Raw genomic sequence first — 107,360 nt, forward strand, 5'->3', positions numbered from 1 at the left:
GGATGAAAATTATAACCTATGCGTAAATCGATATGCATATCACATTAAAGGTCTTTATTATTAGAATTAATGGCACAAATTTTAGATCAAAAGAACGGCTGCTATTTTTGACTCAGTTGTCCGTTTGAGTTTGGGTTTTCGGCATTGAATTCTACTAGTAAAGGATTTAATTTAATCAACAACATGTCAACCTATGCTTGGATTTAAGATTTTATTCTGACTCCTAGAGGACCCTAAGGTGGTAAGATTGTCATTGAATATGTTAAAATTATTTTCCTACAGTCACCCGACAAAGTTGGCTTCCTTGTACTGTTTATAGTACAGAAAGCTGCTAATTGCTGCATATTTATACTTTGTCGTACGGTTTATACTTTGGCGCACATCAGGATTCCAACGAAACAACACAAAACAGTGTGGTTCTATTATGCACGTAATCCGTGTACGCTTGGAAATAGGTTGGCAACACTTAAAGATAATAATATTATGAGCAGCTGATTGACTATTATAACTACAATTAAACCTGTCATTTTGTGTTTAAAGTTTCGGTATTTCTGAACTTTCTAGACTTTTCTTTTAAGCGTTTTTAAAACATTGCTACGATCTTAATAAACAAGAAAATACCTTTAAGCATTTTTTTAGGCGCGGGAACCACTTTAAATTACAAAAACATACGGAACTATTTTCTCAAGGCACATTACTTGCCGAGGAAAAAATAGCAAAAAATAACAAGCTAACATTAACATTGGGATCGGGATCGGATTGGAGTGCTGTCGTCGTGTCGTCTGCCGCTCAAATGCAAATGTGAAATTGAAATAATTGATTGAGGTTAAGTTACTCAGCTTATGTTTTTATCTATGTTGAGGAATTTCAATAAACTTAGTTTATTTAGTTATTCCCAATTTTATAATTAAGTGAGTTTGAAAACGCTTTGCCCTATTAGAGTCAAACTATTAATAGCTTAACTGAATCAGCAAAATAAAAATATCAAATCAATTGCGCAAATTATGATGTCTTTTAGAAAACCAATTTAGGCCTTTTACTTATGGTTTCTGAAGTTCAAATATAAAAAACCAAATATTATTACTCCAGAATTATTATTCTAGGTTCCAATTATTGTTTGGGGAGGAGGGGGATTTATTTACATACAATTCCCCCATTGATAATTATATTAGGATGTAGCCTATTTAAGTTAATACAAATAAAATTAAAAGTATGCTGGTCATATAAAAGAATGAAACTGACACAATAAGTTAAGATAGGTAAGTCATATAGTATGTTGGAAACAGAGCATATTTTAAGGGATTTCCACTGGGCAACAGAGGCGCCGGACTTACCGGGTGGTACGGTATGTGATACCGGGGCCGGGTCGGAGGGTTCCCCCGGAAATTTTTGCATAACTTAAATTAAAGTGAAAAGAACACATATTTCTACGCATCTTCTAATGAATTTTTCGATTATACTTATTCGCTTGTAAATAGTCCATATAATCTCACTTAATTATGTACCGGTATCCTAGAATGTCATAACAGGCCAAGGCTCCCTTCACAACCTCTTGGGCCAAAATCATAGCTCAATAGCCTACTCTAAAATATTTACATATATATATTTTTTTTTAATTCGGATACATTTCAAATGTGAATTATTAAAAAAAATATGCTGGCACCACCCATTGTCACTGGCCGACAAAATCTCAGCACTGTGTCACCCATTTAACATGTTATTTTATATGCCCTGTGTTGGAATGTAAAATAAAATAAGGCCTAAATAAAAGCTTGCTTCAGCCTGAAACTTAAGTGTGTTGGTTAGGTAAAATTTTTAAATTTAACAAATTTTACCTTCAAATTAATTCATAGAAAACATCTTTTTAACAGGCCTTCTGGAGAGTGGTGAAAAAACAGTAACTTATTTACTCTTTGCATGCATCTTTACTAATCAAATTCATTCAATACTTACCTACTAGAAATAATTATTTCAATAAGTCTTGTTAAGTTAGTTATTTTTTTCTGTATACAAATGTTACAGCTTTATTTGTTTTAATCTACTTATGGATTGTAGGCTACTGTAACTTAAAATTGACTAAAATACAGCCACAATTTTAACTAGAAATGTTGGCATTCATTCTTATAATCCCACCAAGATGCCTTAACCTATTAAGGTTAACTTAGACTATCTGGGTGAGGTTTTAATTACCTTAATTACCACTGCGTTGCCGATGACAGATGATTAGGATAGGGGTCCTCCAAACAATTGACCTTTAATGAACGACAAGATATCTTATTGTAATTATGTTTATCTTAATTATGTGAGTGTGAGTCAATTAAGCAAATTTGGTTAGATATTGTATTGAATTTGGATGCAAAGAAACGTAGCCTACAATAAAGGAAATGGGATCCACTTTTACAAGTAAGTTTTAAATAATTACTTACTGTATCAAGAAATGTTGTCGCTAACTTAAGCCGGGTTTTCCTAGGCGCGGAAGCGGAGAGAGGAACGCGGAGAGTGGACTCCACTTGTCTTAGGTAATTTAATGTTACTGTTTTCCTAGAAACAGAGCGGAACACCATGTTAATCTCTTTTCCGCGTTCCTCTCTCCGCTCTCCGCTTCCGCGCCTAGGAAAACCCAGCTTTATGCCTAGACTGGTTAGGGCTTCAGATAACTTCTTACTGTTTAAAATCAGAAGTGCATTTTAATTTGAACTATTAATTAACTGAATAAAATAAATTCTTGTATTTTTATTTTGGTAATCATACCTACTAGCATGCTACTACAGTAGCCTATACTCGCACCTATACTGACAAGTAGTAGCGTCAGCTCTATTTATCAATCATAGGCCCTTCATAGCTATTATGCTATTATTTACATTTCCAGGTTTATGTTGCATATAATAACTATTGGACTATGTTTATTATATTTAGTACTCTTTGACTTCCTTATGAGAATTCAAATGTTTTTGTTTTACATATGGTTTTCTGTTGTTCATTAATTATTCTGTAAATAAGTTTGACCAACATAGTACATTATAAAAGTTTCTTCCAGTAAAGTATTCTTTTCATTTCATTCTATTTAACTTGTAACAATAGTATTTTATAACAGGTTATGGGTCCAGACACCCTTATATTGTGTGTTACAGGTTTTAAATAGAATAATTTATTGCTTGAGATAAAATCTTTAGTATGGAATTTGTTATGCAAAAAATGGAATTGCTGCATGGAAAGGACAACTGGGATGATTGGAAATATCTCATGCAAATTAGGCTTAAAGGAATCCCAGATGCATACGAAGCCATTTCTGGTAAAATGGAATTGCCAGAGAAACCTAAAGATGAAACACAAGCTGCAGAAATGAAAGAATACAAAATGAAGATGGATAAGTATAACAAAACACAGTCAGAAGTAATGTTTATGTTAGCATCTTCATTAAGTAAGGAAGTAAGAGCTCAGGTAAGAAACCTAGAAAAACCAGATGAGGTTTGGAAGGAGCTGCATAATCTATTTGCGGAAATAGAGGAAAATAAAGCCTATGATATATGCTCTCTGTTCTTCACCTACAAATGGGATCAACACTTGGATATGGCTGGGAACCTATCTGCAATCAAGTCATTATGGGTAAAGCTTCAAGAAGAAATTAAGAAAATCCAAGACAAGAAAGAAGATAGTTTACCTCAGATATTGTTGATTTGCAAGATTTTTGAAATCCTACCAGCAGAATATTCCAACTTTCAGACAACTTGGTTAATGATTCACAAGGATAAAGCGAGAAACCTTGACAATCTTACAAATTGGCTGTGTACAGAAGCAAGAAAGTTGACCTCAAAGGAAAAAGAGAAAGAAGATACAGCTTTAATGGCAGTCAATAGATCTAAAGAAGCCAAAGGTAACTTAGTAGGTCTACAGAAAAACAGCAAGCACAATGATAAAAAGAAAAAGTTTCCATGTCACTATTGTCACAAGAAAGGACATTGGTTGCAAGAGTGTCAGAAATGGATAGCGGATGGAAAACCTGAAAGAAAACCTGAAAAGAAAAGCTTGGAAAAAGAATCCAAAGAAGCAGCACTAACCATATTAAGCAATTGTGTTTTTCAAACCCAGAATACTACCGCATCACATGATTGGTACGTGGACAGTGGTGCTACCAACCATGTTACACATTGTAGGGAAATGTTTACTGACTTTGAACAATTTGAGTTACCTCATGCAGTTACAATGGCAAATGGACAACAGACAAGTGCTATTGGTAGAGGAACAATTTGCATGGAAGCAAATTTGGATGGTATTTGGAATTCAGTAAAACTAACCAATGTATGGTATGTACCTGGTATCTTCGCAAACCTATTTTCAGTAACCGCTGCTCAAGATTTAAATGTAAATAGTAAATTTGTATCGACATCCAAAGATTGCACTTTGTTTGATAGAAATGGTAAACCACTTATCAAAGGACATAGAAGTCCAGGCAGAGGCTTGTTTAAATTAGCAGTAAGAAAATCAGTAGACCTCATGGCTGTTATGGAAGGAGTTCCAACTGTTAATCAGTTACAATTACTTCATGAACGACTAGGACATCAAAGCAAAACTCATGTACAAGAATTTGCAAGGAGAGAACTGAACCTTAATCTCAAGCTTGACAATGAGGTATGTGAAGGATGTGCTTATGGGAAAATGCACAGGACACAATTCAGAAGCAGAGATGAACACAGAGCTTCAGTACCTGGTGAAATCGTTCACTCTGATGTTTGTGGACCTTTCTTTGAGTCGATTGGAGGTTCAAAGTACTTTGTATTGTTCAAGGATGACTTTACTCGCTACCGCAGTGTTTATTTTATGAAGACAAAATCTCAAGTTGTAGAGAAGCTGAAGCAGTTTCTTGCAGAAGTCAAAGTCACAGGCCATGTAATATGTAAGTTGAGATGTGATGGAGGAGGTGAATTCGACAATGAAAGTATTAGACGAGTCCTTCAAGTGAATGGAATACAACAGTTGATCACAATGCCATACACACCACAACAGAATGGATCTGCAGAGAGAGAAAATCGGACCATAGTTGAATGTGCAAGGTCAATGATGCATGCTCACGGTGATCTGCCTCAAGGCTTGTGGGCTGAATTGATAAACACCGCAGCCTATATTTTGAACAGAACTGCTAAGTCATCAGTTGCCGGAAAGACTCCATATGAATCATGGTTTGGAAAAAGACCTACGATAAAACATTTACGGGTTATCGGGACAGATTGTTTTGTCCATATTCCAAAGCAGAGAAGACGTAAGTTTGACAAGAAAGCGATGAAATGCAAACTTATTGGATATGATGGTAATGATGGATATCGTCTCTGGAATTCATGGAAATGTACTGTCATTCGGTCCAGGGATGTAAAATTTTTGAAAGAGCCTATTAGTGAATCCATAGTAAATAGGCCTATATCTTCAGAAGAAAAAGTCCCCGATGAAGCAAAAGATGAGAACTGTTCAGCCCCTGTAGTAGAAAATGTCCCCATTCTCTTTCCTGAAGATGAATCGGAAGAAGATAAATTGACAGACGAGGAAGCAGAACAACATGAAGAAAACGTTGTGCAAACTCGCCAACTCCGAGATAGAGCTATGGTAAGGCAGCCCATTCGTTTTGAAGATTTTGTGATGAGTGCTGTTATGGGGAACACACACTATGAACCTAATACATACATGGAGGCATCGAACTGTGAAGATCATCTCCAATGGCAAAAAGCAATGGAAGATGAGATTAACTCACTTCACATGAATGAAGTGTGGACACTTACTGAACTACCCAAAGGTCACAAAGCCATACCTTGTAAATGGGTATACAAAGTAAAAACAAATGCCGATGGATCCATAGAGAGATACAAAGCCCGTCTAGTAGTAAAGGGATTTGTACAGAAGAAAGGAATTGATTATAATCAAACCTTTAGTCCAGTAGCAAAAATGCCAACAATCAGAAGTGTTATCGCAGTAGCTGCTAATGAAGGCATGAAACTTACACAATTTGATGTGTCTACTGCCTTTTTGTACGGCAAAATAAATGAAGAAATTTATATGCATCAACCAGAAGGATTCAGTGATAACAGTAATCACGTCTGCAAGCTTAATAGAAGTTTGTATGGTTTGAAACAAGCACCAAGATGCTGGAACGAGAGAGTTGGAATGGTCCTAACAAAACTGGGACTGAAAAAGAGTGATGATGATCCATGTCTTTTTATCCGTAACAACAATGGACATAAGTTAATCGTTGTTCTATATGTTGATGATGGACTCATTGCTTCAACTCATGATGAAGACTTAAATTCATTCCTAGTAGAATTGAAAAAAGAATTTAAAATCAAGTCAAAACCAGCAGATTATTTTTTAGGATTGGAGATTTCCAAATCTGGTGAAAATATCAAATTAAGTCAAGGAGGATATGTTTCAAGAATTTTGGAAAGATTCAACATGGAAAACTGCAGATCAGCACCAACACCTATAGTAAAATCTGAACAGGAAGACAAAAGAACAGATGAGACGTCTTTTCCGTATCGAGAAGCTGTTGGAGCTCTTATGTACCTCATGGTTAGTACCAGACCGGACATAGCGTACGCAGTGAGTGTCGTCTCCAGAAGCCTAGAAAATCCTACAATAAATGATTGGTGTCGAGTGAAGAGAATACTCAGATATCTTCAGGGTACTAAAGATTGTGGAATCGTGTACAAGAAGCACATTGGAAGTGGCGTTATTAATTGCTACAGTGATTCAGACTTTGGTGGTGACCATGAAACCAGGAGATCGACAACAGGACTACTGACTCTGTACGCAGGTGGAGCGATATCATGGATCAGCCAACGACAGCCTTCTGTTCAACTTTCCACTACGGGAGCAGAGATAGTAGCTGCGAGTGAGGCGGCCAGGGATGCAATTTTGGTTAAAGCGATTACTAAGCTCATTAACTGAACTTAAAAGTACACCTGTGATCTTCGTAGACAATGAAGCTGCTATATGTCTAGCACAGAATCCAGAGCATCACAGAAGAACCAAACACATTGAAATAAAACACTTTTTCATTCGAGAACAAGTGACAGCAGGAAACCTGGAAGTGAAGAAAATTGACACAAGTGAACAACTAGCTGATTTGTTTACAAAACCTCTTCTTGGACCAAGGTTGAAGGTTTTAAGACAGAAAATTGGACTGGCTTAACGTTCCCATGAAGTCTCTAAGGAAGCCTTGAGTAGGGGGAGTGTTGCATATAATAACTATTGGACTATGTTTATTATATTTAGTACTCTTTGACTTCCTTATGAGAATTCAAATGTTTTTGTTTTACATATGGTTTTCTGTTGTTCATTAATTATTCTGTAAATAAGTTTGACCAACATAGTACATTATAAAAGTTTCTTCCAGTAAAGTATTCTTTTCATTTCATTCTATTTAACTTGTAACAATAGTATTTTATAACAGTTTAGGTGTTGAACTACAATGTATGTGGATTTATGGAAACTAGGCCTAAAGGTTACTGTGACTATTAACTATTTTAACTATTTTTTAACTATTTCAGATTTCTATTAACTCGCCCAAAGCTGTTGAAATCCTGGGAAAAGGCTGTCAAAAGAAAAAAATCTGAAAGAAACTGTTTAGTATTGATTCTTTGCAGTAGACATTTATCTGATGATGAAGTTTAAGTTAGATAAGACTTGGAGCACTTGTCAAGCTCCTTAAAGATGACGCTGTAGCCTACTCACCGATTGTGTACAGCAGTTCAGAAAAAAAACACAGCCGTGGACAACTTTTCTATGGATAGCCTGATATTGTTGAGGTAAGATAAGTTAAATGCTTTTACATCTTAATTATATATTAAGTTAAGGTTTTATCATAATAACATAATGATCATAATAAACCTAACCTAACTCTGCAAAGCGCTGTACAGTGACATTTCAGGGGGTTACAGAAAAACTAAGGCCTAGGTTGTTTGACAGTGACTGACTGACCATTTGAAATGTAATCGTTGCCAGTGGTCGTGCCCCCATCTGGTATTACTTCACCAGAGAAGCAGTCCATCTTTAAAATACCGGTACCTTAAAATGAAAGTCTTCTGTGCCTTAAAAAAATGTTAAGGTTGTTTTCATGTATTATAAGATCGTAGGAATAGGCCTACTTAGTTTTAGGAAAAAATAAGCTGGCATAGCAAAATTTCACAGTCACAGAAATCGGTGCTTATCAGCTACGGTAACTTAAAACTTATGATAATATTTTCGCCTTAAAACTCAAGCAGACATATAACCCTATCAGAACTACAATACTGTACTACCTACTATAATATTCAGAAATAATTAGGCTGTTGTCCTATTAAAGAATACAATTTAGCCTACAGTGTCAACATTTTCAGGTGCTAAGTGTCTTTATCGTTATTCATGCAATGTTTTAAAGTCCTCAGATTATCCTAAATTTTTCCTTCTGGATCAATATCTGCCATATGAGTCTGGTGACAACCTTACTTAACATAGGCCTAACTGCCACAGTGAGAGTAATAGTGACACTAACTTATTACTCTCACTGTGGCAGTTAATAGTGGCTGTAATTTTAATGAAATCCCTGTAAAAAAAACAATAAATTGTATTAGCTAATTTTGGTTGCACTTCCATATAAGGCCTGTGGCACAGCAACATGGAAGTATTTAGTGTAAAGTAATTTTGTTATCTAACGGAACTTTGAAACCTAACTATACCTGATTTAGTATTCTATTATTTTTACTTTTATTAGGCCTACTTTTACCTGGTGTCAGCGCAAGTGTAGCCTTGATTTTTTAATTTTTACAGCTCATTTCAGTAGAAGCGAATTATTATCTCACACTCACAGTTTTGTCTAGTTTGGTTTAATCTTGATTGGTTTTTTGATTGAAACTGTTTAAAAATCTGAATCAGTAAGGACCACCTCTTACTTTTTTAATCGAGTAATGTTTTAAAAAAAAAAACTAAGGCCTTTTTTGTTTCAGACTCCAATTGAACCCATGGAGATTAAGACGCCAAGACAAAGCACAGGGAAAATCAAACGGAAATCAGCCAAATCCACCACAGCAAACACACTCAAATTGATAGTTCAGTTTCTCCAATGAAAAAAACTCCAAATGTAATGGCCTAAGACTTGGATAAAAGAATCACCTTGTTTTTGTGAAATGTTTAAATACACTGTATTTGGACTAATTAATTTGTTTTATTTACTAAACCTCAACTTCCTCATCAATAAAATTTCTATTGTGCCTATTGGGGTTTCTAAATTAGTTAAGTTACTCTTGCAAAATATATTTTGTTTTATTTCACAGTCATTGTTTTTTAATATTTTAATTCTTGCAATTTTGAACTTTAAGTTATTCAAAATACTTAACTGTCCTTCAGCATTGGAATTGTGCAATGTCAATGTTTCACAATAATTATAATTGCCTAATGAAGATCTCAATTTATAGCGAAGACAGTCAAACGGTAACAGTGGTAAAAAAATAACATTTTTTAGGACTCCAACATGGATTTTTACATAGCCTAACTTGAAAGAATCTAAGTTTCAGAGGTTTACTGTTTTCATGCGTCTTGTTAATAGCCTAAACTTAATATAATATAAGCTATTTTGAAATTTATTTAATTACCCTTAAAATGGTGATTCTAATCTAGTAAGGAATAATTTCTGGTATTGTGTCTTTAAAAGTATGATATAACAAATTCAAGAATTTTATAAATGTAGCCTATTAGTGAGTGAATCAGAATCATAGCCTACAGTAATAGGCCATTAATTGCATTCATGGTTCATGGTTCACCTTAAAAGGCGTTCATGGTCATGCCTTAATAAAAATAATATATTACTTTTATTTGCTTTTACATACAGTTCTGCAGTGCTAACAGATTGTTATAATCAAAATTATTTTAACTGTATTTAAAAAAAAACTACATATCCTATTACTTTCAGGTCATTTATGATTAGTTAGAAACGTTAAAGTATGATTTTTAGCCAGGATATATACTCTCCTTCAAGTAAGTAAGTATTCAAGTAAGTAAGTATTTATGATTAGTTATTAGAAACGTTCAAGTAAGTATTCAAGTAAGTAAGTATTTATGATTAGTTAGAAACGTTAAAGTATGATTTTTAGCCAGGATATATACTCTCCTTGTTATAAAACAAAGGAATGCTTACCATACTAGAAGCTTGATTATAAATATGTTTAGAATTTTATTTTGGGCCCCAAGAACTGAATATGCAATGAAAACCTACTCACAGTTCAGATGTTCAAATGCAATTTATCATGTAGATATATTACATGTATCTCTGAACTGTGGCTATTTCAGGTAATTGTAAATAAAGACTAGTATTAACAGAAATGTTATCACCACAAAACGCATTTATTTAACTTTTTTCAAGTAAGAACTCGAGGGTTGAACATGCGCTATCAGCCCATTTATTAGCATGCAATGTTAAATTTCGCGCCAACTCCGGCCTCACGCAAACATGACGGGCGTATGACGCGGTGGTGGGAGAAGGTGGGTGGTGTTACGAGAGACAAGGGTTCGTGGAACGGAAACAAGGTAGGCAACCATTTATTTCACTTCACTCTCGCTCGTAACGTAACTTACGATAACAGCATCGGTTCGATTCTCTACGATTACGATTTCGACTTTCAGTTGATAACAATCGAAACACAACCGAATCATACGGTTGGTCTGTTGTGAACCCAGCACTATCCTACCACAAGCTGATCGTAGTCGTAATATGTATCTTTAAGTGTTGCCAACTTATTTTTAAGCATACACAGATTACGTGCATAATAAAAGCACGCAGGAACTTTGCTGCACACAAGTTTCTCGAGTACGCAAAGGCAGTTTGTATTCGCGTTACACATTATATTTTTCCTAGAGTTACTATAAATCATATAAATAATTAGTCTTTCAATTACTGTGCAACACATTTTTAGGTTAGGTTAAATCCAAACATTGAATGAAATGGGAAACGCTACACAAGCTGATCGTAGTCGTAATATGTATCTTTAAGTGTTGCCAACTTATTTTTAAGCATACACGGATTACGTGCATAATAAAAGCACGCTGCTTTGTGTTGTTTGGTTGGAATACTGGTGTGCGCCAAAGTAAGGGTTTCTGTACTATAATCTGTGCAAGGAAGCCCACTTTGTCGGGTGACTGTAAGAAAAAGTATTTTTTTAGCTTTAGTTTGTTGATCAATAACAAAAATATAGTTCATCACATAGGCAAAATAGACTTGCTCATTTTCAGTTCTGGCTTCGCCTCGATGGTAAGACTTGAGCTCAGGAGGGAGAGAGAGTATTGCGATTGCCGCTTGAGTGATCCTAGCGGCCGCCGCCCAAAGCTCATTTAGGGGGCAAAATTCCAGTCTGCCTATTCTCCATAAGCATTTCGCTTATTATTGGTTGTATTCATTGGCTTAACCACAGTCAGTTTATGAAAATGTATTTTAAATAGGCTACATTGGTGACAACTGTACCTGATTTAGGTAGATAAATCACTCTTTCCAGTGTAGGTCTAAAATCATATTTTTTTTTAGTTAGTAGTTCTATTCACCCAATAACTGTTCTAAACAAACTTAAACTTAAAAAGGTAAATGGGTTATTTAGCACTGGATCCACTTTGCCTTAGAAACAAGTTTTGGACCCCATAAAACAGCAATTTGCAAACAGGTCCCCTTGTAAAAGTTATAAGTAGCAAAACGCCTGATTTCAGGTGCAAATCACAAAGACTCTATCATTGTGGCAGTTTCCATGTGACTCTTTGTGTTTTGTATGTTAACAAATGGACTATCAACATTTAATGAGAAACAATACTTAATTTGGTATAAACCATAAACCATGCAACAGCACTCAAATATGTGACGATTGAATCACCTCAGGTTCTAAACAGCCTAAATGGTGAACAAAGGATTGGGTCCATGTCCTTAGCTGATTGCAATTTATTATTTCCTTTCCACTCGACTGTAAACGTTATTTGATTTGTGTAAAATTTGGTATGAGTTTTTTTACAAACATTCTGTTTAGAAATAGGTATGTTTTAGATCAACTACAATATCATTGTTTTGTTTTATTTGACTTAATGTGAGTAAGCAAATTACTCACTGGTCTTTATTAGGTTCCCTAGTCTCCTTTAGTGGGGACTCTGTCAAATTGCAGTAATGAAGGACCTTGGGGTTCACTGTATCCTGCCCAGAAAAATAACATCCTTTCTCTACATTCATGTGGTCTTCGTTCGTGTCAGTCTTTCCTCTGAAAGGCCTCGGTTGAGAAATGTTGGATGCCTTAGTAACACAACCTGATAAATGTTCCTTTCAGTGCATTAGCATTTCAGTTGAAGCACAAGAATTTCAAGTACAATTAATTTTCAAACAATCTAGTGTTTGAATTTTATGTGGAACATCTATCTACATTTTGTTAATAGCTGAGATGAAAAAGGATATTCTGTATGTGGATAATCTGTAACTTCTTCTCAACCATTTCCAAACTGATTATGCAATGTACATACATATGAATATAATTGAAATTTGACAAATTCGGAATCCAATTCATTATTGTAGCAGATAATCCTAGTTTTAAAAATACTGAACAAAAACTTGTTTAATGAAAGACACCTACAATTTATCCACAAAACAAGGTAACCGAGTAGGAACAACAGTCATCTGAAAACCCAATGGTTGGTGCCTCTGCAAATAGAAATTTGAGGTAATATTATTTAACAATGATTTGTTTAATTTTTATGCCATACAGTTTATAAAACTATTAGTCGCACAAGTATTATTATCATCAGCTACTAGGGCGTTATTTAACCCAAACACTTAAATACTTTTCTTTAATACTTGTCAATGAAATGGCGACCATACAAAGTAGGTATTTTGAGCCAAGTATGAATGGAGATGTGTGGCGAGATCTCGTAGTCTTGTTATGAGTGTAGAATGGAGTAAAATGCCTTGTGTAGCTTTGTTACTGACTAGGATCAGCTGCAATTCAAAGTCAATCTCAAGTTAAATTATAAAATATCCAACAAATAAAATTCAGTCTTTCAAAAATGCTAAAGAAAATTAATTTATAAATAAAAATACTTTTTAAAAATGCTGGTTTTTAAACACACTAAAAAGTAAAAACATATATATATATAAATATGTGGAGAGACTAGATACTTGTAAGATTTAAAACGAAAAACGTGGGGCGCATGCTAATTTACAATTATCTTCACCTATTGAACTACGAGGCATGTTTTTTAAGTAAGTACCGGTTTTAAATTTCTCCATTGCAGTGCTGCGATTAGCATTTTGGACACTTTCGCTGTATATGTGCATCTATTGGCAAGCCCTAGCCGGAAATTCAACAACAATCGGACGTGTTTACATCCGGTATCGAGCATTCAAAATGGTGCCGCCAATTGAGACTGACGCCGACTGTGAAGTGCGCGCTGTAATTAGATTTTTATGTTCTAAAGGTGTGAAAGCCATTGAAATTTGTCAACAGATTAGTGAGGTGTATGGCGAGAACATTTATGAGTGACGGAATGGTACGCAGGTGGGTAAGGGCCAGCGAACTCATAAATGTTCTCGCTATGCACCTCACTAATCTGTTGACAAATTTCAATGGCTTTCACACCTTTAGAACATAAAAATCTAATTACAGCGCGCACTTCACAGTCGGCGTCAGTCTCAATTGGTGGCACCATTTTGAATGCTCGATACCGGATGTAAACACAGCCGATTGTTGTCGAATTTCCGGCTAGGGCTTGCCAAAAGATGCACGTATACAGCGCAAATGTCCAAAATGCCAATCGCAGCGCTGGAACGGAGAAGTTTAAAAATGGTACTTACTTAAAAAACATGCCTCGTATTATTATCTATTGCATGCACCCCACGTTTTTCCTTTTAATCTTTAAAATATTTATTCTCCCCACATATTTATATATTATTTTTTACTTTTTAGCGAGTTTAAAAACGTGGCACTTTTAAAAAGTATTTTTATTTATTATTTTCTCCTTTTTAGACTTTACTCTTTAATGTATAAATATTTTAAATCTATTTCATATGGCCTGTTGATACAAAAACCAAAACCAACTGATCTGTAATCAGATGTTTTATTGACATATTTACATTCTTCCAAAATGTAAATATGGAAAATATGAAAATAAAATGATATAGTATTGCATTGTCATCCATTTGTGAGCGATGTTTTAAGTCTCTAGCTCATCAGGAAGTTATTAAAATCAATATAAAAATTTGTACCGGACAAGAAAGTGAGCTAATAAAACGTTTTAAAAAGAACTTCAATACAATAGTATACTCTTCTATACCCCTCACGGTTATTCTGTTTTGTATCACTGAACTAATAAATGAAATAGAATGTAAATTTAAATTCAATATTCCATGTAACATACCAGTACCAAAACATACATAAACCAATTAAATTGGTTAAGTAAATTAATTATCAATCTTCCTTATAAAATAATTTTGTTGTAGGAGCCTATCTTAAAAAATAGGACAAACCAAGCTGTCATATTTTTATTAATATTTATTTTCCTAAAAAACAAAACAAGTAAATCCTCAATCAACATTATTAACATTAATTTATCATTCATACATTTATTATTGAACCGGTCAATCTATTGTGGATGGAATGAGTTCTATGCCAATTGTGCAATTAAAAAAATTTCCTTTTCATCAAACATAATGAAAGTAGTTTCTAAAGGTGTAAATATATGATTATATATTAAATTTGTCATAAATCAAAACTCGTTCAAGACAGGAACGTAAAAATTTGTTTACCACTTTGGGCTATTTACATAATAATAATCATTGTAAAATAGGCTATTACATTTCTCAAGTTGTTCCTACTTCCAATTCAAAAATTATAACTCATTCACTGTAACATAATAACACTATAATAAAAACAAACTTGTCCTTTACGCTGGCGTAAAGATATTATCAACAAGGGGTTATTTACGATCACATATAGAAGGCCTTCATCAACAACCAAAAGACTATACACAACGATATTTATACTAGAATGATTATTTTTATTACATTCATTATCACCATGCAGTTTAAGTAATTTCCAGAACATTAACTTTCAGAAAATTACACAGCCGGGATATGTAGAAGCACTTTGGAGCATGTTAATACCATACAGTGTAGCGATAACGCACCCTGTATATTCTGTACATGAAAATTGACATTGGCCCCACTCCGAATGGATCAGCATGCAAAGCCCCCCTGTGTAAGTCATATAGTCCTATAAACAACACTTAATTAATAGGTATGAAATCTCTTGTATATAGGAAATTTATTAATAATCACCAACAGTATCGTAATAAGAACAAAATATTATATATTTAATAAACATCTTCCTTACACCCTTTCAAAGTCTGTTTAAAATAACTGTTTTGATTTTGAACAAAGTATCCATTCAGTAACAACAAAACTGCACTCGATAGGTAAAACTCAAAAATGGCCAAACCGGCGTACGATTGCCCTGTACAAGTACTGAGTGAGAGCTCTACCCTACACTAGTGACTAACTCAAAACTGATAACTTTACAAACCCCACATTGTAGACTTTATGATGGCAAATGGAAAAAATATATAATACAGTAATAACAACCTATACAATCAAAATGCCATTGTAAAGCTGCGTATCTACATTAAATACATTTTGGTGTAACTGATTTAATCAGCGATTATAAAACAGTTAGTAATTAAATTATTAAAATGTAAAAACAAAATTTTAATGTTAACATCATTAGAAGTAGTTTGGTTGTTCAAATAAAGTGTCGTAACATTTTCACACAATCAAAAATATAAGTATATACGGCTGATACAAATGTATGGTCAGTCAAGATATATTAAAAAAATATGCATATAAAACTATAGATAGCAAGTATGCGTCTTACATGGTAGATACTATTCTAGTTTTGCTTGTTTTGAGTGGGTGGTGAATACTTCTCTTCACACATTTCCTTATAGCGTAATGATAATGTTCAACATAAGGTATCAAGCTATAAATTTCTTATCACAGGTTAACATTTATTGATAGTTAGGGTTTGTATAGCTCACTGCTTCAACCCAGTTTCTCAATATAACACTAAATTTTATTCTCTAGTATATTTCATCACTAAATAGCATATATTTAAATACGTACATAATATATTGAAATGAATAGTAGGATACCAGCCTTCAAATCTCATTTGCGTGCAAAGTTAAAAATCATTTTATGATTACGATTACCAAGGCATTCACCAGCCACGAATATATTTATAGAAATGTCTAACCAAAAAATCATGTAAGAGACATCATGTATGATTTATTTGTAGATTGATAGATACAAAGTTATATAATAGAATAGCCAAAATGCATTAAGATGATCTTCAATACACTAGCCTAGGGTAATCAAAAGCTTAGAAACAATAAATATAGCAGTAACTACAAAACAAAAAGATAACAACCAACCTTGATTTAAACAGAGCCTACTAAAAATGTTTTCAAAAATGTAAGTTTTAATACTCATAAATATCTGTCAACAAGCAGCAAATCCAGGAATAGCTAAATTGATATAAAAAAAATGCTAATTTTGAATACATGACACATTTTAAGCATAAAGTACTAAAACAACATGGGTAAAATATAGACTGTGATTAGAAATTAAAGCATTCTCACAGATAAAAAACTTAAAAAAACCCCACAGTAAAATAGTGCATAATGAGCGCAACTTTGGCAAATCTGGAGAGAGTAGGCTATCTTAATTTAGTAATTAAAAACATAATCAGCAATAATGTTCAAAGACTTGTAAAATGATCTCTCGCATAAATATATTCTTATTGATAAAGTGTTAACGACACAAAATTATATTAACGGTGTAAAGAGAAGTTTACTCCCACCATCAGACCATACAAATATCCTTTAACTTAAATGTTAAAAATAAACTCTTATCACACAGAATGTTCATTAACTTCCTTATATTATTTATGAAATAAAAGAAAAGAAAAAAAGCAACACTACCATAATTGCAGCTGTTTGCATATTCACTGTAAACTTTCACTCCCTACACCTATTCTGAAGGTTGTATACTGGTTCGGTTACTGATCTGCGCAGGAAGCACTGTCCGCAGCATTGCGCGGATGCCAGATATAGTTTATGTACCTCATGCACACTCCTACGTTACGTTATACATTAGCGAAGGCAATCATTGTTCGATAGAGCCGCATATCGGTTACAAAAACACATTGGTAACACTCATTTCTCGGATAAAATTTCACCGATAAACGTGGCGGTACGAATAAAATTTAACAATAAAATAGATAAAGTTTCGAAATAATTCAACATCGGCTATCGTTAAGATACTAAATACTCTACACTGCGTTTTTACATGTCAAAAATAAATTTTAGTCAGGATTATTTACAGAAAAATGACTTTCTTACAATAAATACACTGAGTCTAGTTATCATCCGTAACGAGTACACGAGGATTCACTCCAGTCTGTTTGAAATAAAAGTTAACGAACGACATCGGTCTAAAAGTCAAACGAGCAGCTAATATTACAAACAATAGTGTGATGATATAACAGAGTAAGAGCTACTGGTATCACAGTTCCATGTCTGTGTGCAGCACTTGAGGCACTTGATGCCAGGAGGGTCTGTGTCTATGTCTTACGAACCACGAACCACTCTCAGCTGGCGTCTGCTACACTCGTCCACCACTCTTGTCTACACAACATACAATCCAATAATTAGGATTCTGCGGGAAATACTTTTTTACTTCGGGTCGGGTCGAATAAGGAAATAGGCCAACCTTGGGTGGGTAGGTAATACTTTGGAAAGTATGGCTTTTGAAATTATTGATTGTAATGCTACAAATGGTTTATGCAAGATTTCACCTATAAACTCAATTAATGGTTTACAATTAGTGGTCTAACTTAACAATTAAATTGGAATATACTACGATTTTACCGTTTGGTGTACATTTTAATGAGTAAAAACATAGTTATATCAAAATTAATTATTCTAATACAGAACAAAAACAATTATATAGAACCCCTAGTAATTAAATTGTATGGTTCTTGAATCAAATTCAAATTTAAAAAAATGTAAGTAAAAAACAAAATTAACGCTAATAGCGCTGGTTGATGTTTATAGAAAGCGTAGTCCGAGCCAAAGTTTACGTGGCATTGTAAACTTTGGCTGCGGTGGAAGATTGGTACCGCTCTCCCCCCGCACACCTGGCCGCAAACAAGTTGTACGCTTACAGTACTCTATTACATAGTAATCCTGATTAAACAAAATCCTTATAAGAATTGGCTTTAAGCCATCTTCACCAAACAATGACATATTTTAAAGAACAGATTTTAAGATCTTACCGATTGACCGGGTTGTGCTATTTGGGTGACCTGGGGCGTGCATTGAACCTGAGCAAATTATCTCGACGACGAGGCCCGACCTTGGTCGCACCCCCTCCTCGACCCACACCTGGCGGCCGCGCACTTACTGCCTCTGAAACACCAAATACCAACTCAGCTATGCTTTAAATTATACTAGAGGTTGCCCCGTGATCGAAAACTCAACCAAAAATATGTATTGTGCAAACTTCTCTATTTTCACCGCACACTGCAAATAATCAAGTGATTGGAATTTCTTCCATTTGTTTTGATTTTCTGTTTATATTTCGTTGTTTTTTCCTCACCAGCCTGGCAACCCATAAGGCATATGTTAATTTGTTTTACATTCATTTTTTGTCCTTATTTTTGGGCCTATTTTAATTTATAAAGGGATTCTACACATCTACAGGCAAATATCTTTCTAACAATTTGCGTAGATTTTCCCTTCGATACATACGAGCTGAGAAAAAAAGGTTTTCAAGAAACATGTTTGCCTATTAATATATAAATAGGATTTTACAGAATGATCCAAAATGATCATCTGTTTGTAAGCTGAAGATCATCACCAGTAATTTCATCAAGAGCACTGCTAGAAAGGCTATATTTGACGTCCATGTAGATGGACGGTGGGTCTTAAAGGGTTTTAATAAACAGATGTTTTGTTTTAGTCCTTCTAATCCTTGTTAATATTTTTATATCCAAATGGTCAAACTATAAAAACTTAAAAAAAGGTTGCTATAACAGAAGGTGTTACTAGCCTAGTGGTTAGCGTCTCGGACATTGGTGCGGGAGGGACAGGTTGAATTCCCGGCACATCCATTAGGGTTTGGATCACTTTCCCTAAAAGAGTTTAAGTACATCACCACGAGTAAAAATACCACTGGTAGGCAAAAAAAAGTTGAATTAACATTTACTACTAGACAATAAAAAAAGAATATAGTACCTACTTTCAAGCGGTAAAAAAATGTATTGCTTCCACCCTCTTATTAGCAATAACATTAGTGGTACAAGACAAGGTAATCAAAAAGTCCCATTAATTAACTAGATATTTGGTAAATATAAATAACCCCCTCTAAATTTGAGCTAGAATCTGATTGAGGTTTAAGATCTAATAAAAAGTTCTAAAAAGATCTAAAAAAATGGTATTTCATTTTGAAAACATTTTGAAAGGACACACATTTGTGTTTGATAATGCTTATTCAACACAACCAAGAACTGTCTTTCTTATCTGTTTCATCTACAGTGTAGCATCACATTTCTACTAAACACATATTGAACATCCACACCTTTGGGCGAAGTTTGACCAGATATGAGCACTTGGACTTCTTTCTTCTCATCCTCACTTGACGTGGTTATAGTCAGTTTCTCAGCTCGGTCGGCCAGTTGTTTCTCTTTAGCATGTTGTGCGACTTGAGCGTAGCTTAGTCTCTGGTTGCTGCTGCACTCACTGGGCTGTGGCGCTGTGGTGGCGTCAGTCATGGTGGCCACGTTGGTTGTGGTTGGAGTCTCGGTCGCGCTGACTGCCACCTCGCTAGCACCTCCGTTCACTACCATGTCATCAGTCTTGGTTGATTTGTCCGCCGTGCAGCACTTGGCACCGGCACCAGCGGCTACAGGAACTGTCCTGTAATCACCAGACCCAACATTACACCTACTGACGGAATTATTAAATTACGTATTTAGCCTAATGGGTACAATCCAATCTTGGTTAAAATGTATTAACACATTTAGATTTACTATAGTCAGAGTAAAAAAATAAAATTAATTAATTTTTAGAAACTTTTTGCAATCAATATCCTAAAGGCCTACTCTAAAACAAGCGTACGGACAAACCTTTGTTTTCGCTCTAGGAATTTAAATTTTTTGTTTATTATGGGGTATTTGGTAGTATTTGGCCACGAGAAATTGATTGGAGTTGGTCAAAAGGCTGGGAAAAATCCAGTTTCTGCCCTGCATCCAAAGTGCCCATGTTTGTTATCTTCAATATATTTTTGTAGCTGCAGTTAATAAAAACAGCTGATACAGGTTATTTTTAGGCTATTACAATAATCTACCTGTTAATAATGGTGTATTAAAATGTACCCATATTGATTACTGTACATAACGATAAAAAATGTGTGTTACAACAAGTCCACTTAGCATTAGCAAAATCTGGATATCAAGAATGAGGTAAAATTTAAATTATGAATACTAGGAAGGTACAAATCAAAGAATTTGCAACACACATCGAGTGAATGTATATTGAGAGCTATGTAGTTTGCTATCAACAATCAAAGATACCTCTGGTGACCTCGTACAAGGATTTATACTAAACCTTTGAATAATGCAATACTCTAGATTGTGTGTTAATTAATTATTGAACCGTATGTTATAGATAAGAGCAAAATAATTGTGGGTTGAAAAAATAGTGTAGTAGTAGTGTAGCCTAATGGTAGTTTAATGAAAGAGACATGAAGAATGAAAATATAAAGATCAAGAAGAGTATCAATAATAAAACATCTAGTAGTTAATAAATACTAACATCTGTAAAACAAAGAGTTTCAGAAAGATAATGAAAGGATTGATTTTAAATATTAAATAAGTACTAAAGAAAAGAGTATACTTACTTCTCAGGAGTAAGAGGGGGAGTGGGCAAGGGGGGCGAGGTGACTTGACTAGGCGGAGGGGAAGTAGGAGAGGCAGACCGTGGCCTCGGAGAGCCCGTGTCCTTATCCTTGGTGTTACAACTAACGTTTATGTTTATACTACTGTTGGACAGTGGTTTGCTTTTGGCCGTCCCCTTCACCACATCAGACAGCCTGCAAAACACAAGAGTCAATATTGTGTAGTACTAAAATCGTGTAAGATTATTTAAACCGTTCAAGAATTTAAAATATGAGCAATGGTTGGTGAGCCAGTAGATCTTGTCACAAGTGTGACAAATTGAATAACCTAAGTTCATCCCCGATGCCACGATATAGCTTTCATCATTCCACACAAGTCAGGGACTCGTGTGGACAGACAGATGAAAGGCTAAAATAGGCAATTAAATTCTTCGGACTAACTCGAAATTAATTTTTAAAAAATAACCAATACATAGGCCTAGTTGATTTAAACCTTAACGGTTTAAGACCACAAATTAAAAGATATTGTATTTGATTCAACAGCTAGTGTAGTAACTTAATAAGTCTTAGTTCAAAACCGTAACGCTGAATTGATGATTTTTTTCTTACAAAAACTAATATTATATAAGATAATATTCATGTAAGCATAATGAAGAGGACAAAAGTAGTCTACAAGGATAAATAGCCTAAAGGAGCTTTAACTTTAAAACAAACAATGTCAAACTATTTTATTATAAGTTGGTGCACAATCAAATTTGAGATTAAAATATCAGGCTTGTGAAGAACATGATTGGCTCTTGTAGCATGACATAATCATTCATCAGATCTACCACTATGTGAATTCTACCATTGAAGTTTCATGGCGAACTGAGTTATAAGCCTCCACAAACTAGCTTATCTTCTTAAATGAGAAATCAGAGGCAATGCAACTACAAAAACACTGACTAATATCACTTGAGAGTTTTACCTGTTCTCACGGTGAGACTGTGATTGCGTGGTGGTTGTAGTGGTGTCAGGCTGAGGCTCCACTGGTGCGGTGGGAGCTGGAGGAGGGGCAGACGCTGGGAGGGGGGGAAACGCATCGTCTTCCAAGTCAAACTGAGCTCCACGGGGAGAGGTGGCAGCAGCTGGCATGGGTCCAGGACTGCTGCTCACTCGAGACTCATCCTCTTTCCTGCGACGCCTGTAGCATTCAATAGCATTAGTATTTTCGTTTTTTAAATTACCAGTTCCATTCTACTGTAGACTCCTCCTATGAGGGTGCTCATAGGAACCAGCCAAGGTCAGATAACCTAAAACGTCAGTCAAAATAGGTAACTACATAAAAAAGTTTAAAATATTATTAACATAAAAATTGTGAAAATAGGTCCTTCTAAAAGTTTGTGATTTTGTATATGCTTTATATTTTCTTGGGTGTCAAACAACAAAATTACAATAACGGATACGATTCCAAATGCTTACTGCAAGTCACAAGTCTCCAGATTATTCAAAAAGGTTAATCTAACCAAACTACTTTTTTAATTCAGGGTGGATACCGATCTATACTTTTGACCGGGTAACTATCTCAGGGGCTGTAGAAACAGGGTTGGTTAAGAGATAGCATGCACTATAGTAATAAGTAACTGAGCTGGGTAGCTGAGTGGTTATAGGGCTCGCCTATTAATCAAAAGGTCACCGGTTCGATCCTGAGAAAAGTCAGTAGCTTTTTGATGGTTCGAAACTGGACCCAGCTGTTTCTGATCATTGGGCTTTAAATAAATGATCCTGACTAATGAAACCGCTGATCTTAGTCAGTAACAAAGCTACACAGGTCATCACACACCATTCTACACTCATCCTTCACTCATATTTGGGTTAAAATACGCACCTAGGTGGCGTCCCCATCTCAACGATTGATTATTATTGATTATAAGTAGTGTCACATCAATGAATAATAAGCATAATGCAACAAAATTCTTCTCCACTTTTGCCAATTGCCCAATTGCACTAGTCTTATTCTATCTTCGTTTTATAAAGTTTTTCAAAATAAAAAAAAACTATCATTGCAACTTTCTGTGATATTTACTTTAGCAACTCTATCACCCCATAACCTTTCTAACACAAGCCAACATTTAATAAATATGATAACTATAACCGTCTGCAGCTTCCTATAAACTAAAAAAGTGTACACTAGTTTGCTAAGTTTACCTGGGAGGTATCAAGTCCTTGGACACCATAATGGGTTGGATGAACCCGTCCAATGATTCGGTGAGCCTAGCGATGGTGTCGTCCGAGTCCTGGTTTACAATGTCACGATGATAGAGGCTCTTGTTGGCCACACCTGCTACAGTGCCTGCGTGACTGAGGTGCGCGTCTGTCACCTTGGAACTGCTTTTATTGCTGCTGTAACTTCGAGATGATCCAGATTCTGATACTGAACTACGATGCTCTGAGCGTTTGTTCCTGAAACAGTAGTTGCATCATCTAAATAATATTCACATTTCCTAAATACTTAAAATAAGTATAAAACGAGCGCTAAACCTCCATCAGAATTTTTAAACCTGGATAAAACAAAAGATTGAAAATTTGCCTTTTGTTTTAACTAAACAGTGATGCTATCAAGTAAAAAAATCTTACACAAATTTATTCATTTTATAAAAAGTAGTGATGGTATTTATTTAGGCCTACATGTAGATTGACATTGCCAAAACTGTATTTACTAAATAAATATTTACCTAAAGTACCTACATTAATGTTTACCAATAATTTAATAAGTAAATAGACGAGTTGCTGAAGTTAATAGTAAATAGCACCCGCAGCAAACCTGCAGACTAAGCGAATTTCCATTTGCCTGAATTGATTTTAAATTAAATCTATTAAAATAACATTAGGTTTAACGAGTACCCAAGTTTGCTGATACAGGGAGGCTAATAAAGTGTGTTTTTTAGTAAAATAATATTAGTAGCTTGGTATAAAATAAATAAATTTGCCAAGTTTAACCCTCCGAGCGCCACTTGTCGAAAAATCGACTCACAACACACTTTGTGTAGTGTCACTTGTCGATTTTTCGACACACGAACATCGTTTACGGCGAAGGCTCTATGACTGACTGAATCGGATTGAACTGGATCGAGTTGGGTATCGTTCTTTTTGTTAGATTCAGAGCTTTCTCCGGAGGTCTGTCTCTAAGCGCTATTCATTTTAGTTCCGAAAATATTGTAGCAGACAGCTGACGTGCGTATTTATTTGTAAACAGCTTAGTTAACCTCGGACCGATGACTGATGTGTTTTATTACGTTTATCATTGTTTTAGTGTTAAAAATCAAAAGTAGTGATATATGTGGTGTATTATAAGAAGACTTAAGTGATTTTGAAGGGCTGGTTGATGATCCTGAAGAAGTAGGTAGTGATATTGATGTAAATTATCAGCCAGATTCCTAGCTATGGTTAGGCTATGCATTCTTAGCTAAACGCTATGTACTGAAATCTGTTTTTTGACCATAACTTATTTATTTGCAAATCTACTTCCTTATATTATTATATATTTGTAATCCTCATAAAATTTAGAACAAAGTGGCTATTTTCAAATATTTATAGGCCTATAATTTATACAATTTCATTGAGCGCAAACTTATTTTTTTTTTTTTTAATTTTCCAAAATATTTATTTTACCTAAAAATTTGTTTTGAAACAAATGTTCCTTATGTTTTATGTATAATATGAAGCCCATGATTTTCCAAACAAAATGGTATATAGAACAGTAGAATTAACATTGTTTTAAGCTTCTCAGATCCGTTTTAATAAAACCTTGCAAATGCGCCAAAAATAGGCGGACATTAAGGCCTAAACTATGGACACTCGGAGGGTTAAACAAAATATTTCCACAAACAAGCAAACTACAAAATTTAACAATATTCTCCATAAAAATATCAAGGGAATTTAAAATTTGCAATTTTTTTAATTTTCTCTGTAAAAAAACCATACAAAAACCATTTGACATACTAAATTATAAAATGGTCTAGAGAAATTGGGAAATTTTGTGACCCTCAAGGTATATGTATAGACCTATATATTATATTTGATATTGTTCACGTGTAGGGCTACTGTAATTAATATTAATAAACAATACACCATAGTACCCTTTTTTAATATTTTTAATGACTGAAGCATTTCGACACTTAGGTCATGTTCACAGTCTTTCACAATGTTATTAAATCTAAATATGTAGGTAACAAACAAAAAATGAATACAATCATATGTTTGAATTTTAACTAAATCTATTTTGTCTTTGAAAAATTATATAATTAAGAATATCATTATGCCAATGGTTTTAATTATTAATTTTGTCTTAATTCTTCGATCTTTTCATAAATTGGGTTTAAATTTATTGTTTGCATTATGTTTTTAAGGATGTTGCTTTCATTTTTTCTTTTTGTGTAAAGACTAACAAAAAATATACATAGGCCTACCTATCTTTTTACAATCAAAATAACTCCCAACATTACACTTTATGGGTCAATGTCACATAATGATGAATTTTCAGGAAAGTAAAAAAAATTATTTTTTACTTTTAAAATCGATATACTACTAGCCTATTACAATCAGTATTTACCAAGGAATAATGTATACTAATCAGCAGAGCTGAATTTTACTTACCTTAATTTATAACTCTATTTTTATCTTGAAGGTCACACAAAAAATGCCAGTCGGTCACGCTGATGAATTGGCAAAAATAAAATAGTAAAAATGATATTAAATTAAAAATTTCATCATAAATGTTACTTATACCCTTCAAAATTCAAATAAACGAAACCAAAATATTTAATTTCCTTCAATTTGTGGAAATTTTGACAATTTTAGCTAACCTAAAATGAATTGGCTCTACTTTGCAGACGAAACTTTAGTATGAATGACAAATATTTCAACAGTAAATTGTTGTTTGTAGTGAAATATGATTGCCAGTATGGCATGTATCAGAAAACACATAAACATCATAATATAGGATAAGCAGTTAGTGAAATATATTTGTTTTGGTAAGCGTGAACTACTGGCGTTGACCGTGAACTACTGGCGCTGACCGTGAACTACTGGCATTGATGGCATTGAACAACGTATAACTGGAGTAAGTTACTGAAAAACACACAGAGTAATGGATATAATTTTAAGAAATGTAAACCCAAAATGTAATGTTTCAACAATATTTTAATGAAATCTTTTTTTTTATGAAATTACAAACATAGCCTAACATTCTTTGGTCGTTTGTGAAAGATTCATTTTGTTTCGAATTTGATGTTATAATGAAAGAACAACTACCATTGAGAATATTTAACAACTTCTAACAACTAATCTAAATCTTTTTAAGGTAAAAAAACATTTTTTTTTAGCAAACAGAAGTCCCCTCTCATCAACAAAATGTTGGATAGTCTTCGTCAGTTCCATTATACACATTTGTTGTTACTATCACAAAACCTAATTTTTGGTAGTTTCTTACAGGTAACACATTTAAACTTTGTAATATATAATGAAGGAACAACTACCATTGAGAAAACAAAACTTAACTACTAATCTATAAGGTAAAAATAACATGTTTTAAAGCAAACAAAAGAAGTCCCTTGCCATCAACATAATTTTGGATAGTCTTCGTCAGTTCCATTTTATACATTTGTTACTATCACAAAACGTAATTTAGTAGGGTAGTTTTTTACAGGTAACGCATAACAATAACATAACAGCAACAACATAGCAATAACATAGCAGGTAAACATTGTAGGCCTAATATATATAGAAGGAACATCTACCATTGAGAAAATAAAAACTTAACTAGGCCTACTAATCAATAAGGTAAAAATAACATTTTTTTTAAGCTAACAATAAGTCCCTTGTCTTCAATGTTACTTTGTTGGTGTTCTAAACAACTTTTTTAAATTTATAAAAAACTCTGTCTCCCTTAAGGATCATGGTTGGTGTGGGAACAATTGCTTTTATTTGTGATACCGGCACAGACGGTTGATCTTTGTCGTTAGCAAAAAACAAAGTGTTTTCTTTTTGGCAGTTTTTCAGGAATAAAACTTCCACTTCATTGTTTATTACCCCGCCTTGACAGATCCCAAGGTATTGTTTATTCTCAAACTTCTTCCCTTTCTTGACTGGGTACTCCACAATAACATGAACATCCGAAACCAGTTCGTTTTTAAGTATGGGACCACAGACGTTTCCAGCATACATACTAACAAGGTCTTGAGGGCCTGAAGTTAAATCAGGTGAAGCTTGAGATCGTGTGGGTACATCATCATCCTCATCAGAAGAACTATAAACATCTTCCACTGACAGTTTAGTTTTAGGAGGGGGGTGGATATCTCCTTGACTTTTGCTAGACACCACGTCAACAACAAGATTAATTTTGCTAAAGTGATAGTGGTCACATTTTTCGCTAGCGGGGCAGTCGAAGCAAGACAAGGTGCGGGTGTACATAGAACCACCTTTATACCATGTCACTTGGTGGACCTGCATCACACCTTTAATGGGGGGAACTTTTACATCAGTCAACACGGTTTTCAGTCGTTCTATGTCTGCAACAGGAATTTCAAACATGAGAATATTAAAGTCTTTTAGAGCTATCAAAAATTCTGCAGCACATGTTATGTCATTGCCACAAAGCACTTTTTGGTCTGCACCTCTTTTAAGGGTCCCGCCCACTCCATCCATGGGACCCTTGCCGTGTCCGGCCTCACTGAAATTCCATGTAAGAACTTTTAATTTGGGGAAAAACTCAGGCATCATGTTATTCATTAAATACATATTGTTCCTGTTTCGGTATTGGCTCGACGGGCTGTCCGAAAATATGTGGACAGTGTGTGTGTTTGGGAATTCATTGGCCGATCTTTCCAATACTGGTCTCATGTGAGCCCATACTGCGTGGGCCTGGTGGTCCAGATTGTCTGAAGCTGTAGCAAAACAAAGTGGATCAACCTTGCTGTTGTCAACTGATGCATATCGGACGCCAGTATGAAGAGATATCTGTTTTTTGGAAGCTCCAAAATGTACAGATTGTACCTCAGACGCAAACTTTGCCACATAATTTTCGGAAAAATCAATCCTAAATACGAGTGTTCCGGTTTTAATGGAGTCAATAACTGTTCTTAGTGTTGAGGATTGGTGTTTATCATAATAAGTATGTTTTTTAAAAGCGTCAAGTTCCTTTTTCAGGTAAGATTTCATTTGTGTAATTCTCTTTCTCTCTGTAGATTTTATTGTTTTTTTGATTAATCTTACTTTGTCTTTTATTTTTCTCTTTTCTTCAACAGTTACCCATTTAAAAAATTTGACCGTGAAGTCGTCATGGGATTTTAGCTCAATTGTTTTGTTTTTACAATCTTTGCACTGTCCCAACATGCACCTTTCATTTTCTGTTGAGCACACGACAGATTTAATTAATTCATTGGGATTGCGTTCTTGAATAACATTTGTGTTCTTCAAAGCACTCACTAATAACTGCATGTTGGAGTGCTTAATACATGCACAGGTCTCTCTATCCGACATTTTCGGAAACGTGACCCAAAAGGGCCGTGCTCGGAAAAACGTAGAGCGTGATATTTTTGAATCAGTATTTTCTGCTAAAAACTTCTTGTGCAGATTTTCAATTGTGTCTAGCAGCACTCTACGTTGTTTTTTTGTGTTACCCTTCTTGACGAAATCCTTCTTGCCAGGACACATCCTACTCACTCTGTCATCCTCAAAAAACTTGACTAGCTCGGCAGATAGTTTGTGTTGGATACATTTTCTCTTGTTTCTAGAGTAGTCAAAAGAGGCCTCATTCGAAGCAAGATTCTTTTTGGTAGGAATCAAGTTCTTGAAATATTTCTGAACTCTGTACTTTTGAAAAACGTCTTTTCCAACAACTTTACGTATGATTTGTTTATTTTTCTTGGTTTTGGACACTTTTTTAAACTGTGTTTCAAGTTGTTTTTTTAACGTCAGTCCTAGAAATAATTGTTTCTTTATGTTAGGAGATATTTTTTCTTTTCCTACTATTTCTTTAACCTGTCTTCTCGGGGATGGGGTAGACATGACTTTTACCTTTTTCTTCTCTCTATGTAATCTCTTCTTATACTTCTCAATTTTTTTCTCCAATTCATGTATGCGCTCATTCTGTTTTTTTACGGTTCGATATACTTTGGCTTTATCTTTTCTAACTTGTTTTCTGCCCCTTTTCCTCTGTGCAGATTCATTTTCAACTCTGGTCTCAGGAGAATTTGGTGGAGTATCCTCAAGCATATTTTCTAGAGATTGTTTCTTTATTTTTTGTACACGGTGCCTTTCTCTCCAATACTTTCGCATCTTTCGTTGTTCTCTAGGAGTCATGTCACCTATTCTCTTCACCTTTTTCTCTTCTCTTAATTTGGCCATCCTTTCCCTATCGTATTTTTTCTTGGCTTCTTTCTGCTCATCTGTCATCCTCTCCAACTGTCTCTTTTTGCGGTTTCTGGCCAGCTCCTTTTGCCGTTCATATTTCTGTTTTTCCGAAAGATTCTTTTGCCGAACCATCTTCAAAGGAACTAACTGGAAAAAAAATCCTTATTTACCCTTAAATTATATTAATTAAGATGGGTTTTAATGGACGCGTTGCAGAAAGTCAACAGTCCCGGAAGGTCAAATAATTTAAACCTGTGCCGCTAGGTCAAAAACTACAATGTTTGCAGTGTCTGTAGATCAAAAATCCCAGAAAGTCAAATAGTACAGTCCGGGCTAAAAGTTTAGTCTATTTTAAAGCAATTGACTTATTGGGAATTTGACTTAATGCAACAGCAGTTTTAATATAACGAAATAAGATAAAATATAAGTTCTGTTTCGCTGAGTCAACAGTGCCGGAAGGTCAAAAGTATAATCTGTTAAAAACAACGATAGTCCTCTCGACGCATGTCTTCAATAATTTCGTGTTTTGGTGTTCTTAAAGTTGTGCTAAAATTTTGAAATTTGGCACAGAGCTTCTTGGTTAGTCCTACTCGATGACTATTTTGTTGGAACTTTAAACTATTTACCGATCTAATTAATAAAAAATGATTTGTATGGTGAAATAGTTTTAAATCGTGATTTCTAACATGAAAAAGTTAGCATGCGAGATTTTTTTTGTTTTTGGGTTAGAGAGGTTTTGTCTGTGGCAAAGTTGTAGCCAAAAGTGTAATGCGTAAAATATATTTTTTTGAATTTTTTACAATCAGTGGTTCAGTAGATGACTTGGGTTGAAGAGGACGGCAAATGTAGCATTTCGCAACGCATGGAAAGAACTACATCGTACGATGCGACTGCTGAGTGGACTTTTAATTTATCTAATTTAATTTATCTAAGGACAAGAAAAAGGTGAATATACAGATCACCAGTACATTCATATTATTTATAAAACATCTTTCTTTATTACCAGCTAACATTTTTCACTTATAAGAATACATCATAAACAGGGTGTTAAAATAAGCGGGGAGATACTTTACCTAGTAATTTCTTGGGTCAAAATAAACAGAAAATCAAGGATAACATTTTTTCCAAAATAATTTCGTTAACCAGATATCCGCCATTTTGTATTTTTTACATACAAATATTTATCTTTGCACTTTTCCAACCGATGTTTATCAAACTTGGTATGTATGTTAAGGTAGGAGAGACCCATGTTATAAACAAAGATTCATCTCGATTCACCCTAAAATTTCAAAATTTAACACTTAACTACAATATAATATACTCTACTACACCACAATATTTACGTATCACCATAAATCTTTAACAAAATAAAACGTTAACATTTTTAAAAACCAAAGTAAATCAATATAATATTTCTTTTTTGAAAAATATATTTAAAAAACAGGCGATGGTAAAATAACGACAGGCGAGTTTCGATCTGGGTGTTTCAGGTTTGAATCTAGGAGGATTTAACATTAATTAACATTAATGTTTAATCCTCCTAGGTTTGAACTGATTGAGAGGAATACATGAAACCGAAGGGGGGAGGTAGCAACAAGTGCACTAGTATTTACTAGTGTCCAATTACAATTTGATGGATTTAACCAAAACCTTTTCTATTTCACTTATTTTCAGCTGTTAAATTTCAAACGATACGTTTTAGCGACATCATTAACGTTATTATCATCATCCTCGTTTGAGTTTGGGTTTGCAGCAATGTATTTTTATGAATAAAACCTTTAATTTGATACCAAACTTGACCTCTGCTGCTATTAATTGACTGTATGCACTATTAATTAACAGCTATGTCTAAGGATTATGTCGGCCTTAGTCACAAACAGGACAACAAGATCGCTCCACTCATCCCACACTCATCTCCATTCATACTTGGCTTAAAATGCATACATTTTGTATGGTCGCCATTTCAAAGCAACATGGCTACATTATCAATGACAAACGTGGAAAACCTTATACGAGTGTGAGTAAGTCCGAAAACAACTCTAAAAAACAATAAGCAATAAATTGCAAGAACCGTTGCTTATATCATTGGGTATACACGTATGTACTGACGTGTATACTCAATGCTTATATCGAACGAATGTACATCGTGAGAATTTCCATTAGTTGTTCCATTTAGTTGTGTGTCCATTAGTATAATAGTTTAGTTGACTCTTTTAAAGTCAGCGGAAATTGTGACTGTTATTACCCTTGAAATAATGTTTGTGTAGTACTTTGCAATCCTACCAATGCTTATAGAATCATACGATTACAATATTCTGGCTAGAATATGTCGCATAGAGTGGTGACTACTGTATCTTTTTGGTTTGCTTGTAAAACAGGATCAACAGAGATTTTCCATCGACTTAAACAATACGATAGGTACTCTCAAACTGTTCATTGCTATAACAAACTATCACACAGTTTGATGAATATTTGTGTGTAAACCACATACAGTACACCTGTAGTCTATCTATTTTTCCTTTTATTTTTTCAAGACTTTATAGAAAATCACGCATTACGTGATCAGTGAAGAAAGGTGTCAACCTTGTTTTATAGGTAAAGAAGAACACTGCTTCATGTCAGAGCATTCAGTTATCTTTCAGTTATCATTCAGTTTACCAAATATTTGGTGAGAATTGTAAATGCTAGTCGACCTGTACCTACCCTTCTAGACCTGTACGTAAAAAGAAATGTACTGTACACTGTTTAAGCTCGTCAATTGTACTCTGGATGAATGGGCAAGAGATAAGAGGGGCCCAATCAGCTGTTTGATAACGGTATTCGTGCGGTTTACTATTTGAGTTTCCTCGTTCATAATTCTACTATAGGCTTTATTTCTGCATAATACAACCGACTTGCTTGCCCGTAAAATATTTGGGATTGAAACTGTTTAATAGTAATAGTATTCATTAACGTATTATTATTAAATTTCTTGTTGTCCTATTATTCAACAGCGACTCGAAAACCCTTGTTTCTCTGTAGTACAGCAATATTGTTACGCACAAGTATTAAGATTGTTTAATACTGACATTGCATTATTATATTTTAATTTGAGCCTAATTACGACGGTCTACGTACACGTTATTAGTGATATAGTAACATTGTTTATTATCATATTGTTGTATTACACGAAAGACATTAATTTACGACGATCCTTCGGCTTACATATTATTGGATCATTTGTTTACGTATCACGATTGTAAACGTTGATTGTTGGGGTATAATTTTAGCGATTTAAATATTATACAGAGCACCTACGGTTAGGAACAAACTCCTACAACAGTTTTATTGTTATTTAACATACTAATCAACAATAACGTTTGCCGCCAATTGTATTAAATCTAATATGGGTCCTTGGAACCTATTTTTGTTAGTTTGGATGTACTATCTCTTCCCGATGGTGTAAGTGCTGACTGAGCCAGAAGACAGGCAAAAAACAGCCTTGCAAGAACAACGACTCATCCGTGCCTACCACGACCACTCCCGCCGTTATCACCGTGACACTGGCGTACTACACCCAAGGCAATAGTTTTAGCATAGATTTATCATTAACTTTAGATACTGCAAGTAGAGATTTCATTTAAGAGAAACAGATAAAGCATTGACTTTGGATACTACAAGTAGTCATCCCATTTATGAGAAACAATTATACAATTGACTTAGTGGACTTGTAGGAGACATCTCAATTACGTGAACTATATTTAGCATTGACTTTGCAAAAGTATTGGATTACAGTACTATGATAGCTCCGCTCAAAATTGCAAGCAGACAACTGCATTGTACACCTAGTACATATTAGTACACGAAAAATAATGCAAGGGACCTTGAAAGAAATATTGGCAATGAATTTTTCATAATGGCAGAAAATAATTACAGTACAAAGCACTGTGGTGCATAATCAACACAGTAAATCAATGAAAAAAGAAAAAAGTTCAAAATCTACACATTTCTTTCTACATCTATTATTTCTTACTTTACAAAATCACCGAAACCACGCTCTCCTCGTGTAAGTATAGATATATTGTGGGAACTACATCTGCCCTAGGTTGAATTAGCATAATAGCGCAAGTTTAAATGAGAACAATTGTATGACTAAAACTAGTAAAAATAATTGATTTGGTAACTGATGACGTTGTTTAGACCTATCAGGAAACTACACTCCTTTACCACGTAAATATCTAACATAGTTTGTACCTCTGTGATTTCGTCTAATCATATTCAGTGATTCATTATTTACATAGTTTGACTTTTTCGTAGGCCTGGTTGTAATATAGCTTATGTCTGGTTTTTCATAGGTGTTGTCGTTGGTTATACAGTAGTACTTGCACATATTCGCGCCTTTTTTAATCCCGCGCTTTTATCGAGTGCGTTGACATTGACTAGTTATTCCAACTATTGTCATCAGTTTCTTGTTCTGTAACACACATTCTAATCCTGATGTATCCCTCACTACATTTCCGCCTTGAACTGCATTATTTGACGAGCGTCTGGTTTAAATACATTAATCGATTTACAAGCTACATTATGAAATATTTATAATGTACCTTGCAAATCGATTAATAGATAGTCTACTAACTAATTTACTCCCTACAAATAATTAGGTAATACATTATTTAATACAGTGATATCAATGACAAATGTATATGATACTTTTACTAATACAATATTCTTAAATTTATTACACCTATTTGCAAATGTTTCAGCTACCTTGTCCACAGTAACATTTACATTCGTGTAGTTCTTGACAGAAGACTTTAATACAAAACTAGATGTATGTCTCTTGGACTTGACATAATTTCAAAAAGAAGTGATATTGTATACAACTCACAACAAAAATCAAATAGTTAGTATACGCTGTCCTAATTGTTATTTTTACTTCCGATTTTATAGTTGTAAACAAGGCAATAATGGTGGTTGGAAAACTTAAGTTTTTCGCATACTTGTCTTAATTTACAGATTCGGTTGCATCCTTTGTTAACCAAAAAGGATATTTACATTTATTGACAAAATAAAACTTAGACTGATCGATGATTATAAATTCGATGACAACTGCATTTGCATCACCATACTTATGCAAATAGGTCCAAAATAAATCTCTCATAGACAATATAACTTATAAAGACCGGCCTCTGCAGTAATATGGTTTACCGTACTTATTAATTGCGTACTTATTAATTTACCTTACTTATTAAAAAATAGCAAAGTGCCGAAAATTACCAATTTGTGGGTAAACCAAAGTAATCCAACCTAGCTTACTCTAACCTAACCTAACCTAACCCATGCTTAGATCAGCAAAGTGCCGAAAATTACCGATTTTGGGTAAACCCAGCTTAGGTTAGGGCTGAGGAGCTCAGCTAAAGGTTATTTTAGGGAGTCCTTGGAGGCTAGTGGCCATTTTGGATAATTTCAAACAGCTGCTGAAGAGCGATTTATCGTCCAAAAATATTTTTGCAAACACCAAAGTGATTATAATTTAACATCGAGTATAGTGTGAGATTAGAAATGTTCTTTGTAGTTTTTTATTGTTCTCCAGTGGAGTCAATGAAAGCTAACAGCCATCTTGGATTTGTCCCCCATAAGAGCGATGTTAATTACGTTAATTTCAGACAGCAGCTGGAGATTTATTTACAGTCCAAAAGTATTTTTTCAAACATCAGAGTGATTGTAATTTAAATATCTAGTATATTGTTAAATTATAAATTGTCTTTGTAGTTCTTACATTGTTTTATGAGTTACAACGTCTAGGCTCCAAGGACTCTTTTACACTCTTTTATTGACACTTACCAGTCAAATGTGGCGATATTAATGATTTATAACGCTTTTAACGATTTTCAAACGTGTTTTTCGTGGTGAAATATGTGTTTGCTGAAAAAGTGCAAGAGGAAAAGAAGTTTGAAATGACTCGAATAATAAAAAATAGGCTTCCATTAAAAGAAAAAAAGATTTTTCAAGCGCTTATAATCGCCGATTTCTAAAGCTTTTCTCGATTTCCAAACGTGATTTTCAGGGTGAAATAGTCGTTTCCCCCTAAAGTGCCAAAGGAAAATAGCATAATTTTGGTAGATAAGGTAAAAAATGCGATAAAACATAAGTAGTGCAAGTTCAGTATTGCCTCCTGGATTTCACCAATCACGTATTCAGACCCTAATTCCAAAATTTAGTTAACCTTGCGCTGAATTTTGAGATAAATATTGCAAACCCACAACGGACCTTTCCAGTTCTTGCTTATCTTTACCGCATATCTCTCTTATCTCCAAGACTACAGACTGCGCAATGAAGGAGGGTCTCGTGCCTATGCCTAATCTGACGAAGAATGAGCAAGAGCAATCGTACATTTGTTTTTTTAATTGTGGTGTAAAACTTTTTAATTTATGTTTAGATGTTATTTAATTTCTTGTTATGTGAGTTTGAATTTAGTATGGTAGCCATTTCAGAAGAAAGTATTAAAGTAATTTGAGATGTTAAGATTATGAAGAAATGTCATTTCTTTAACAGAAATACTAAGATAACTTCTCAAAATGACTTCTAAATTGTTATTTATTTTGCTAATGCAAACAAGCATCTGTTTAGTAAATATAATTAAATTATTTTGTTTATTACGATTGTGTTAGTGTATATTACTATCGATATATCGAACTATTGACAAGAATGCCACATTTAGCTACCCCATTCAGTTTTTCATATTTAAAAATCATATCTTACAAACAGAACTTTCCAAATTAAACATCAAAATTATTTAACTGACCTTTACCCTATAGAATCAGGAATCCCCAAAGGAAGCGTACTTGAACCATACTTGTATATTCCCTTTACATCGGACCTACCAGAAATTGTAAATACTATCGTTGCCACATTTGCGGATGATATGACCATTTTATCTGTCCACGACAAACCGGTTCAAACTACAGCAAATTTACAGTTAAACTTGGATGAAATTTCACATTGGTTTAAAACATGGAGGTTCAAAATTAGTGAAAATAAATCAGAAAACATTACTTTTACCCTAAATCTGGCTACATGTCCTCCAGTATCCATGAACAATATTTACCACCCTAAAGTAACAGAAATAAAATACTTGGGCATGCACTTAGATGCAAAGCTTAATTGGAAGGCACATATCTGGACTAAAAGACAATATCTAAATTTTAAAATAACTAAGCTTAATTGTCTTCTTGGATCTAAATCAAAACTTAGTACACAAAATAATGTTACTTTGCAGAAAAGTTATAAAACCAATTTGGACTTATGGGATCCAACTTTGGGGATCATCAAGTACATCAAACATTGAAATTTTTCAACGATACCAATCAAAATTGCTACGTAAAATTGTCAACGCACCTTGGTTTGTTACTAACAGAACACTTCATAATAATCTTAGAATTTGAAAAGTCAAAGAAGAAATTACAAAATCTAGTGAAAAAAGATAATCAAATTGGAAAATCATTCAAAATCGTCTTATACAAAACAACTTTTGCAAAACTTATGACAGCTAGCCTGACCATACTACTGGAACGAATTACACGCGGTTGGTACCAAATGAAAGATATTTTCCTGTAGATGTGATGAATCCCTTTATAAATTAAAATAGGCTCAAAAATAAACACAAGAAACGAATTTAAAATTTTAAAAATAACTTGGGCCGTATGGGTTGCCATGTAGGTAACGAAATAGAAAACCAAATAGAAGAAATTCCATTTACATGTCTTATTTATAGCATAGGGTAAATATAGATAAGTTGGAAAAATACATACTTTTGGTCAAGTTTCCGACCACAAGGCGAGCTCTCATCTTGCACTAAATTTATTGGACAATCACAACACCATTTACGACATTTAAACCTCCCATTCAGATTCGGCTGTGTTATCAAAATTATCTTTGTCAGCTAGTGTTGAGAGTGGTAAATCACTATACTTTTAACGTTGTATTATTGTTAATGTATTTGCTTATTTTTCTACTTTTGAAACAGACTGTAAATTAAATAAAGTTGAAACCCGATTAAGCTACAACCCATTTAATAGTATATTTCGTACCTAGGGCCAAAAATAAGGTTTTGCCGGCTCGAGATAGTTCGACTTCGTCTCGATCGAGAGCTGCAAAACCATTTCGGTCCGTGGTACGAACGCTATTTTGCACCACACTATACCCTATTGCCACTATTCACCTCTATAATAATGCACACTGATGGTTAGCACAACTACAACTTTAAGGTTATGTGAAGAAATAATTCGAGGCATCAGCAAAAATAAAAATAAATTGTTGCTAGGCAACGGTGACAATAAAATAATTCTATGGATACTGATTGTGTATTTAATATGCATTCATGTTTTAAGTAAGTAAGCGGGCAGCTAATTTTGCGGCCCTAGGGACCAGCGACCACAGAATTAAAATTAAAATTTTAATTCTGTGGTCGCTGCTAGGGACCTGCTCGGTCCCCGAATAACGATGACAGCTAAAAACCTAATAATTCTATAGAATAACAAGCTGTACCCGCTGGCTTTGCCCCGTTAAACTAATTAATTTTCAAGATTAGCTCGTTCGCATGGCTCAATCAAGTCCTGGTTGAAGTTCGTTCGCTACGCTCTCTCACCTTTAGGTTGGAGCTCGTTCGCTGAGCTCACTTGCCTTGGGGTTAACTCGCCTCCAGGTTGAAGTTCGTTCGAAACGCTCACTCAGCTTTTGGTTGCAAATTAGCTGTTGTCATAAATTGTTAAATTGACACAGCTGTTATGATTCATTAATTCCTTTTAAATATGAAAAATCATAAGGTTAAGATGGGAAACTCCAGAGCCACTGGGGCGGAGCCCGAATGCCCGATCATAATAAAAACTACTTAGTTTTCCTATTTAATGCCCAAAGAATCGGTGTATCGAATTTCAGCCTCCTAGGTAAATGGGAAGTGGGAGAATTAGTGATGATGCGTGAGTGAGAGTGAGTGTGTCAGTGAGGGCTTTGCCTTTTATAAGTATACATAGCACATTCAACCAGCTGTTAGTTAAAACAAATTATATTGGACTAAAACAAATCGATGATTACAAAGAATACTTTAAAAAATAATTTGAACATCCTACTACTGTATTTTACTATGCACATTTAATTAAACTGCCATCCTCGTACCGAAGAATTAAATGTATCAATGGTCAGCATTACACATACATAGTATAAATAAGTCAACCATAAGTATGTATTTGAATTTTCTTCCAAATGCTGAATTTGTGTCACAAATACTGAATGTTACAGCTGTTATGTTAAGCAAATTATAATGTACTAAAAGCTAGCTAGAAGCATTGACTTATTGGAGAAGGTTAGCATCGGCTGCTAGACTTTTTAAAAACTAAAACTTAATTTATAAAAAACTGGGACATTAATTTTAAATTATGGCTTTGAAATTATCTAGTTCTCAAAATTGTCTTTCTTTCAACACAAAACTAATGAAAATCCATCGACTGGTTGATTCAGAATCGTGAAAAAACCCCATTTACGTTATAATAATATATATGATAGTTTGGACAGGTTTCAACCCTTCCGTGGCGTAATACATTACACAGTTTATATGTAGACTACATTATAACTCATAAAATAGTTCTACAATTAAATGGATCTCCTTTTACAAACGTATATAATAACCAGAAATGTTCAGATCGTCCTTGCGTGTATTTTATGCCACAAATTTTGACGAAAGGCTTTTCATTACATAAACTATACCTATTTACAGTGTTGACCAAACAGTTGGCAAGAAGCATTAATAAATAAGCTATGTACCAAATATGATAATTTTAGCTCTATTCTAATTATGACAAAACACGAAGTAACTAAAAGCGAGTTTTGTTGGTGTAGTAAGCGTTGCAGGAGGTCTACTTTACACTGAATCGACGTTCACTTTTATTGCTTTTGATCTTCCGACACTTTTGACTCAGCGAAACTGAACTTGTATTTTACCGTATTTCGTTATATTAATCCTGCTGTTGCATTAGGTCAAATTCCCAATAAGTCAATTGCTTTAACATAGACTAAACTTTTAGCCCGGACTGTACTATTTGACTTTCTGGGATTTTTGATCTACAGACACTGCAAACATTGTAGTTTTTGACCTAGCGGCACAGGTATAAATTATTTGATCTTCCGGGACTGTTGACTTTCAGCAACATTCCCGTTTTAATAAACACATACTCACAAGAACTAAAACAATAAAAAAAGCACGATTACTTGATATATAAACGGTAAAATCAAAGCCAATACGTTGGAATTGCTACCAGGCGGCATATATTTATTAATACAAAGTTAGAGTAAAATCACCAAAATAATTAATTTACCATGAAAATTAAAGAATACAACATAAATTAGCAATAAAATATTATACCCTAAACCTTATAGTTGTAAAAGAGCAACGACATTTAAAGTACAGCCAGTATTGCGCCAATCGTTCACGATATTCAACATCGTTCACGTGAACGACTGGAGCGTGAACGACTGGCAAATCTGATCTAAAATCTAGTCTATGAAAAGCTACATTTACTGCGTTGGCATCCAATTTGAGGTTAGGTTCTAGGCCTAGAAACATTGTCAGAATATGCAATCCTTTTTATTGTAAGTTGCAAAGTTTGTGAGTTATTAAAGTGAACGACTTGAATCTTAATTAAGGTACTGCTGCATTTCTTACCTGTTTATCAGTTCATTTCCAAAAATCTTCTTAAAATTCACAAAATTGTTCAGATGTGGCTACTGCGCAAACTCATCACAAGCACTAAAATGTGTTTTGCCGCCAAATTACGCATCGCCCCGTTTCGTCTAGAACCCATTTCGTCGAAACGTCTTTGACATGCTGTACCTTGGGGACTGCCTTTAGACAATTAAAAAAAAAGGTCCCCATAGTATTTAGCATTTTATTACTGCTTGTTATTGAGAGCAGACGATCTCCCGATGTTTATAGTTCCATTATATTGCAAAATTGTGAGGTTATGAAGTATTTATTTTTTGAGTGAACATTACGGCATTAGGCTGGGGACAGTGAACGACTGGCAAATTATGATAAACAGTCCTGCTTTTCTTGTTGAATAAATTATTATTAGGATCTAAAACTATGTTTGCTGGAAAGGTAAGGGGTTGGATAATAATAACAACACATTATTACTTAAAATAGTATTTTTATTTTGCATTTGTGCCCAGAGGACTTCAAAATCACCCATTATGTGACATTGACCCTTATTGGTTTCACAACTTGTCGTGGTTATCTAAGGGTTTGAAGTTGGCTACTTATTTAGCATTTCAACCACTAATTTTAACACTCCCATTAATAAAATACTAAGTTATTGAAATAGTTAATAGACAGATATGTATATGATGGATATCTTACCTACTGTTCCTAGAACCACTAAGAAACCTCGATCCTTGGGCTTTGGCAAAAGGAGTTTGAGGGGCGAGGCCATTGACAGAGAATACACTGCCAAATTCAAAATAAGCTGGGCTGGAACCCCAATGTGGAATCATACCAGTTGAGTAGAACGGCTGCTGTTGAAATGTCTAAACAGGCACAAAACAGACAATTTCATTGCAAAACTTTTTTATGTAACAAATAATAAATATTGAAGACTAAAAATAACCATCTTAGACTTTAATCAATACTAGGGATGGGCTGATTCCGATTCTCGGTACCAGTGGTATTGAAGAATCGCAGATACTCAATACTTCACTTAATTGTACTCAATACTGATTCTGAAGCATTGTTCTGAAGCATTCTTCTCATTTTAATCCTGATGTTCAGGGCTTTAATTTTATATGCAACATGACTATATTCTAAAAAAATACAATTTTCAAGAAAGTCTTGAAAAAATTGTATGTACCGTATTTAAAAAAAAATCATTTTTTTAAATTATGAGCATTGGCTGCATAATGCGTTGTTCGGAAAAAGGTTTGTATCGAGTGGCCCTACTTACTAACAACAACAACTAATAATAGGCTATACGTCAAGCTATTCTCTATATGCTATGTAAGATTCATCATGGGATGGCTTTAAGATTACCTATAATGAACTAGAGGTGGACCGATACCAATACTCGATACGAAAATGTATATTACCACGTCAATAACCTGTATGGCTGGGCAATGTCACAGTACTGTACACTACGACGTCAATAACCTCTATGGTCGGGCAATGTCACAGTAGTGTATATAACGACGTCAATAACCTCTATGGTTAGGCAATTTCACAGTACTGTATATTACGACGTCAATAACCTCTATGGTTGTGCAATGTCACAGTACTGTATATAACAACGTCAATAACCTCTATGGTTAGGCAATTTCACAGTACTGTATATTACGACGTCAATAACCTCTATGGTTAGGCAATTTCACAGTACTGTATATTACGACGCCAATAACCTCTATGGTTGTGCAATGTCACCTAGTACTGTATATTACGACGTCAATAACCTGTATGGTTGGGCAATGTCACAGTATTGTATATTACGACATCAATCAAATCAAATAAAATCATCCCTTATTCATAATGTACAATATATACATGAATAGTGTCAATTATAAAGAATACCAACATAAAATAATACAAGCTGCTATACCCGTGCTTTGCAACGGGAAGAAAATGTGACGTAGAGAGCTATTAAAGTGGTGGTGCTGATGCGTGTTTTAAAATACAGCAACTCTATGATTTAGTTTGAAAATATAACTGATTTAAAAGCGTAAACCTACTTACTTTCAAACCCCTACTTTTGATATTAATAGATCCATAAGAATATGACACATACCTTAGCGTAGCAATAGCATAAATTGCTTCATATTGATGCTTCATGAATGACATGTTTTACCATAATTCTTCAATTTTAGTCAAGCCTCTTCACATGTCTTACTACAGTATATAAATTGAAAAATGAAACTTTGAGCAATACTTTACAAAACATATACAACCTCACTTTAAACCCAAACATAACCCTCCCCAATCTACATAAAGCGTCACAAACATCTTTTTAGAGTAAATAAACAAACACCAGTTCATTGTACAGACCAGCTGTTTCATTAACTAAATTAAATTAAATCAAATCATTCAAACATTGGAAGCATGCTAGGCGTAACACTTTGAAAATCAGCCTGTGGGGCAGAGCCCTTAAGAAATTCTTCCATATCAATACTTTTCGGCAAATCTACACACTCTAAGCTTCATTTTGATGTGCCATATGCCTATATTTGTATTTGGTAAATGACCTTAACCATTTACATAAAATTTGATTGTATCACTTTAATAATATAATACAATATAATATAATATCATATTATATTAATAATATAATATAATATCATAATATAATATAATATAATAATATAATATCATATTAATATAATACATAAAATAACAATAACCTGTATGGTTAGGCAATGTTACAGTACTGTATATTACGATGTCAATAACCTCTATGGTAGGGCAATGTCACAGTACTGTATATTACGATGTTAATAACTTCTATGGTTGGGCAATATCACAGTACTGTATATTACGACGTCAATAACTTCTATGGTTGGGCAATATCACAGTACTGCATATTACGACGTCAATAACCTGTGGTTAGGCAATGTCACAGTACTGTACATTACGACGTCAATAACCTGTATGGGTAGTCAACGTTACATCACTGTATATTACGACATTAATAACCTGTATGGTTAGGCAATGTCACAGTACTGAATATTACAACTAGGGATGTGTCGAATCCGGATCTCGAATCCACCGAATCTTAAGAAAAGATCGGGGTTCGAGAATATATATATATATATATATTTTTTTAATAGAATTATGAGGCATATACTGTAACATTGACTAACCATAGAGGTTATTGACGTCGTAATATACAGTACTGTGACATTGCCCAACCATAGAAGTTATTCATGTCGTAATATACAGTACTGTGACATTGCCTAACCATACAGGTTATTGATGTCGTAATATACAGTACTGTGACATTGCCTAACCATACAGGTTATTGACGTCGTAATATACAGTACTTTGACATTGCCTAACCATACAGGTTATTGACGTCGTAATATACAGTACTGTGACATTGCCCAACTAATATCATCAACTAATAGTTTCATTTTAAGATTTGGAAAAGTTTTAGCGTCCCTAAAAAATGAGGGATTATGGGCTCAACTGGAGATTACTATATATAAGATATATTAACCTTTAAACATTACCAATTTAATTTTAAACAGTATGATTTAAATTGGCATTCTGTTAATTACGTTTTTTTAATAAGCCCTTATGACAGTGTGTATCTTCGGATCCGGATCAGAATTTTTCAAGATCCAGATCCGGATCCGGATTCGGTACTGACATTTTCTTGGATCCGCCCATCACTAGTATCGATAATTATCGTGATTCGAGATCCGATATGTAGTACGTGTTTGTTTATACATAATGAGTATTTAAGTATAAAAAACTAGGTTAGTTACAGACAGGTTCAAAACATTGATGGTTCCGATCCATTGTTGACACCCCTACACGGAGGTTATAGTGACGTCGTGCATAAGGGCCAGGCAGGCCGGTTCACAGTGAATCCACTCTGCCGAACCTATACTCTTGGTATCATCGGGAACATAGTCAAACACTTTTGTTACTAAATAAAACCTATCTATTGCCATACTTTTCTCCACAGATGTCGACTTATTCTACAATGTCTTTAAAAAATACCAGGTTTCAGTCAAAATACTTTTGTAAAAATTGACAATGTGCTGTTTTAACACAGATGGAAATCTGCAAGCGACTGAGGCCGAGGGTGAGGGAGGGCATGTGAACCAGGCTTTAGAGCAAACTTTCTCTTTTCCTACCCCATGTCCCGTTAGACGGTGGGCGGGGCTTCACACTAATAAACACTCAGTTCATTCATTCACAGTAGAGAATAGTTTTTGTGGCAGTGACGTATGTCTCTTGTCTGCTCTTCATAGCTCACACGTAGATTGCTTTCGAGAAATTATAAGTGATAATCTTTATTAAAAATAAGTGAAAAACTGTTGACATTTTCAAGGAAGAAAAGTTAAGAATTAAAAGTGTTAAAAATAAAAAGGTTGTTTGATTAGTTATTCTGTATTTAAAAAATATCCTCATTTATGAATGTGTTTTCAGCTAGACTTGATGATTTGTTTATAGTTAAACAAATTTTGAAGATATAGGCCTATAACTGTTTTTCATACAACTAGTGAGAAACTGTCATTATATAGGAAGTTCGTTTTTACTCTCTTAGGGGAAAAACTTACAGAGTATTTGTAGGCCAAGATGTAAGTAATTTTTTTTTTAATTTATAGCTTAATGAGTTAACTAAGACAATAGATGCGATTTCAAATAAATACAAAAACTGACAAATGACAGACTTATATAAGCCTATTTATATATTAGAGGAAACTTTATTAGATCTCATGCTTTAGTCAAATTCAAACATTTACAGTAGGCCTATTTTAAAATAAACACTTAGTTCCATATTTTTGCAATTGTTTTTTGCAATTAATAATAAACGTTTAACACCAAAATATAAGTTAAGTTTGATACACATACATATTGTGTTTTTTATGGTATAACAGTTTATAATATTATTAGTGGAAGAAACTGTGCCAAAAAGATAGGTATCGGAAGTATCGGTATCGAGAGTACTTTGGTGGTATCGGTATCGACAATTTTTGGTATCGGCCCATCTCTATAATGAACATAATAATTATTAAAAAAAACAATGTTTGTTCCTTTTAGCCCAAATGTTTGTTGTTGTATCTCCATTTTTATAAGGTGTCTAGTGAAAGTGCTTTGGAACTACAATATATAGGGCCTATATATGCCCTTCAACATTTTAATAGGTTGGTATTGTGTACTTAAGTGTCATTAAACAGATAAGAAGACACTGTAGGAATGTAGGGCTACCATAAGCGTCCTTTTCCTTTACATAAACTATTAGCTGTATTAAATATCAAATTTACACTACAGTATTTACAAAGAAATATTGAGATGTGAACCCTACACTTTATTTTCTTAATACAAGTCTGGAACACAATAGTATTTCACTTGGTGAGTGTGTAGGTTCTTACAGTTGCTGTATTTGGGTTCAGTATTGCTCTCACATCACTGTTTTTGATCTCTAAGACATCTAGATTTATTTATTTACTAGTGTACCTGTTGCTCGAATTCGAGCAATTGCTAAGTATTACTGGCGTTATTATAAAACGAATATCAGTCATAATTTCTGATGACTTTAAACGATTTGACTCAAAGCTTTCAGAAATACTCAAGATGTACATAACAGATTGATATAATCAACATTTCTTGTAAATATCTTATCATTTTTCAAAAGCTTGTCTTGGTTTTTAGTGTTTTCTACAAATAGCCTTACTCATAGCCGCATTAGGTTGTAAATAATAATAATTATAAATTCTAAAAAAAAAACAATATTTCTATTTATTCTCCTTGGTGGTTTTCTATGACTTTCCTATGTTTCCATAGTTTGCAAATCGACTCTTTCAATGATTAAGAAATGCAGCACAGTGTTAATTTAGTTTTCTTTTTAGTAGGTTATAGCAAATTATCCAGGCTCTTTCGCTTTATTCCATTGTAATATTCACGACAACCCTAATTCAAATAGTATTTTATTTCAACCAAGTCAGTAAATGTTTGTAGCAAACTGTTAAATTAACAAACTTATTAACTGTTTACAATTAACATTGGTTCTTCTTCTCACTTTTAATTTCTGACAACAGCTGGAGTTTCATAAAAATTTTTGTTACTCCCTAATTATTTCTCTAAAAAGAAAGTTTCCTGCACAACTTCACGTTACGCTCTTTCCAATGACACCAAGAACATGTAAATCGGTTCAGTAGTTTCGGAGGAGTAATTGTCACAAAAATCTTGCTTGCGTATTAAATAAGTATAGATTTATTGCTCTTGAAAGTTTTTACATTGTGTAGCATAATTATTCTAATATTTACATTGAAATAGGTTACATGGAAGTTTTTTTAACTAATTACACTTTAAATAAAATTTATTTTAAACAAATAAATCAACACATAAAAGAAACGGAGGAAAACTACAAAACATTGTTCATTTATCAGGAAAGCCTTAAAACATTTAACTCTTAACCCCTGGGGAATATACTACTGTGCCCCTAACTCCAACGGTGCGCAGTGTACTCATCAACCGAATAGAACGCCTGATTTTTCAAGTCACGCTTCAGTTTTGTTTTGAATAGATGGGAGCTTTCCAGACTTTTAAGTCTTTCAGGAAGACACTTAAGGATAATTCTTAGTAGTTACCCTTTAGCACGACTTATGTCCTTGCCACTGGCTCTACTCACATAGATTTGCACTGGACTGCCGTAGTTGAGTTGAGAAGGTAGGTAGCTGCCGTTGGAGATGAAGCGCTGCTGTGTGGGAGGGAAGGCTGTGGAGGGGTCAAAAGCAGGAGCAGTTGTGGCAGCAGGAGGTGGTCTGTAACCGTTCTTCATTGTTCCCATTGCACTCACAACTGGTGGTATGGGCAACCTGTTCATCGGTTTTGCCTTTATTCTAGCCATTATGGGTTTACCCTGAAACAAAAATTATTTCAGTGCAATTTGCTAATTATTGGATTCATTCAATTACTGGTAACGTTGGTAAATTTCAGAAAAAAATCAACTAAAAAACTATTTTTAAGTATTTACTAGACTTGATCAGTATTTTTAACTTCATTATTCATTCTACTTAAAACATGTTTTCTAAATAATGCAGTTTTAGATGTTTTATTGTATTACATATGTGATTTCTCTAGCATCCTAAATACTTTCAAAGAAATTGCTAAACTAAGAATAATTATTCAATTTTAACTCGATAAAGTGGTCCATAATACACAAAGATATTTGAGTATTAACGAAAACATAAGTATATAAACACACACTACATTATATAACACTATCGTAGACCATACTTATGCATAATGAAAAAAAATGAAAATCTTTTACCTGGAACTCTTTAACTTCCTCTCTTAAAAACCTGTAGGCTTTTTGAGCATCTTCATCATTTTCAAACGTAACATACCAAGAGTTATTGTGCGCAAACTCACAGGAGATAAGTTTTGGACAATTTTTCCCAGAGAATAAAGCCTGAAACAAAAAACAACAAATTAAATTGTATAGAACAATATAATAAAATAAAATTTAAGTACTAAAACTAGGGATGGGCCGATTTTGATTCTTGATACCTCGATACTTCCTTTCAATGTACTCGATGTGAAGGATCAGTCCTTAAAATGATCATGCTCATATTGAATCACATATTAACTATGAAATTAGTATTTATGGTGGGACAAAGAAAAAGAATTTAAAAAAGATTTTGAAAATAAAAAAAAAAGCTATCAGGATAATACATAAATTAAAATATAACCAGTCCATCAAATCTTATTTTAAAGGGATGGGCATTTTTACAGTTCACGCCTTATATATTTTTGAAACAATTAAATATTTTGTAAATATTGCTGAGACTCAAGAATTGTCTTTGCATAATTATAATACAAGGGGTAAAAATTATTTAGCTAAAGAAAAACCAAGACTTGAACTTTTTAAAAATAAACCTTCTTATATTGGAAACTATTTTTTTAGAAAACTTCCTAGCTTTTTAAAAAAGAAAAAGACAAATCTAAATTTATGAAAAAACTGAAGGCATTCTTACTTGACCTTGCACCTTACAAAATATCTAATATATAAAATTCTCGTGTCACGGTGTTTGTCTGCAAACTCCTCCGGAACGACTTCACCGATCGTTATGAAATTTGGTGTGTAAATTCTGTAGGTATGCGAATCGGACGTAAACTATTTCCCGTTTCGAAATTCTTAAAAGGGCTCCGCCCCAGTGGCTCTGGAGTTTCCCATGTTAACCTTATGAGAAATGGAATTAATGAATCTTAACAGCTGTTTCAATTAAACAAGTTGGTTCTGTTCTATGATGTTCAATAGCATTAAAGTTACAAGGATTACCAACAGGGTGCAGCACTATTATTTCTTTTACATTTATGACAACAGCTAATTTGCAACCAAAAGGTGAGTGAGCGTAGCGAACGAACTTCAACCTGGAGGCGAGTGAGCGTAGTGAACGAGCTAACCTGAAGGCAAGTGAGCGCAGCGAACGAGCTCCAACCTAAAGGTGAGTGAGCGTAGCGAACGAACTTCAACCAGGACGTGATTGAGCGATGCGAACGAGATCATCTTGAAAATTAAACGTAACGGTACTTTCTTTCCATTGGTCTGTCTTAAGGGAAACCTATAACTTAGGCGATACGAAGTTCGCCGGGTCAGCTAGTAATATTATAATAATTTCAATTTAAAATAATGTAGCCTATAGTATTTTGTTTAAATGTTTCTTATTGCTAATTTAGGTAGTAAGTAACAATAGACACTATTCATGTACGAAAATTTGTACTGTGTGAATAAAGACTCTTTGAATCTTGAATCTTGGTATGGATTCTAAAATCTATTTTTAGTCAAAACAGATGGTCAAAATGTTTTAAATGACAAACTCTCATTCCAATCGAATTCCATTTATAACACCGCAATCCAAATACTGGATGGGGGAGGAGGAGAGAAGGAATGAATGCGAGCCAGCAGTGATAAGGAGACAATGGCTGACGTCATACCGTTAGACCACTGACCACCAGTTCGAGCTACAACTTCCACCCGGTCGCGTCACCTGTCTCGTGTTCCCGAGTACTCGGTATTTTTAATGTTAAATGTTCGTGTCAATGTATGTTTTCGTGTGTTCGTGTTTTATGTACTTATGACGACCTTCATATATGGAAGTGAATAACGACGCCTTGTACGGCCTGAAGATGGTTCCCTGTGAACCGAAACTATAGTTGCCACAAGCAGCATAATGGATTACTGAATGCAGGTATTTAAACCATTATAAATATTCAAACGTAATCCGGAGGCTAACAACTCTTAAAAATGAAATGGATTAAAACTTAATCTTGAAAAAACGCAAACAATAAAATTTTCTGTCAGAAACAATGGTAATAAAATTGAATCCCTTAAATTGGCAACGTCTCATAAATTTCTAGGTGTTTACATAGATGAATCACTTAAATGGGATGTACATCTGAATCAATTAAAAAGTAAACTTAGATCCATGTCAATTGTATTTCTGCACTTAAGGGACTGTGTTCCTAAAGAAACTCTGAAAATGGTTTATCATGCTTATGTAGAATCAGTATTGAGGTATGGTATAATCTTATGGGGTCAGGCTACCGGAGTCAAATCAATATTCAGGCTACAAAAACGCATTATCCGTATTATGACCAGCTCTCATCCACGTAGTTCATGCAAAAATCTTTTTCGAAATTTAAAAATCCACACCCTAACAGGACTGTACATCTTGGAATCACTAAACTACATTCATTCAGCTAAAAACTACCTCCCAGAATCAATTCAAATCAACCATAGATATAATACTCGAAATGAAAACATTTTTAGATTTCCAAGGCACCATTTGACCCTTTATGAAAAAAGTCCACTATATGCTGGGCTGAGGCTGTACAATGTGCTGCCTGCAAACTATAAATTGCTAAATGAAAATAATTTTAAAGATAAAATAGGTGAACTCTTAATTGACAGAGCCTTTTATTTAATTGCAGATTTTCACAATGCCCCTTTAGTTTAGAATAGTTTTATCATTCAATTTTGTTAATTTATATTATCATCTTGATTACTATTTTATTTTTAATATTCTGACAATTCGAACTCTGACAATGCACCTATTCTGTATGTAACACATGTAAAGAATGTTATGTGCAAATAAAATATGTCTATGTCTATGTCTATGACATGTCCGATCGCGGCAATAGAGGTTTCCGATCACGCAATCTTCGGAGACGTGTTTTAATTGCATTTGAAGTGCTTTTATTGATAACATTCCAGTAATCCGGCATTTTCACTAATCCGGCAGTATCAAGGTCCTATATCTGCTGGATTACTGAGAGTCTACTGTATAGTCGAACACTTAATAAATGGTTGATCCTTTAACCCCCCTAAGTGTCGCCCCCCCCCCCCCCCCCCGTATTGGGGGGTTTCTGATGCGTGCGAGTGTCGCCTGCCCAAAATCGGGCGAGTTTGTAGGCGATAAGTTTTGTTCATTATTTTATACATGTGTGATCAATGGTCCGGCTTACTTATACTGAACTGTTCAACTAAAACAGGGATGGGCCGATTGCTCTTTTTTTTGGTAATAGGCACACTTACTTAATTGCGCCATACCAACGCCAAAACCAAGTCGTCCAAGTCCAAAAATGTGCGTTCAAAGAAATGGTATGTTATTTTAGATGAGTGAAGGAAAAAGAAAAAATATCACAGGTGTTGAAATATAGCTAAGTTTGGAGTAAGCTCAAGACGAAAGTACTGATGGTGTGACAAAAAAATGGTGTGGGTAGGCCTACTTTTTACCAAGACAAAAATATATGCTTCACTTTTTTTATGTAAAATTTTATTTAAAGCAAACGAAATAGGGTTTTACACGGTTGTTTTATTTCCCAAGTGAGCTGGTTGAACCATAGACTAAACAACACAAGTAGCCTTCTCATCCCATTGTAAATTATGAAGCTTGTTTTTCGTGTATAGTTCATGGTTGTAGGTACACTTGTTAATTTTAAATTCGTTGACCGATACTCAGTTAGTAAAATTGTAAACAACATATTAAATACTAAACATCAATTCAATCCACAGTCGTGCGTCGATTGGGAATCGTATTGACTAAATCGTCGTGCCGTTCCGCCTGCGTCTGCCTAGTTTTAGTTTTACCGTCAGTGCCTGTCTACACACACACACAAACACGAACACAGACATTACCTATTGCGATCAAGGCTAAGTCGATACCGGCAATAGTTGCTCGCACTGAACTAGAGCTACAACCGAAGGTAGCACTGAATGCGAGAATTGAGAGATGTTGGCCGCCATATTTACTAGGGGAATAGTACTTTGGAACTATGGCAGTGCAATTCCCAACAGCCAATGAGCTGATTGATTCTTCTAGTGGTACCAACATAACAACGTTTTACAGCGTCTCAATTTTCTAGCAGAGTTGCTGTGCCAGTGATGCCGACATTTGGATGTTTTCAGTATATGACTATTTCGTTTCGTAAAAAGCAAGAGCAGTTCCCTGATTCCGTTTACTTATTACACTTAGATACGATAAATAACTGAGAGCGCACGATAATTTTGGGCCGGCATGAACTACACCAGTGGTCTGATTCAGAATCTAAACGAACGACAAAACATTGACCATTGCAACTTCCTCAAAAATATGAGTTTTTATTTGAAATCGGTATCGAGAATCGTGAGTAATATTTCAGAACTGGTATCGAATCGACAAATTCTGTTATCGACCTATCCCTATTAAAATACAATTAATATTCGACTAATAAACGTAATTCAAGCCATGGCCTTAAGTTTTGAGACCGAGTTTGGTTTTGTTCCAGCTATGCGTAGATTGACACTGCTACTGCTGTCGCTGTGCTGTTACACGTTATTATAGATGGATAGAGCTGGCGGGTGGCGGCGAGTCGGCGTATTCTGTCAGCGATTCTCAAATCTTTTCTTACGTTTCGGTGGATTCAAGATTCGGATTCGACTCATCTGAGCTGCCACGCCCGTGTCATGTCATTGACTGTCGTGTCTCAGGTCTCAGTCTTTCGTATGCTTATTGACGACAAGTATAACATTGCGGAATGAGGTGTTGAATATGAAATGTTTCTTAATCAGCATTTTTTACAGTTAAGGAGGATGAATCAGGGAGTAAATACAAACTTACTATAAATTAAACTTTATTACACAATAATCCATATAAGCTAATGTACTAGTCGGCAGAAAAATTACCACCTGGAATCGAAGGAATGAAATCCTTGTCATTATTTTCTACTTAAAGTACATACACAAACCTACATACACGGACGGGACGAAGACATTACGAAACAAATCATTCAATTCAATTTAAACAATTTTATTCATGCAATTTTTAAATTAAGTACATAATCCCATGTGCCATGCAAAGCACGTGCAGGATGAAAAACACATTTTTATTAATACATTTCATTTTATGGCAGCAAACAGTTCATTTTTTTTCTTCTTTGTCACTTTAACAGAACAGTGAGTAGACATTTCCTATTGCAACAGTTTTAATCATATAAATAACACTTATGCTATAAATAAACAAATTAGAATAATTTAATAAGAACACGGTTTTTAAAAAGACAATAAATTCTACATGCAAATATAAATAGTAATTTATCTAAAACAAAGCTAAAAATCATTCGTAATGTCTTCATCCCATCCGTGTATGTGTGTTTGTGTATGAACTTTTAGTAAAAAAAAAAATGACAAGGATTTCACAATCCAACTGCGACGTTTTGACAATGGCCGATACAAGCCGAAACATGTAAACGACCTTCAATAAAATTGAGCTGTTCGTCGGATTTATAAGGTATGTAACCTATTCATGATGATGATGATGTCTCCGTCATTGTGGGTGGTGTTCATGATTTTTCAACCAGGAAGAAACCACTTATAACTACAATTAATGTACTACACACTAGGCATTTTCACATTCTATAACCAGTTCAAATTAAATTACCTCTTAAAACTAAAAGATGACTCTGACCAAAACATCAAAACAAGTCAAAATTGCCAACTATGCAGTGCACAAAATATCAACCTACACAAAAGAAAATTGTATCGGACAAAAGAAAACATTTCTAACCTGGCTCAGAGATGTAATAAACTCCTTATCAGAGACACAATCTTTAACGCACTCTGTGTCTCCTCATGACCTTTATGAAGCTGCATTTAAGTTAATTTTACTAGTTTTTGTTATTTATGCTTTTTAATAAAACAATATGGATATAAATAAATTTGGGCAAAATTACAGTAGCAAAAAGCCATGGGTAAAATGCAAAATAGTATTTTGCTGATCTTATTTAGGACAGATAGTATAACTGAGACTAACTGGAAATACATAATGTAATGAATACATACATACAAGGTGTCCAGCGTTCTATCAAAATCTATATATAAAGCCAAAAGTACCCATGAACTTTTGAGAAAACTACAAGTCACACCCCCATAAACCATATACTTAAAATGTTCGTCATGACGAGAAACCTTGTGCAAAATTATCCATTATTTCATAAGTTGCCCTATAAGGTCGTAATTGCTTTCCAAAGGGAACTTTCCATTTACCTAATGTTAAAAATACCTCAGCTGTTATTATTTGTTTGTATTCTGCTTTGTTTATTTCATCTTAACTTAACCAATCAATAGTTTCATTAATACTAATGTAGTAAAATGGGGTGGAGCCCGTGGGTAACAGCTAGTAAAATTTAAGGACAATTCCAGGTCTTCCAAGTCCAAAATTAAAAATTTCCAAGGCAAGATGAAGATTTGGTCAATGGTGTGGACCTGTATCCTTAACAAAGAATAGGGCATTTGTTATCGTTACTAATAAACTGTGCATCTTACCTTAACTTCTTCAATTGGAGTACTGTCAGGAATCTCCCTAAGGATAACAATGCATCTCTTATGACTGGGCCTTACTTTCTGGCCCTCTTCATCAACTTGCAAGTTGGGTGATTCTGTAAGCCGACCAAACACAATTACTTCACAGTAATACTGGGAAAATAAATATCTTTAGATTAGAAGATGGGAAACAAACAAAATTAAAAAATGTTGTTTATCACTGTAAATAGACAATGAAGCAACTAAAAACAATGCAAAATACATTGGCAAGTTATCTAAGTAACGTTTGAGGAATTAAAGACGCATCTGATCCTAAATTGGATGCCAATGACTTCAACAAAAATGTCTAAATCAATATATTTCTAAAAAAAATGTGCCTGAAATTTCTAATCACAGGGACAAACCATAACGGCCTACACAATAGAATTTGATAAAGAGAACCTATTTGTTATACTTGAGTGAAAAAGTAAAAGACTGTGACCCTTGATTTTAGATTATGAACTAGACATCTAATCTGTCTGCACCAGATTTACACTTCTAAAAACATACTCATCTTAAATAGCCCAAATTTGTACTGTTTTGAAATTTGAAGGGTAATTTGTTGAAGTTTTTTAGTCTTCATAGCTTTTATACCATTATTGCCTAATTTAACTAAGCCTTACCCCTTAGAACTTCCGTGATCAGTTTAATGTCCTTGGTCAGTTTCTTCACAGCATTAAAGTTAGCCACGGTCCAGATCGGGACGTATTGGTCGTTGTCCATTTGAGACAGCAGGTAGGTGTCGTTTGCCAGATTTTCCCTACAAAAAATCAAAGTCATATCTGTATATATAACCAAGTGTCATTTGAATATATATATATTCAATTAGACCTGCATCTGATCTAACCCAAAGATGTTAACTGAAAGAAAGGATCATGAGGTTTTAAGTTCGCCTCGGTAAAGAAGAATTTATATATCAAAGTGTAATTATAAGATGTGATTAAGAGTGAGTAATAAGTGTTTAAAGGTGTGTGTGTGTGTTTAAGGTGAGTGTTTAAGTGTGATTATAAGAAATTACTTTGGGTTAATCACTCAGGCAATCAAGGTCATATTGGTATGAGTTTTTAAGAACCCAAATATATTTTATAACACAAGGGGAAAATTAATATCAGTACGGGAGGATGTATACCTTGAGAAGTAGTATTCGAGCTGAGAGGAGAGCATCTGCTTGAGCTGGTCAAGAGGAATACTCGACTGTGTATTCTCCGCTGTGGCCGGGGGGCTAGTGGCGGGGGCCGGCCCCCCCTCGGGGGCCGCACCATCACTGAACGTCTCCTGAGGATCCACTACGCCGTTTAATGTGCTGTCAACACAAAGGAAACTATGACAGAATGTTTCCACTAAAAAGTTTTTACTTGATAGGTGTTTTTGACACTACAGGACTAGTATGTATATAAATGTGTGTGTGTATGTATAGTTGTATAGGCCTACATAGTTATTAATAAACTAGTGATATGACACCCTGCACAGTTGACAAAAGCCATGACAGCAGCCATTTTGTAGTTTGTAAATTATTTTACCTACGACCGTTTTTTAAAGCAGCCATTTCAGTCCAGTTCTTAGAATTGAAAAGTTTCACTTTACAGCTGTTTACTTTCATATCCGCATAGTTTCATTTCATATCCGCATAGTTTTCTCTTATCCACACAGGTAACGGACCAATGAGGTTCAAGTATTGAGAGAAAATAATTAAAATTGTAATGCTTCGAACGTCAACTAATCAGCTGATCAGTTGACCAATTTAAGTGTTGATCCGACTTGTTCATGTTGATACTCGCGTATTCTTAATTAAGTTGGTGGAAGTCCAAAAATAAATGAAATATTTGCCGAATTGTACCTGATACAATATTATTTATGGTAAGAATGCTGCTGGCAATGTAATATTTAACGAAGTTTAACAAACACGTAATTACAGTAAATCAGCTGATTATACAACAAGTCGTTGCATCACTTTCAGTGGCAATGACAATACACGAAAACATAACCTCTCTAAAAAGTTATCATTAGTGATTGTTAGTAATTAAATCCAGATTGATAGTAATTAAAAAACGGTCGTAGGTAAAGTAGTGTACGCAACTCGCGTTAATAGTCTTTACGACACTCGTTCAAGTTTTTAAGGCACTCGCCAAGGCTCGTGCCTTAAATTTTCTACTCGTGCCGTAAAGACTCACTTAACGCAATCGTTGCGTAAACTACTATTTCTACACCTGACAAAGTCCCTCAGGGGAAGAAATATTGTGTGCATAGTGTATTTCTACATTTTCTATGGCCTACCTACACTTTCGAGGTAAGCTAGCTGCTATCCTCTTTTTTTCTACGATTCAAAATCCTGGTCTAGAGCCTTTCCTTGAACAAAACTAGGCTGAGTGATAAGATCAAGTAAAGAGATGCAAAATTTAAAAAGCTGATCAGACTTTGGCAAAATTCAGTGGGAGTCATTAACAGTCATTTAACCCTTCCAGGGCTATGGACGGATATATCCGTCAATTTTTGTTTACTTTCCGGGCTTAAAACGGATATATCCGTCCCGAGAAATTTATTTTCTGGGATAAAGACAAAGATATATCCGTCCAAAAAACGAATTGATATATAATTTTTAAAAATAGTTGTTTAGCCTCCGGATTACTGTATTATACTTAAAATGGTTTACAATACCTGCATATAGTAATCCTTTGTTAATGATCTTGGCAACTAGTTTCGGTTCATTAGTGAACCTTCTTCAGGCCTCAAGGTGTCAAATGATCAGGTATATCATATAGTAGCAGGTATTGTAAACAATTTTAAGTGATATACAATGTTTAAAATACGGTAATAAACATTACACTGCATTATAAATGGGTTATTTTGTTTTTGTGGTTGGCAATAATGATTGCCGCAGCTGTTTCGGCTATTTCACACCATAGAGTGTGTGTAAGTAAATATGCTGTCACTTCACACATGGTTGTTAGTGAGTGATGTTTACATATTTTGTTTTGTCCTTTATTTTTATGTTATTGAGCTAAAGTTACTAATGCAAACGATCTGAAATTTGAAGATGTTTTTGGGATGCTTAACAAAAGCATGTATGAGAGGGGTTTTAGACTTGGCAGTGAACATAATAGTATGAACTAGTGGTCGTCCAGTGGTCGATACTCGACCAAAAAATATCCAATGTACAGGCTTCTCTATTTTCACCCCACACTGTAAATAAAACGTGTGATTGTAATTTGTAATTTCTTACATTTGTTTTGATTTTCTGTTTATATTTTGTTATTTCGTCACCAACATAGCAACCTATAAGACCCATGTTAACTTTTTAAAATTTCAAATTCGTTTTTTGTGCTTATTTTTGAGCCTATTTTAATGTATAAAGGGATTCTGTACATCTACAGGTAAATATCTTTTTAACAGTATGCATAGACTTTCCTTGCTATGCACACGAGCTTAGAAAAAAGGTTTTAAAGAAACATGCTTGCCTATTAATATATAGATAGATTGTGATGGATATGATGAACCTGAAGAACAGTCTTTACCGACCGTAGTGGAAGTCTTGCCGGGGAATGGGATTGAGGACATGGGAGCGGAACTGAGTGGTTTACATTTACTTAAGAATGATAGATACATTTTTATGGATAAAAAATAAAACAAGGGAAGGAATAGCCTAAGGTTGACGGATATATCCGTCCACCTTATGTTTTTTGTGGGCCAACAAAGACGGATATATCCGTCAAATCAAATTTTATTTTCTTCATAACTTTTCTAGAAAAATTAGTTCAGCCTTTATTAAAATCTTTTTATGATCCATGAATTATTTCAAGTGAAATAAATACAAAACACAACCACTTTAGTTTTTAATTTTTGGCAAAAAATAATTAAGCTCCAGCCCGTCATTTAATTTAGCCCTGGAAGAGTTAATAGTGTGAAAAATGAAATGTATTTTCAACCTTTGGATTAAAGAACTTTTATAGTCGAAATTGATATAGACCTATTTAAAAGAAGTTCAGCTTACATTTGATGGTTTTATTTCCTTGAGTAAAATGTTATATCTATTTGACTCTAAACCTCGGTTTCTTCATGGTAAAACTTTTTTATCACCTTACTATGTAGGTTCCTTCTTATAAAACACTTACACCATATAACGTATATTTCTAACAAATTTTAGTCAGTTTGATTTTTTTCAAGTGAACTAACTTATCCAAGTACAATGGAACAGGTGTCGCCTCATACCTGAAGTCATTGACAGATTCTGCCGTGGTAGCCGAGACAGAAGCAGGGGGTGGGGGAGCCTGGGGTTCAGGGGAAGCAGCATAAACCGCCCCTGAAGGGATCTTCCCAACGTCCCCATTCATGTACACGTACCCTGAAACAACCGAAACTAATTAAAATTAAAATCTCAAATATGTGGTTTACTTCTGTCACCGACAATGAACAGGCCTACCACAGGACTAAGGTGGTTTGGACAGTTGAGAAGAAACTAGTGCATGGGTTAAATTTAAAATTGACTCATTCAAAATCCGTTTTACAGCTTAAATGAATTTATGAAGTGCAATTTTGTTATAAGTTCTATTTAAAACAGGTCATTGTGCTATGTAATTGATGTAATTTTATAAAAAGAAATTAGATTGTATCATGATGATTTTTTTGTAATGTTAAATAATATAAATAAAACCAATTTTTCTTATTCTTATTAAGTTAAAATTAGTCGCACGTATAAGTAGTATTATTAGTTCAGTTCTTTGTTAATTCAGTTATTCATCCAGTTCTCGTCCAAGATTGTGGTTGCAAAATAAGGGGAGCTACGAAGTTAGTTTAAATATGTTTAAACTAAGTTTAACCTCCCGCCGGTCGCACCAAATCTATTAGATACTGCAGCATGAAAATTCCCGCCATTTACGTGTTCCCGCCCCAAAACCAGTCTTGGCCACTGTGCTGCTTCCTCCCCTCCCCCCTCACACCTCAGTAGCGCTGTTAGCGTCGTCCCGTGCACACATGCCTTGTTTTGCTTTGTTTGTTGTAGGCCTATCTGACAGATATACAGTGCGACCGGTCGTGTTTTTATTTTGTGATGCATTTCGTTTTTATATGATATATCTCTGTTATATCATACAAAAATTTGATGATTCCATTAAATTTAGAAATAAATAAAACTGTTTTTACCCAGCAAAGACAACGTTTAGTTCAGAATGTGACGGGCATGGTGCACTGTATCTAATGGATAGGCCTACAGGAATGTGTAGGCCTATGGTCTGACAACTTTTTTACTAATTGAGAAATGAAAACAGTGTCAAATATGTATGAAATCTATAGGTCAAGAGTTGTTATATAAAGTAAAATAAAAATTAGGGGGAAAACATATTAAAAGTGGGCTTCTCAAAAATTTTTAGGGAAAATGTATCTGAGAGAGATAGTGTGCCGCCCCGGTCACGTTGAATTAAATTTTAACATTGGGCCCTAATTGGCGTTTTTAGTTTTAATTAGCCTTATTATTATTATTATTTTATGGCCAGCATTGGACCACTTAAGTCAATATAATGGTTAGATTCTTTTTAAATTCTGTCTGTTCTTCTTGTCCGCCCAATACTTCTTCATTCTTTCCGACCGTTGTTTTCTTTCTTCTTCCGAAACCACTCTTCCTTGTCTCTGATTGTTTGCTCCTATTAGCAGGATGATATTTTTGTCTTTGAGTACTGCAAGCGCCTCTGACTTATTTTCCAAATCTTCTAATGATATTTTCAACCTTCTCATGTCCTCCTTAATCTCTGTAATCCACCCAAAGTCACTCTTGCTATTCCACAACTTGTCAATTATTTTCTTGCTTATTCTATTTTCCGGTGTCCTTAAAAGATGTCCAATGAATGAAATCTTTTCTTTTTAATTATAATGTTAATGGCTCTATTTCCTTATATACAGTTTTATTTGAGGCCAATCTCCAAACTCCATCTTTTTGATATTTTTTATTTATACATGTTCTGATGATTCTTCTTTATATTATTAGTATTTTATCTATTGCTACAGTGTTAGTTGTTTTAAACAAAGTTTCACTTGCATATGTTATTTGTGGAAGTATAACTGCTTTGTAGTGTTTCAATTTTGTTGCTATTGATAGGCATTTTTTGTTGTATGTGTTTTTAGTAATATGTTGCATTCTGATCAATTTATTAATTCTATTTTGCCATGATGGATTTTCTGTAAGATTGTATGTTATAACTTCACATTTAATTATTTAACTATTATCAGTTTTACATTTTACTAATTGGTATTTAACTTACTCATATGGACTCAAAATAATTATTGATGTTATTGTAACTTAACTTCTCGCCTTTGCCAGCATTTGATGGTGTTCACATTTTTTTTTTTAATATACAGGCCTTAACTAAGAAGAAACCAGTTAATAGGCCTAAATTGTTATCATGGATGCAATGCTTGAAAAGTTATTGTAATTAATTTTAAAAATATATGTAAAAAATATATGGGCTAGTAAATTAACCTAAAACTAAGAAAATTCTTTATACATGCCACATAATGTAGCACAATTGTTTTAACTAACCAAATGAAAAGATTCAAACAATTCATTGGTAAAGATAAGGTAATTGTTAAGTTGATGCTCTGTTGGCAAATTCCTGACAAAAATGATTTTACTGACAAGTGCTTTCAAGGCAAGATAATGTCAGTTGCTCATTGAAGTTCTATTGGAATAAAAGAGAAAATTCCATGTAACAGATATAAAAAAAAAGTATGGTAACAAATTGTGACATAAAATTTTACTACCGAGAGTCAAGTTTAAATAAACCAAAAAATACTTATTAAAACTATTAATTTTTGGATAAATAGCTTATATTTATTACAATTTAAATTTAAAAACCAAATTCAAGTGTTAAAACAATTTCAACAATTACATAACAGACTTATGTGTCAACCAGTTGAAGATCCTTGTTTTTTTTTAGAATTTTATTTCACTGTAACAATATAAACAGCACAATATTAGCAATAATTGAGCCAACAACTTATGGGCTAATTATGGGTGACAATGGTCATTCATTATTAATTTTTTTTTAATTCGTTCCAGAGAAAAAAATTACAGGCAACCTGGAATACTTGATCTTGCATAGCAAAATACAGATGATGTGGCAATAAGGTCCACAATATTTTTATCCTACCTAGGCTACCTAGCCTCTTGTATCAGCAAGCCGCTTTTTGTTTTCTCAAAATCGGTTATTAAATTGGTTGTTAACTTAACCCTCCTGGTGTCAGTCATTTTTTGTGTGGTGTCAATCGATTTTTGGGCATTTTGCAGTAATATTTATTAAAAAATGTAACAAATCTACTTTGTACAATAACTATATCTTCTTATATATTTTTGTACAACTAAATATGCATGCACATTATGATTCAGCCAAATAATTAGGTTTTTATAACTATTTTATCATAAAAAAGTACTTAGAAAGATAAAAAATACAAAATAAAAGCATTGGAAAAAATTTTCGTGCCCCTATTTTTATGAGTAATTGTAACTAAATGAAACATCTGAAATAGCCATTTATTTCTAAATATTATAGCAAAAAAGAAAATAAGATCGAGGAATAGTCGCAAAATCACTCATTAGGCCTATTACAATGACTTTACTGCCATTACACATAACCTTCAAATAAACACCTCAAACCAACAAGTTAGTCATCACTGATTATTTTGTACATCTAAATATGTAGTCTAAACAGATATATATATATCAGTTTTCAATAAAGAAAATATAGTAACAAACAACTTGTAAACAACAACAACAACCAAAACATTGTCTTTGTCTCAAAACATCTGGAAACAGACAAACAAAAGTAAGAAGGTTATGAAACAGACGCCAGAAGGAAGCCAGTTTTCTGCTGTTTAACACTAATACCGAAACCCTGGTCTGACAGGCCCACGGGAATTTTCAAAAACTCATGTTGGCAACACTGTTTACTTGGTAGATTCCATTCCCCCAATACCTTCCCCCCTTTTCCTCCCCTACCTATTGATATATCGTTTGTTCATTTTGCATGGGTGCCGTGACCTTGACAGGTCGTCTGTTCATAACATGTCCGTCTCAGAAGCCCAACGTTAGTGTATTTTAAAGCGGGGTCTCACAGACCGAGGGTTTCGGTTTGTGTGTTGTTTCTAAGCAAAGTCCATTATTTTTCAAATGGGGTCTCACAGACCGGGGGTTTCGGTTACCGTCAGCCTATATGGGGTTTCGGTATTAGTGTTAGGGATAGCCGATTGTCGATAGTCCCTTACAATCGATTGTCCCGATAGTATCGATAGACAATCGACATTTTAAGTACTACCATTGAGTATACACATATACTCACGTGTATACGTCTATACTCAATGGTACTACTTTAAATTCAAACTTAAATCAAGGAAATTGCATGAATGAAACAAATGCTTAATATTAACGTTGTTTATAAATATGTATTATGGTAAAAACCTTTTCGTGTAGGTGATTTATGTTTTACAAATTAGCATTATAGAAATAAAAATGACAAATGCTATATCGCTTTGTGTGAGAAAAGAACCACTTTTTTTGTCTTCTTCTACTCATTATGTCTAGCTAATACATTAGCTAACACTAATAATTCTCTCACTATTTCTAAAAATAATACTTTACATATTACCTAATTGATATCTAACACTAAGGCACAAATAAGATCACAGTGTAGGTTAGGTACTGGGGTACTGGGTAGATAGTTAACGATAACAGAAAGAACAACGCACCTATGTTAGGTTAGGGAATGAGACCTTCCCAACAAGAACACCAACACCCTCGCCCACGAATACTAGAAAAATACCGGTATGGATCATAAACATAAACATATGACGTTTTTGGCCCGAAAGTAAACAAAACCCCTATACTAATAGCATTAATTAAAATTAACATTTGGTTTTGTTTACTTTCGGGCCATAAACGTAATTTGTTTATGTTTATGATCCATACAGGGTCTTATCTAGTATTCGTGCCCCCGCCCAACCACGGCGTCGTGTCGCCGGAATACAATCGATTGTTGAAAAAAACTATCGATAGTCTATCGATTGTTAAAAACAATCGATACTATTGATTGTACAATCGACAATCGGCCATCCCTATTAAACAGTGATATCAATCCAGTCCAAATCGGACTGAAATTGACTGAGGACTGAAATTGACTGAGTTAAAAGACAATATGTAACCGTCTGCACTACCATCGATGCATCGATGTTTGACACTGGGAGGGTTAGTAATTGAATTGTAACAAAACCCCCCTTTTACATTTGGAAAAAACATGCTAAATTTAAACATAGGTGTTGTTGTTTCTTGCTCATAATCTCGCATCACACCAGTTTGGTATTTTTTCTTGTTTCAGCTTTCAGCCTTTCCTCCACAAAGAGTAGGCCTACTTGAAAGTGAGAATACAGTGAAAAGATGATTATACAATACGATTGGGGATTGAAGATGTTTGGATAGCTGATTTTTTTTATAGTCGGCCATTGGTGTGAAAAAAAATCTTTTTTACTTTGATAACATTTGAATAGTTTTTTACAGGTTTTTATTTCCTCATGCGATGGTATCAACAACCGTGACCATATCATGCAGGCTGATCGTCTCTCACAATTGCAGCTATATCCGTGAGCATATCAAGCAGTCTCGGCAACACCAGTTCGATCACGGCAACATCCGTAAGCATTTCATGCGGTGTCGGCCGCAAAGGAGAACGCTTTTACACTTTCTGCAACAGACTTGGAAAAGTCCGAAGAATTTCTGTGGGCTTATGCGGTCCAAGTTGTGTGCAACTAAATGAACCGTGTGTGAAAGTTTTAATGAATATTTGGAAATAAATAAGTTTTCAAACGCTTGTATCGGTTTGAAAACACCTACTGTTATTACACTGAATCGCTTTGTTAATTCAGTTAATTCTATGCGTTCTTCCTCACGATCGATGCACTAAATATTGACTTACCAGCTTTCATTTATGTAATGCATGATGTTTTGTAGCGTTACTGTTTGCAGAACGGAGAATTCTTCTGCAGAAAATGTTATTGATGATTCTCTAAATGTTGTAAATGTTGTTGATTCTCTACAGAAATATTTAATGAAAAAAAAATTACTTATTATGTACCGGTAGCGTTTTCTGCAGAATCGAATACAGGTTAAGTGGAAGAAAGGGCCTTGTGGCCCTAACTTTGCCTGTGAAAATTAATAATTTAAAAAAAGTCAGGCAGGCTGGGCTTTCTGCAGCCCTCCTTGTCTTTCTGCCGAAATGTCGCACAGTCGCCTGTAGTTCTGCTTTGGGGGGGGGGGGTCTCGGCGACACAGGCAAACGTCTCCCGCGATCGTAACAACATTCGTGAGCATACCTTGTGGTCTCAGTGACATCAGCAATTCTTTCTTGCGGTTGTATACTGGTGTGATTGGCCTTTCAGATATTCGGATACCGGGCTTCAGATAATTGATGCTCTACTCTTTAAGCTACTTTCAGCGGGTCAAATTAATAGACAAAGAGTAAAGAACTATTATTCAACAATCTGTAATCCTTCAAAAATACCATTTTGAGTTTCAATGACAGTAGCAATTTGTTAGGAAGAGCCAAAAACACTTTTTAAGGAAAGCGATCTAAAGCTCTCAATGTTTGTTGATAAATTTAAGTGTTTTTTTGTTTTTTATTTTTTATTTTTAGGCCATTTCAGTTAATCAGTAATATAAAAGTGCTTTTTTATTTATTTATTCACTCTGGTTTTCCAGTTGCTTTTAAGTTCTACTGCAAGTTCAAATTTTAGTTTGAGTAGGTCAAGAATTGTTAAGTTCACCATAAGAATACTCTTCTGCCCTTTATACAATACTAGCAGTATGGGCCTTGCAACGGAGTCAGTATGCAAAAGAGACAATGTTGGTTGTTTGAAAATGTCTTAAAAATGGTTTCACTCCTACCGTTTTGTGGAGCTCAGCCTACACAATATATTTAAATGTCCCATCACATACCCCTGCTCTCCAAGGACCAACATGGCTTCCTAGTAACATGTGACACGGGGGTATGGTGTTTGACTAAAATATTTTTCTAATGAATCCGTTTCTAATATAAACTAATTTAATATAATTTCCAATGTTGCATTTAAATAATAAAGGTTGGTTCAATTCTTGGTTCAGGTTGCGTCCAGTTGTCTGATTAGTTTTTTTTTTTTTTTTTTTTTTTATAAGGGAGAGGAGGTAAAAATGCGTTTACGCACACAGGTAGCCAGCCTGTAGTGTGAGACTCCTGAGCTTGTCAGACTACTCACTAAAAAACCCCCTCTACTCTGTTGGACACAGACCTGGGATTGTTTGTCACATTACTTCAGGTCAGGTCAACGTGTGACCTAAGCCCTCAGGGCTCGCGCCGTTTCTGGCATTCAATTTCTTTATGACCTAGACCGCATCTCGGTCAAGCTCTAGCTTCTTTGTGCGGAGAATATCCTGGACGAAATGTGACATACAGGTCCAATTGTCCTCACCCTCCGTCATCATCGGAATGACCGTGTCCACCAACAACTGCCCTACATGTTGTTCAGCCTCCAGGCGGGAACCTTCCCAACGCTGGCAGCGGAAGAAGGTGTGCTCCGCATCGTCGGGAGTGCCTGGGCAGTAGATGCAATCGGGTGACACGGCTTTGCCCATCCTGAACAGGTACGACCGAAAAAACCCGTGACCTGTCAGAAACTGGGTAAGGTAATAGTCCACCTCATCATACCGTCGGTCAACCCATGGTTGGACTTGCTGAATCAGTCTCCTGGTCCAGCGTCCCCGCAACTCCTGTTCCCAGCTCTCCTGCCAGAGCTGGTAGGTGCGGTTGCGCTCCTCCATTTTTGCATGGTCCTCTCCACGCCGCTGATAAATCGCTTTCCTCTCCGCCGCCAAAAGTTTGACGGGGATTACTCCAGCAACCACCAAGATGGCAGGTTCAGACACTGTTCGGTAGGCGGATGCTACCCTGAGTGCTGCCTGACGCTGCACTCTGGCAAGCCGCATCCTATACACCTCCTTATTGAGCGCGTCTGCCCACACCTCCGCACCATACAGGAGCACAGACTGAACTGTAGACATCAACAGCCTTCTGGGACTGGAACGAGGACCTCCGACATTGGCCATTAACCGGCTAAGAGAAGAGATCACCTTAGCGGCCTTGTCCGCCGTTCGGAATATCTGGTCCCGCCAGCTAAGCTTAGAGTCCACCATGACACCAAGATACTTGGCGGCACGAACGGACTGGACTTCGACGTCCCCCACCCTCAACGGCACAATGGTGTCAATCCGCTTTTTGGTCAGAATCACGATCTCAGTTTTGTTCAGCGCAAGTGAGAGACCGTGATCTGCCATCCATGCGTTTATAGTTCGCATGACTCGGTTTAATTTTAGCTGGGCCAGCTCAACACTACGAGCAGCTATTAAAGCTGCAATGTCATCTGCGTACCCAACTAAAATGGTTTCTTCAGGCATTTCAGACCTAAGGAGGCTGTCGTAGGCAACGTTCCAGAGGTCCGGGCCGAGTATGGAACCTTGGGCAGCACCAGAAGTGACACTCATCGTCCGCGGGCCTTCTGTAGTATCATACATGAGGAGGCGGAACCGGAGGTAATCCTCTATAATGCGCATGAGGTATGCCGGGACGTGGAAGTTGTTCTCCAGAGCGTCCAGCGTATCGCACCATCTTGCAGAATTAAATGCGTTTCGCACATCGAGTGTAACGAGCAGCACAACCCTACGAGAGTAGTGAATAAAATCCTCAGCTCTCATCACGGCTTGCTTCACCTCCTCAATAGCGTCGACCGTTGATCGCCCCTTCCTGAAGCCGTATTGGCGAGGGCTCAGGTCCCCCGCAGCAACAACGGCTGAATTCAGTCGGGAACGGATCAACTTCTCTAGGACTTTCCCAGCCGTATCCAACATGCAAAGGGGTCTGTAAGAGGACGGCAATTCTGGGTCTCCTTTCCCCTTCCCTACGAGCACGAGCCTAGCTTTTTTCCAGCACAACGGAAATACCCCCTCTGCAAGGCAGGCGTTGTACATGCTCAGAAGAATCAGGGGATTGATTGAAAAAACCTTCTTAAGAGCCTCGCCAGGTACCCCATCAGGTCCAGGAGCCTTGTTGTTTTTTAGGGATAAAACGGCAGTCTCCAGCTCCTCATGAGTGAAGAGTGGGACATCGTCCATCATCTCAAACTCACGCAGTGGGCGCAGAATATGATCCGGAAAAAGGGATTTGACGACCCTCTCCATAGCGGCCCCCTCCATGACGGAAGGTGGAGAGCGAGTGGTGAGTTTTTGGGTTACTAGTTTGTAACCCAGGCCCCACGGGTCGGAATCGACATCATCCCTTAGTGTTTTCCAGCAATTGTGTTTGCTCCGGTTGATGGCCCGGCGGAGAGACTTCCTCGCCACCTTGTAGCTCTCCAGCTTACGGCGTCTATCCAAGGGTACCCTGGCCCTGGTAGCGAGTCGTCTAGCTCTCAAAGCAGCTCGGCGCAAATCCGCGATCTCTGCAGTCCACCAGTATACGGGTCTCCTATCGCAACGGAGTCTCTTGCGGGACATTGACTCATCACAAGCCGAGGCAATCAGCCCCATCATCGATGTAACTATAGCCTCTGCATGAGCCATGCCAGGTGCGGCAGGCACCGCTGGCACTCCCCGCAGGATGGCCTCGGTGAATTTAGCCACGTCCAGTTTTTTGGTGTTCCACCGAACGGGCACTTCCCGAGATGCAGCAACTTGTCTCGGGATGCGATCTAAGACATTGAAAATAATGTATTGATGGTCGCTGGCCGTATAATCCTCCAAGACTCTCCAGGCTGTGATCCTTGGCAGAAGAGACTCAAATGCGAGGGTTATGTCTGGGATCGTTCCCCTCATCCCGGGTCGCCGGAACGTTGGCGTGTTGCCCTCGTTGATTACAACGAGTCCGGCCCTGGCAGCAGAGTCCAGGATGTACTTCCCCCGGGAATTAGTGAGGGTCAGTCCCCACTCGACGGCCCTAGCATTGAAATCACCAGCCACGACTACATGCCCTGTGGTGTCCTGCACGCTCTCTTCCAGAGCGGTCTATCTTCTCGCGGAAGTCATGGATAGCCTCGTTAGGGGTGAGGTAGACACTGTAATAGGTGACGTCCTTGCACCGAACCCAAACAAATCCACGGCCCTTTCCATGACCCCGCACTTGCACTTGAGCTGTATTACGCACCCAGAAAGCAGCAGTACCAAGACTATCGGGGAACCAAAAGGGTGGGACCCTATTCCGGTACTGGTACTGCTCGCTGACCAAGAGCGCGTCGACACCGTGTTCGAGGGCAAGCTGACTGAGAATCGCGTCAGCTGTCCTGGATCGCCCAAGATTACATTGGAGTATTATTATTTTCGAGGGTGGGCTTTTGCTTGCTGAAGCGCAGTTTTAAAAGCGCTGCACTGCCCAGACCCAGCTATATGTTTGGTGTTTTTGTCCGCGAGCCCATTTTCCTTACAAAGAAAGCAAGATTCGACTTGGCAGTCCCTACGAGCGTGACCCACCCCTCCGCACCGGAGGCAGTGCTTGCCTCGGTCGGGCCCCTTGCAATTTCGGGAGGAATGACCGAAACCGAGGCACCTAAAACACCTGGTTACTTCCACCCTCCGTCTGAGCCTGCAGTTGACCCAACCGACCCTCAAATGCTGGAGTGCCAACACCTTACTAGCGTGTGCGTCTGCCATTTCGGCGACCGCCATCCGCTGCTGGTTTCTATTTGGTTTTGTGAGCCACACCCTAAGAACAGCCGATGTTCCGGCAAGCTCGGGGACTGCTTCCTTTAGGGCCTCAACCACCTCACTCTCTGTCGACACACCATCTATGTCCCGAACCTCAACTGACGTTTTAGGCTCGAGTGCACGGACGGTGCCCTGGCCTTCCACGGCTGCCTTTAGTTCAGCAGCAAAAGCGGATTTGTCCTTTGACTTACCCAGTTCAAGGAGGACGTCTCCGCCCCGGGTTTGCCTAATCGACCGCACAACCGTATCGGTCTGCTCCGGCTTAGCTTTAGCCTTTATTATACCCAAGACTTCAGCGAATGATCTCCCCCCTGAGGGTTTAACCAAGATTGCCTCCGTCCTGGGCTTTTTTGGCCGCGACCTTTTAAGAGCGGGGGCCAAACCGGGCCCAATTTGGGCAACGTTTGTCGTTTGTGCCTTTACCGCCACATTTTTCTTGGAGGTGACCTCCGCCCGCCTCAGCTGCCTCTTCTCCTTTCGGGTAAGACGCTTTTCCCATGCAGCCCCAGATGGTGTCTCAACAACTGATCCCTTACGGGAGCTTCCCCTAAGAGGGGTCACGGGTTGCTGAGGTTGTAGACGCTTTGTTGGGAAAGCAGCTACATCTGGGGAAGACCTGGGCCCGGCAGACAAAAGGTCTGTCTGGGTCGCCTTAGCCTTAACCTTAGCCCTTGTGGTCTGAACAGCCTCTTCCTTTTTTGGAGGGCTTTCCGTAGTGGTTGGCCTTCTGCGTTTCTTGGAAGGCAGCGCCCTGTCGTCGGGCATAGACACTACCTTCTCCGCAATCTTTTCCATGGCCGCCTTGCTTACCAACCGGCAGGCAAAAACGAATCCAAGGTCATCTTCTAGCTTGGCCATGCCATTTTTGACCACTTGGTTAACAGCTTTCTGGGTCCGAGAGGTGTCCAGCATAGCTTTAATGGTCTCCTCCATGTCTCGAAGCCGGGTTTCGATGCTACTCTCTGCGTCAAGGTATTTCTGACGCAGAAGCACCATCCCTGAGCTCTCCGACTGCAACGTTGTTGTAAGGTGTTCCTCCAACAGCCCTTCACCAGACTTGAAAGCTGGCACCGGTGGAGGGGAGACAGTCGCTCCCTTTACCAGCGAAGGTGCCAACGATATATTTTCTGCCGTCAGAGGGGGTGACCTTGAAACACACCCTCCCCTCTTAAACGCATTCTCCTCTGACTGCTTGCCAAGCAAGCCCTCCATGCTACCTGGAGTTGTCTGATTAGTAATTATTGCACATATTCAAAGATCATGGTATTTGTGTGGTCGTAGTTGTTCAATTAATAATAATAATCATCAAAGCTGGCTCTTGGGGCCTGTAATTTGCAGTAGGTAAATTGTCTACTCTGGTCAAATAATCGCTAGTCTAGTTGTCTTTCCCAACACGAACGGTTTGGTCATGATAATGTATCGAACTACCAAATCTCCAGAATGTAGCTAAAATATGCCACAATTTAATTTATAAACTAAATCTATATAGGCCTATATAATACGTGAAGCCGTTTTTTGTTAACGCAACTCCTCCCTTATTTGTTGACCAATTTTAACGTTTAAGGTGTCAAAAGATTCGTCTCAATATGTAGTTTTGCAATAAGGTTTTAGAATTTTAAAATTTCTACTCTTAAGGGCGTGAGACCCTCTCAAAGGTCGGGTTTTCCCTATAAGAAATACATAGAACAAGTTTAAAAACAAAAAACAGCTGTTTATAAAAAGAAACTTATTAGCTTTTTGGGAGTGAATATTAATGTTTGTAATATACAGTAGGTTAAGAACAAAGGTTAAACAGCTAATCAGTTTTGTTGGAAGAACAGAAAACGCCTCAAGTTCATAGAAGAAATACTGAAAACGGGAGTAGGAGACAATTAATAATAAGATATCTTATGCCTATGAGGAGAGTAGAAATAGAGAGGCCTGGTCTAACAGACACCCATCCAGATACACATTCACTTGGTGAGATGAATAATATTTGACAGTTCTGCTTTGCAACTTACTTTGGATGTGAAAAAATATACAAAGCACATAGTGTTGTCACGGTGGTAAAGTAAACATGCCTAATGTCAGATCACATGAATGCATGCAAGAAATAAATACTTCTGACACTGACAGATCGAGATATTTCAAAACATTTAGTAGGAACTATATTAATGCCTTGACTATGCTATGTCCAAGTAGTAAGATTATACCAAATCTTGGCGGACTTATTTTTTGATTGTAAACTTTTGTATTACTCGCTCTACTTCAATTGAGAAAAAACGCAAATAGATTGTTTGCGTCTAGGCTATGTTGCCAGTTCCTCTGACAAACTTAAACAAAGTTTTTTGACTGAATTCACCAACACAATCCAGACATTTCAAGTCAAAAATAGAAGTTTCAAAAACTTATTTACTATTGAAAGTTTAAGAAGCAATATTAGACCAAACATAAGTGAAGGCATTAGTTTATGTATTCAACGATCGAGTAGTTACGGTAAAGTTTATTTTTATGATTCAGGAGAGGCAAATAATATACGCTGTTCAAAAAGAGAAAATGAAAGTTGCTATAGAAATCTTAAAGCTACAAGAGTTATCCAACCTATTTCGACAAACGAATCCATTCTTTCAAAACTTTGGGAATTCACTGAACAACGTGAGAACGTTCTGATGCGGGGCATATACTGTGACTGACAGACAACACGTTAAAATACGTTAACCGACTTTCAATGGTGTTGCTGCTTTAGCCTATTCAAAGCAGATTATGGCTGTCCAGTTGGTAACCCAGAGTTTGTGGGTAAAAAATGGAGCACGTGAAATGGTTGATTCTTCCACTTTTCAGGATTCTCTACGGAGAAAATTCGTTTGGTTAGGGGGGTGTCTCAAATCAAAGAAATAAAATGACCAAACTAGACCCTATTAGAAGTTATCAGTTAAAACCTGAGAGCAAAAATAATGTTTGGCGAGTCTTGACGACGCAAATAGAGATATTAAAAAAATAACAAAATCAGTTACTAGGCCTAACTTAACTTAGCCTATTGGACTGGAGGTGGAGAGCGGCTGAATGCACACTTATCTAGTCTTGACGGTAGCCAATGGGTTGGTGATTATATCGATCACAGGCGTCACATTAAAATAGTATTTTTTACACTATTATGATGTTATTAAATCCTGAATTCATAAATGACCCCAGTAAAGTCAAATTAACAAAAACAAATCTTGAAAAAACCAAGTTATGTACAATATTAAAACACATTTAAAGTATTTAAATTGTGCATAATCTTACTCTGAACACGATTACAGTATGTAATTATTTTTTTCCATTCCATTAATATTAAACACGCTGACATAGGGTACACTTTATAGGGTACCACTTGTAAACTTAGGGTAGAAACGCACATACCGCGATTAGGGGCGGAGCAGAGCAATTTAGAGCGAAGAAAATCAAACCATGGGAGGTGCATGGTACAATCCAGTAGTAACACACAAACAAACAGCTGTTGCGGCCTAGCGGTTGAATTTGGAACAATCTAGTTTTATTATTCGAGCGTTTAGGAACAGAGCGAGCAACGATCTTGTGGAAATTTTAAGTACCACTTTAGCCGGTAGGCCGCTCTGTACGCCCATTCTACCGGACACGAAAACTACCCAGAAGGTACATGTATTGCATAAATGGTGATTCATGTTTCTTAAGAACTGGAAACATATATGATATTCACCATGCACCTCCCTTCTTTCATTTACTTTATGCACCCGAGTCGCCAGAATTTTACCCCCCTGGAATTGTAACCCCTACCGGTACCTGAAAACCAAAAGTGTACGGGCTGAAATTGTACACCCCCTTCCCCCCCCCCCCCCCCACCATTGTTAGAAACATCTTCAATCTTCTTTCAATAAACTTAAGTGGTATCATTAAAATAAAATAGGCCTACACATGACTTCCTATTGGTTTTCATTTTTTACTTTACATAATTTTGTTTCACGGACATGTAATGTAATAAAATATTAGGCCTAGCCTATCTGATACAGTGTAGTTAATCCTTCTTACCTGCAGTTCCAACAGGCATTCTATGCAATAACTAAGCAAAGTATATAATGAGCTCTATTTCATATTTTTCCTGGTTTATAAGAATGTTCATTCATCCTGGCAATGTAAAGAATATTCATTCTATAGAATTCCTGATTAGGCCTATACAAGTTACTTTGCCGGTAACATGTAAAGCAACCTTCCAAAGTTTCATGGCAACCGGATGGACAATATCGTAACGCACAAAGGACACACATTTACGATAGATAACATAGGCCTACATTGGATTAATTTATTTTATTTTGAATTGAGTTTGTATTTAGTTAGAATCAAACATATCACATATTTAAATAGGTATTTATTGCTTCCACGCCCAATTTCAAATTAAGTGCATGAAGAGGTCTGAGTCAAATGGGGGTGGGGGGGGTGGGGGGGGTACAATTCCAAGGGAGTAAAATTCCGCTTTCCCATGCACCCACTGATTGGAATTAACCCCTTCGCTTAAACTTATTTTTACACCTAACCGGGCCAAAAAATGAATTATTTCTGTGTAATTTTACACAATTTACAATATTTTTACCTGCACTCAGAATTTTGTATTTGTATATCAAATAATGTTATTTTTCTAATCAGAATTGAATTTAGATTAAAAAAAATAAACATTTTATTGGTTAAAAGTATTTTTATTATTTTTTTATACCATATAATACAAAAAAAATATTTTAAAAAAATTATTATTTTTGCCTTTTTTAAAAATGTTTGACTATAAAAGTTAAAAATATCTTACTGTTCTGCCTTAAAATACTGATTTGCATGTTGTAGACTCAAAAAGATATCAAGCAAAGTTCAACTTAGTATGATATGTCTTGAAACATTCGGGTAGGTGCGCAACAAGGCACATTTCGCACTCCCACCGACTGTCACTACGCTTCCCTTGTGCACTACAAACTTTACAGCGTCTTGATGGGTTTTGCTTTACTTCATTAGGTGGGATTTGTCTTGGGAAATGACCCCAAGAAGCTGCTTGAAGCCGTAGAGGGGTTTCAGATGTTGATGGCCGCCCTCTTCGTTTGTAGGCCGGTAGTTGTCTGGTCTGGAACACTTGCTCCGTAAATTTACTTTTGAATTCAGCAAATCCTATCTTCTTCTGGGTGATTTTTTTTTAAAACAACATAAGAGTTGAAGAGAGCTATGTCCAAAATATAAAAAAAAATCTTCTTATACCCTTTAGCATATCTCCTCATCGTAGGAAAAGAAGCAAGCTGTCGATACCGCCCATCGAGCTGTTGTAATAGAGGATGGGTTCAGGCTTGGTAATCACCTCACCGCTGACTCTGTCTCTCTTTCCAGTTGTTTTTTTGTCTCCCTTACTGTGGAAAGTAGACAAGAGACACACTTCTTTCTTGTCTTGCCATCTAAGGGCCATCATGTCATGGCTAAACGCAGCTTCATAATCACCGACCTCAAGTTTTCCACTTTTGAAACTGTCAGGCATATTTGTCCTCCAAGAGTTTACCGTCCCAATCACATTGAAACCAATATGTTTGAATCTATAGTAGAGGAGAGGTGAGGAATACCAGTTGTCAATTGTGAGGGTATGACCATTACCGGAACATTCCTTGACCATTTCAATGACTATGGCCTCGCTCACCAAAAGTTTATCACCCTCAGCAGTGTCTCCACCCCCTTCTTCCACTGTTTCGCCTTGTTTCACTTCAGCACCGGTGTATATTTTAAATTTTGTACAGTATCCACTGCTTGACTCACAACATTTGTAAAATTTGATTCCGAACCTGGCTCTTTTCTTGGGGTTGAATTGCACATACCCCAACCTCCCACGAAATTTCATCAAGCTTTCATCTACTGCAATGTTTTCATCATCGGCCAAATATAACCGTGAAAACTTTTGATTCATGTAATCAATGACATACCTCAGTTTCCACAGTTTGTCATTCTGAGGCTTATTTTTATTATCACAAATATGGAACATTGTTGATAAGAGCAAAAACCTACGAAAAGGCATAACTTTTTGAAAAAACGGAGTCTCAGTAGTAGCAGTAGGGGCCCAATACGATTGAATGGTCCTTTTCTTCACAAGTGACATCAAAACACATAGACTGTAAAAACATGCCATTTCATCAGGAGTTGTTTCAAACCATTCAGAGAGTAGATGTTTATCTTTACCACTTGCATTATTTTTTTCAATTGTCTCTTCGGCGTATTTGTTCGTTTCTGTAGAAACATGTTGCCAAAAATCATCCTCGACAAACGCGTTGAATACTTCTACTTCAGATGGAGAAGGACCTAAATTTCTTGCTAAGCTTGCCCTGACACCAGGACAGCCTGTAAAATGTATTTTGAAAATACTATTGTCTTCTATGGTGTTGGTCCATTTCCAACCTTGTTTTTTCTTTTTCTTAGCTGTTTTAGGTTGGCCCTTAGACCGTTTAGTAGGCTTAGTACCACTAAACTAGGATTTTTTCTTTTAGGCCTACCTCTTTGACTTCCCCTTCCCCTTGATCTACCAATAGTTGCACCTCTACTATACTCAGGTACTTGACAAGGAATGGTTTCAATAAAACTAGGGTCATCAGCCTCAGCCTCTTCACTGGGTGTAGGAGATAGTGCAGGTGAAATTACCCTACCTCGGTAAATTTTTTCCATAAATCCAACAGGGTTTTCATCATCAGAACTTTGCTGTTCATAGGACACAGGACTAGGCCTATGAGGCACATTTTGAGGGGACATAGGTCGGGCATAACTACAGGAGGGCTGGTCATGCAAACAATCATTATTTACAGGCTTAGGCCTAACATGCAGGTCATGCAAACAATCACTATTTATAACAGGCCTAGGGCTAGCATGCTCTGTCACACCATTATCAGCTAAATCTTGAGGTTCACAGTCAGCAATACTTATACTATTGCATGCTTCACACGTTTTCATTGTTTATTTCCAATAATTCATCATCACTCTCAAGCCTTTCTTCAAATAAATAACAATCACTGTCTGAGTCACTGTCACATTCAATAAGTTTAGCAATCTCACTTTCGTCCAATTCCCTTCCACACTCATCAACAAATAAAAAGTTACTCATCTTATTTATTTTATAAAACAACTATTTGCAAACGAAAAATAGAATTCAACATGATATAAATAAAATACTGTTGTGAAATGACGATGTAAACATAAACAAACAAGGCAGACAGCTGCCAAAACAACGTTCCCAACGTCAGCTGGTAAATCGTAATTTTCAATTGATTGTTTTTGCCGATTGGGCAGGCTGTGGACGACGAAAATACAACCAAATGAAAGCCTGAAGCTTGCAGAACAAGAAGCATATGCGATCTGTTGGATTTTTTGGGAACTAGCTCGGCAAATATTGATTTTAATGGCGTCGCCGTCGCTTCACACAATGGCTCGCGGGAGCACGACGGCGAATCGCCGTCGCTTTAAGCGAAGGGGTTAATGTTTTAGCCATGTGTTTTCGCTGTGCTGGAATTTCCGTGCTAACATACTATGTGACATCTTGGAACTGATCGAGCTGCGAGCTCCCGTTATTGTCGCTCTCGCTGGTTGCTGCATGTGTACGTCAGTCACGCCGCTACAGCTCGCTCTGGATCGCTGTATATTTGTGTATTTTTACCCTTAGGCTACTGATTTAAAATTAAACTCAAGTTAGTACCGGTCCGGTATAAGTATTTGGATCTTTTAGTGAATTTCCCATATGGGGAATAAGCTATTACCGTAGTACTCATGGTAAGACCTGGACCCGGGACCGACATTTTTTTTCCTTTTGAGGTCCCTAAAGGCCAAAAACACCATTCGTTCAAATTCATATATATATACAGTCCAACCTCAGTATAACGAATCTGAAGGGACCGAACTTAATATTCGTTATATCAAGGATTTAGTTAAAACGAGGTTCGTTATATAGAGGTTATGTTTGCAGGAATTTTGCTAAGTCGAGGTTCAGAACCAGCGTCAGTCAATATAGGTCGGGATTAGACATCATTAAAACACAATTAAAGTAGCATAGGCTACAATACTTCACAGTACAGTGTTTACATTGTACAGTAGAACCTAAATTATCCGGCATAAAAAAGGGGAGGGATCTTGAATATTGCGCAATCATGAAAATGGCATTGACCTTGGTACAGGTAAAAAAACTGTAAGTTTAAAATCACAGTTTGTTCTAACCCTCCTAAAACCTAGCCAAACACTTTATTGCGTAGTAATAAACCATGTAAAGAACAAACAAAACAGTAGTAGAAAGTTTTGTAAGCTACTGCTCGTGATAGGCCGGTAGGCTACTTACAGTACAGTACCTACTGATTTATCACAACAGAGGAATGTCAATAATAATCATTAACTATAGCATTGGTGTTGCTAGTTGAAACAAATCGTATTGAAAACAATAAATTATTAGATAAGTCATTATAAAAGTGTATAATCATAGCCAACTTAAAGATACCGGTAATAAAAACACTCGAAACAGGAATGTTAAAATAACAATGTTGCTATTCTTTCTCTTTGGTTTTGTTTTTATATTCTTTCTTAAGTTTCTCTTTATCCAAAAATTGTACAATTCACCATAGTTACTTATCGCCCAATCACAGCTTACTAAACATTACGTCGTCATCAGTCCTCAGTGAATGAAATCAGTTCTCTCAGTTGCAACATAGCGCGCGCAGCAACAGCAGACAGAGATGTGTAGAACGGAGCAGACGAATGTTAGCACAAGCGATTACGTCACCTTTCTATTTCATTTGATAAAGAAACAATTTTTCAAAAACAATAATGGGGTGGGGGATTTGTTATATCGAGGGAAAGACGTAGACAATTCGTTATGCAGAGGTTAAATTCGCAATGTAGAGGTTCTGACAATGATAAATTCGCTATATTGAGGTGTCTTAAATTAGCTGAAATCATGAAAATTTCGTTAAATCAAGGTCGTTGTTATGGTTTGTTCGTTATGTAGAGGTAAAATATACATTGTGTCTTATTGAGAGTTCTAGGGGATTTAAAAAAATTCGTTATATCAAGGAATTCGTTGTATCGAGGTTTGTTATATTAAGGTTAGACTGTATATATATATATATATATGTGTCCGTTAGCGCGATAACTCGAGCAAAAATGATCCGATTTTGATGAAATTTGGTACAAACATGTAAACCTACGTTTATACGAACGAGTTCACGAACCAGGATGATCGGACCATGGGAACAGGGGTTTATGGGGGGCTTTTATGGGGTAAAAATGGGTTTTTCCCATGTATGACCCAAAAAAAATTAAATTTTGCAATTTCTTTCCAAACTATTTTGTAGAGCTTAAAAAAACTAATAATTTAGTATATTGAAGCGTTATAATGCGCCTAATGGTTACGGAGAAAATTAAAAAAAAAATGTAAATTTTAAATTCCCATGTCATTCTTATGGAGAATAAGTAAACTGGTTAGTTTGCTTGTTTATGAACATATTTTGCCCAAATTTGGAAAATGTTTTTATTTCTTACTAACTATTAACATTTTACACAAAAAAACACTTTTATCCTCCCTGTTGCAGCAAATCTAAGTATGTGTTAAAGTGATTCTATTTAAATAGGGGATAGGTGTGAAATTTTTAAGGAGACATTTTAGTGTAAATCCAATCAGGCAAATGGAAATTTGCTTAGTCTGCAGGTTTGCTGCGGCGGGGGTATTATGTCATGTTAGTCTTGCTCACGAGATTCCACACTGTGTATACCGTACTTAGTTCTTGTTTTTGAATCACAATATTTATTATTGTTTCTTTCTCTATTGTTGAATTGTTTTTATATTCATAAGTTAACTTATTGTTGACAATGTTATTGTCAAGTCATAACATTTACGGTATTTGATGATAATTAACTTATTTTAGTTGGATATAGCTTTATTGTAATTTACCTTTTTGTAAAATGGTGATAACTTACTGTGGAAATAAATTAATTGAATTGGAAAAATCTTTTCTAAACTAACCTAACCAAACAACAGGCTGTAGGTTAAGACATTTCAAAATTTTGTACGATATTCCACACAGACCTTTTCAGTTATCAAACGGAATTTTGAAATGTTACAGCAAGTTTGGTTAGGCCTGGGTTTAGAACAAGAACAGTTTCATTTCATAATCAATATAATATACATGTAACTTATTAAGTTATGCAAGTTAACTAAGGCTAACTTATATTACTTTTTGCCTAAATTAGATCGGTGCTCAATTTGTTATTTAACTTAGATAGGTATGCGTTTTAAGAAGTAAGTTAAAGGTCATCCAGTGGTCAAAGACTTGACCAAAAAATATAAATTATATGTAGCCTACCTGACTTTTCAATTTTCACCCCATGCTGTAGGAAATAAAACATGTTATTGGAATTTATTTAATTTGTTTTGATTATCTGTTTATGTTTTGTTGTTATTTCGTCACCAGCATGGCAACCCATAAGGCCCATGTTATTATTATTTTTTTTTTTTTTTAATTCATTTTTGTGTTATTTTTTTAGTCTATTTAAAGTTAATTTATAAAAGGGATTCTGCACATCTACATGAAAATATCTTTAACTAACAGTAGCTTATGCGTAGATTTTCCCTGTGATGTGCACGAGCTGATAAAAAGGGGTTTAAAAAACCATGCTTGCCTATTGATATAAGTACCGGTACCCTACAGTAGACTCCCTCTCATCCGGACTTCTTGGGACCGAGGCCAGTCCGGATAACGGATTTTCCGGATAAACCGACGCCCACAAAAACGAGTTACAACGGACCGTTTAAATGCATACTAACTTATATAAGGCAATAATGCTTATTACGTATTTAGACATGTGATCACTGGTCTCAAATCTTTCCCACGAGAACAGTCGTTTCAGTAATGCCCACTTCCTGCCAATCTAGTTCGGTTAAACCGATGTGCTGATAAAAAATGTCCAGTTAAAGAGATGTCATTTCCAGCGAATCGTGTAGTCCGGTTAAACCGATGTCCGGTTAAAAGGAGTTCAGATAAGAGGGAGTCAACTATATATCTATAACTTAAATAAATTAAAAGAAAGTTGCGTTTTAAAGAAGCATTTTAAGAATTAAAACAGAAGGAGTAAGGTGCTGAGTTAATGTTTTTAACTTATAATGTACGAAGTAGTGACATCATTTATTTGTTATCATCCTTGCTCTATCACCCACTTTTTTATGATAACTTAGCACGTAAATTAAGCACTATAAATAGCCTACGTTATCTTAAATGTATGATTTTGGTTATAAAATACACAGAGGATACGCGTTCAGTAACCGAACGTGGATCAGGCGTCCGGCAGTGTCGTCACCAGGTTGTGGCGGCCCAGAAAGCCATTACCACAACGATACGATGTACAGCTATCGTTGTACGTGGTGTAGTGGATAGTGTTCTGCTGATATGCAAGCGAGGTCCCTGATTCGAACCCCATGGGTAACCTTAACTTTTTGTCAGAGATTTTGCTTTGAATGCCATTTCTTCTTAAGTTAAACATCTTTTATTAGAATTTTTGGCATTTAACTTATCATTTTATTTTATAAACGGAATTTAACCATCACTCGATTTTTTCATTATCAGCAAGTTTGGTTAGTTAGGTTAGGTTATGTCAGTAACTGCCAGATGCCTTATCTACGTCCGGTTACCGGACGCGTAACTTAAGTTATCCTTTGTGCAGAAAATATAATTATTTTCTGTGTTTGACTTTTTTGAGAAAGTGACAGTCATTTAAGAATTCAGGCAGTTATTTAGCATACCTTAATAAGTAAGTGTAAAAACACTAACTATTTTAACGTGTCTTCAGTTAATAATTACCTGTGTTAAATAGGCTATAAAGTAGGCGTACTTAGTTATATAAGTAATAGCCTACACATTCTTCTAAGCAGACCCCTTGAAGAGTGCACAATGACTTATAGACCTAATTTAAACCTTGTCCATGTTTCAAGTTAATGCTTGCTCTAATTTTTAACTTATTTCTGGGCCCTGTAGCCTAGTTGGTTAATCTTCGGCTAACAAAGCTTAGGGAAAGCTTATAAATTAAATGGGCCAAAAACTAAGTTTAGGTCTAGGCCTAGCCTACTAACTTAACTTAATTTATATTAGCCTAACCAATAATTCAATTCAACAATAACTTATTTGGCAACCTTCAATTGCAGAATAACCAAATTAAATAAGGATAGACCTAGGCCTAACCCTATCTAAACTAGGCAAGGCCTAAGTTAGTAACTTAAAATGCAATTAAGTTAAGTTAATCTCCACGTCCGAACTAGCCCATCCTAAAGATAAGTAGATGCCCTAAAAAAAACTCAGAGCAAGTAGATGCCCTAAAAAAAACTCAGAGCCTTAACACTAAGTTAACTGCTAAGTTTATGCAATGTGAGATTATTTAATAACTTTAATTGGCGACATAAGAAATTATTATGCAAAACAAATCTCTAGCCTAGCTAAGTCATCAAGTTAGGCCTACAAAGATATTAATTAGCCTAGCTCATTCAATTACCCAAGTACAAATAATAAGAAAATATGAATTGAGCCTATCATTAGTCAAGGGAGGAAGGCCACTAGATTAGTGAGCTCAAAGTGTAAAACATTGCGATAGGTCAGGGGTCTAAAAAGTAATTTATTAGCTTCATAAAATAATATTATAGGTGTGAGAAGGAAGAATCCTAATTATTTCTAGCACGCCCAATCGAGTTAACTTATTACACATCCTGCTTATTAGACAGTAATAAAATTATTCACAGGAACTACGTCTAATATATTTGTAACAGAGGATTATTTGATCAAACAAAATTACATCTCCATGTGCATTTTAATTTTTATGGAGAATCTGATACCAGCAAATGTGCAAAGCAGAACACACCGTGGAGCGAGCACTGGGATGCGACCATTTTCTTATTATTACACTACCTACGTAACTACTTATAGTTAAAGTATACACTACACATTATTCTAGTGCTGTTTAATACAAAACGAAATTCTTACCGCTTTGATAGCTTCCAAATTTCAACAAATATTCTTGATGAAACTAGCAAAATGGACGTCACTCAAGGCACATGCCAATGAAACATTGCATCATGGGAAGGAATAAGAGATTCCGTCGTCATCACGCAGCCAGCTGAGTATCTCTTTACATTTTCATAAAAAAGATTCCATAGAGTTACCTCTGACTTGGATTGTAAGTTATATAAAGTGCACGTTTTATAATAGTTCTTTTCTTACGTTTAAACTGTAATCAATAACTTTTTCCTACAGTCACCCGACAAAGTTGGCTTCCTTGTACTGTTTATAGTACAGAAAGCTGCTAATTGCTGCATATTTATACTTTGTCGTACGGTTTTATACTTTGGCGCACAACAGGATTCCAACAAAACAACACAAAACAGCGTGGTTCTATTAAACACGTAATCCGTGTACGCTTGGAAATAGGTTGGCAACATTTAAAGATAATAATACTATGAGCAGCTGATTGACTATTATAACTACGATTTAACCTGTCATTTCGTGTTTATAGTTTATGTTCTCTTTTCGGTATTTCGGAACTTTCTGGTCTTTTCTTTTAAACGTTTTTAAAACATCCCTACGATCTTAAAAAACATGAAAATACCTTTAAGGCATTTTTTAGGTGCGGAAACCACTGCAAATTAAAAAAAATATACGGAACTATTTTCTCAAGTCGTGGAACACATTGCTTGCCGAGGAAAAAATGGCGGAGTGATATGGACCGGGGACTGCTTCCTCTAGGGCACCTATTTGAGTTGCCAGCTGAACCTAAAAAAGTGTTGTCATAGATAAAACATACTCCCTTAGTAGATTTCGGTATTTACTCAGGGGAGGTATAGAAGAGGCTACGATGACAGCTGTGGGCTTCTTATTAGCTGAGGGAACGCCATTATCGTAACAAAACGATCAGTAGACGTCGGCCTCAGTGGTCTAATAGTTATCGTGCCGGGCCTGTATGCTGAAGGCCCGGGTTCAAATCCCGCTGGTGACATTTACTTTTTGTCCAAAGATTTTTTTTATTATCAGCAAGTTTGGTTGGTTTGGTTCGGTTATGACAGTTTAATTTTATTATTAAGTCATTATAAAATTTTATTTGAGCAATTTCTAGTTTTATTTAATAAACAGAATTATTTTTTCTATTACTGTACTAAACTTTTGTTATATTATTTCATTATCAGCAAGTTTGGTTAGTTCGGTTAGGTTATGATAGTTTAATTTTATAATTAAAAAATAATAAAATTGAATTTGAGGCATTTATAATTTAATTTTATGAACAGAACTATTTTTGCGATTAGTAGGCCTAAACCTTCATTGCCAATGCATTCTCTACTACAGCGCTGTTCACGGAGGAATTTTGAACTAATGCCTCATTCGTACCTCCCCTAAGTCAGACCCGTAGATTTCTCATCCTTATGGAACAGCTGAAGACAATTTTATTGTTAGTTCTGTACGGTTTATGTAGAGGTCGTGTTTTGTTTACAATTTGTTTCCCGTTATTACAGCCATTTAAAACCTTGATTAACCAAATAATACGATCTAATCATAAACAATAACTTGTCCCCTAGTTATATAACCAAACAGTAAAGCACAAATCAAGAAATTAACCCTAAATTAATAGAAACAAAGTTTCGTCGACACTAACGCCCATGTGTCACGTACATGAACTAGACACGAAAAGCGTGCTTCAAAATTTACAATGGGATGAGAAGTCTACTTGTGTTGATTAGTCTATGGTGTTGTATAGTGTTTGAAAGACTAATTATTTTACAGTATATGCTTTATAGTGGTTGTAGGAAAAATATGATGTGTAACACGAGTGCAAAAGGCTTTTGCTGCACTCGAGATCATTCCGCACTCGCCTGCGTCTCGAGCGTAAACGTTGCTCTCAACAACACTGTTTACCTTCCCCGTAGCAGCAAACCTAAGCACTCGTTAAATCTAATGTTATTTAGATTGGGAATAAATGTGTCTTAATTATGGAAATATTTTAGTAAATATGTAATCAGACAAGTTGAAATTCACTTAGTCTGCAGGTTTGCTGCGGCGGGGGTATTTTATCTATGGTATTGTTTACGTCAACATTTTTGAGTTTGAGTTTTGAGTGGAAATGTATAATACATTTTGATTCCCCTTCCCCTAAACTCAAAAAGTGCTATCCCCAGGCGGTTTTCATCATATATTTTATTTTTATTTTGAGTTTCTAATGGTGATTTGATTTTCCCGTAAAACCCCACAAAATAACGTAAAATCAAGTTTTCTCGTAAGTGCCCCGAACGAATTTGACAAACATTAAGTAAGTTATATAGTCCATTAAATTCTGAACAAAATGGTACAACTCACATTGCTGTACAAATTACCGTTCAAAAGTTATTGTAACTTATGTTATTTTCCCATTAAAAAACCTCCCAAAATAACGAAAAATCTTATATTATTTAAAACCCCGGTTTTGAGTTATGTCCACTGTATATATATATAACCAATGGTTATGTCATAGGTAAAACATATTGTTGCGGGCTTGACAGGTTCTTTAACTTGGCGATTTTATAATAGCTATTTTTATTTACACTAATACTGTATTCTGTATTTCTGTCACTACACTGACACTACACTGTCACTAGACTGTCACTACTCCGGCGGGCGGTGGCTGCGATGATTCTCGGAAGACTCAACTCAACTCAACTACCGTGTGCCGGAAGACGGTCCCTTATATAAGTTTGCCGTGGAACATTCTGGAGACCCCTAGTAGCCTAGACAAAGGTGTTTACGCCGTAGAACTGTAGAATGTTCTGGGCCCCTACTGAGGTAGTCCGTTGACATGGGTCTATTGTCTATCACTGGTGCGTTCGGAGAATCCCATGTTGAAAAACAACCCTTTTGAGACGGTGCCTGGCTATTGTTGCGCGGGGCTCCTGACTTGTAACATGTTCTTAATTCTAAACAAAATTGTGCAGCCCATCATTGCTGTAAAAATTACTTTTTAAAAGTTATTTTAACCTTTGTGATTTTCCCTATAAAAGTATCAGTATCATACACAGTGGAACCTCGATAAGAAGACCCTAGATAACAAGTCACTCTTGATAACAAGTGTATTTTTCAAATCCCCTTCAATTTATTTTACCTCTAAACACATGTAAGAAGTCAACCTTGGTAACCAGACATATTTTATAATCCCTATGAGAGTCTTGTTATCAAGGTTCTACTGCAGTTACTCCCACCACCCACGATAAAGGTTTTTGACAAGCTAATGGGAGAAAGTATGTGTCAGATTGCTGGTACGGTTTATTTAATTTTCTAAATTAATCTATATAAATATTTAATACGCAATACGCTAAATAGAAAGTTTGTTCCCGATAAGGTTTATCTTCTAATATATAAAATTCTCGTGTCACAGTGTTTGTCTGCAAACTCCTCCGGAACGACTTCACCGATCGTTATGAAATTTGGTGTGTAAATTCTGTAGGTATGCGAATCGGACGTAAACTATTTCCCGTTTCGAAATTCTTAAAAGGGCTCCGCCCCAGTGGCTCTGGAGTTTCCCATGTTAACCTTATGAGAAATGGAATTAATGAATCTTAACAGCTGTTTCAATTAAACAAGTTGGTTCTGTTCTATGATGTTCAATAGCATTAAAGTTACAAGGATTACCAACAGGGTGCAGCACTATTATTTCTTTTACATTTATGACAACAGCTAATTTGCAACCAAAAGGTGAGTGAGCGTAGCGAACGAGCTCCAACCCAAAAGTGAGTGAGCGTAGCGAACGAACTTCAACCAGGACGTGATTGAGCGATGCAAACGAGAGATGCGAGTGAGCGTAGCGAACGAGCTAACCTGAAGGCAAGTGAGCGCAGCGAACGAGCTCCAACCTAAAGGTGAGTGAGCGTAGCGAACGAGCTCCAACCCAAAGGTGAGTGAGCGTAGCGAACGAACTTCAACCAGGACGTGATTGAGCGATGCGAACGAGATCATCTTGAAAATTAAACGTAACGGTACTTTCTTTCCATCGGTCTGTCTTAGGGGAAACCTATAACTTAGGCGATACGAAGTTCGCTGGGTCAGCTAGTTTCTCTAATAAAATTCGCCCCCTCCCCATATTATGCACCAAACAAGCATAATAATTTAAAAGTCATAAATCTCAGTTGTTTCATTATCGTTTCAGCTCAAATAAAATGTAGCTGCTATGAATTAAAACTGGTTGTGTTTTGAGGTAAATTTGAGTAAAGAATATTTGAAGTAAATGATGAATTTGATTGATTTTGAAAGATGATAATCAGTATACCTGTTACGTTTTCTTTTTAAGGAATTTGTGGCCGGTCGAAGACGGTGAGATAAATGCTATTGAATTAAAAACTCATTTATTTTAGACACCTTTGAATGGCCTACAGTATGCCCGTGGTGTCCATCCATGTTTAACCGCAGGGGGCCCACGCTTGCGTGGGTTCGTGGCCTGGGCGACCACGCGGACCCTAGCTCTCCCAGAGGGGAGGTAATTGCCCGGTGTTGGAACCGGCACTTCAGGTAGACCACAAGCTATGGACGACTGGACAAGCCAGCATCTTTGGGTTGTACCCAAAGTGAGAGTACCCAGTGACATTCCCTCCATTCAGGGTGGTGGGGTGTTCAGCTCTGCTAGTGTTGATTAAGTTCATAGATCTTTCACCTGCCTGTAGCTTGTGGTTGTGACTGAGTCCTACCTGTTGTGTACGACTGACATTTTGTGAGGCATATCCTCGACTTTGGAAGTAGCCTCGTCCTGGGAGGTGAAATAACTAGCCCCCAGAGGGGAGGTAAATGCTCCGTGTTGGTATCGGCATTTTCAAGTAGGCCACAGACATGGACGACTGGGCATTGGGTCCCAGTGACATTCCTTTATCCAGGATGGAGGGGTGTTTAGCTCTAGGAGAGATGGAAGTGCATCATAATCTCTAACCTACCTGTGTCTGTGGTTCTTTGGGCTTCGGCCTGCTTGTTGTGTGCGACCAGCATTCAGTGGGCAAATCCTCGACTTTGGAAGTAACCTTTCCTGGAGGTGAAAACGGGCAAGTACCCGTAGCTCACGGGGACACTCAAGGGCAACGTAACTTTCCGCAGTGTGAGGGCAACGGTTTGTAGGCACTTATGCAAACCAATCCCTGTCTCTGAGTACGGACGGTATGGTTATCTTGAGTGTGGGGGGTTCTTCCCGGAACCTCAATTGAGTCAAGGGTGTCGCCACCTCTGGTGGATAGGTTCATCCGGGTGGGTCCCACTTCTATACCTGCCTCCTTTTGGGAAACCCTGATGGCCTGGCAGTGATGTTGGGTCTGACGGGCAAACGAAGAGTAGATCGGGTGCTGGGTCCGAGCCCGCCAGGGGTATCTGGGGATCTATCGCTCTGGTTATCTCTGGTTTCCCAGCAATGGGTAAGGCCTCGATCGGGTAGTGGTGTAAATGGGAGGTTGGGGTTCCCCCCGTCAGCGTGCTGACGGTCCCCTTCCTCCTGGCTATTGATGGCGGGTTCTACCTGTCAGGGATTAGATAGGTCCCGAGTGTTGCTTGCACTAAATGCGTCGGGGCGCTCTACCATGGACCTCTAGGTCCTGACCTAGTGGAACCCAGGTGGAGTGACGCTTAAACAAGCAGCCGGAATCCCTGGTTAGGATTGAGGGGCAACCCTCCTTCCGAAGGGTCTGCTTCGGCAGCCGGCGAGCCTGATGACCTTAAGTCATCCGCCCATGATGTGCTAAAGGTTGATGCGTAAGCTTCGGCCTACATCATGGGGCCCGGGTATGTCCTAAAGGATAGGTACCGGGTATGCAGTCAGGGGGCTTCGGCTCTCATGACAAATAATGTAATGTAATGTAATGTAATGTCCATCCACCCGAACCATTAAAAATTGAGCTTTAATGTTGATGAAAAGCAGTGGCGGCATTGGCGGGCTCACAGGGCCCGCGAGCTGGAGGGGCCCGCGAGCCTTGAACGAGATTTTTGAAACATATAAGGGTGTTTGGTAGAAAATTTTCATGTCTAATTTTTTGTTATTTGTCAGTTGTACTAGAAATTAGAGATACAAATATATAAGAAAAATTTTTATTTTGAATATCAAGCGAGATATGGAGCTTGAAAGTAGTAAATTTTTCATCTTTGGTACCAATTCACAGGGAGAATGGTTAATGCGATTCCCGCCAAAATTGGCATTCAGGTGTGGAAAAATAAGATAATAATCATAATAGCTATTATAATAGATAATAATAGCTATTTAAAATTAAAATTTTTTAAATTTTTGAAAACTTTGTTACTGATTTTTACTGTTTTACTCAAAACTCAAACTCGAAAATGTTGACGAAAACAATATCCATATACTATGGTACAGGGGAGAAAGTAAAAATTGTCTGCAGTCATGCGGGTTGCATCATCTCTTCTCTGGCCTGCATAAGGGCGCTATGATGGGCCGTTTTTAGAATCGATATGGCCACCATCGGGTCACAACAGGAGAGGCCCCTCTATTCTGTTACAGCTAAATGAACTCGGCCATTTGTTAACGATTAAATTGACGAATAAACCTAGTAGGCTAGGACACTAACTAATTCCATTCTTTCATTATTAATATAGGGGGCTGCAAGCAGATTTGTTTATCTCTTGAGTTACGGTACGTAAAAAATGTTACCTTCGGGTTATGGACAAAATCAGATCGGTTCGAAACCGGTTCGCTTTTTTTAGGTATGATTTTCAATATAGAATACTGTAACTATTTTCAAGCCGAGCAGAGCCTGGCCTAGTAGCTTAAAAGATCTAGCACAAAATCAGAAAGTTGGGCTCGAGTCGAGCTTTTACCGGTACTTCGATGAAATCGCGAGTCGCGACCCCAGAAGGCGTCTGCGAGGATTACGACCACGCGCGCAATTTAAAAGATTCACGCTTTTGCCGCGATCGCAGGTGTCGACGACAATATTTTCCCAGAGGTGACAATGACGATTTCTCCGTTGCCGCGGGAGGCGTTCAGGATTTTGCTGCTGGCCGGTAAAAAAGCTGGTACCGGTACCTACGTATATTTTGGTGACGGTAGATGTTCTAACACTACATTTATATTCTACAAGTCGGAGATTACAAAGATTGCTTTAAAAATAATTTGAACATCCTAGTATTTTACTATGTATATTTAATTAATCTGTCATCCTCTTACAGAAGAATTGAACCATAGACTAACCAACGTATGTTTTATCTATGATTGAACGTATCAATGATTAGCATTACACATAGTATGAATAAGTCAACCCTAAGGGTATGTCTTTACATTTTTATCCAAATGCTGAATTTGTGACACAAAAGCTGGATGTTTACAGCTGTTATGTTAAGCAAATTATTTTATGCCAAAAGCTATTTTAGAATCTTAGCTTCGACTGCTAGACTTTTTAGAAATTAAAACTTAGTTTCTAAAAAACTGGGACCCTGAACTAAAATTATGGCTTCGACATTCCCTAGTTCTCAAAATTATCTTTCTTTCAACACAAAAATCATGAAAATCCGTCTAGTGGTTGATTCAGAATCGTGAAATAAAAAACACTGTTTCGTTTTAATATTATAGATAGATTTTCGTTCAACGCTTGTTTTGAACATAACCTAAAGTGTAGGATTTGAAAGATAAGAAGAGAGAATAATTAGCTCTGTGATTGTGAATATATTTTTACGCCAGAAGAAATATGTAGCAGAAACTGCAAAACGTGTTTCATTAAACCTGTTTCCTGGAAAATCAAGAAAGAAGTATGAAAGAGCATACGAACTTTTTTTCTTCTTGGTGCGTAAGTAAGAAAGTTGAAATAGTATATTTCGTACCTAAGGCCGAAAATGAGGTTTTGCCGGCTCGAGATAGTTTTTAAGTTCGAGACGAAGTCGAGAACTTAAATCGATCGAGAGCTGCAAAACCATTTCGGCCCGTAGTACGAACGCTATTTCTCACCACACTATACCATATTACCACTATTCACCACTATAATAATGCACACTGATAGTCAACACAACTACAACTTTAAGGTTATGTAAAGAAATAATTTGAGGAATCAGCAAAAATAAAAATAAATAGTTGCTAGGCAACGGCGACAATAACACAATGCTATTGCAATGCTATGGATTTTGATTGTGTATTTAAAATGCATTCATGTTTTAAGTAAGTAAGCGGACAGCTGATTTTGCGGCCCCGGCCTGTAAAAACCTGCTCGGTCCCCAAATTTCGATGACAGCAAGGCCCCACTAGAAATGACAGCCGGCATGGCCAGCAAAACGTAACTTTCAGCCACCAATTAACGTATGTAATACAGCCAAAAACATCATAGTGTGGTGAAAAATTAGGCCTACTTATTTATTCTATTTATTTATACTGATTATATTGCTGTTGTAGTCTTGAAAATAAGTATCACTTAAAGATATTTCAACTACAATCAGCTGGTACAGTGTTTCCCATTCCGTTCAACCATAGACTAAGCAACACAAGGGAGTATGTTTTATCTATGGTTCAACGCTTGGGTTTAACCACGATTACTAGAAAAATACTAGAAAATATAGTAGGCCTAAATAAAATAAAATATAGAAAATACTAGAAAAGATACTAGAAAATGGGTTTAACCTATCCTAAAATCGTGCTGTATAGTTTTTGAAAAACTAACTATTTATATGCTTTATAGTGACTGTAGGAAAAATATAATGTGCAACTCGAGTGCAAAGTGCAATTGCTCACTTTGCTCACTAGTTGTACAAATAACTATTGCTCACTAGTTACACAAATAAATATTTTTCAATTCACGTGCTGCCCCGCAGCGTTGAAATAAATATTATCTGTTTATATCATCTTCCTTTACAATACTTCTTTCCAGATAACGTACATTTACGTTAGTTCAAGGTCGATAACTCGTCTTGGAATTAACCAATTCAAACAATCATATCGAATGAAAGCCTTTATTTCTGTGAGTATTTTAAGCCCAAAACATATATATTGACTAAAATAAAATGGAGTTATTTACCATCGATTGCAGAACTACAAACTAGACATACCAGTCTGTCTACGTAGACATTTGGATGACGACGATGTAAAATATTTAACATATTAAATACAAACCTAGTGTATGGAAAGCTATTTAGTAACAACTATAACACAAGTTTAATGATATGATCTAAAACGACATTACATTAAATCTAAAACTATACAACTTTACCAATTGTGTTAACATGTAAAAATAATTAATTACAAATTTAGTTTTATTTACAAAGAAAGCTTCTACAGTTATACTACAAAGTCAATATGTAGATATTTGTTTCCCTATGAACTTTACCAAACGTTTATTAAGAAAGAAAAAAGTTAATTTATTTTGATTTATTATCCTTCCTAATTGGTTTATTTGGGATTTTTGCTATACGTTGATAAATTCAGATTTCATTTGGAATGTTAACCATTGAAATAAATAATTGTGATTCTATTGACTAAAACTGATCTATTGTGAGGGGTTTCTCACATTTACACTTCTAGATACATACCATCTGTCGGGGCCGCTTCGGTTTTGACCTCTTCAGTTTCTTCGGATTGCTTTAGTTTGCTCTCGAAGATGTCAGCCTCAGGGTTTAAACTTGCGGGGGTCGGACTAGTGTTCACCTATACACAGAATAGTGTCCCAAATTTTATAAAGTTCAAACAAATGTTAAATAGAAATGAGTGATCAGCCACACAATTCAGAGGAACAATTGTTCCTAATATATCCTACAAACGTTCCTTGAAAAGATAGTGCTGGTAAAAATGTCTTCCTTCAAGTGAAGGAAGACTTTTACGATAAAGAAAGTTTTCTTTTGCCCTAGGGATATAACCTGTTAGTTTTAGACGCATGGCTAAAGGTGGGCTCCGAACAACTGGGTTATGGTTAATAGTAGCATCACCAGTGGTGTACCAGAGGGGCGGTAATATTATCACAGACTTGGAGATAGTTATCTTTTATTGTAATACTCGCCTAGGGCTCTGCCCTTAACGCTTATTAAGTCCAATATTGATCTTCGAAACCATGATAAGCCGGGGTAGCGGATTTTTATCCCCCTGGAATTTTACCCCCTGGGCAAACGTGACGTCACAAACCAGGGGGTAAAATTCCGGCCGCGAACTTTTGAGTTTCGCGACATCACCTCGATGGATTAAACGCGGAATTAAACATATATTTTCACGGTTGTGAATTTAATCAGAACACATCATATTATAAAAACCTAGAATGTACGGCCCGGATTTTTACCCCTGGAATTTTACCCCCGGAATTTTACCCCCCGGATTTTTACCCCCGGATTACTACCCCCGGAATTTTACCCCCTGGCCAGATGTATAAATTAGTGAGAATGATTAATCATCTTCATTCAGTTTTAAATTAATAGTTAACATTTTATTATCAAGTAGCCTATCTTAATTTATTTGCAACATTAACTAATCAAACAGGTTTTTAATTTTAATTTTGAGATTCGAGTATCAGGATTCGATTTTTGTAGCCAACTGTTGGTTGATATGATCAAAATAAAACAGCAAATTCTGTTTACTTAGTTGAGGTTACAAAATAAATAAATAAAGATATGCTACTAAGTAATTAAATGTTTACAATTATTAAAAACAGAAATAAGAAAATCAATCATTCCATTTTTAAAATCGGCCAGGGGGTAAAATTCCGGGGGGTAAAAATCCGGGGGTAAAATTCCGGGGGTAAAAATCCGGCCCGTACATCTTCAGTTGTCTAAACGCTAGTTATATGGACAGGGGGTAAAATTCCGGTTTTTATCGCTAATCTAATTATCACACTCTGACTATTTTCATTAGACTTCCAAATCCACGGGGGTAAAATTCCGGCCACGAACAAACTTTTGACCACTCAGGTTACTACGTCATAGTGACGTCAGCTTTGCCCAGGGTGTAAAATTCCAGGGGGATAAAATTCCGGCGACCCGATAAGCCCCTAGAAATTCCACCCTACCCGGTATGGCAATCAATAGATTTTATTTCAGTAATACCTTTTACTTTTGAAGTCAAACGTGGCGAAGCCCGCGGCTAGTAGTATATATTCTGTGCTAAAAGCTAGTTACATATAACCATTCTAGCTACCACGTTGACAGTTACTACCATGCAACATCTTGGCTGTATTGCAATCTGTTATATTGCGTTCACGATACCGGTTACCGTTATAATCATTGTAGCTTCCACGTTCACAGGTAGATAGTTGTTCTCTTAGGCAATCTTATCTTTTGCGCTTTATGAAACCCACGATAACAGTTATTCTAACTGCATTATAATTTACCTCGAAAGTTGTTCAAGCTAATATACCAAGTTTATTGCTCTTCTGTCTGTTTGTAGTTAGTGAATAGGATACTAGTTTTTCTTACTTTACAACGTTTGTAGTACTTGTTCAAGTCAATATAGAATGTTCATTATATTTCAATATGTTGCGCAATAGCCAAAGTTATAAGTTCAACTTTGACAATTCACGCTAATTCAGACACCACTCGGAACACATTGACAGTGGTTCAATCTGTCATAGTATCCAGGATGACAATCCTTACCATTAGTTACCGGTACCACATTAACCGCGTTTACTCTATAAGAATAACGTTAACAGTTAACTAAACTCGTATATAAGTTTAACAATCTGGCAGATTTTTTTGTGTCGGAACCACGTTATCAACGATTTGAATTATGTTTACCTCAATGGCCTAGGTTGTTAAACTAAATTTTCTGTGGTACAGTTGCGTAGTTTTTGATAAATGAATTCTCATAATTTACAATTTGGTATTTTGTTGGGTCTAAAACCCGTACATCAGTAAAATTTATGAAATGAACAACAACCAGACAAGAGCCTAAATGAGCAATTCTCCATCCAATATAGATAATTTGGCATGCTTAGGCCCTATTTGGCTCTTTAAATCCTAGATACAAAAGTGTGTTAAAATCCCTACACTATAATAACGTATTATTTTTTGGAAAAAATATGGTTACTCTGTTATTATAATCATTACAACGGTTACATTTTAAGAGCGCGTTGTTTACAAAAGATACAACCAAATTTTATATCGTGAAAGTATTTTTTCTGACATAAGGTAAAATCGTACTTAAATTTATATGATGGTTTTACTTATCAGGAATGAATGAAATGATCAGTAGTAGTGGCATGAAGGGTAAGTATTCAATTTACCAAAGGTATCTACGAAACATATTCAAACGAGAATATTATTTCTGTGATTTAACACGACTCCTGAACGTTGTGGATCCTGTAATCCCGAGGAACAATCGCAACATATGTCTGAGACAATCATCCCCGACACCATCAAACAGGTTGTTTACGTTTCCCGGGTTCCATATGGATGCTTCTCCCACGTGCTGTCAACAACTTTTATCGATCTTCCGGAGATCCTGGACTCCCTGGACCCTCAGGGACCTGTCGTCATCCCCCAGGACTCCTAGACCTCGTCCTCTGGCCCCCCGATGTCAACATATGGTCTAACCTATCCTACCTTCTGGATGATGTAGCAACGGGCCGAGTATGCGGTGCAGATGTAGGTGCCATCGGCGTCCAGGCAGGCTGCCAGGGGGTCCGCCACTTTCTTGACTGGCACTCGGCTACAATGGGGCATCTCCTGAGGACATGTACATGACCGGACCGACCTGTTGAGTTCGTAGGTTCGACTGGTGATGCGCCGACGCTCCTCGCGGACACGCGCGTGGGTCACCCCAAGTGCAACATCGACCCACCCCACCCAGCATCTCTACCTTCAAACTGTGTTATCTGAGAGTTTCAAAATAAATTGTAAACTTGTACACTTTTATTGGATAGCGCGATTAATTTCATTCATATCAATGGATAAGAACGTGTTTAAATATAGCCAAGTAGTGTAGTTCCTTCTCAAAAGCGACAATTTGTGGTTAATCAGTAATCCTGAACCATACGCAAGCTGTCAGGGTTGACAATGTTGTGTTTATTTTTCTGTAAAAGACCTCGTTTTATAAGTTGTATGTAGTTAAATACAAAATATGCGTGAACAGACTGCAGTCAGTTTATTTTATTCAGATAGTTTTACGAAAATACATTATTGATTGCCCTTGTTGTAAAAGTCAATACACAAAACTCCCACTTAGGCTACATGTAAAAATATAAACTATACAGGGTTGAAGCCACGGTACATTCAATTACTTTAACAAATAGTCAAGATAGCCTAGAGCTAAAAACTTGGTACAAAGTGATTCGGCATTAAAATCATGTTAACACATTATTCAGTGGTGCCATAGACCAAGCAACACTGGGAGTATGTTTTCTCTATGGTGTTACGCTACCCCATCAGGAGGACGGCCCGCTAGGAGTCAGAAGAACATCTTAAATACGTAGCCATAGGTTGATATGTGCATCAAACATCAAATTAAAGGACTTAACTAGTAAACTACAATGCCGTGAATTTGAACTCCAACGGAAAACTAAGTCAAAAATTGCTGCCATTCAAAGATGTCTTGAATCTGCCATTTTGAGTATTCAAATCAAAATCAAAAATTTTTTATTGGCATGGCTTGAGTCACATTATTCAAATACAATACAATAAATAAAATACAACATTCACATAAGTAACAAACCTCTTTACCTATTTTTAGCATAATTTTTTACAGAATAAAAATGTTTTTCAAATAGAAATATTTTAATTTTTCGTTTGAAGGTGATGTCACTTATTGACTTAAGCTTGTTGGGCAGCAAGTTGAACAACATTATAGCATTGTAAAACACATGGCGTTTAAAAAAGGAAGTTTTGTGTTGTGGGATATTTAAATCGGTTCTTTTCCTGGTATTGTAATTGGAGTGAGGGAATAAAGGTTAAAAAAAACTATGGTTTTGCTTTAAAAATATCAAAGTGTTGTAGATATAGATGCAAGGAAAAGTGAGTATTCTTAATTGAATGAAAGCCGATTTACATGAATCTCTTCGACCAATGCCAGCAATAACCCGAACTGCCTCTTTCTGGAGCGCAAAAATATGTTTTGTTGCACATGATTCAGATCCCCATACCGTGACTGCATATGAGAGATAGGGGAAAACCACTGCATAGTATGCTGAGAGAAGAACAGTTTTTTCTGCAAATGGAGCCAGCCGACGTAAAACAAAAATTCCAGAATTCACACTTCGTGCAACAATGTCAATATGACATTTGTACTTCAGATTCTTATCAATGTTAAGCCCTACTTCAAATTGTTCACAGACGACACCGCAACATCGTCAATCGAAACACAGAGATTAGATTTACTCTTTGATGATATGCTGAAGTCAATTAAGGCAGTTTTGTCATTGTTTATGACGAGACCATTATCCTGAAACCATTGGACGATTTTATTGGACTCCAAAAAAGTAGTTACTTCCATAGCATTGTGGGTAGGTTTCTCCAAAACAATTCATGTGTCATCCGCAAATAGACATAGATGGGCATCTGCAATGCAATTACCGATGTCATTTATGTACAGGATAAATAAAACAGGCCCTAAAATGGAACCTTGAGGCACACCAGCTTTGACAAACAAGACATCAGAATTGCACTTTTTCAGGGTGTTATTTTCTGTGTATGGTAATTGAACGACTTGCCTTCGTCCCCTGAGATAAGAAGACAACCATGAATTCGTTACTCCTCGTACTCCAATGTTGTCAAGCTTTTCTAGCAATAAATCATGAGATACCATATCAAAAGCTTTCCGCAGATCAAAGAAGACTCCAGAGGCCGATGCTCCTTTGTCTAATGCATTCACAACCCTATCGATTATTGAAAACATTGCATTGACGTATAATCAGTAAGATCAGTAGTCCTGATATTTAAATGGATTGTTCTTTTTTGTTGTTGTTTGTTTTGTAAATAATATACACGATGTTTATGTTAACGGTGATTAATTTGATGTAAATCTGTGTTATATGATTATTATTAATCTTTGATAACAACCACCAATTTTGGCTCACTTGCCCTGGAATTTTGAACATTTTGTGCGTAGAGTAATTAAATATAAAGTCAATTTTGAGGTCTGAAGTTTTATTAAAATTCCTATACACTGCTTTAATTATTGATATAATTTTGTATTGCAAGTCATAAAAACAAAGAAGTTTGTCGGCCATTTTTTTCCAATTTGAGGAGTGTAGCTAACTGTTGTATGAAACAAAGATTACAGCTAATTTGTTATAGCAATCTGCGGTTATATACAAAACTAATATTTTTGAACTTGGTTCTAAAGTTCAGAGAGCTCATAAGCCCAGTAATATGAATGATTTACTGTTGTCGAATTTTGAACGTAAATTCACAGTCATTCTTTCTCACGGACTTTTTAAAACTTTTTATATTAGTGGGTTTTAAGCTTCATTTCCTGTTTTAGGTATATCTTATCCCTTTTCCTTTCCTATAAATGATAAACATAACATAAAGTATAACACAATTCCAAAGTTCAAACACCAACTCTCAGCCGTCAGGGCTGTGAGAGCCAAAATTGACCACTGCGCGGAGTTGGACATGTGCCGCGAGGGATCCGAAGTGACCACTGCGCGGAGTTGGACAGTCGGTTTTGACAGATTTATGACCACTGCGCGGAGTTGGGATAAGCCCTTGACAGTAGACCCACCTTTGACGAATCCAAACTGATTGGGGCACAAAAGTTTGTTGTGATTCAGGAAAGTCAACAACCTATTTAAAAATGCCTTTTCAATCACTTTGGAAAATGTTGAAGTTATTGAAATAGGTCTAAAATTATTCAGATCATGAACACTGCCTTTCTTGTGAACTGGCTTTACAATGGATAATTTTATTGCGTCTGGAAAACTTCCCGTTTGAAAGGAGTGGTTGATGATATGAACTAAAGGATCTACTAAAAATTCACAACAGGACTTCAGAAGCTTTGATGACACGCTATCACAGCTTGATGATGGCTTTGTTTTCAAGGACTTGATTAATTCTAATACCTCCTCCTTAAGCAAGGTAAGCACAGGTGTTACACCTGTAAGCACAGGTGTTAAGAAAAACGAGGTTTCAGAAGAAACAGACTCCAAATTAGAAGAAGAATTTCGGAAAGCATTTACATTTCCACTACCTACTTCCACAAAAAATCTATTGAACATATTAGAGACCAATTTTGGATCACTAATACTTGTACCACTCTCATCCTTGATGTTGAAAATATCAGAAGATGGTTTCCTCAAACCTCTATTTTCATTTACAATCTCCCAGACAGTCTTGGTTTTATTAGAAGACTTATTTATAATAGCAAGCACTTTAGATGACTTGGCAGCTTTGATACTATTCCTATACTGTCTTTTCAACGAGAGAAAGTGTTGTCTCATGACGTGAGAAGTATTTGAACTGCTGAGATTTGTTTACATTTTCTTCGATACAAATTGTTATAAGACATTTTTTAATACAAATCAAGAACATTTTCAAAGTTTCTTTAAGTATTTCTAAAAGTCTTTAATATCAGTTAGTCTTAACAGTCTTTTTTTCATACATCGTTATCTTGAATTATTAACATTTTCTTAGATTACATTTTTTTATATAAGACATGTTTAATATCATTCAAGAACATTTTCATACTCGGTTGTCCGTTTGAGTACGGGTTTGCGGCAATGTGTTTTACTAAATAAGAACTCGGCCAACAATGTACAGGGTGTCCCGTAACTCTCTGGACACATGTAGCGTTATTGCTTAGGTCAAGACAAACACATTTCGCCATAGGAACATGGGTCTGTGGTGCCTAGTTTTCCGTCCGTCTTTATTTATGTGCTATTTAGAAAAAGATTAATAACTCCTCAACGGTTTGAGATAAAGCATTGAGATTTTGCAAAAATGTTTATCTTATTAAGACCCATTTTCTTTTAAAATTATACTTAAAAAACATCAACCGTTTCAAAATGGTGGCCATTTAAAATATTTTATGCCAAATTTCACGAAAACCGTTAGCTTTACAAAAAAATTGCAAGAGACAATAAAGTTAGTAAATTTTATATAGTTTTCAATGATTTATTTGTTAAGAATGGATAAATAATAACAGAAAAATGTCTTCTTTTCCAAATGCATGACCACTTTTCTCCATTTAAACCATGCTTATACCTACTCCTATTGCATTGTCTAACATTTTTAACATTTTTACTCCTATTGCATTTTGGTTGACTCTATGCATAATCTAAAGCTGGCTGAAAACTGGTTAATTTCTAATAATCTTGTTCTAAATAATGATAAGACAAAAACTGTTTTGTTTAACCTTCGTGAAGTACACAGTACGCCAATGGATGAGAGAAATCCAAAATTTTTAGGATTAACTTTTGAATCTACTTTGACATGGCATGACCATGTTATAGTTTTAAAAAATAACCTGAGTTCAAGTATATTTGCTCTTAAACAATTATGTGGCGAACTAGAACGGCCTTCTCTCATACAGGTATACTATGGACTTTTTCATAGCCATTTAAGCTATGGGTTACTTGTTTGGGGGTCTTCTGCTCATGCAAAAGAAATTTCCAATTTGCAGCAAAGGGAAATTAGGGTAATAGCTGCTGTAGATAGGCACCATGATTGCACTGCTTTTTTTTAAAGATTAGCAAATATTAACACTGTTTTCTCTATTTATTAAGCAATGCCTGTTATATTTAAGACCACAATTAGATAAGTTAGACTATAGGAGAGATATACACTGCCATAATACTCGTCATAAATCTTACTAATATTATAAATGTGAAAGTTTGTGTGTTTGTTTGTTTGTTTGTTTGTGTGTTTGAAGTTCAATCACGCATAAACCACTGGACGGATTGGGCTGAAATTTGGCATGATGATAGCTTACATTCCCGATTAACATATAGGCATATTCTTATCTCAAAAATCCTTTCGGGCTCCGCCCCAGTGGCTCTGTAATTCCCCATGTTAACCTTATGAGTATTCATATTTAAAGGGAATTAAAGAATTACAGAAGAACTACAGAAGAAGAACAGAACTACAGAACCTGTAAGAATTACAGTTACCTAACAATGTATATGTTCTCTCACTGATTTGAGAAAGCAAAGTGGCCAATTCGCTCATCAGTGAGACAATGTTAACATTGTCTCACTCTAATTACTTTGTCTCACTCCAGATTTGCAACGTGAGTGCACGAAATAGTGAGCGCGTAACATGCAGGCAACGTCGTATGCGCGCGAAATACGTTGGCAGCACTGGCTATAAATCAGCTGGTCAGCTGTTGTACTATTGTATTTGTCACTTCACATTAAATGTTATATTAAAAGTTCACTTCTGTGTAAAAATAGGTTATGTTTCTTCACCAATTTATTTGTTTTATGGCAACTGTAGGAAAAGTGTAATGTGCAACTCGAGTGCAAAGTACAATTACCTCACTCGAGAAACCATTCCTCACTCGTGAGTAAGGATTTCTCTCGAGTGAGTCAATTGCTCACTTTTCTCACTAGTTGCACAAATAACTATAGTCAGCTGTTTCAACTAAAAAAGTTGGTTCTATGATATGGAAAAGCATTAAAAAGTTATAAGATTTACCACCAGGGTGCGGCACTATATTTTTTTTGCATTTATGAAAACAGCTAATTTGAACTAAGCAGCAACAAAAAACTGTGATTCGCAATGAGAACTGTCAAAGTAGGATTGTTTACGGTAATGTTTATGTTTTTCATTTCATGAATAATTTGTGATATTTTGCGAATTGTTGATAATTTATTTTTCTCTATTGTTTAGGTGAAGTGGTAGAACATTATGGCTATGGTAGATGTGTAATACTATAGAATACTGTAATTTAAAAAAGCAAATTTTATCAAACTGTGTCCTCCCTTACTGCAAACGCAAAGCTTGAGTATAACTGCAATACGCATTTTATACTTATATTCCAACCCCGTACGAAGGACGGGTACTCTGCTAGTGTAATATAAATCTTCCTTATGTTACTTGCTAAAACTGATAAAAACCATTAATTTTAAGCGGTAAATTTTATAACAAGTTACCAATAGCCATAAGATTACTTAGTGATAAGGATTTCAAGATTAAAATAAATAACTTTCTTTGTAATCCGCCATTATACTCAATAGAAGATTATATGTCAAGAACACTGAATCCACTAGATTTTAATTAATGTTATGTTATGACTAATTTGACGTGCCAATGTATTTGTATGGAATATTAACTGGCAAATAAAAATCTCATTCTCATTCTAAATCTATATTCACCACTTACCATCTTTCATATGTATTTACCGTCTTGTGATTCAACAGTATAATTGTAAATATATTATTACTAGTATTATTAGACGTATAATTTATTTGTTTTTTTCAGGTAATTTAATAACACGTACGATGCTGATCAAGAAGTTATTGTCTAATAGTAGTTTACGCGACGATTGCGTAAAGATAGTGTGTTAACGATACGAGTAGAAAATTTAAGGTACGAGCCTTAGCGAGTGCCTTAAAAACTTCTACGAGTGTCGTTATAGTGGTTTACGTAACGATTGTGTTAAGTTAGTCTTTACGACACGAGTAGAAAATGTAAGGCACGAGCCTTGGCGAGTGCCTTAAAAACTTCTACGAGTGTCGTAAAGACTATTAACGTGAGTTGCGTACACTACTTTACCTACGTCAGTTTTTTTAAGTACTAACAATCTGGTTTTTAATTACTAACAATCATTACTCATAACATCTTAGAGAGGTTATGTCATTCATTGTAGAATTATAGCTCAGTGATTGCAACTGAAAGTGATGCAACGACTTATTGTATTATCAGAATCAGCTGATTTCATGTAATTACGTGTTTGTAAAATTTCGTTAAATAATACCTATAATACGTTACTATTTTTCAGGCAATAGCTTCTGCTAGCAGCATTCTTACCATAAATACTGTATCAGATACATTTAGGGAAATATTGCATATTTAGTTGGACAACTGAATAATATAGTGAAACAATTAATTTACAGTTAGATCTCAGCATCGAATATGTGGTCCACAACGAGTTGGGTGAAACAATGGTTGGAATGGTTAAGAGGTTTTCAAAATAAACCATAAGCACATTTTCATTTATCAATCTAACCTTATTTTGTTTCGTCCATTTAATGAATTGCTGGTATGTAATTTCATACATTTGTTTCAATTTTGGTGGCAAAAGATTAGCACAAACAGTTTGTGCTCTCATTTCCATCTCGTCAACTTCACTTTCACTAAAACTGAAATTTTTAAATCAGTTTAATCATTGACTATATATACCTATATATAGTACCTGTAGGTATATATAGTCAATGGTTTAATCTACCTTCCTTTAACCACCAACTGAGGGTTAAAATTACGCGAGTATCAACAGGAACAAGACGGACCAACAATTAAAATGGTCAACTGATCAGCTGATCAGCTGATTAGTTGACGTTCGAAGCATTACAACTTTACTTATTTTCTCTCAATCCTTGAATCTCATTGGTACGTTACCCGTGTTGTTATGAGAAAAACTATGCTGTTATGAAATGAAACTGCCGTTATGAAAGTAAACAGCTGTTAAGTGAAACTTTTCAATTCTAAGAACTGAACTGAAATGGCTAAATTAAAAAACTGTCGTAGGTAATAGTAGTTTACGCAACGATTGCGTTAAGTTAGTCTTTACGACACGAGTTGCGTACACTACTTTACCTACGACCGTTTTTTAATTACTAACAATGTTAAAATTGTTTGATTACCGAATGTTAAAATACAACAACAGTTTTATCAATGTTTGTATTTAAAAAATATCAAACATCCGAAACTCTAGTTCATAATATTACGTAACACGTCACCCGTACTATAGTCAATGGAATTATTTGAATTTTATTTAGGTTTAAATAGCTTTGTGCTTATTCTCTTCAAATTGTCAAATAATACAGAACATATATTTTTAAAATAAATTTAAAATTGTATATAGTATAGTTTTAAAACATGTTAAATGTTACCACAGATCAAGATTTCCACAGTTTTGTGTTAGGTGTAAAATAGTCCAGGAACAGCTGATATTATCCAATTAACAATAGATCACTTTACTTGCATGGTAAACTTAAAACAAAATGAGTCTAATACCGCACAAAACTGGGTTTCTGAGTGTTTGTTATTCTATTACCAATAGACGTAGACACATTTCAAGTTATTAAAAACCTTCTCATGCATGTAGAGAATACATCGAAATAGTTTCATCATAATCTGTTTGGTCGTTTTCCCAGAGAAGAGAGCGTAAAATGCCATCTTGGGTGTTACAGACAGACAGAAATTGAGATAACGCGCGTTTCGGCTTTCCTATCGTATGGAAAAATGAAAAAATAACCGAAACATTTATGATTCTACGCAATGTACAGACCAAACTCTAATTTTGTTTATATAGATTAGCTAACCTAACCCAACCTAACTCAATTTTCAAAATTTTATTTGCTGACAAAAAAGACATGCGAGGAAGATAGGTTGGACTTTCAAGTATTCCACTACACCTAACATTCCGTAGAGAGATTATATTGACAACTTTATGTTATTGATAAGGCTGAGACAACTAACTGACATCCCCCATGTCAAGGAACTCCAGCTTTAACAGTAACCCCACAATCAATAATTTCTCAAAACTATGATAGAGGGTTCATTCATTGGCACAGAAGTACGATATGAACTGACGCGACGTGACGAAGGAAAAATCAAACTTACGCTGTAACGGATATACCTCCCTTTGAAGTTAGAATATGTCTTCCCAAAAAAATATTTTCTTTTGAAATAAAATCATATTACACTGACGAAATCACGAAAGTGTTTAACTACAAAAGATCCATCAATACGATTTTAATACTATTTAAACGTTCTTCCAAAGGAATATATACCATATAACATACTAATAATAACTCCGATGACGTACGGTATGGGGAATATTTTATTCATTGAATGATCAACCTAATTTGGCAACTAACGCAATTAATATCATTACTGTTTTTACACTTACTCTTTAAACAATGCCAAATGCTCAAAATATGTATATTTCACGCAATTTGTCGCAGTTAGATGAATTATCGTAAGCCTTTAAAGTAACCGTCGATTTCGACGGATTTCACCTAGTAAAGCAAAATCTTTGGAAAAAGTTAGAGTCTCCTACGGGTTTCGAACACGAGACCTCCTGATCACTAGTCCGATGCGCTATCAGCTAAGCCACGAATGCCGCTGGAATCACATCGTTTCGTTACGGTAATCGTGTTGCCTCAAGAGAAGACATTAGCCATTATAGATATGACGTCACCACACCTTTAGCCATCGTCCTTCCCGTATGCCCATTCCGGCGGCGGTGTGTGTATTTTCTAAAGACAGGGCTGCCACATATACAACACTAAATTATACACAACTGCATACATGATATACATATAACATGTTTCTACTACTAATGAGATTTGAGATTAATCAGTGTCATTAGATGAATTATGGAAAAAAATACAAAATATATAATATTATACTTTTAGTATGTTACAGTTAAGTAGTTAGTAGGAAACATTTTCACTTTAATTTTTTCACAAATGATTTTTTATTTACACGGGCAGCACGTTTCCTTCCCGTTGCGTTCACATTTTATTTCACTTTGTGTGAGTTCACTTTGTGTAGTTTTGACATTCCTGTGCTTCTTCTTTTCCTCTCTAACTCTCAGTTGAGCCACCAGCATGGTGCCCATTTTATCACCAACACAGTGTTGACATTTTTTTTCGTAACCATATCGACCAATCGATTGTCAACCGACCGAACAGATCGTTTTCGAAAACCAAACCAGTCAACCACTGGATCGACGTCGACGACAACCAAACGTCGACCGTTTTCTGCTGATGTCCCGCCAAGCAAGAGCAAAGCCAAAGCCAATCCTCACCTCCTAAATTGCATTCCTATCATAAAAAAATACTTCTTGGGCTTCTAAGCCTAAGTTATTATTAGCACATCCAAAAAATATGACTTATGCTTCTGAATTGTTATGTGTGTATATATTCACTTTACTGTTGGGTTGGGATTGTTCAGTTAGTGAGGTCCTACATCTGCCACTGTTGTGTATCGAAATATTTATCTAGCATGCATTTGTGAGTCAAGACGGACTATTTATTTTTTATTTTGTATCGAGAGTGACATAGCCTATTGCATTGCTAAATGGCCAAATAAATAATTGAAGCAAGTTAAGCCTAATTAAATAAACACCGAGATGGTTCATTAACGAATAGGCCTATGGTAAAAGGTTTTAACTTTAAAACTTTCTATGAACTAATATATATAACAATAATAATAGGTAATTATCAGTTTTATCAGGTCCGTTCCAGCCAGCAGCGTATGAATTATTGAAATATACAATATATTAAACACCCTTGTGGCTGGAAAATGCTTTAGCTACTGAAAAAACAAAAGTAGCCTTTTAATATGATACAGGAACAGGCTCTCACTTGGTTTATTTTTAAGCTTATGGGTAAATGTGTAAAAGAGGACTGGCACAACACACTAAATGACTAAATAGTTCCTTCTCTTGAGTTTCGAGTCAAACTACCCTGTCGTGTTTTGTTTTCCTACTTGGTTTAATAACTATAAGGTTAAACGATTCTTCCTTTAGTTGTCAAATCATTATTTTAAAAGGTTAGGTATACCCAAGCAAGACGCGTTATTTTTTCACAAGTCTTTTTAGTGTGTTTTAATCGACAATCGATAGCAAGTGATGGTCGATACGACTACAAACGATATTGAACCGATATTTTGTCAACACTGTGGGGGTGATAAAATGGTCACCTATCAGCATTGACTTTATAAGGTCTGACCATAGACTAACCGTATGTTTTTATCTATGGTCTGACTTAGGGGAGGTACGAATGAGGCATTAGTTCAAAATTCCTCCGTGAACAGCGATGTAGTAGAGAGCACATTGGCAATGAAGGTTTACTAATCGCAAAAATAGTTCTGTTTGTAAAATAACATTACAAATGCCTCAAATTTAATTTTATAATTTTTTTATTATTAAAACTATCATAACATAACCGAACTAACCAAACTTGCTGATAATGAAATAATATAACAAAAGTTTAGTAATAAAAAAATAATTATGTTTATTAAATAAAACTAGAAATTGCTCAATTAAAATTGTATAATGACTTAATAAGGGTGAGGTTCATAATGTCCAAATTTCACAAACTCCAACGTATAAATATTAAATAAACAGTGCGTTTCTTAACCTCCAAATTTCATAAACTCCAAAACTATAACTTTCAAATAAGCACCGTTTCACAATGTCCAAATTTCACAAACTCCAACGGTAATATATAAATAAACAGTACGTTTCATAACCTCCAAATTTCATAAACTCCAAAACTATAACTTTCAAATAATCACCGATTCACAATGTCCAAATTTCACAAACTCCAACGTTTAAATATCAAATAAACAGAGCGGTTCATAACCTCCAAGTTTCATAAGCTCCAACGGTACAGTCTCTGCCAGAAGTCGCTGCAGAGGTTGCCGTGGTTCGGTATGTAGGCGCTACACGTTCTAGTGTTGTAGCGGCGCAACACGAAGCATCATTGTTGCTCCGTAATTGCTTTCTTAAGGGTATAAGCAAAGGGAGTATGTTTTATCTATGGTATAATTATATAAGAGTTCCCATAGTCCGATCATGCTAGTTCGCGAACTCGTTCGAATAAACGTACGTTTACACGTTTGTACCAAATTTAATCAAAATCGGATGATTTTTGCTCGAGTTATCGCGCTAACGGATACACATATAAATATATATTATATATATATGAATTTGAACTGATGGTGTTTTTGGTCTCTAGGGACCTCAAAACGAAAAAGTAAATCGGTCCCTGGACCAGGTCTTACCATGAGTACTACGGTAATAGCTTATTCCCTATAGGGGAAATTCGCTAAAATGTAAATTTGATTTGCACAGTGTGTGCTAACACATATTTGAGTCACACAGCTGAGTGTTATTCAATCATTAAAATGTACGTATAATCAGTAGTTGAGCGCTGGCGAACGGTGCCTGGTATCTGACTGTGGCAACCACTAGAGAGACTTCTGGCCCAGACGCACAATTTGTTTTTCAGGATTTATTTTGCCAACAGTGTCATTTAGAGGCTTCTGATTGATAATATAGGTTTACTAATTGAAAAATTAGTTTTGTTCATAGAATAAAATTGTAAATGCCTCAAATTAGATTTTATAGTTTTTTTTATTGTGAAATTAACGTCATAAACTAACCAAACCAACCAAACGTGCTGACAATGAACAAATCTAATGAAGGTTTATTAATCGAGAAAATAGTTGTGTTCATAAAATAAAATTATAAATGCCTCAAATCCTATTTTATAATTTTTAATTATAAAACTAAACTATCATAACCTAACCAAACTTGCTGATAGTGAAAAATCGAATGAAGGTTTTATTCGAAAATATGTTTCTGTTCATAAAATAAAACTATAATTGGGTCAAATTCAATTTTATAATGTTTTAATTATAAAATTAAACCATCATAACCTAACCAAACTAACCAAACGTGTTGATAATGAAAAAGTCCAATACAAAAAAATAGTGCTACGGGTGGGATTCGAACCCAGGTCCTTCGGAATATCAGCCCAGCACTCTATCCTCTACACCACCGA

General features: G+C 35.9%; 1 protein-coding gene across 1 annotated transcript; it reads right to left on the reverse strand.

The window, feature by feature from the left end:
• Positions 1-14,500: 14,500 nt before the first annotated feature.
• LOC128994190 (la-related protein 4-like) lies at positions 14,501-104,407 on the reverse strand. Its single transcript, XM_054418562.1, has 17 exons — positions 104,317-104,407; positions 103,990-104,054; positions 94,228-94,479; positions 91,237-91,351; positions 58,165-58,297; positions 55,088-55,261; positions 54,582-54,718; positions 53,923-54,035; positions 47,389-47,529; positions 46,747-46,977; positions 40,764-40,930; positions 23,171-23,425; positions 21,951-22,166; positions 20,987-21,178; positions 19,667-20,004; positions 18,363-18,495; positions 14,501-17,712 (listed from the first exon to the last, which is right to left on the reverse strand). Exons 1-16 carry the CDS (start codon positions 104,405-104,407, stop codon positions 18,380-18,382), a joined length of 2,736 nt encoding a protein of 911 aa, XP_054274537.1. The 3' UTR covers positions 14,501-17,712; positions 18,363-18,379.
• Positions 104,408-107,360: the final 2,953 nt, after the last annotated feature.

Source organism: Macrosteles quadrilineatus, unplaced genomic scaffold (assembly GCF_028750875.1).
Source record: "Macrosteles quadrilineatus isolate MER2022 unplaced genomic scaffold, UCM_ALF_1.0 Scaffold_5__1_contigs__length_97177068, whole genome shotgun sequence".
Lineage (NCBI taxonomy): Eukaryota > Metazoa > Arthropoda > Insecta > Hemiptera > Cicadellidae > Macrosteles > Macrosteles quadrilineatus.

What these genes read in the sequence shown, in the direction of transcription:
- LOC128994190 (XM_054418562.1), bottom strand. Translation starts at nt 104,407, where the DNA reads ATGGGCACCATGCTGGTGGCTCAACTGAGAGTTAGAGAGGAAAAGAAG. An exon ending in GTTGCTACATCATCCAGAAG is followed by an intron (nt 91,352 to 94,227) that starts GTAGGATAGGTT and finishes TTCTGTGTATAG; the next exon opens with GTGAACACTAGTCCGACCCC. An exon ending in AAGGACTTGATACCTCCCAG is followed by an intron (nt 22,167 to 23,170) that starts GTAAACTTAGCA and finishes TGAATGCTACAG; the next exon opens with GCGTCGCAGGAAAGAGGATG.